The 144,179-nt window shown below is 42.1% G+C and overlaps 1 protein-coding gene across 3 annotated transcripts; it reads right to left on the bottom strand.

The window, feature by feature from the left end:
* Positions 1-37,860: 37,860 nt before the first annotated feature.
* On the bottom strand, positions 37,861-134,662 carry LOC148508608 (uromodulin-like). Of its 3 annotated transcripts, XM_088444307.1 has the most exons (22): positions 131,864-131,879; positions 131,530-131,583; positions 131,254-131,323; positions 127,850-127,894; positions 125,789-125,833; positions 124,060-124,104; positions 108,964-109,119; positions 88,633-88,871; positions 73,490-73,612; positions 72,935-73,112; positions 72,698-72,835; positions 68,607-68,621; positions 59,576-60,370; positions 58,147-58,245; positions 56,373-56,581; positions 54,649-54,806; positions 54,153-54,398; positions 51,903-52,065; positions 50,405-50,483; positions 46,260-46,292; positions 44,188-44,220; positions 37,861-39,485 (listed from the first exon to the last, which is right to left on the bottom strand). In XM_088444307.1, the coding sequence occupies exons 3-22, from the start codon at positions 131,273-131,275 to the stop codon at positions 39,418-39,420; spliced, it is 2,889 nt and encodes a 962-aa protein (XP_088300433.1). In that variant the 5' UTR covers positions 131,276-131,323; positions 131,530-131,583; positions 131,864-131,879; the 3' UTR covers positions 37,861-39,417. The 3 variants fall into 3 exon arrangements, with proteins under 3 accessions (XP_088300433.1, XP_088300432.1, XP_088300434.1); XM_088444306.1 differs by lacking the exon at positions 131,254-131,323 and having other exon boundaries at positions 131,864-134,662; XM_088444308.1 differs by lacking the exons at positions 131,254-131,323; positions 131,530-131,583; positions 131,864-131,879 and adding an exon at positions 128,362-128,396.
* Positions 134,663-144,179: the final 9,517 nt, after the last annotated feature.

Here is a 144,179-nt window from a genome sequence, read left to right as displayed (position 1 = left end):
CATACATGGCTAAATCTATACATCATCTAATTGTACACTCTAATTCATGATTGTAATAGAGCTCTTCCTTGATCTTGGTATCCATAATATCATTGCTCGTCACCATCATCTCGGTTTCTCGGTTTGCCCTTGTGCATTTTCCACACTTCAATACATTCGGAACACACCTGACACATAAGCCAATTACTAAGACAACAATCAGTATAAGGATCAGGAGCTTACCCACAATGGCAACAAGTTCCGTGACCCATTCTCCTAGACTGGAGAACCATTTCACAGGGTTCAACCAAGTGAACCACTCTTCTACCTTCTCCTCTACTTCAATCAGTGAAGCATTATGGTTCTTCCAAAATTCCCATTTTAAATGCAGAATTTCATCCATCTTCCGGTCTATCACCTCCCTGGGGTCACTAATGTTATTTGTGATATACGTGCAGCACTTGACACCAAATTGGGTGGCAAAAGTTACATAGTACCCTCCAGTGACAGCTGTTAAAATAATTTAACACTGTTGTTGCACAAGTTCTTTCTTATAAGCTTGTAATTCTCTACCGGTATACCTGAATGTGTCATCATAAATCTCGGTGATATTATCTATTAATTTAGCAAGACTTTGGATATATCTAAAATTTAAAGTACCCTGAGTGACCCTGGTGGGATCTAGTGCTACCAAGACTTGGAAACCAGTTGTTTCACTAATCAACTCTGTAGCTGTATGTATGTCACCAGGTATCATATTTATTTTGTCACGGTGCTCATAATGAGTATGAAGATATGGAGATGGTGTGTTTCTATGGATACCAAGCATTTCACCATGTGTAAGGGTCATAACCTCTGGAACTACTCTTCCTAGGTAGCATAAACCTTCTGAACTTGGAGAGAGTCACTTATACACTTTCCTTCCACATATAAATTACACATCATCAGGGAGAACATAAGGAATAGAATGCATCATAATCGTCAAACACATTTCCCTAGCAAGTGATCCTATCTCAGGTTCTCCCATTTGACTCATACAAGTTTCTGGTTGTATAACCCTGGTACAGTACCCTTCTGGTACCCTACCAATCATTTCCTTGGTGGAACTAAGTGTATATTTATACTGGAAGTGTCTTCCACCTAGTCTTATTGTGTGTAAAAGTTCAAAGTTTATTGATTCATTATCAGCTCTTAGTGAGAAGGTCATTGTCTGGTTATTCCCAGTCACCTCCCAAATTCCTGGTTTGTTGAAGTTGATGATGGTCAGACATAAAAGTGATCTATCTACTTGGTACTGGTGGAGTTTAAAATGAGGTGGTTTGGACATAAGAAATTTTCCATCCAGTGCATCCCCCCTTTGCAATTCTAAAACCTCAGACACATTCAATGGGAATGGCACTAACCCTACATTATGCTGTCCTTGAGGCATGTGAGAGCACACCTGACAATCAGTTTGGTTTAAAACTTTGCCCACCATGGTATGATAACCCTCTAAAGGATACCCACCCCAATACGGGTTATACTTAGGCTGACACCGTTTGATGCAACTCTCATCGACTAGGGACCCACAAAACTCACACATACAATAATCCTCAGATGATAGACCTTCACACTGTCTCCGAGTTTCAAAAGTATAACAGATCTCTTAGCAATTACTGTACTGGGTTTGGTCAGATACTCCCCCGATTGGTTTAGCACTCCTTTTTCTGACTCCACTCTATCAATATCACCATCGACTTCTCCCTCCATCATCTGCCCACCGTTACATAAACAGGACATCCCAAACCAAACAAAGGGGGTCATTCAGACCCACTCGTGAGCGGCAGTCCGCTCGCAAGTGGGTCAATGTTCCCCACTGCACATGCGCACAACGGAGGGAGCTCCGTCGTGCGCATGCACGAGACGCAGCGAGCGAAGGATTTTCCATCGCTCCGGGTATCGCACCAAATGGGGCGTGCTGTTGATGTTGATTGACAGCACGCCCCCTTTGGTGGGCGTTCTGGGGGCATGCCTGCCAGACGGAGGTGTTCCTATGGGAACACCTACCATCTCAAGCCGGCCCCACTGACATCACTAGTGATGTCAGTGGGAGTGATTTTGGCTCTGATAGAGCCAAAATCACTCCTGGCCTTGCGGTTGAGAAACCCGACCACAGGGTTTCTCTCGCAAGTCCGATGGTCGCGATGGTCAAGACCATCATGACCATCTTGTTGGATGCTCGTATATGCTGTGGGTGGTGACCCACAGCTATACGAGCGTCCAGGAGGACGCTCCATTTTAATGGAGGTGGGCCCTGATTCAGAGCGAGCGCCTGCCACTCCATTGTTGGAACAGTGGGCTTCAAATTTTCCTTGCTCAGGCTATCTCACTGCAACTTTTAACCTTCCCGGAACAGGCTTGCAATTGACAGATCTATGTTATCTGCCTTGTATCTCCATCAGTTGGTTGACCTTCCTGCAGTGAGTGAAATGGACCCAGGTATCTCTATCTGCCACAAGGATGTTGTAATCATCAGCAGCACTTGATACGGACCTTCCCACCGATCAGTTAGACAACCTGAACATAAGAAATTTCTGATCATAACAAATTCTCCAGGTTTGACATCATGACAGTTTGTTTCCGGCATATCAGGTGACAACAATTTTAGTTTATCATGCTGCTGTTTCAACTGTTTACTCATTGTTAGAAGATACTTTACAGTAACCTCATTATTACTCTTCAAACCTCCCTGCGGACTTACCATCAAATGAGGTTGTCTACCAAACAGTATCTCAAATGGGGACAGATTAAGAGGGGGTCTAGGAGTTGTCCAGATGCTATGAAGGACTAGCGGTAATGCTTCTGGCCATCCTAGTCCAGTTTCTGTCAAGATCTTACTTAATTTATTCTTAATAGTACCATTTACCCTCTCCACCTTGGCACTGGCCTGTGGTCGGTAGGGGGTGTGAAGTTTACTATTAATACCCATCAACTTACACATGCTCTGGAAGACATCTCCTGTGAAATGAGTACACCTATCACTTTCAATAATTCTAGGGATACCGTATCTGCATACAAACTCCTGAACAATCTTTTTAGCAGTAAACGCAGCAGTATTAGTGGCTGCTGGGTATGCCTCTACCCAATTAGAAAACACATCTGTACAAACTAATACATACTTGAGATTCCTGCAAGGTGGTAATTGGATTAAAACAATTTGTATTACCTGAAAGGGTCCGTCTGTCAGAGGAATGTGGGAAGGCTTGGTTGGTATTGTTTTTCCAACATTCTTCCTCAAGCATGTCAAGCAGGACATTGCCCTCTTTTTGGCTTGGGAAGAGAAACATGGTGCACACCAATATGCCCTGATCAACTTGCACATACCTTGCTTTCCCAGGTGAGTCAGACTGTGTGCTTCCTCAGCCAAGCTTGGGTAATATGTCTTGGGTACCACCGGCGTACCTTGTCCATCTCTCCAGAGTCCAGAGGACTCTTGCCCACATCCCTTGGATCTCCACACAGCCTTTTCCTGAATGGAACACAAATTTTGCATCTCAATTAATTTCTGTATATCAATCATTTGAAACATCATAATTTTATCAACTGGTAGATTAAATCTTAAACCTGCTGCCCTGTTATTGCCCAGTGACACTGGATCGTCCTCACATGTATGGGCTTTACACTTAATGATGGCCACTGCCTTAGGATTGCTGTCAATAGTCCTTTTATATGTTTTGAATGTGCGACTGGTGTGCCTGCTGCTGTCATAAAATTTCTTAGATGCCATAAAGCACCAAAATCATGTACTACTCTGAAGGTGTACCTAGAGTCAGTGTAGATATTAGCAGATTTGCCCTTTGCTAATTCACATGCTCTTCTTAGTGCCACCAGCTCTGCCACTTGGGCCGAGTGAGGTGGACCAAGGGGTTCAGCTTCTATGATGTCTTCGTCATTTACAACAGCATAACCTGTACATAACTCTCCAGTGTCAGTTTGTCTATGACAACTCCCATCCATGTAAAATGTCACATCTACATTTTCAAAAGGTTTATCACGTATATCATGTCTTGCAGTAAAGGTCAGATTCAAATATTCCATACAATCATGTGCATCACTATACCAGCAGAACTCAGCATCCACCAGAGACTCACCTCTCTCCACCCTTTGTGCATCCTGAGGCACATATGGTAAATACGTTGCTGGGTTTAATGTACTGCTCCATTTAATGGTAATATTTGCAGGTGGTATTAGAGCTAGTTCCCATTTCGTGAACCTAGCTGAGGAAACATGATTGGTTTGGGGAGAATTCAGCAAAGCAGATACAGCATGGGGTGTATAGACAATCATATCATTGCCTAATACTACATCCTCACTCTTACTGACCAATAGAGCAGTTGCTTATACACTTCCTAAACACGTTGGGAGTGATCTTGCCACAGTGTATAATTGTGCACTGTATGATGCTACGGGTCTATTGGCATCACCATGTTTTTGTGTGAGGACACCTGCTGCACAACTGTCAGCTTCCGTACAATACAAATCAAAGGGTTTGTCATAATCAGGTATTCCCAATGCAGATGCTCTTGTCAGACTATCCTTAAGGTTAAGGAAAGCCTGCTCTGTTTCCTCTGTGTGTACGACACGATTGGGCTTTGAGGAAGAGACTAAGGCCCTCATTCAGAGTCGGTAAAGAGCACTGAGCACTCGCAACCGACTTGATGTTTTGGCCCTGAACACGCACAGCAGCCGCACTGCACGTGCACAAGCCCCGGAGCGAGAGAGAAAATCTCTCGCTCCAGAGCTCTCTACAAAAGGGGTGGCTGTAGATGTTGATCGACAGCTTGCCCCATTTTGTAGGTGGGGTGGAGGGGTGGCTACACAAACGGAGTTGTTCCCAAGTGTTTTGCTGATGTCAGTGGGGAGCTTCTTCTTGATCAGAGCAGGAAGCTCCCTGGGGCTTGCGGTTGCCGAGACCAAACCTTAGGGTCTTGTCGCAAGCCTCGATGGTCTTGATGGTTTGACCATTGTGACCATCACCCTGGTTGGTCTCTTAGGCTGTGGGTAGTAACCCACAGCTTACCTAGCGACTAGGAGGTCGTTTCTTGTGACCGCCTCTGAATGAAGGCCAAAGTCCTGTAATGGTAATGCCAAAATAGAAAAACCTGGGATCCACATTCGGCTGTATCCACACATTCCCAAAAAGGTATGGATTTGCTGTTGGTTCTGCGGCAGTGTCATGGTCTGTATGGCCTGGATTCTGTCAGTTGTCAGATGTCATAATCCCTGGGTTAGACAGTGTCCCAAGAATTTAACCTTAGCCTGGCATGGCTGTAATTTGTCCTTAGCAACCTTGTGCTCTGTTTGCGAGAGATGAAACAATAAAAGTTTAGTATCATTTAAAAATGACATAAACAAATCAGAACACAACAATAAATCATCTAAATATTGGATTAGAACAAATCCATTGGCAGGTTGAAAGAATTGTAAACAGTCATGTGAGGCCTGGGAGAAGATACTGGGGCTGTCTATGAAGCCCTGGGGCAATCGTGTCCATGTGTATTGCACCACCCTGTATGTATATGCAAATAGGTACTGACAGTCAGGATGAAGAGGGACAGAGAAGAAGGCAGAACAGAGGTCAATGACAGTAAAATGGGTTGCAGTTGGTGGGATCTGCATGAGAATGACAGCTGGATTTGGCACTACGGGAAATTGGCTCTCAACTACCTTATTAACCCCTCTAAGGTCATGTACTAACCTATAGCTCGACCCCCAGCCTTCATCACTGGAAAAATGGGACAATTGCTGTACGGACTAAAATTACCTGCTGCAATAACCACTCATTTATGGGATAAACCCCTATCTCTACTTCTGGTTTTAATGGGTACTGGGGAATTTTTGGAGCTTGCCTACCACTTTTTAGGTTTACTATTACGGGAGCTACATTTGCCATCTTTCCAGTGTCCTGTCCATCTTTGGTCCAAAGTGAACCTGATATTTGAGATAACATCTCCTCTACCTGAGATGGATTTTTATCTGAAACAGTAGAGTGAAACATTAACCTTTGGGGAGTGTCCAGTATATCCCTCACCTCATGCACAACTCTCTCTGGGATATCTAAAAATATACCATCAGGGGTACAATAAATGACACATCCCACTTTACATAACAAATCCCTTCCCAGTAGGTTAGTAGAGGCCGCTGCTTCCAGGAGAAAGGAATGCCTGGTATGCAATGGACCGATAATAACCTCTGCAAATTTGGTTAACGGATAATGTTGTACTTTACCCGTTACACCCATTGCTGGTACTGTTTTGCTGGTCACCTGTAAATTGGATGAAGAATTTAACACTGATCTGGTCGCCCCTGTGTCTACGACAAAAGAATGTTTGGTGCCAGCTACATCAACTCTCATTACAGGTTCTTCTCTAATATCCCCTGTTAACCTGACTGGCTGTAGACTACAGGTATGACCGGACCCCTAGAGCTGACTACCTTCTTCCAGCAAAGCATTCACTGCTACGATGTGAGCAGGTGATGGCTGGAATTGTCCTGACTGTGGAGGGTGTCCCTTCTGTGGGTATCTAGCTGTTCCCTGGTTTGGGGTTTCCCATGGTCTAGCTTTACAAAACCTACTTATGTGCCCCTCCTTGTTACATCTATAACACATTTGTGGTTGACGTGTATTGAAAGGTTGCTGTTATGTTGGTTGGGGAATGTGATAATATTGTGGTTGTGTATGAGGATAAGGGTTTGGAGGTTGTATGGGATGAGTGTATTGTGGCTGAGTGTGATAAGAGTGCTGCAGTGTTATTTGTATTGCTTCAAGAGCTTGAATACTAACAGCCATTAGTTTCTCGCTCTGAATTTCTCTCTTCCTAAGGATGTTTTTATCATGTTCAATTGCAGATTCCCTGAGTGTGTCTACCGTAACTCCCCTCCAACCAGGAAGTGAGGTCGGAACCCTGGCCTTTAGCATTGCGTGCATGCTCCCTTGCATCGTGCGCGCGATAGTAGTTTGCATTGCGTGCACACCGCTAAGTCACATGTTCCCATCGTGCTGCCACAACTTTAAAAAATCATTAAACTTTGTCCTTTTCTTTAGAGATTTCACTAAACATATACTCTTTCTAACATTATTTAGAACCTCCAAATCAAAGCTACCAATCTTAGGAAAAGGTGTTTTACATTTCTTGGTCATTTTGATGCATATGTCACAGTACGCTGTAGCGTATGCACCATACTTTTTAAACATAACATACCTGGCCAACCCAAGCGGCCCTTCCACCAGCAGCACATCATCGACCATTACTAGAAATTGCCTCACACCCATCTGAGAAAATGCTTAGCAATTTCTAGAGAATTTCGATTGGTAAACAATTTTCAGAGAGCTACATTCATGCACTCCCTCCCGTTATGCACAGTCGGTCCACTGGGCATTACATCAGCTTGCACAATGAGGATCAGAATTAACCACCTGTTGTAAATTATTCTACCTGCGGCAAATTCAAACCAAGCTTCAGCCGCTCTCTTCTTCCCGGTATGCACTACTTTCCCGATAGGCAATATGGTCCATAAATGAGGAATAAAATAACCGCCTACTGAATTATTTTACTTGAGATGATTTTATCTCCAAGCTTCACCACTTGCTTCCTACTTTGAGTTTACTCCCAGCTGGTAGCATCTAGGAGTTCCAATAACTCCTAACCTTGCTAGCAGTTTCACTCCCACAACAACCCACTTCACAATCACAGTTTATATAACTATGTGGTTTGATTGCATTGCCCAAAGAACCTAAGTGATCAATGGACTTTGCGATTAATGGGTGTCGGACCAAGAAACCCATTAGTTTCTCAATAACTACAATGTACCTGCTTTGTACACTGGCCCAGTAGATTGTATGGCCCCGTCAGGCACCTAACGAGTTTCAATTAGGCTTAACAGACAGTAGCCTCCACTTTACACTTAGGCTTAACCAGACAGTAGCCTCCACTTTACAATCACATGTTTCAATTACATACACCTTTTCTGCGCAGAAAACAAATAAAACCTTTTCCCTTAAAATAGCAGTGCAATTCAGACGTTTAACAAGCAATCACGGTATGCATACAATGACTGTTTGAACATGTGGCAGCAATACAGAAAATATGCGTACGCTATTGTGCGACTTACCCCCTAACACAAAACTTTAACAATGAAAGAAAACAAACTTGGAACCCTAGATTCTAATCAGCACTCCTTGAATTCACACAATAACAGATAGTAGTCTCTCAGCATCAAGTGGTAGCAGGTTTTTGAAGGCAGTGTGTTTTTTCCTGCATATGGGGCCTCCACCCTTTGGTGAGAGACCGATAAACATATGTTACCATGTGAATTGTGGTAGTATGACCTCACTCTATGAGCCCCCAACTATGAATTCCTAATACTCTTTATACCCAAATGTCGCTATTTAGCGTTGTAAGTCTCACAAGAAATAATTACTTTCCAGACTTTGATTGTGGTTCCATAGCACAAAAATATATTATTCACATAAAAGCATATAGTTACACGCCTTGATCTACAATACAATTAGCGCAAAGGTTAAACAAAATACAAGGTACAGTCGTTACATACGCATGTGCTCTGGATCCAGATTTCCCGGCATCAACGATGAAAAAGCAAAAAGCAAAAAGATGATGACTAACTACCAGAAATAGAGAGCTTGCATAATTACCCTTACAGAGATAGGCAATACAATAGAACGAGTTGGCATAATCCCATTGGTTCTTCCTCCTGGTTCTTCTGTTACGATACAGTTCATAGGTCAGTTTGTATTGTAATAGTTCAGCCCTCCAATGGCTATGTGTGCATTTTCCCACTGAAGAACAAGTCTAAACTGGCTAATAAACTTAACATTACAGAGTACATTTCAATGCCTATCTCTCTATGATCCATAACTTGCAGACATATGTTGTGATCTCCTTGCCGATGGAACTGGAAATCTGCAAGTAAACAGTGGTTTAGGATAGCACCAAACATGGTCTGCTTATCATGTACTAAACCTTAGATACCAAATATATGTATTTCACAATAGACTTGATAACAAATAAAATCTTTAATATTAAACTTAATGCTAGGGAAACTTTTGTGTAAGTATGCAATTTGTCAGTATGGAGATATTAAGAAAAGACGCTAGTATGCGTTGTGCGTCCCTGTGTTTGTGGAGTACTCCGTGGTACGTGCTTTGTGGGGTTGTTCATATTATGTGTATTAATAAGTGTAAGTATTTGTATAATGAGGACTTTAACCTAGATCAGTGGCAGACACATGACGCTAATAATCATAATATAGCGCTGTACATGGGGTATCGTGTAGGCAACGCAAAATGGCGTCATGCAGACAATGCAAAATGGTGTCATGCAGATATTAATTTTAGGATCTGGTCTCAGCCAATCATCTGGCTTCGACAGCCCGGATACAGTGACCGGATTCACCCACAGTGTCAGTGAGATGGATTGCAGGATCCTACCCACTGCGCATCGGCTTGGTGAGTCTGAGCAGCTTTACTTGCAGCTAGGTAGGTGAGTGTGGCAGGCCAGCCATAAAGTGGCAGTTGTTCACAGTAATAATTTGTCTGTGTATATGCAAATTGTGCAAAATATAAAAACTGCTTAATTCCTATGTATGTGGTTAAATGCCCAGGGAATTAGTCTGGGGCGTATCTATAATGGGTGCAGGGTGTGTGGGGCACATGGGCCCTTGGGTCCAGGGGGGTCCCGCACTGCACACCCTTCACCCATAGTATTACTTACCTCTCTGAAATCCCACGTTTGTGCGGGGGTCCGGCGCTGTAAAATTGACTGGAAAATGTCCGCCGTGGCAATTTTCCATGCATTTGTATATGCGCAGTACAGGGAAAATGGCCACCACAGCCATTTTTCTGGTGACCTGCGCATGCGCAGTACAGGGAAAATGGCTGCCGCGGCCATTTTCCCGGTGACCTGCACAAAGTCTATAGACTCTGGGCACACTCTAGTGCCCAGAGTCTATAACTCCGGCGCTGGCCACGCACAACTCAGTGAGCTGCCGGCCACCATCTAGAGAAGAGGGAGCCTGTGTCAGAGATGCCCCTGGATTTGGTGCAGTTTTAAAGCCAGCTGTTATAGATTGCTGGGGATTTGGCTTGCAAAATAGAATTTATAAAGCCTCCTAAGTTTGTCCATAAAGGGATAAAGCAATGTAATATGGAGGAGCTTTTGAAATTTTTTGCTGAATTAGCTGCAGGGCAACAAGCTCTAGCAGCATGACAACAAGCACAGGTGCAAGGACAGCAAAATTTGATTCAGGGTCAACAAACTCAAATTCAGTTATTAAATGCAGAACTAACTGAAATGAGGAAAGATGGGCATGACCAGGAGGCGTTATAGAAGCTTACCCCTTTTGATGACATTGAAGCTATTCTGTGCACCTTTGAGCATACTGCTGCACATTTAAAATGGCCTGAGGAGGAGTGGGCTGCCAGACTTGCTCCCTGTCTCACAGGGGAACCTCAGAGAGCATATGTTGATTTAAACATGACTGAGGCAAACTCCTATCTGCACTTGAAAAAGGCCATATTAAGCAGAGTTAAAGTGACTGGACCTAGCTGAGCTTAGGAGTTTCATGAATGGTGGCTAAACTGGTTTGAAGCTCCAAGGGTCCAGCTGGCCAAATGAGCCAGGCTGAATAAGGTGTGGTTGCAGCCGGATAAAAACTCTGCTCATCGTATAGTAGAGATGGTGGCTTTGGACCATGCTGTGTGGGTACTTGATCGTGTGGAGCAACAGTGGGCCCTACAGGCTGATTCTCAAATGTTTGAGGAGTTAGCAGTGGTGATTGAACAGGCATATTAAACAAAGCCAAACAGGGATTCCAGCCAGCTCCCAAACCTAGAACCCAGGTCCCACTTGTTAAAGCCAACAACCCACCTCCAGTTGTGTGTTTTGACTGCGGTGAGCCTGGTCATTTGCGCCGGCACTGCCCAAAGCAGGGCAAGCTGATGGACAAAGGTGCTGGAAAAACAACTCAACCAGTGGTCAGTATGGCTGCTGGAAGCACTTCTCCAGTGCAAACCACCTTGTTTCGTTTGATGGTACTAGTGGAAGACTGGGAGGTCTGGGCCTTAGTGGATACTGGCAGCAAATTAGCCATCATCTCTGCCAACCTGGTTCCACCTGGGTGTGATCAGGTGCTACTCCTGGCAAAGGTTATATGTGTACATGGGGATGTAGAAGAATGGCCCCAAGTGCACTTCCCAATAGTCATGAAAGGGCGATCCCTGAAGGTGATGGCTACAGTAGCTGCCAGGCCACCCTACCCATTGGTCCTGGGTTGGGACTTTCTGTTGTAACAAGATTTTGTTACGTGGCATGATGACAGTAGAAGGTCCACATCAGAGGTGTCCCAGGAGCCAAGCTCTGCTGTTTCCCAAAGTTTGGTGGCTTTAATGCCCTCCTTGGCCAGTGAGCAACCGGAGGGGAGTGAGACTGAAACACAGTGGGTTCCCATTGGCGAGGAAGTGTCCTTGCAGGACTTTGGCCAGGATCAACAGATTGATGGGAACTTGATAAATGCATATGAAAATGTTGTAGAGATAAATGGTAGAGTTTTCACGGCTTTACCAGCAGAAGGTGAACCATACTTTGCATTGAAAAATTATTTGTTATATTGTGTAACCTATTTGCAGGCTAAGAAAGTAGACCAATTTTTTGTTCCCCGGAAACACGAGCAATTGGTGTTAAAGGCGGCTCATACACACCTGTGGGGTGGCCATTTGGGGGAGGAGAGAACTCTCCAGCATATTCAGTAAAGATTCTTCTGGCCCGGCATTCATGCAGCAGTAAAAAAGTATTGTCAGGAATGTCCAGTGTGTAAGAAGACAGCACCCCAGCCAGGGTTTCGGGCACCCTTGGTTCCCCTCCCTGTCATTTTTGTACCTTTTGAGAGAATTGGAATGGATCTGATAGGGCCAATGGAAAAATCTGCTCGTGGGCATCAATACATATTAGTGGTGGTAGATTATGACTCAAGGTACCCAGAGGCCATCCTACTATGTAACATGAAATCTAGAACTATTGCCTGGGAATTGTTGATGCTATATACCAGCTTGGGAATACCAAAGGAGGTCTTAATGGACTAAGGTACCCTTTTGTCTCTAAACTAATGAAATATATGTGCCAACTGTTAAAGGTGGATAGGATTACAACCTCATGACCTCATTCAGAGCGGGACGCTATTTGCGGACGCTCGTTCTGAAAAAGGGGCTGGATATTTATATTGAGCGTTCGCTCTTTGCGGTCTGTTGATGCCTCTATGTCTGAGTGAGCGTCCTAAACATGCGCTCGCTATTTTGTAAAGATGCCCCTTGGCCGCTCGCATCATATGTTATCTCCGCTATTTATTAGATTAATCGAGTACATCGAAAGGCGTCTTAACTGCTTGCAATTCTTGTGGTAGGATTTTCCTAATGCAATCACTGTGAGCAGTTCAGGCTAAAAGACAACCAAGTGACGTGGTTGATGATGCTCCTTTACTATTTATGCACACCCATTAAACGCCCTTTTTGACCGTTTGGCATGCCTGCATTTGGATCTCCACTCCCCATTTTCAAGCACCTTCCCCTGTTACCACCCACAAACGCCTCATTCTGTCACTCAAATTTGCAGGCCCTCGCTATTTTGCGAGCGCACGATTTCTGACCGCAATGACTGGTTGGTGCAGGCACATTACGACCCATACACATGTGCAAATGTGTGAACATCGCTCGGAGCGAACGAGCGGCACTTACGTGCGGCTCTGAATCAGGCCCTCAGTTTACAACCTGCAAAAAGATGGGCTTGAACACTTTAACCAGACCTTTAAACAAATGAGAAAAATGCTGGTGTCTGAGGAAAAGCGAGATAGGGACTTACTTCTACCCTATTTAATGTTTGCAGTGCGAGAGGTACCCCAATCCTCTACAGGCCTTATGGCCTGATTCAGAGTTGGGAATAGAGTGAGATATCTCTCTCAACTGTGAACCTGAACAAACCATATTGCAATGCAAGGGGTGTAAATATTTTTTTTTTTACATGTGGGGTAAATACTGTCTGATTTTGCATGTAGCCCACAAATACTGCACAGCTTTATTATTACTCTACAATTTAGATGTCAGTTTTGACACCTCCCTCCCAACTCTAAATCTCTCTGCACATTTTAAATCTGCCCCACCTGTAGTGCAACATGGTTTCACCAAGATGATCAGTTGAGAGAGATATTTCTCTCTGGCCCTGATTCAGAGCCAGACGCTCTGACAGAGCGCTCGCTCTGAATCAGGGCCGGCCCTCTTACTTTTTGGAGCAGCCTCCTGGCCACTCGCATAGCTGTGGGCGACCACCCACAGCTATAGCGAGCGGCCAAAATGATGGTCGCGATGGTCAAGACCATCGCGACCATCGGGCTTGCGATGAGACCCTTGTGGTAGGGTCTCGTCAGCCGCAAACCCTGGAGTGCTTTTGGCTCTATCAGAGCCAAAAGCACTCCCACTGACATTACTAGTGATGTCAGTGGGGCCGGCCCCATCCATCTGGCCAGCCATGCCCCCGGCATGCCCACCAAAGGGGGCGTGCTGTCACTCACCATCGACAGCACGCCCCCTTTGGTTCAAGACCCATAATGACGGCTTGGCCATCGTTATTCTGGTCTCGCGCATGTGCACGACGGAGCAACCTCTGTCGTGCGCATGCACACTAGGGCAACATCGACCCACTTGTGAGCACTCAGCGCTCACAAGTGGGTCTGAATCAGGCCCTAAGGGCCTCATTCAGAGGCGGTCGTAGGAAGCAATCGGTCGCTCAGAAACAGGACGGCCACTTGCATCCTGAACGGCCGCCTCCATGTCGGTCGTTAGGCTGTGGGTTAACACCCACAGCTCTACAACCGCTAAGGGAGATGGTCACAATGGTTAAGACCATCGCGACCATCGGGACTTATGACGAGACCCTAAGGTAGGGTCTCGTCAACCTTAAGCCCCAGGGAGCTTCCTGCTCTGTTTGAGCAGGAAGCTCTCCACTGACATCACTGATGATGTCAGTGGGGCTGCCCCCAAATAGCAAGCATTCCTACAGGAATGCCTCCGTTGGGCCGGGCATGCCCCCTGCCCACCCAGCAAACAGAGCGAGCTGTCAATCAACATCGACAGCTCGCTCCATCTGCTTCGAGTCCACTAACGACGGATCACCCCTCGTTAGCGGGGGCTTGCGCATGCGCACAACGGAGCCGTCTTCATCATGCACATGCCCTGTGGACCAACATCGAGTCGGTTGTGAGCTCTTAGCACTCACGACCGACTCTGAATAAGGTCCTTAGTCCCTTTGAACTCCTCTATAGGGGGCAACCTAGAGGGATTTTAGGTCTGTTGAAAGAAGGGGTTGAACAACAGTCATGCCAAGAGCCTAACATCGTTTAGTCTGGAACCCAATTGTATGTCAATTTAAGGCAATTTGCGCCACTCGTGAACGAGCACATGGATAGGGCATGGATAGGGCACAACAGTGGCAAAAACATCGATATAACATGACCGTGGTTAATCAGTCTTTTAAACTGGGAGACAAGGTACTGGTTCTGGTACCCACCACTGAAAGTAAAATGCATGCCCAGGGGCGATGCCCTTATGAAGTTTTAGAGGCAGTGGGACCTGTTAATTATAAGGATCGACAGGAGGGTAGAAGGAAAGAAGTGCAAATCTACCATGTAAACCTGTTAAAACTCTGGAAAGAGAGCACTGGTCAACCCTCGGCGGTGAGTTTAGTAGAACGGCACCAAGATGTGTTCTCTGCCATTCCAGGGAAAACCCAAATTATCCAGCATGATATAGTTACTCCTACTGGGGTGCTAATAAAACAGAGGCCATACCGTATACCTGAGGTAAAAGCGGGCAGCGGTTAAACAAGAAGTAGAGGAAATGTTGCACTCGGGTATCATAGAGGAATCAAATTTGCAAATGGAATAATCCCATAGTTTTAGTGCCTAAGCCTTCAGGTGCTTTAAGATTCTGCAATGATTTTCACAAATTAAATAAAGTGTCACAGTTTGATTCCTATCCGATGCCCTGGGTGGATGAGCTGGTGGAGAATTTAGCAAACAGCCAGTATCTCACCACCCTAGATTTGATAAAAGGGTATTGGCATATTCCTTTAACTGAGGCTGCTAAGGCCAAAACAGCCTTCTCTTCCCAATAAGGTTTGTTTCAGTATAAAATGCTACCGTTTGGTTTGCATGGGGCTCCGGCAACCTTCCAGAGGACTATGAACAGGTTGCTGTGACCTCCCAAGGAATATGCAGCTGCATATCTAGATGACATAGTCATCTTTAGCCCCAACTGGTAGTCACACCTTCCAAGAGTAGAAGCATTGTTGCAATCTTTACGGGCACATGGGTTTACTGTTAATCTTGATAAGTGTGCCATTGAAATGGTGGAGGCAAAATATTTGGGATATATTGTAGGCAGAGGGCAGGTAAAACCTCAGCCCAGTAAGATGGAGGCAGTCCTCACATGACCTAAACCCAAATATAAATCCCAGCTCAGAACATTCCTTGCCAGGTGGGTTACTACCGCAGATTAAATTGTGATTTTGCCTTGAGGTCAGCGCCATTAACTGAGTGTATTAAAAAACAGTCCCCAAACAAGACAGTATGGTCTAGAGCAGCAGAAGCTGCATGGCAAGATTTAAGGCGTGCCTTGTGTGCATAACCTGTTTTGCAGGCTCCTAACTTTAAAAAGCAGTTTATATTGCAGACAGATGCCTCAGGTACGGGATTGGGAACAGTCCTTTCCCAAGTGGTAGAAGGGGAAGAGAAACCCATCCTCTACCTTAGCCAGAAATTGCTGACCAGGGAGCGCAAGTATTCAACTGTGTAGCAAGAGTGCTTGGCAATCAAGTGGGCAGCAGACTCATTAAAATATTTTTTGTTGGGGCGGGAGTTTTTGTTGGTTACAGATCATGCCCCTTTACAGTGGTTGCACATGGACAAAAAAGTGAATGCTTGTGTAACCCGCTTGATTTTGTCTTTGCAGCCATTTAAGTTTGAGGTGCAGTATCGTCAGGGGAAACAGCACCTCAATGCTGATGCCCTTTCCAGAAGGTTTGTTGGGCCTGATCCTCCAAGCAACCCTGCAGTGATGCTAGAGATGGAGGAGGAAGAGGGCGAGGATGGTGATCTGTGGAAAATGGTAGAGAGCTATGTACCCATACGGATGGCACAAATAGATGTGGGTGACGTAGATAGCTCACCTAAAAGTGTTTTAGCTTGGTTGAAGCTAAGGGGGGAGGAGTGTGACAGGGTCAGCATAATTCCACATGAAGTAAATCTGGAATATCCTGATCTCCCAAGTTTGGCAGAGCAAAGGCATTAGGATTGTGTAATGTTCAGTTCAGGTGTTGCCTCAGTCAGAGTCTGGAAAGGAAACTTATTACAGAGACCTGTGTGAGGCTGGTTTAAAAACTGCAGAGACATTGGGGAAACGGAGCCTGATGGTGTGATAGTCGCCCAGCTTATAGGCCCGGGGGTGACTAGTGTTAGGGGTCCTGGACATGTGAAATATATTGCTGTTTGGAATACTTTGTCTAACATCTCGCCTATGAAACTGATGTATTCTGAATATCTGCCTGTGGTGAGAAATACAGATGCTGAATGATTTTACCCAATCTATGGGCCTCATTCAGAGGCGGTCATAGTATGCAAGCAGTTGTTCTGAAACAGGGCGGCCACTTGCATCCTCCATGTTGGTCGTTAGGTTGTGGGTTAACACCCACAGCTTGAACGACCGCTAAGGGTGATGGTCGCGATGGTCAAGACCATCGCGACCATCGGGGCTTACAACGAGACCCTAAGGTAGGGTCTTGTCAACCTTAAGCCCCAGGGAGCTTCCTGCTCTGTTTGAGCAGGAAGCTCCCCACTGACATCACTGATGATGTCAGTGGGGCCACCCCCAAATGGCATGCGTTCCGACAGGAAAGCCTCCATTTGGCTGGGCATGCCCCTGGCCCACCCAGCAAACGTCGATGTTGAGTGACAGCTCGCCCCGTCTGCAACGAGACCCCTAACGACAGATCACCCGTCATTAGCCGGGTCTCGCGCATGTGCACGATGGAGCCGGCTCCATTGTGCCCATGCGCTCTGGAGCAACATCGACCCGGTCGCGAGCTCACCAGTCTTCCAGTATATTAAAACAATTACTTTTATTTCAGCATAGTAAGGGAAAACAAACTGACTTGTCAAGGCATATAATTCCTCAAAAAAGAGGACACTCTCATTCAAAAAAATCGAAAAACTTTATTCATATGGAAAAGATTAATTAAAAATGTAAATACTCCAACAGTATAGGATTACTCTTCATCACCACCCAGTTAAGGTATAGCATTTAGACTTCAAGATCAATCCAATATGCTCACAACAGCCATCAGGCTGATCCATAATATCATCACCAAGTTCAAATAATGCATATCTCAATCATTGAAAGATACTTAGTGGTCTGTTGACTTCAGTCCTCTGCCGTCTGGATTGTTTTAAGACACACATGCTGAGAAGAAACACATGTTTCTTCTCAGCATGTTGATATGGTGTGATGCTGTTTCTCTTTAATGGTCCAGATGCCAGAGACCGAAGTCGGGATTCCGCTGCCGGTATTTTAACTATCAGGATGGTCACCACCGAGATATCATGCCAAACCCCGAGTAAGTTGTTATATGTAATTCAAAAGGGAAGCAATACAGCAAAATACGGTAAATTAGCATATATCTCATCAGTGGATTGTATTTGCAGGGACAGCATTTCTTTTCATTACAGTTATCCATCGAGTCACAAATCGAGGGGGTCCATTTTACTTTTTCTTTTCTTTTTTTTTACCATGATAGGAAACCATTGATGGCTGATCTATCAATTGTTAGTGTCCGTGCATGGTCAGAATGCGCATTGCAGAACCACACCTCCCCCATCGATGGCAAAACCATCAGCCATTAGCTATCAAAGGTTAGTGTCGGTGCATATACAGAATGCGAATGCACATGTGCACACCTTTATCAGACCTCTGCCACTTATATGCGACATCATACCTTCCCCATCAATGAAAAAGCCATCAGCTATGAAGGTTGATGGTCATTATTACTTTCTGGACAAGAATTCCCTTTTCAGATCAAATCTCTCAAAAGTGACTCTCTGACTCCAGTATTTAGTAACACATGTCCTCCTCATTATTACTCATTGTTGCTTTGTAGTGTTTGTAGCTTCTTTTAGGCTTTCCCAGGAAGCTTTTTTGTATGTTGGTTTATTATATTTTGTATCCAAGATTCTACTATGCTGAATGTGTGTGTGGACATTCTCTGACTTGTTCTGATTTCTCCTATACCTTTAAACTTAAATATCCCTCTTTAGTCCTTTACTATAACACTGTACATTACTGCCAGGCATCAACTGACAGCTTTTAGTCAAGAAGGTAAAAGTAATCTTATATTTCTATATAATCCTATAGTTCTACTTTCTGCAAACAGATAATGGACAGGTTATATGCGTCATTTATACTCATATTATTGACTAATATTCCCTTCTACGGACATTGTATTTAACTGAACACTTGCCAATTATTCTATTTAAAGCTATCAAATTTCTTGAACACAAGCTTTTGTTAGCAAATATGTGCATCAACAAAGAGTTTGAACAACAGCTTAGTTGGTACAATGAGATAAGAGGAACTAAACTATGTTGTTTACTTATTATTACAGCATTTATCCCTTTGTATTATTTCATCTTTGTATTTTATAGATCATTTTTGAAAGTGCAGTAAGAGTAGAGTCAATGGCACCCATTACCTGATTCATAGTTAGGAGCAAAATAAAGTAAATGGAGCAATTAAGGAGCAATTTGCTTCTTGAACAAACCATCTTCACTGCAAGTCGTGCAAATGTATATATTTTTTTTGCATACAGGAAAAATACTGGCCAATTTTTATTATGCAAAATATTAAATACTGGGTAGATTTGATAGGACATTGAAATTTAAGCTGGGTACACACTAGACGATAAGTTGTTCGGTACTGTGAATCAGAGCAACATATCGGGTACATCATCTAGTGTGTACCCATGATATGAACGCTCACACAGGTTTTTTATTTATTACCAGTTACTTATATAGTGCACACATAGAGCTGGATTCAGAGCCGGACGCTCTGACAAGAGCGCTCGCTCTGAATCAGGGCCCTCCTACCTAAAATTGGAGTGGTCCCCTGGCCACTCGCATAGATGTGGGTGACCACCCACAGCTTATGCAAGCGGTCAAAAAGATGGTCGCGATGGTCAAGACCATCGCGACCATCAGGCTTGTGACGAGACCCTGCGGTAGGGTCTCGCTGCCGCAAGCCCAGGAGTGCTTTTGGCTCTATCAGAGCCAAAAGCACTCACTGACATCACTAGTGATGTCAGTGGGGCCAGCCCCAGATGGAAGGCGTTCCCATGGGAACGCCTCCATCTGGGCAGCAACGCCTCCGGCATGCCCACCAAAGGGGGTGTGCTGTCACTCACCATCGACAGCACGCCCCCTTTGGTGCGAGACCCATGGTGCTTTGCCATCGCTATGCGGGTGTCGCGCATGCGCACGACAGAGCTCCCACCGTCGTGCGCATGCGCACTAGGGCACCATCGACCTGCTTGCGAGCGCTCAGCGCTCGCGAGCGGGTCAGAATCAGGCCCATATTCCACAGTGCTTCAAAGAGAATATCTTACCATTCACATCTGTCCCTGCCCCAGTGAAGCTTACAATCTATATTCCCTACCACATGCTCACACACATACACACTATGGTCAATTTTTTGGGGAGCCAATTAACCTACCAGTATATTTTTGGAGTGTGGAAGGAAACCAGAGTACCTAGAGGAAACCCCCGCAAGCACAGGGAGAATATACAAAGTCCGCACGGTTAGGGCCGTAGTGGGAATCAAACCCATGACCTCAGTGCTGTGAGGTCGTAACGATAACCACTACACCATCTGTGCTGCCCGCTTCATCGCCAGTGAGCCCTACTGCATGGCAGATGGGGGATTTCACTAATGATGCCATGCTGCAGAATGCAGCATGCAGCATGACATGTCCCTCCCGTCGGACCAGGCATCGGCAAGTGTATATGCACTTGCCGCATGCTGGGTCACGTTGCCAGTGATGTTGTGCTGGGTACACACTGCTAAGAGTGTACCAAGCATTGGAACTAATCTAGGACACACCTTTACCAACTTTAAATCTTTCTGCACATTTTAAATCTGTGCATGAAGGTTTTGCCAAGGTGCAAGTTACTTCTTTTTTGATTTGCTGCTAACTGTAAATTAGGTCCACAGTAAGCTGATTCAATATTCCTGTGAATGTAAAGCAGTGTTTCCCAAATCCCATCCTCTGGGACCCCTAACAGTGCATGTTTTACAGATCTCCTATTTAGTGCACAGATGTGTTCTTTACTGGCTGACACATTTTAAAATATTCACAGGTGGACCTAATTGTTTTACTTGTGACACTGAGAAGATCTGTAAAACATGAACAGCAAAAAAATCAGCAAATGCACACATGGCCCACTCTGTCAGTGTGATGTGCGCTTTTGGGTGATAATTGGTAACTATATACTGTATCTATTCTTTAATGACCCAGGTCCAATGAAGTAAAATGTGCACCAATGTAACAATGGCCCTTTATGGGTTGTGTATGAAATCCCGGCGGTCGGGATGATACTGGTAAGAATCCCAACACCCATAGGAACGCATGGTAAGTATTTTCCCATCCCCTACCCTAACCCATACCCAAACCCTAACCCTCTCCCTCCCCAGTGTCTAACCCAAACCCCCCCTCTCATTGTAAACACACACACACAATTGTGATATAAGTCAAATTAAATACTATGAATTGAAAAAAAATGCTGATATTAGAGGGAGTGATATTGCACAGAAATTAGCCAGAATTTAAATTCAAATGATATACAGTTTTAAGACTTTAATACCCAATGGCCTACATAAAGATTTTGAAGTCAAATGGTTTTCATAGACTTTTTACCCTCTTATAATACTTTTATCTATTGTCATGTTTTATGAGTTTTTTTGTGGGTTTTTAATTATGTATTAATCCGTTGTTTTATTCTTTGATTCTTTAAAAATGGGCACCACATTGGTATTGATGACAACGATTCCAAAGATGGCCACCACTATGCGGCAGACACTTATTGCATGAATGAATTGAAAGAACTGGCCCTCCTACCCTCCGATAACTGAAATTGCCAAACCGGAAATACATCACCGGAGGTGACACTATTGATACCGAAGAGAGGCATGGACTGCAACTTCCGGGTATAGCAGAAGTGAGTCGGAAGTCCGAGAAAGAAGTAACAAAACTGATTACCCGGCTGTAACCGTGGAAGGGTATGGAATAGTGGGAATAGGTCATCCCTGTTTTGGAACATAGGCTTTATTGTGCATAGCTGATCTATGCCTGGAATTAGGCATTACATGTGTTTGATGAGATTAATTAGGTTGGGTATTATATCGGATATTGTGTGCATCTCCTCATACCTTGAAAAAGATACAGCCCTGAATCGAAACGTGCTGGTGGAGGAGTGCACTGGGGATTCTTTGGAACTTTCCTGGCAGTTTGGCAACATCTTCCGGGAATTCCTGGCACCTTGAATACCTTGAACTATGCACTTAGGACCTCATTCAGAGTCGGTCATTGTGGCCGCACGGTCGTACACCACCGAATTTTGCTATACTGCGCATGCATAAAGTTCGCAATGCGCATGCGCAAACTAGCTTCTACGATCAGAAATTTCTCTCTCCTTGAACACAGCCAGGTCGGTAGTTTGAGTGACAGGTGGAGGCGTTTGTGGGTGGTAACAGGGGAAGGTGCTTGAAAACGGGGGAGTGGAGATCCGAACGCAGGCGTGCCTCATTATGCGAATGGCGTTTTATGGGAGTGCATACGGATTATGGGAGTGCATAATTAACAAAGTAGCGTCATGGCACATGTGACATGGGAGGTTTTTACACTGACATGATCGTAGAGCTTAAGAGAGGGTATGGTCAACCTTAAGCTCTACGACCAGTTCCAATGGTTCCCGATGGTCTCGATGAATCCTTATATGCCCGGAGATGACGTGCAATGCGTACGAGAAGGGGGCGTATTTTTTTGTCTTCCGACCGCTTCCTCCACTTGGTCGGCCAACTACCGATCCGAACTTAGGGACGCAAATTGCGAGGGAATCATTTGCATATCCAGCCCCTTTTTCCGTACGACCGTGCGGCCGCTTCGACTGACTCTGAATGAGGTCCTTATTGTCTACTTATCTTTGTAGACCATTTGATCTGGTAAGAGTCCAATTTTCCCCATGCACTATTTTAATGGAATTTGTTGTAAATTTTTTATATGCATGAATTAAACAAAGCTACACTATTTGGAGTTGTTTTCCATTTTATATGTGGACATGGAAACTGAACACTCTACCTAGAGGAGGAAGATTACTCAATCTGAAATAAGATTCTGCCAGCATCCTCTTAATGAACTGTATGCTGATTTGTCTACTTTATCTATAGTAGACAATCATTTTTGGTATGAGTCTCAAAAAACATAAGGCTTTGGGAATTGAAAACAATATTACACTATGGATTATTTTTTGTTTGTTTGAGTACCATTATTTGGACTCAGAATTAAAACCTTACCCTAAGTGGATGAATATAGATGTAGCACCTGAAGATCTAATGATAAACAGTTTTATGTGTGCAAGTTGTTGGTGAAGTGTGGGTGACACTTAATACCATAAGACCACAGGCTGCTGTTAAGGCACATGAACTGTTTAACACTTTTTTTTAGAGAATTGGAGAGAATGGAAGCCAGATTGAAAAGGATAAAGGACGGAGTGGGAGGAAAGAAAGGTGGTAAGGTGGTTGTAAACAACATGCTCAAGCAGCTTGGAGGAAAAAGAGAGGAGAGAGATGGGATGGTAGTTGGAGAGAGTGTTAGAGTCAAGGGAAAGTTTTCTAAGAATGGTTAGAGGAGAGAAAGTGAGGGAGCCAGGAAGCAAAGTTGTCAAGGAATTGGAAAGAGTTTACTGGTTGGAAGAGGTGTATGGCATAAACCTCAAATGTAGAGAAAGTAAGGGATGGTTCAGAGGGTAGGAGTTGGTAGGAGTAACCTGGGGATAGAAGAACCCCCACAAAACCACCATGGCAACCCTCAGGCCGAGGGATGTGAGAGTAGGTGAGGCCCCAAGTGGAGAGAACGGCAGGGTAAGTGGTGTCAGAGGATGAAATCCAGGTTTTAGTAATGGTTAGGAGAAGCAGGTTTGTTGAGATGAAAAGGTCATGAGTGGGAACAAGTTTATTACAGACTGATCTGGCATTCCAGAGGGCACATGACAGAGGGACAGTGTTTGTAGGAGAGATGTGAATGAAATTATCATGGTTGCTGTAATGAGAAGGCGAGATTAATTGGGTGACCAAGATGAATGTAGTGGAGAGATTGTGCTGGCACCACTGCTGGGAAGGGAACCTGTAGGTGGTGGGCAGGAAGGGAGTTTAATGAGATGTGGCTGGAGGTGGGGTGGGGTGACATGGAGAGGAGGTTTGGAGGAGGGATTAGCAGTGAGGTAGTAGGACCAAGGAGGGGTAGAAGAGAATGAAAGTGGAGTAATGGTAGAGGAGAGGGAGGAAGGGAGACAGAGGAGGGGAGATTTAGGAAGGATGAGGTGAAGGAGACAATGGGGAAATGATAAAGGTGGATGAAGGGGGCAGAACAGAGGATTAGGTAGACACTGAGTGGAGGGGGAAGTGGAAGAACACATGGATATGGTGTGGATGAGTTGAATAGGGGGATGAAAACTAGATGTAGGAATAAAGTATGAATGAGAGAGAAAGTACAGGAGATTTGAAGAGAAGCAAGTGGAGGAAAAGTTGTCTGCACAATTACCAAAGTTTATTATTGAGCGGAGAAAAAGTGGATATTTAATGGGGAAGAAATGGAATATTAAAGTAAACTGTATTAGAAGACAGATGACAGGCTAGGCAAAGAACTAAGGTAGGAAGACATTATTTCTAAGAGATAAACTGAAATTGGCACAGAATACAGTATGTTTTGAGGTGTTCGTGAAACCAGATTCCCTTCTATGGCCAACTAAAAAATTAGTTTACAAAGAAAAGAGATCTCAGACTGCACATTCTGGACATATATATATATATATAATTGGAGGTGCTACCTGTGGAGACCATTGATATATCCACAAAGAAAAAATACAGGTGCACAACTCCAAATTAACTGATTTGCACACCTGGGAAACCTGAGCCACTTCCCACTCAGACTAGCACTTCTACTACATTGGTTACAGCATGGAGTCTGGCAATGTAATATGCACACCAGTCAGGGCACAATATAGGTAAGTCCTGCTAATATTTAGACTGTGTAGTGCAGCTTTGGTTCATTTTTGGGGTGTGGGTCCCCCTAGATTGCTTTGCTGATCTGCTTCAGGGCACCGCAGTATAACACATTTTCCTTTAACACATTTTAATACTTCACTGTCTGTTTCCTTTATATATATGTATTTCACTTTTTTATTTTTATGCTTTATATGCGGACAGCAGCTGCTCTTAACACTTCACTTTTCTTATTAGAGCGGTGTTTTGGGGTGGATTGGCTGGGCTAGTTTGGGGGTGTCCTGCGCTCTGGATTTGAGCCTTAGTATGTTAGGGACCTGCCCGACAAGAGGTTACCCGGATATGGTGGGCAGGCCCATAAGCTTGGCCAAGATTATGCCAAAAACCTCTATTGTATTTACTGCAAAATGTATTTATTTATATATAATCAGTTAATTTGGAGTTGTGCACCTGTATTTTTTCTTTGTGGATATATCAACTAAAAAATTACCCTGGTGGAGTCCCCACAATAAAGAGATCACATTTAAGAAGAAATCACAACTATTATCGTGACCGCTCACTAAACTCCACATACATTGCAGGTGAAGTGGTGTTATATACAGGCTGTCTGCATATACAGGGTATGGGGTACTGGCCAGGGACCTGATCAAACTAGCTAATACATTGTCCCTATGCTGCCCACTTGCATGTGGAAAACAAATAACATGTTTTATTGCTGAAATCTCTGAATCAACTACATGGGCTGAATATATGCCCAGAGTTAATTAATATTCTGACAAGCATTTAAAAAGCATTTAAAAAGCAATATTGGTCTTGGTCTGTATATTTTAGGCTGAATGTACACCTGCAAATGTTACTACTTAAATAGATATAAAAATGTTTAATTTTGAGATCACTGTGGGTATTTAAAATGCAATGCATGCTAAAAACATACAAATCCAGACATGTGTCAAGTATTAAACATCTTGTGATTATACTGTTGAAATAGAGCTCAATGTATGCTCACACCATTTACAATATGTTTATTATTAGATCCAAATACTTGAATAAGTTTGAGGAAAGATAAGCACCCTGTTTAGTGATGGAATATTGATAGTTCACCAGGGGTTAAAGGAGATGAAGGGGGACATAGCCAGGATTGTGTCCATCAAAATTAGTAGCCTATGGCAGTGAAAAGGGGCAAGGCCCCTGCTCCACTGCATTGTGCTAGCTATTGCATATATATTATTGATTCCTAATTGTCGCTATTTAGCGCTGCAAGTTGCTTAAGAAAGAATTGCTTTCCAGTCCAATTCTGTGGTTGAAAAGCACAAAAAGTTATTTATGTAAACAGGGAAAGCTTTAACAATTAGAATTAAAAAAAATGAAAATAGTACAGCCGATACATTTGCTTTGCGCTACTGGTCCCAGTAAGCAGTATTGCAATCCTGAACCCTGCGGTCACCGTCACCCAAAGAAATTGAGAAATTACTGCATACTGCACCCAGCCCACAAGCCTATATTTGGTACAGATTACAGAGACAACAAAGGCATGTAATAACAGATTCTCATTGGTTCTTGCTTCAGGTCACTCTGGTCATTGATTAGTTCATATGGTGTCATTAGGGGTATGTCTCAGTTCTCCAACAGCTTCTTTATGTAGTTTTCGAGCCGAAGAACTAGTTAAACTGGCTACAGACGCTTCATACAAAATGGTAACATGCTAACCAATAACTCCATATGATCCATAACTAGCGGACTCATGATGCGATCTCCTTGCTGATAAAACCAGAGATCTACAAAAAAAGAGGGATTTAGAATAATACCAAACATGACCTGTCCATTGTATTCTAAACCTTAGATCTCATTTAAGTACATATTACATCTTAATCATTATCTCACAATTCCTTAAATAACTCTGATTATTAACCGTAGTGAATGGGAAACATATTATACCTATGCGTTCGCATACAGTCAGGTCCCAAAATATTGGGACATTGACAGAAATTTCAGATTTTGGCCTCTATTCACCACCACATTGGTTTTGAAATGAAACAAACAAGATGTGCTTTAACTGCAGACTTTCAGATTTAATTTGAGGGTAATTACATCCAAATTGGGTGAACGGTAGGAATTACAACAGTTTCAATATGTGCCTCCCACTTTTTAAGGGGCCAAAAGTAATGGGACTATCAACTCAAAAGCTATTTCATGGACAGGTGTGGGCTATTCCCTCATTATTTCATTATCAATTAAGCAGGTAAAAGGTCTGGAGTTGATTCTAGGTGTGACATTTGCATTTGGAATCAGTTGCTGTCAACTCTCAATATGAGCTCCAAAGAGCTGTCACTATCAGTGAAGCATGCCATCATTAGGCTGAAAAAATCAAAACAAACCCATCAGAGAGATAGCAAAAACATTAGGTGTGGCCAAATCAACTGTTTGGAACATTCTTAAAAAGAAAGAATGCAATGGAGAGCTCAGTAACACCAAAAGACCCGGAAGACCATGGAAAAAAACTGTGTTGGATGACAGAAGAATTATTTCCCTGGTGAAGAAAAACCGCTTCACAACAGTTGGCCAAATCAAGAACACTCTCCAGGAGGTAGGTGTATATGTGTCAAAGTCAACAATCAAGAGAAGACTTCACAAGAGTGAATATAGGAGATTCACCACAAGATGCAAACCATTGGTGAGCCACAAAAACAGGAAGACCAGATTAGAGTTTGCCAAACAACATCTAAAAAAAGCCATTACAGTTCTGGAACAACATCCTATGGACAGATGAGACAAAGATCATCTTGTACCAGAGTGATGGGAAGAGAAGAGAAGGAAAGGAACTGCTCATGATCCAAAACACACCACCTCATCAGTGAAGCATGGTGGTGATACTGTCATGGCGTGGGCATGTATGGCTGCCAATGGAACTGGTTCCCTTATATTTATAGATGATGTGCCTGCTGACAAAAGCAGCAGATTGAATTCTGAAGTGTTTCGGGCAATATTATATGCTCATATTCAGTCAAATGCTTCAGAACTCATTGGACGGCGCTTCACAGTGCAGATGGACAATGACCCGAAGCATACTGCAAAAGCAACCAAAGAGTTTTTTTAATGCTAAAAAGTGGAAGTTATGCAATGGCCAAGTCAATCCCCTGACCTGAATCCGATTGAGCATGCATTTCACTTGATGAAGACAAAACTGAAGGGAAAATGCCCCAAGGACAAGCAGGAACTGAAGATATTTGCAGTAGAGGCCTGGCAGAGCATCACCAGGGTGTAATTGCCTGCAAAGGATTTGCAACAAAGTATTAAAAAGTGAAAGTTAGATTTAGGATTGTTTAGTTTGTCCCATCACTTTTGGCGCCTTAAAAAGTGGGAGGCACATATAGAAACCGTTGTAATTCCTACACCGTTCAACTGATTTGGATGTAATTACCCTCAAATTAAATCTGAAAGTCTGCAGTTAAATCACATCTTGTTTGTTTCATTTCTAAGCCATTGTGGTGTTGAATAGAGGCCAAAATCTGAAAATTCTGTCAATGTCCCAATATTTATGGACCTGACTGTATATGCGTCCATGTAATATTCATATGTATGGATGTGAGTACGCATGCGAGCGTCTATGTGTACGCATGTAGATACACATACGAGCATCTATGTGTATGCATATACAGTATGTTTATGTGTGTGTGTTATGTGTAATGGATTAAAAAAAAAACTATATATATATATATATGCATTTGTGCACATCGGATTGTGCCGACGCAGAGTAGCGTCCGATTTACTCTTTACCAGCCCATAGATGACTAGATCATCAGATAATAATTGTACAGTGATCATAACCAATTATTTGACTTCGACAATATCCCACTTTCATCTCCAACCTAACCTCCCCCTGTCCTTCCACCCTGTAAATCCGGTGAAGCGGGTCCTGTCAGCCCACACCTCCCCCCATCCCCACCATGCCCTGCCCTGCTGTTTGGCCCCCCACTGCTCTATTCTATTGCCACTTATCACATCAGCTGCACCTTATACTGGCGCAGCACGAGCCATCCTTCAGGCCGCAAAGATGTGCCGTCTTCCCCTTTCGGTGCACGCTCTGGAAAGCCCATTGCAGGTGCTCCAGCCCTCCTTTGCCATGCCCTGCCCCGCTGTTTGGTCTCCCCACCAATCCATTCCATTGCCACTTACCGCACCAGCAGCATCTTCTACCGGGCGCAGCACCAGCAATCCAGCAGGCCGCGATGACGTGCTGTCCTCCCATTATGGTTTGCGCTCCAGAAAGCCCGGTGTGGGTGCTCCGGTCCTCCTTTGCCGCCTCCCCGGTCATGGGGACCCTGCAAACCACCCGGCACTGGGCATCCCCCTCCCGGCCCAGGCCCTATGTGCTCCACACTGCCGACTGGCCCCGCCCACAGCATTTCGGCAGCCATTTAAGCCCCCCAAAAATGGCTGCATAGTGCCATTTTACCCTGGATGTTCCAACAGCAAGGCTATTTAAATAACCTGCCCCTCTCCCTCAGTGTTAAACAGGGAATAAACAGGCATTCAGGCTGCCCCACATCAGCTAAAGTCCCCCATCATGATTTAGTCCCAGGGGGCAGATGCAGCTTTTTCTTCTAAGGGCATTTTTCCCCTAGGGTGCTTAGTGCACTGCCTGGTTCCAATACCCAGCCCTCCCCTCCCTCAACGCAGCATATCATCCCCCCACCCCCGAACGTACAATGGCCGCAGCATGGCCCCTTGCATGCGCATGAAGCAATCACCAGTCCTTACCAGGGATCATACTGGTGGTCACCTTATCCCTTAGCAGCAGTGCATAGCCAGCACCCCCCCTTTTTTTCATGCCCCCCCGGACACCATTTCATGCCACTGGTTTTTCCCTGACTGCCCTTATTTCACATTTAGCCCCTGGTTCCACCAGCAATTGTAGCCGCTCTGCATGCCAGCGCAGCTATATACACCCCCCCTCACTACTCCCTCCCCGCCACCACCATTTCACAATCCTGATCAGCTGAAGGAGTTTGCGTCTCATGCTTCCTCCTCATGTGTTCATTTCAAGTCCTCAGGTTGACGTCTCAGAGTCTTCCAAGGTTCCACTGGAAGTGTCTTCGGCTGTCCAGGATGTTCAGAAGGTGACTCAAGTCATGGTGGGTGCACCGCACAGTGAGGGACAAGCGTTAGCAGGCAGTCGGTCAGGGCTGGGCCTTCATCCACTCGATCATGTAAGAATGATGTTCTCTTTATATGCAGCATTTTACTTTACTTTGCTGTGCATAGCGATTCTTCCAGATATACCGTAGGCCTTGTAAATTCAGGGGGTGTTTGCGCAAACTATTAATGGTAAGCATAAAATCCCAAAGAGACCTAGTACTAAATTAGCTGCTGGGGCCTTGGTTGCAACGGGGGATGGGGTCCATTGTGCAAAAGCAGCTCTACACTGTGATTTGAAGTTAAAGTTTTGGCAGCCCCGACTTTGTGGAATTTGTTATGCTCCCATGTACTCTGGTTTCAAGGAGTGGCTTAGGTAAGGCAAATTGGTGGGCATGTTTGCCAGTATGGCGGATGCTAAAGGCATAAATGGGCAGCATGATTGGCATAGTGGTTAGCATTCCTGCCCCTCAGTACCGAGGGCTTAGCTTTGAATCCCATCAAGGTCCTATCTATGTGAAGTTTGTACGTTCTCTAGGTGTTTGTTTCAGGCAAAGGCCTTTTTGTCATTTTGGGGTCGATTACCGTTGTTCATGCATGATTTGGTTAGCTGGCTTGTTCGTATTCGTGGTGAGTTGTATCAGAAAACCTGGCTGGGGAATACATGGATGTGCTGAAGTACATGCATTTTTCAGGAGGTAGCAGGAAGGTTAGGCAGTGTTTCAGTTTGTGTTCCAAGGATGTGGAGTTTTTTGGTTGAAGGTTACTTGGCAGTCCTGCATAACTATGGATTCCGCGATAGCCCGGAGGCAACACAGTCCAGCTGGTCGAAGTGCCTCAAGTGCCGGGGGCACTGAAGGCTATGCGTTCAATAATGCCCAGTGCAACAGGGAGTCAGTGTAGGTGCATTAAATTATGCATGCTGTGTGGTGACGGCCATTGGCCAGTAATATAGCCATATTGGCGAGGCAGGAGCGGGTTGTGGGGTGAAAGAAACGAGCAGCGAGGGGGTATTACATAGTTTTAGATGGTTTTTAAGTTGGGTTTTTCGTTTGCTCTTAACGCGCAATATACGTCCGTGCGCAATCACCCGGAAGTTGTTAGAAGTAACTTGGTTGCAGAGGTTAGTTTGGGGCGTATGTGTGACCCCTTTTTTTGTCTTTCCCTTGGAAAGGATTTTGCACCTCGGTGTTGGGGTTTGTACCTAAGAGGTTAACGGACAAGTTTAGATTTATCCAGCATCTTTCCTACCCAGAACGGTGATCTATCAACAATGCGTTAGATTTGCAGTTTGCTGAGAGATGTACCAATGCTTCGAGCAGGCACTGGTGAGAGTGCAAAGTTCTGGCGAGCGAGCCCACCGGGCTAAGTTGGATATCGAATACACTTTCCATTTAATGCCGTTTTTCACTCCGTATCTTTTCTGTGTAAGGCAATTTGAGTCACTGGCACTTATTCTGTAGATAAGTTCTTTCCAACGGGTTGATCTGTTTAATTTTCCTTTGTCGACCATTACAGCTCAATTTTGCAATGGTGCATGCAAGCACGTACACGTCTCGGGGGGGCATCACAAATATTTTGGTTGCTTTATTGGTAGTGGGGCCAGTCGTTGGTTTTAGTTTGCAAGGATTTACTTTACTTTACAGGCATTTTTATCGATTCTAGGCATACCGGTTTCTCGTGGCAAAAGGTCTCTGAGGTCTCTGTTTACACGTTTGTCCTATCTGGGCAATAGATATGGACACTTTGCTAGGCCTTTACCAACTGCCTTTGGAGAAAGTTAGTGAATTGGGGAAATGTCGTCAAAGCAATTGCAATCGCTTCTAGGCCGTGAATTTTGATTATAGAGTAATACCCATGGACAGGAAATTGTCGTCGTTGGACCACGCCATAGCCGGGATTTAAAATCTCACAATTTTTCGCTTGTCTCGGGATTTGTGGGAGGATCTGCATTTTTGTTTGGTAATCTTTCGGGAGTTCAAAGGAGTAAGAATTGGCTACCTGCTCAGGCGGACAATCACGGTTTCAGTTGCTTGAGGACGCGTCTAGTTGCATAGTTTTCGGGGAGTTATCGAAGGGTGACTGTGCATGAGAATTTGGCTGGATTCATGGATGCGGCAAAGATCTACCTGCCAGTTTGCTGTTTTTGGAGATTTTTCGGCAGCTGGAGGTTTAAGTTATGCAGAGATATTTTAAGTGTAGTTCATGCTATTATTAGTTTGCGTTTGTGCTTTGCGTTTGTTTTATGTGTTTTTTCACCTCTTTGTGCATTTGCACAGGAGCATAGATGTTAGGACACGTCACGTTCTAGGAGGGGAGTGCGGATAGCAGATATCCTTGTCTCGTTTGTCCATGGATTGGGTTTTGGGGGCTGGCCTCCCCTTTTTTGCTGAGATACATGGTACCCTGGTCCTGTTAATATCAGATGGTGGTAGCACCGGAATTGAAGTAGTTTGTTTTGATGTCATTGGCTCTGCGTATGCTGAGTGTTTAGTTAGCGGCTTGAAAGGTTTTAACAAGGCTTCTTGGCTTATGAGGGCAAGGGAGGTTCACCATTCCTTACATACCTGTTAGAATTTTTGAAAGTGGCGCGAACAAAGTAGTTCTGGAGCGTCCGCGTCGTCAGTTTGGTCTAGTGTTTTTTCTTATTTCACAAAGTTTCCTGGTCTGTCGGTCGAGAACTTATGATTTTTTATTAGCTTAGGTAAGGAGAGGTCAAGGGTGGAGTGCCTCATTCTAAGTGATTTCGAGAAGACCTGTTTGAGCTATCAATTTTAAAAGGGCCGACCGTTAAAAGGTCGGGGATCCCATTGGTTAATTAAGAGGCACAATTCTTTAATTTGGCATTTTAGTTAGCTTATTTAGAGATCTTTATAATTGGCGGGTTGTTATCTAATAAGATGAGTCAGATATCAACGGGTTATTGTTTGAGAATTAAGTTTTCAGTATTAACATGTAACTGTGTCATATTCATTGATTAATAAACTGATCAGCTTGCTAAAGGGTGATGGACCTCTATCCCAGCTCAAGCACACCCTTTCACCAATACTAGTTGGTTTGCCGTATGTTTGATAATTACGGCACCCAGGCAGCGCACGCTGGCTCCTGCACGTCGCTCAGACATTATGGGGGTCATTCAGACCCGGCCGTTAGCGCTGATGCGCTCGGACCGGGTCGATGGCCCCCCACAGAGCATGCACACGATGGCGCCGTCGTGCGCATGCATGAGACCCGCTACGACTGACAGCGCCGGTCATAGCGGGTCTCGATCCAAAGGGGGCTAGCTGACAATGTTGATTGACAGCTCGCCCCGTTTGGAAGGTGGGCCGGGGGGGTTGCAGCCCAAACGGAGGCGTTCCCATGGGAACGCCTAACGTTTGGCGGAGGCCCCACTGACATCACTAGTGATGTCAGTGGAGAGCTTCTGGCTCAGACAGAGCCAGAAGCTCTCCAGGGCTTACGACAAGGGAGATCCTAGCCTAGGGTCTCGTCGTAAACCCCGATGGTCACGATGGTCTCTGACCATCGCGACCATCACCGGAGCGGTCATTAGAGCTGTGGGTGTTAACCCACAGCCTAACGACCGCAACAGAGGTGGGCAGTCAGGATGCAAGCGGCCGCCCAGTTTCTGAGTGACCGCTTGCATCCTCCGACCGCCTCTGAATGAGGCCCTATATGCGTTTTACTTTACAAAGGTCTTTCACAACTGTGTGATTGCTTTAGATTTGTCGCTAGATCAGCGTGGCACACATTTTTCAGGATTAGGGAGGCAACCTGTTAGGCAGCTGCAGGTGCTTCTGTTGACACCATAAAGCATTTAGGTCGATGGTAGTCATCAGCCTACTAGAATTAGTTGCGTGGCAATAAGATGCATAGTTAGCAGCGCTACTTGCGAATTTCTTGGGAAACCCAGGGGCCTTATGCCTACTGCCGCTAGGGATTTTGAAGGGGTTTTCAGCTTTTGCCCTCAAAGAGGTTTTATTATTTATTTATTATTATTTATTACCAGTTATTTATATAGCGCACACATATTCCGCAGCACTTTACAGCGAATAGTTGGCCATTCACATCAGTCCCTGCCCCAGTGGAGCTTACAATCTATGTTCCCTATCACTTGCTCACACTAGGGTTAATTTTATGTTTTGGAGCCAATTAACCTACCAGTATATTTTTGGAGTGTGGGAGGAAACCGGAGTAGCAGGAGGAAACCCACGCAAGCACAGGGAGAATATACAAACTCCACACAGTTAGAGCCGTGGTGGTAATCAAACCCACAACCTCAGTGCTGTGAGGCAGTAACACTAACCATTACACCATCTGTGCTGTTTTTCACCTTCAGATGGCTCACCCAACTACTGTTTTCCTTCCCTTTGCTAGGCTGTGTTTCTATAACTTGTATTAGCCTATCCGGGCATGAATAACTCCTTTTTGCAGGTTTATAGCAATGCTAACTGTCGGGTGTGGTTCGTGGGACATTCATGTATCTATTGGGCTACTGAGCATCCTTTAGCATTTCAGGCCCCGCATTTATTAGGTATTAATAAGAATCAGTGGTTTAGTTTTAGGAGCATGCACTAGGGTGGTCTTTATTAGATATTTATGGACAGCGGAAGCCAGATTTGGGACCCCGATTGGTGGTACATTTGGGGGGCAATGATCAGGGTACTTGCATTTGCATTGCACTTATACTTGCTATTAGGAAGGACCTGCAAATAGTCTACTAGAGATGGCCAGCAGTAGGGTAGTCTGGCGGTGATGTCTAGACCGGTCACTAATGGATGGATTAGTTATATTGACAACATCGATTGCCTTTCAAGGAGAGGAGTTTTTATAGGCCTGATGGGATACACCTCTCAGGCGCAGGTCTGGAATGTTATCTTCTAAACATTGCAGTCCTCCTTTGTGTGAGATTATTTCCTGATGGGTGGCGGGGCTCGGCTCTTTGAGCCGAGCTTTGGCAGGAAGCAGTGCTCCTAGACAGCCTATTATAGCGTAAGAGTGCCTGGGTAGCATTTGCCTTTTGATATCGGCGAATTGGTCATTCCCTTTGGGGGAGGACTGGGCCATCATCTTAGGGAGGGGTCGAGCCAATTAAGCCAATTAAGGGAGAATGGTTCTACTTCAGGCCAGTTTGTGCCAGGCGGGGATCCACCTCTTTATTCAGTTAGTCAAATATATTTACCGGGCTGTGGCCTTGGAGCACTGCTTTTTACTGCCACCATCTTTCTAATTACAAATTGATCAATACATTTCGGCTGTGTCCTCTTTTAATTCCACATATGTGTCTGTGTGATTATTTGTAGTTAGTAGTTAAGCGAGTGAATTAACATAATGTAAGAATCAAACAATGGGTGACTTAAAGATTCACTTGCTCCCTGTTTATTTATGACTAATTGAAAAACTGTAGCAACTATAACATAATTTGTGCTCTAATAAGTAACATGTCAGAGCTGCTACTTCTGGGATAATTGCATAACCGCAGACAATTTTAAAAAACTGCTTTTCTTGTGCTCACAGTTAAATGACTATCTTGAAGCTGCTTATTCTGGGCTAATTATATGTCTGCAGCTCTCATTTGGGATATAGAACTACTATGAAGCTGTTTACTTTGGATTAATTGATTTTCCTACAGCTAATACTTTCTGAGACGTATACACCGTTTACATCAGAGCTAAAACCTGGGTTATTGCAGGGTTAACCCGGGTAGTTTCTTGGTGTAAAAGGGGACAGGGTTGGCTTCCTGGGTCGAGTGACCCGACAAGCCAACCCAGGGATATTTCAAGGTTTAACACGGGAATGACCCGTGATACCCTGCAGTGTAAATGGCACAATCCGGGTCATGATAACCTGGAGTGCGCCACATGCCTTCCGATTGGCTGGCTTCAGTGGCACTTGGAGATGACGTCATCTCCAAGCGTTCACTTTAACGCTGGGAGAGCCTGATCATTGCAGACCAGGGTCCGGTGTGAACGACGCCGACTCGGGAATATCCTGTGTCAGCGTCGGGGAAATTCCAGGTCTGATTCGGACTGGAACCCTGTTCTATCCTCCAGGTCAGACACGGAACTTAGCTATAAAAACGGTATTAGAATCACCTTAAAGCTGCTTATTCTGGGCTAATTATATACCTGCAACTAATATTATTGGAGGTGTATAACTGCTTCTAAGATGCTCATTTAGGGATAATACACCTGCAGCCTATAGCATTAGAAACTCATTCTCTGTGCTATTTTAGAATTGAACACACACTAATTTCAGTGACTGTATGCTGATTGCAAATGCCACAGCTAATACCTTTTAAAACATATAGTCCCAATAAAACTGCTTATTCTGGGTTTATAATATCCCGCAGCTAAAACTATTTAGATATGTAAGTATTCTGAGCTGCTTATTTTGGGCTAAATACTTGTCTGTAGCTGATATCACTTGAATAATATTCTATATTATACTCTATTATTATATATGCTTATTTACAATATACTCACAGACAATTTTCCGTTAAGAGGCAAGTATACTTTTCTCAGAACTATTTTCTATAGGAGATATATACATCAGCAGTAAACAATAAATAATACAGGTTTCAACAAATGTAATCTATGTAATGTTATCTAAAAAGTGTAGTTTCCACCTTAATAGGAATCATAATTTAATACACACATATAACTATTGAATTAAGCTCAAAATATCTTAGAATTAAATTTTCATTCCTGTGCTACTTAATTAATATGCTTGCAGCAACTGGCAAATGATAACTGTATATATATATATATATATATATATATATATATATATATATACACATAAAGAATAATACATATATTGTGTTTCCTAAGGAACATATCATAACAACAATCTTTAAACGTGTTAAATAAACTTAGACAAAACTTGTGTATGACATAAAAAAAATGTGAGTAACAGCATAGGAAATAAAGTGCAGAAAATTATTGCAGTTAATGATAGTGTGGAGGCATATTAATTATTAAATAGAACAACTATTGTATATAATGCTTTCCGGATCAGCAGTAGTAGGATATTTGTTAGAACAATATTCATTGTATTAAATAAATATATATGTATAACTGTGTTACATCTTCCTGTTACAATTGCCAATAGTACAGTCAACCTTATGTGACCTGACCGATTCAATGGGACAAATAATCACTTTTTTCTTTCTGCTTATACACCTAGTGAATAATTGTGCATAACCTCCCTTTTTGTCTATTCAGTCCCTGTCACTTATTGTTAAAATGATTTTTGTTTTCTATCTTAATATTCCACTTATTTATGGGTTATATGTTTATGTTATAATTTTATATGGAATTTAATAAAGGTTATATTTTATATGTGTGACCAGTGCTCCGAACCACTATCCTTGTTTGTTCTCACATTTCCACTGACTTATACCCCTTTTACACTGGAGCTAAAACCCGGGTTGTTGAAGGGTTAACCTCGGCAGCTCCCTGGTGTAAAAGGGGAGAGGGTTGGATCGCCGGGTCGAGTGACCCGGCAATCCAACCTAGGTAACTAGCAGGGTCAAAACACGGGCATAGCCCGTGAAACCCTACAGTGAGAACAGCACACTCCGGGACACGATGACCTGGAGTGCGTTGCTAGCCGGCCGATAGGTCCAGCTTCAGTGGCGCTTGGAGATGACGTCATCTCTAAGCGACCACTTTCACTCCGCAAAAGCCGGGTCTATGAAGACCCGACTACGGTGTGAGTGGCGCTGACTCGGGTATATCCCAAGTCGGCGCCGGCAAAATTCCGGGTCTGATCCGGATAGGAACTTTGTTCCAATTACGGGTCAGACCCGGAATTTAGGTGAAAAAGGGGTATAACTAAACTTACCAGGTTTTATATCTTAGCTGGTCTTAATTGAGGTAAGGGTGTGGTTCCTTCCTGGCTACAGGAGGTTAACCATTTCCTCAGAATGTGAGAGAGACCCACTATGTCACTCAAAAATAGCCAGAAAACGGCATCTTGTTTTATTTATAACCAGTACAGCCTACAATTGTTATTCCCTATACATAGACACACCCCCTAGGGTTAAACTTTTAAGGCTAAATAACATACAGTATCAGTATGTTTTTTTAATTTTGGGAGGGATCTAGATCATTCAGAAGAAACCCACACAAACAAGGGAATAACATACAAACTCCACACAGATAGGGTCCTGGCGAGAATCAAACCAATGACACCAGAGCTGTTTGACACAAATTCTACCCACTGAGCAACCAAGGTGTATCCTCAGAATGTCCTACAAAAGGTATTTCTGAGATGTGATATGGAAATATATTTTGATCCAATTCTAAATGTCCACAAGTATATAGTTGAAATACAATAGTAAAATTGTTTATTTAAAAGATTTGCAGATACAATTAATGCATGGATGGCAATACAATAAGGACTGATACCCATTAAGATGGTCTCACAAGCTTTATAACATAAATGATGAATACATACAACATGACTATATTTTCAGCCTAAGAAAAAAATACATCTTAATGGTTCATTATAGTTTTATGCTAAGTGCTTTCCTAACATTTAAGCTGCATACACACAAAGATTTTCTGTCCAACCATCCAACTAGTTGATTGGTTGGAATGAAAATCTGGTAAGGTATGAAAGTAAATAACAATCAGCAATTTGCTCCCAAATGCCAGAAAATGGACAAAAACTGTTGTTTGAACAAATTGTTTAGATCAAACATTTACAAAACTTGTCTGACCGACCATTTTCATCTGTTTTCTGGCATTTAGGAGCAAATTGCTGATCATTTTACCTATTGTGAATCCATCTTGATAAGCTATTAATGCTAAATAACAATGCATACATGTTTGCTTAATCAATTCTCCCCTAAGCCATTTTAATTTTTCCATATCAGATGTCATAATAATAAAACAAAAACATGGGCTAATTTATTGGGCAAGTATAAGCTTTATGAAAGATTTAACTTAAAATAGTCTGATCCTTTGGCTATGGATAAACTGAGTACTCCAATTCCTAATTAATGATGTATATAATAGAGATGGTTGACAGATATCTGATGTGTAATGTAAATTGAGGATTATTAATCTCTAATGTAAAATAGAGTATTAGATCAACCTTTTAACTCTTTTTTGATTTCTTAGTTTACATGGAACATTGCTAATAAGGGGATTGGTATGAAATACTGCCGGACGCTGGAAGACCGGCGATTCTATTCCCGACAGGTAAGTATTTTCCTATTCACTAACCTAACCCCCCCTACCTAACCCTCGCTTAGGGGTGCCTAACCTTAACCTCCCCCCCTGTCAGGGCATAAACCTAACCCCCCCTTCCCCACAGCCTAAACCTAAGTCAACCGGGGGGCTGCATAACCCTAACCTCCCCCCGAGGGTGCCTAACCCTAACCTCCCCTTCCCCTAGCCTAACCCTAGCCCTCCCAGGGGGGGTGCCTAACCCTAAGACTGCCCTGGGAGCCCATAACCTAACCCTCCCCCCCGCGTGGACGTCCGTGCCCAGCTTACCTTCGATCGGGATGTCGGGCGTTGGGCTCCCGGCGTAGGTAAAGTGAGAGGCGTCAGGATTTCCATGCCTGTCATTAGATTCTTGCAAGGATTAGACAGTTGGGATGCCGACGGCTGGCATTTAGACCATCGGCATCCCGACTGCCTGCCCTAATAAGACATACTGTATTACAGTACTTCCCTTCCCCTAGTAATGTAGCCCATGAGAATGTATTGGTCTGAGTTTGGATGATTTTCACATTTATAGTAGATCTGTTATGCAAAATAATCACATAAATCCCTCTTCTTAACATTTGATTCTATTTTAAACAGCACAAATAAAGATTATATATAGTATGAATGCATATCATGTAAGCAATGTTTGTGCTGGAGATGTTAAACTAATGCAGCCTTTATCAGCAGGAAGAGAACAAGGCCAAGTAGAGCGCAAGAAGGACGTTTACCTGAAAAATAAGAAGACATTTTGTCATCACTAGAAATTGTGACAATAATGTTTACTAAATAAACCACTAAGGCTTAACAAAATGTTTTAATAAAGGTAAATTCATGGTTTAATGATTGGGGCAAGTTAAGAAATGTTTAATGCAAATTAACACTGCAAATCATAGCCCCCATCATTCTGGGCAATTTAGTTTTCTATAGGTTTGCCCAGATAGATAATTCTATCTTTAGATGGTGCTAGGCATCGTGTCCCTATCATGAGAGCATCATTGGCGAGGGATCAGAAGATCATTCCCTCACAGCCTTTCCCCTCCCTGTAATTTGTGAAATCATACTGTTCATGTGTGGCCTTGTAGCTATCACTTTACTGCCAAACCCATTGCCAGGATAGGCTCCTATCTGAGTCACTGTGCTGGAAAACATAAATATTAGTTTAAAAGGCTCTACTTCCACCAAATAAAAATAGACCCCTTAATCACTAATAACAAAGAGAACTACAGTTTGGCTCAAGCTCAACCCTCATGTTTTGCCAACAGGTCATGTTTTGAGGATTTCTGTCAGTGAAAGCAGATGGGATCATTACTGACCCAGCAAACTACTGTAAATGAACTCACCTGTGCATGATTAAAGAAATCCACAAAATATAACCTGTTGGTGGTACTTGAGGACTGGAGTTGAGAACCGCTGATCCAGACAAAGCTTACATGTATATAGGAGGGCAGGATTGTATAATACATTCTGTTATCAGCTGCATCTACTGTCTGACTGTACATGACTGTCAGTAACTTGCAGGGAAAACATATCTGTGTGACTCATGGGACTTATGGAGAACTGCAAGTACTGTAACTAACAGCAATGCCATTGAGGCCACATATGCTACACTGTAATAAATATAAAATCCTTATGCAGCCCATGTACTTAACAGCCTGGGACACAATCCACAGTTCCTGCCATTCATATCTACAAGTGATATGCATACCAAGTACGCTATATGGGGCACCAATACAATGTGGAGGTTCTCATAGCTGCCCCACAAAGAAACTAACCTCTTCCATGTCCATGCCAAAATTAATTATGGAGACCATTCAGACAAATATGGAGGAGTGGAAGATCTCCAATGATTTGGAATCAACACTTTACAGCTTTGTTTAATTTTGAAAACCAATCAGACACAGATGAAGGTGGATTTCCAATGTCTTGGAAGCAACATTTTACAGCAATAAGTTTCATAAAATGGATTTCTGGTGGACAGGCATAATATCAAACGGTGCCACTTGATTTTCAGAGGGTTAGCTAGTCCAACGGATATCTCCAACAGAGACTAGCTGTAACTTGTCATATCTTGGACATTTATACCACTTCAAAAGCTATTTTAAGTATGTGTGTGTATTACACGTGCTGGCGTTGGCTCAAAACTATTAATTAAGCTTAAGGAACAGGCAATTAGAATCCAAAGTATTTTTATATTACTTGCAGTTGCTCATAAAACTATTCCCATCAACTATGCTTGCTGGAAAAAATATTAGATGTGAAGATAATGTTTAATTGATGACCTACCCCTGTTGTCAGTTGTGTTTAATGTTCAGTTCCCCTGGGTGTGGATGTTTGGAGGTTTAAAAATTGTCTCATAGAGGGAGTGTTTTGGGTCAGCCAGCTGGTGGGCCTCATGGGAAAACAGGGCCTGATTCAGAGCTGGACGCTCTTACAGAGCACTCGCTCTTAATCAGGGACGCCATTTTTTTTTTTAGAACGGCCTCCTGGCCGCTCGCATAGCTGTGGGTGACCACCCACAGCTACAGCAAGCAGCCAGGAAGATGGTCGCAATGGTCAAGACCATTGCAACCATCAGGCTTGCGACGAGACCCTTGTGGTAGGGTCTCATTGTCGCAAGCCCCAGAGAGATTTCAGCTCTAACAGAGCCGGAATCTCTCCACTGACATCACTTGTGATGTCAGTGGGGCTGGCCCCAAATGGTAGGCGTTCACATGGGAATGCCTCCGTTTGGGCAGCCATCTCCCTGGCCCGCCCACCAAAGGGGGCATGCTGTCACTCAACATCGACAGCACGCCCCCTTTGGTACGAGACCCGGAGTGACGGTTTGCCCGTCGCTATCCGGGTCTTGCATATGTGCACGACGGAGCCATCTCCATCGTGTGCATGTGCTCTGGGCCACCATCGACCCAGTTGCGAGTGCTCAGCACTTGCGACCAGGTTTGAATTAGGCCCACAGTACTTCCCTTTAGTGCTAACCCTACAAGTTCACCATTTTCCTTAGTACAGTAAGTCTATGCTTGGAAAGTTCTGCAGAGAATTGATTCAGAGTTGGAAGAAAAGCATAAAAAAAAACCAGGTACTGTAACTTTGCACCTGGACAAACCATATTGTACTGCAAGGGGTGCAATGTTTTATTTTTCATGCAGGGTAAATGCTGGCAGCTTTTTCATGTAGCTCAAAAATACTGGGCATCCTTGGAGGGGCTGCCTATTTTGTCAGTACCAGACCCCACAATTTCTGATGGCAGCCCTATCTACGGCAAAGGGAAAATGGTGCCACCTTAAAGTGCATAGTGCAAAGTTTGTGCAAAGGTGCATGTCATCACTAGTCGATCTGGCAGTAACAGGGGCTTCAGACAGCCTGCTGCATGGGTTGAGATTTTATTAGACAAAATAATGAATAGGGATCTGTATAAAGCGCACAGATTAAAATATAACCGTTATTTAATTCTTTAAGACTCAATACTTCGATAATATAGAAAGCAAAGCAAAATGTAGTTATTAAAAATGTATAGTAAGAATTGTGAATAAAGTATCTTTTAAATCTGTGGTTGCACCCCCATTTATAATTCTGATTTGAAAATTATTAGTATTTGGGGTTACTCTTGAACAAAATTTTTAATTGTCCTGTGCAACAGATCCTTCTTTTGTATGCTCTATGGGTTGAGATTGAGACAGATGGCCCACCAAATTTAAGCTCCAGTCACTGGTGTGTACAGTACTTAAAGGGTGTGGGTGATCTGGGAAAAAAACCTAGTTTAATTAACACAGAGCTCAGCTCAAGAATGTCCCCATAAATGTTTTTATTAAAATATACTCACGTGTGATAACTAAAGTAATTTATTCTTTACAGTATAAGCAAATTTGTGTTATTTTGAGTTAATTAATGCCATATAGTAGCCCTTGAATCACCCTAAGGTACCTCTTGGGGCTTGGGTACTCCTTTATCAGACTCACACTGCTTTGAGTGAGAAAAAGATATTGAGAAAATATGATCTACAGCAGTTAAAATATTTTTGAGGTTATATAACTGGAATGCTGTTCAAGCCTTTTAAAACTTTCCTATAATGTTGCAATGGTAGACCATTGCAGACATAAATATAAGTGTACCTGCATGCAAAATGCTACATTAAAGTGTCACAGTCACTGACACTAATGTAGTAGTTCCCATGCAGATACACCCGCAGGTACACACAGAATATAGGCATGCCACATATAATTTTAATCAGCAGAAGCTGCTTGTGCGTCCTATTCACATGACTTTGCAAAGAAGATGTATTCGAAGGTAAAAAGTCGCACACAAATAGTCTCTGCATTACTGAGTCACATGGCGCTATTTTTTTAATGCGACTTGTAACATACGGAGGTAATATGTATGTGGACACATCTGTAGCTGGGATAACCAACATTGCCCGGATTGAAGACTGGACCCTGAAGTATACCTGCTGCCTTCATTTTTTTAAATTGTCTTAGCCTATAACCTAGATAAGTATGCAAATTAGGAGTAAATGACAGTGCAGGAAGGTATATTCTCATACCGTTTGGCATGGGGTATATCAGGAGTAGACTGACTTACAGAACAGCAATTCGCATAGCTTCCAAAATCACTTGAGTTTCAGAAATCACTGCAGAATCACTGCAGAACAGAGGGGGTTATTCAGATGTGGACGGATATGCTATCGCAGCTGCTAACATGTTAGCAGCTGTGATAGCTGGTAATGCCACAGTAATGCCTTTTGCAAGCATTACTGATCCAAGCTGAATCCATGGAGCATCAGATCATCTGCAATCCCTTTGGTTGGCTGAGTGAATATCTGGTCATGCAAGCCAGCTACCGCAGATGAGTAAAATAGGCCAGGAAATCTCCATCAGCAAATGGAGTTCCTGGCCTCTTGACTCCCCCAAATGATGACAACATGCCTCCATCTTGGCAAACCAAAAGTCACTTCCCCCTCCCCACCCATAAATGACAGCAGACTGTTAATCACTGATAACCTTCTGCCAGACTGTGTGCAGGATTGCAGATCTGTACTGCACATGTGCAGTACGTGTCAGGCACATGTTCAGATTCCCAATAATTAGGAATCTGTGTGATCCCTGTCACTACATCCACAGCTGAATCAATCCCCGAAATCACTCTGCAGACAACATTGAAGACCATATCTAGCAGGGCTGCCATCAGGCTGGGGATGCCGGGACTGGAGTCCCATTCTAAGAGAGAAGGGGGCTCACCCACATTGGCACTGTGTGGCTTCAATCAATCTCCCCTGCTGTTTGTAATCTCTGTATAATAAGTTTTGCCAGGATCAAAGATTGTGGATTGATTATGCTGTCTGCCACAGTCTGAATGTATTGAGTGCTGAGCTGCTTTTTATACAAAGAATGGCATAAGTACAATTATCATTTTTAAAATGTAAATTGATATTCTTACCAACAGAGCCTGAAGATGACAAAGAAGTTGAATCTGTAAAACAATCAATTTTAATTAAAACAAGTATATTTTGTAAGAGTCAGAAGAAATATGTAACAGTTTATAAAGTGCTACTAACTATTTAAGCAACCGCAGATAATCACAGGAATGAACATAAACTAAAGTCATTTTCCAGTTTCCTATAAAAACAATAAACTACAGTATGTACTGCCTTGTGAACTGTGTAATGTAGAACAGCTTTACTTTATACCTCCTGCCCCAATGGGCATGATTGTCATATTGTATCTTTTACTACTGACACATTATATGCTACACATTCTGTGGCTAATTTCGTTTTATTTAGTCACAAATCAGTATAATCCTGGCCATGACCCAGCAAATGTCAACATTTTAACTAAAATGTCACATGGAAAATACAATTGATCATGTTTATCACACCAGGAATCTCCATTAGTAACCATGCCAAATAACACTGCAGAAAGTGCAGCATTGAAATATTTAGCCCACAAAGTTTCAACCAGCTTCACTTATCTCAATTTAAAATTAGTGTTTTATATTTAACTGTAAATGTCCTATCAGTGTGTGCACAGGCTACATGAGTGTGGTCTCCTGCCTCCTCACTTGTTTCCCCCCTTTGTGTAATCTATCTCAAATGGTGTAAGTTCCAGGGCACCACCTTATCTGTCCCCATTATAAACCACAACTGCCAGACTTTCAGGGTATTTTGGTCCCTCCCTCTTGATGCTCCTTAAACTTTATGATATTACATTATATACAATGGAAATATACAGGTTTTGTATTAAACATAAAAAAATACCAAGTAGATAACATTACTAAAGGGGAGATGTATCAAGCCTTGGAGAGAGATTAAGTGGAGAAGATGACCAAAGCATCCAATCAGCTTCTAGCTGCCATTTGTATAACAGTCTATGAAATGACAAAGGTTTACTAAAGTAAGCATCTGATTTCATCATGCCCAGGAAAGGGTGCAGATAAAGTAGATGTGAGGACGGATTGATGGACAGATGGACAGCTGGGATAATCAGCACTGCCCGGGTTGAAGACTGGACCCTGAAGTATACCTGCTGCCTTCATTTTTTTTAAATTGTCCTAGCCTATAACCTAGATAAGTATGCAAATTAGGAGTAAATGACAGTGCTGGAAGGTATATTCGCATACCGTTTGGCATGGGGTATATCAGGAGTAGACTGACTTACAGAACAACAATTAGCATAGCTTCCAAAATCACTTGAGTTTCAGAAATCACTGCAGAATCACTGCAGAACAGAGGGGGTTATTCAGATGTGGACGGATATGCTATCGCAGCTGCTAACATGTTAGCAGCTGTGACAGCTGGTAATGCAGCAGTAATGCCTTTTGCAAGCATTACTGATCCAAGCTGAATCCATGGAGCATCAGATCATCTGCAATCCCTTTGGTTGGCTGAGTGAATATGGGGTCATGCAAGCCGGCTACCGCAGATGAGTAAAATAGGCCAGGAAATCTCCATCAGCAAATGGAGTTCCTGGCCTCTTGACTCCCCCAAATGATGACAACATGCCTCCATCTTGGCAAACCAAAAGTCACTTCCCCCTCCCCACCCATAAATGGCAGCAGACTGTTAATCACTGATAACCTTCTGCCAGACTGTGTGCAGGATTGCAGATCTGTACTGCACATGTGCAGTACGTGTCAGGCACATGTTCAGATTCCCAATAATTAGGAATCTGCATGATCCCTGTCACTACATCCACAGCTGAATCACTCCCCGAAATCACTCTGCAGACAACATTGAAGACCATATCTAGCAGTGCTGCCATCGGGCTGGGGATGCCGGGACTGGAGTCCCATTCTAAGAGAGAAGGGGGCTCGCCCACATTGGCACTGTGTGGCTTCAATCAATCTACCCTGCTGTTTGTAATCTCTGTATAATAAGCTTTGCCAGGATCAAAGATTGTGGATTGATTATGCTGTCTGCCACTGTCTGAATGTATTGAGTATTGAGCTGCTTTTTATACAAAGAATGGCATAAGTACAATTATAATTGTTAAAATGTAAATAGATATTCTTACCAACAGAGCCCGAAGATGTCATACAAGTTGAATCTGTAAAACAATCAATTTTAATTAAAAAAGCATATTTTGTAAGAGTCAGAAGAAATATGTAACAGTTTATAAAGTGCTACTAACTATTTAAGCAACCGCAGATAATCACAGGAATGAACATAAACTAAAGTCATTTTCCAGTTTCCTATAAAAACAATAAACTACAGTATGTACTGCCTTGTGAACTGTGTAATCTAGAACAGCTTTACTTCATACCTCCTGCCCCAATGGGCATGATTGTCATATTGTATCTTTTATTACTGACACATTATATGCTACACATTCTGTGGCTAATTTCGTTTTATTTAGTCACAAATCAGTATAATCCTGGCCATGACCCAGCAAATGTCAACATTTTAACTAAAATGTCACGTGGAAAATACAATTGATCATGTTTATCACACCAGGAATCTCCATTAGTAACCATGCCAAATAACACTGCAGAAAGTGCAGCATTGAAATATTTAGCCCACAAAGTTTCAACCAGCTTCACTTATCTCCATTTAACATTAGTGTTTTATATTTAACTGTAAATGTCCTATCAGTGTCTGCAAAAGCTACATGAGTGTGGCCTCCTGCCTCCTCACTTGTTTCCCCCCTCTGTGTAATCTATCTCAAATGGTGTAAGTCACAGGGCACCACCTTATCTGTCCCCATTATAAACCACAACTGCCAGACTTCCAGGTTGTTTTGGTCCCTCCATCTTGATGCTCCTTAAACTTTATGATATTACATTATATACAATGGAAATATACAGATTTTGTATTAAACATAAAAAAATACCAAGTAGATAACATTACTAAAGGGGAGATGTATCAAGCCTTGGAGAGATATTAAATGGAGAAGATGACAAAGCATCCAATCAGCTTCTAGCTGCCATTTGTATAACAATCTATGAAATGACAAAAGTTTACTAAAGTAAGCATCTTATTTCATCATGCCCAGGAAAGGGTGCAGATAAAGTAGATGTGAGGGTGGATGGATGGACAGATGGATGAATGGATGGATTGATATAAGTATGGGTGAATGGATGGATATATACTATATGGGTGGGGGCGGATCTAGGGTGGTCCTACAGTCCAGTCTAGCCAAGGGGGCATAGCATCTGTGTGGGAGTACAATAGGTACTGTATGATAGGGCATGGACACTCCCTCTGAAAATACCAAGGCCTGATACCATAAATTAATGGTGATCCGATAGATAGATAGATAGATAGATAGATAGATAGATAGATAGATAGATAGTTAATATGGACAATATATCTTGCTTGGTTCTGCTTTACTAGGCTGATGGTTAATTTGGCCCTGCTTGTGCTATCATATGAACCTCAAAGTTAACGTCAGAGTAATTTTGTTATTTTGCTCTATAAGTAAATCCCAACAATTATCAATTGCACAAAGTGTAAGCAGAGGTGCTTGAATATACAGCATATATACCATATTTATTTATTTGACTTAGAATCAGCATTGTGCAGAGTGTGACTTTAGATGCCATTGGGGAAATCCTGCAATAAGCAGACCTGCATACTTGAGGGATATTTGGACAACAGACATGTGCATTGGCTGCACCTAGTACAGAAATGGTGGGCATTACTATAGGGCATATTATTTGCTTCTAAATTAGAAGCATCCATTGACAAAGTCTCATGCTGTGAAACATACATCTGGCTGGAGGGGATGGAGACACAGCTGTGACCCTCTGCACTCTGTCACCAGGCACTCAGCAGCAGCTAAGGTACCTTTTTCACTTTCTACAGGCACATTTGTTTTCTTACTCCCCGGGTCTAGCCTGCACTTCACTAGCAACAGGCAGCTCTAGGAGAGAGACCCATATACAGTGTCCTGTTATACTTTTTTCTCCTTTCAGGGGTTAGGGACCTGAGCAGAGAAAACTCACCCATAAGGTGCGCATCCACTAGGTGATGGGGTAATGACAGTACGATTACAACATTGTAGTCATTCCTCTTCCCCTGCAGTGCCTGTATTGAATGATATGTTGTTCAGTGCAGGAACCCTCCTTCATCCCTGAACATAGCTAATCTTTTGTTATCGGCAGATTGACTGTCATGTACAGGCGCTGATTGATGTCGGAAATGACCAGCATCGTTGTTATTTCCGACAATGGAGTGCACGATTAATGAGCGATTGAATGATTACAATGTCATAATCGTTCAATCGCTCATTAAAATCGCCTAGTGGATGTGCACCTTTAGTTCTCTGTGTGGCACAGGCACACATGCTTCGAGCAGCAGCACCCCAGGCCAGTGTTTTTTTCCCTTCCCCCACGTTCCTACAGCTTGCATTTCCGATACTCTTATTCAGCCTGAAACTACAGTTTGTCTGCCTGCAATAGTTTGTAACAGGCAGATTCTGGATGGATCGCTCAATAGCAGATATAACTTACTCTCTTCTATACCCCTATGTACTCTCAGTAAGTCCGCTCTCATATTATTCACTGCATCTGTACATAATATGCAGTAGCCACTTGTCTATGTGAGGTGAATCTATCTCAATCTGATGATCATGGATCTGATCATACTGATCTCTGTCCAAATGCAGGCTTAATTGTATATATGAAAGCATGATTCACACTACCGGCTACCAAAGGATACACGCATATATATATAATCAGTGCTAATTGTACACAGATTATATGATTAAGGCAACAAGCTCCTGTTGGTCATTAGGAAATTTTCATTATTGCCTTAGTTCTGAGTCCCATTCTTTACTAAATCACACTGGTCTTCAATTTCTCTTACAGGAATATGGTTGCTCTTTATCATATAATGCCTTAAATATGTTGTATACTAATTGTTCCTAGATTTACACACATGATATATTGCACTATGGATATGATAATCCTTTCTGAAGACCATGTGAATTGATGAGCTACTTATGTTTGGTATTGACGTGGTGACTGCTGCTTACTTTCATTAAGGATTTGATTTCCTTTGGAGTTTAATATATCCAACATATTTTTGCCAGGGGATAGTATTGCACTATTTTTTAAGCATACACTTTAGATAGACTATATGATGTTTGCCAACTGTTCCCAATTGGATTTAGTATGATTTTAATCATACACACAAATATGTGGATATTTAAAGTATACATCTGATGAGTCTGAACCATATATGTATTTCAACAACTATGGGACCAAGAATTCATTTTTGACAATATATCACTGATTTGTGCCATTATTTGTTTGTGTGTTGTTGTTTCTTTGTAATATATGTGAGCTCTTTCATTTTATCTTTGATATATTTTATTGAAAGCTAAGTTTTAGCAAATATCGAAATTTACTGATTTCATATGTTGTATTAGTGCCCCACAAGGGTCCTGTCTATTTGCCCTTACTCTGTCACTTCTAATTTATTGTAGGTGAATTGTAGCAAGTGAGACCCTGAAAGAGACAGAGTGCCTGATTCAGAGATTTATATCAAGTAAATATTTACGTAAATCTCAGATTTTTCATGATTTGCGCATGTGTAGATCTGGTCCTGCAATGTCGGTTGTAGTGCCCCAAAAACGCAGCATAATTGACATGCTATTGGCATTTTGGGGCGGCGACTGGGAGTGTTGCAGAAAATGGGGGCATGTCTGCCCCATTTTCTGGGCGTGCTGAAGCCAGTGGCTGTGTCCATGGACACAGCGTCACTGGCCCTGGCAGCGATTTTGACGTACTGTTGAGTAACCATAGGGTTTCTCAATTGTCCAATGATCATGCAGGTGATCTGAAGTTGTGTCTTTGGACACAGCAGCAAATCAGAGAAGCCAGCAGTAGTCGTCTTTTTACTTAAGATGCTTCCAGTGGATATTTTAGCACAGCTGCTGCGTACAAAGACTCAGCGTCTGTGCCTGTACCGTAAATCTGTAAGTCAGGCCCAGAACTTGAAAGGAAATGATACAATTGCTACATTAATACATCAAATTAGCTTATAGAAAAATCCACCTTGACCTCAACTGATTTACTATTTATTACATTGTATATAACTGACTTTTCATTTCAGTTTTTTTCCCTCTAATGTCTAACCTTTTAATTAGATATCCATCTTTAGTTATTGACTTCTTAGAAAGTAGGACATTTATTTTCTAGCAGCTTGGAAACATACCTTTACAAACAATTGGACCAACTTTCATCTGATAGCTTTCATCTGTTGATGCACTTCGGGACCCAATTCCTGAGCATGACTGTAATAGATATGTATATCAAGATTCAAAACCTTAATAAACAAATGCTACTGTATACCCTAATGACAAAATTAATTATTTGTGTAAGTACATTTTTTAAAGTGAGAGTTTTTAGAAGTGAGTTTTAAAAGTGATGTTGCCCATAGCAACCAATCAGATTCTAGCTATTATCTTCTTGAAGGTGCTAGTTAAATGTTAAGTAGAATCTGATTGGTTGCTATTGGCAACATCACTTTTAAAACTCACTTCTAAAAACTCTCACTTTAGTAAATTTACCCCTTGGTCTTTTATTTGTTGGCAGATCAAAAATATATTTCCATTTTAATTTAGTTAAATTCTGTGTTCATGAAAAAAAAATGTAGTTACAATAGTTACATACAGTAGTACTGTTATTCAGCTAGATTAAGAACTGTAAGGGTCAGAAATGGGTTTGTTATATATTGTGCTTCTATGGTTCTAGGTACTAGTCAATTTAATATTACAAAATGTATTTGTATAGGCTCCAGTGTGGTTAAATATGCTGGCAGTGGGAATATATCATTGTACATTGCACAGTACAATATGAAACAATGATATTAATATAAACTTTTTACCCTAGAACTTAGCTAATACTGCTGGAAGAAAGACAGAAGGCATTTTATATACCTGTCAGAATTTAAACTACTAGGATAGGTCAGAATAAATTTAGGAGCAAGGGTTAAAAATGTAAGGGGTGTCCCCTTTTTATGGTCTGATTTATGTAGTCCTGTAACAGGTAAGGTGTGGAATTGTGGTGCTGTGATACTAGTTTATAATAATGATTTTCAGGTTGGTAGGTCTCTTGCCACTTTAAAACTCCCCCCCTCTCTTATTATGATTGTCAACTTTATTGCTTTGTAGGAAATATTGGTAACAATGGCTAACTTCTTGAAGTTCTTGAGGTGCTTGCCCTGCTACATGGCTTTAGGTTGATTCAACACTACTGGCAGCTGGCCCCCATCTAAGTCTTGAGTTTTTGGGGATAGGCAGGCAGTTGGCCCCTATCTAGGCAATGAGTTGTTGACAATGGGCTGGTAGTAGATCCACATCTAAGCCTTGATTTGTTGGTGATGAGCTGGCAGTTGGCACCCATCTAAACCTTGAGCTGTTGGCAGTGGGGAAGCAGTTGGCCCCATCTAAGCCCAGTTGTTGGGGAATGGCTGATAGTTGGCAACAATCAACACCTTTTTTTGGATTGTTTGGCAATATGTCAATATCATATGTAGGACCATACTTTCTTCATGATCATACCTTTTTCTTCCTTTCAGTAAATAATTAACTAACACTGACCTTTTTACCCACCAATATGTGTCTTAGTATCTCTGCTCACCTAGTGTAGAAATGTAGGCAGACATCACCTGATAGGAAGTTTAAAAGTAAAATGATGTACTTTGTACTTACAGGTACACACAATTCAGTGGTATCATCACACAGACTTATAGTGCAGTGCATGTAGACATAGTTATAACCTCCAACAAATGAAAACACTTCCACAGAAAATCGACCTTTCCTTGAGACACCATTTTCTAACACACTGATGGTTGAGTCTTGTCTGTTAGCACAGCTAAAATAGGGAAATACAATACAAGGCAATAATTAGATAAAATTATAAATACTTATACCAAAATGTAACATGTACATTATTAAGAGACAAGGGGGAATATTTACAAACCAATGGTTTTATTTGTGGTTTGCAAATTATCTTAAATCAGATGTGGTTTTCATAGACTTGGTACGAAGCCTGAAAACTCAAACCAGATTGGATATGCTGCATTTTGTAAACCACAAAACTATGCAGTTCAGTCCAAAGTGCATGTGATTTATGCCAAACTATGTGGTAAAACATACAATAAACATCCAGGTTTCTCTTGTTCCATCATCTATTAATGAAGGCCAGATTGTCAATGGTTTTTGGGGATGACGCTGAGACAAGGACCTTCACAGAGCTTTCCTATTCAGGTGTTAAGAGTCTCACTGTAATACAGTTGTCGAATTCTGTCCATGGCAGGAAATGGCATTAGCCCAGCACTGCTGCCATCCAATCCAGATAAGCTCTGCCCAGTGGTGGATTCACCCTGGTCCAGCTCGCCTCTGATCCAGAGAGGTTCACAGGGTTGCCCCCAAGCACAGTCAGTTTGGCCGTGTGGCAGTCAATTTTCCAACTTGCATCCATTGAAGAAGAGGCAGTAACATATTGAGGTTATAACACAATGCAGAGTATAGAAGTCTTCGGTCCAGACACCAGAAAATGGATCAGAGCATTACTACAAATACAGTAACTGACAACTATTGCTCCTCTAAGCACTACTGGTTAGTATGTAAGGTGCAGGAGATGGAGAGAGAAAGGAGATGTCTGCATTAGGGTTCAAATACATCATGATAAGCATGCGATGAAAGGACAGGAAAATGTATAATGAGGATTATACATAGCTGTGTTGTTTGCTATTTCATTAATAGACAATTGCCAATTTGATTTTTAATATCTATCTATGTATATATATATATATATATATATATATTTATATATATATACACACTCTATGTATATATATATATATATATATATATATATATATTTATAGGCTTTCTATATCATCCCTTTATTTTGGAATATGTGAATACTATTAGGGAGGTGTGGTTTATGAGTATGTGTCTGTGATCTGGGCGTAGGGTTTGGGCGAAGCAGGGGCGGCTTTGTGAACCTTTGCCTAGGGCATCCTAAAACCTTGCACCGGCCCTGAGGCCCATGTGACCCTTAATCTAGCCCTGTATAAGATCAGCACAATGTACAGTATCAGCAACCCTGTCCCTCAAGGAAGGGGCCAATAAATAAGATCCAGTGCTCACACCAATGATGAATAGAACAAGGAACCTATTGATACCATTGGCCTGATAAATCAGTGTTAATATGTAAAAATGTATTAAATAACCTTTTGTCTCTACAGCGTGCCACGATGCACTTATAGCCCATGATTGTTATTGCATGGTTTTGTAGAACAATAAGCACCAGCTTACACTACCCATAATAACAAATATAAATACTATCCCATGTTACTATTATTAAGAAGCAATGCACCTATGGAAAAATAATAAATTAATAGTGCCCCTTTATATATAAAAAAATATATATTGCCCCTTAAATAATAGTGATGCTTATAAAAAAAAAATATTAGATTAACAGTTCAACATGATTAGTTATTATTATTTATTTCATATCTTTTAATTAAACATAGTGGTCCTTATAAATACTTATAAATAAAATAAATATTTTCTTGGTTCAACATAATGGACCGGTCACAAAGAGAAATTAGTTAATGCCCACCTACTTACAATAATCTACTGTTCCTGTTTGGCTACCTTGCTAGTAAGTAGGCAGAATCTCCTGATATTAGCTCATTTTCATCTGGTGCTCTTTTTGAGTGGTCCAAAGTCCCCAGAAGAAACACATGAAAACAGGCGGAGAACATAATAACTCCACAGACACGGGCACTAACAGCATGAATGCAAAGCTAAGGATTCGTCACTAAACATCATTTATTGCACATTTGTAAATTTGATCTGCAATATATGTTTTGTTAAAGCTTATGGAAATATTTATTGTTGCACTTTTTTTGCATCTGTTTAATTTAAGCATTTACTTTCTGTCTGTACCTGTCTTTGATTGTGTAATATTTGATAGGATCATCAGGGTCTCCTGATGGTGTTGCATAGCAATTCTTCATCACCACGGCATGCCGTGACACATCTCCTCCTTGAACGAAAACACCGACATACAGAATAGACGCAGATGATAGCATAACTACCGAGCCTTCATATGGGGTCAAGTAGCTGCTGTCTTTATAAAGGGACATGAATGCCAGTAATTGTCCAGCTCCTCCAACACTGATATTTGTGGAACTATAAAAATATAATAAGAAATATTTCTGTTACAAAATATTAAATACATTTTTGCTTTACAATTTTAGAAATATTATCAGTGCCAAAATCACCAAAGAACTTCTGGCCAACATTACTTTATTTGTGGAAAGTGGGCTTTGAAATTGTCTGCTACAATCTTCTCAAGATAGTAAATAGTACTTGCCTGTACCAAGAAGAATGGACAAGGGAAATATTGATTTGAAGAAAGGAGATGTGACAATTGAGTTACCTAAATATTGGATTCACAGCTATATTCAGACTGATCAGCATGTCAAGCGGATACGCACAATACATATCCACGTTTATTTCATGATTTCTCTTGATTATTCCAGTAGACACAACTGTAATATGTAGAGATTTTTTATATATTGCATGCGTTCCATTTTCCTGCATGCATGCAAAACAACAAACAAAAGAAAACCCATTAGAATATTATATAACAGACTAATGAGGCTTATTAAGCAGTGGGAAGTACTGTCCATAATTATATCTAAAAAATCATTGCAACAAAACATATTATAGTTATTAAACACTTTCAGCAAAGGTTCAAACAACATAATAAAATACAAAAATATCTAATGACTTACAGAAATGACTTAACATAATGTGTATATTTTTTTAAACACTAACTATAATAAATATTTTTACTGCATATATAGAGAAGGAAAAGATGGGGCGGGACAGTCAGAGGGGCAGAGCTGCAGATAGACAGAGGAGCAGGGAGGAGCAATTGGTAAGATAGATACATAAATAGATATAGCCAAGAGGAGAGTCCTCTTGAACAATAAGGAAACTATTGAGGCTATTGAGTACACGATTCTGTCTACTATCAGAATCATAGTGAGTTATATGTTCTTTATTCAAGATCCCTCCAGTGTGTATTATTTCTATGTATCTATCATCTATCAATCTATTTATCTATTTTAGCCTCTGCTCCTCTCTCCATCTGCAGATCTACCCGCACCTGCCCCATCCCACCTGCCTTCTGCTCTGTGCCGCTCCACCTTCCCTCCCTGATCTGTTCCATTCCTGTTCCATCCCATCCCCCATTCCATCCTGCCCCCATGCTATCTGTATTTGTGATGGTCCTGGTCCTTGTTCAACTTCTCTTTGGCTTCCAGCATTGCTAAGTGTCACATCCTTCCTAGCAGTGGGAACTGTTGGACAGGTAGCATGCATCCCACCTCCCACTGGGCATACATATAGGAAATGGCATCAACTTTAGAGAATTATTATTTTATAGATATATACAGTATAACACCAGTGGCATCACTGGGGTTGGTGCCATCCAGTGCGCCTACTCACACTGACACCCCAGTCTATGTACTCCTATGTGTGCATGCTCGCGGAAGAGGCATGAAACCACATCCCCAGCTCTTATGACTTTTTAGGGCATAACTGCACATAACGCCCCCAATCTTGTCACACTGGGAGCATGCCTAGTGCTCCGAGAGCTACTGGGTAACCCCCAACCTCTCCGGGTACAGCGTGGATGATGTGTGTGTCATCTATCACTGCTGCTTGGTGACACCATCCGAGGGGCTCACCCCTCGGATGTGTCACCTGTTGCAGCTCGCATCCCCTTTGTTTCTTTTTTTTGTCTTGTACTTTTGTTATTAAGTGCAGGCATTGGGATCAACTTGACACTTGTAGAGGGAAATTATGATTGATGATACTTTAACAGGTCTACTCTGCATGGACCTGTTTTGCATATGTATATATATATATATATATATATATATATAAATATATATATTATTGCTATTTTTCAGCAGGAGCAAGCTGGAACTCTCAACAATATATTTTTTTTAAAGTAGTTACACCCCCAGTAGCTCCACTCCCAGTTCCTGAACCTATGTTTCCAGGAGAATAGCCGTGTGTGTGTGTGTAGCATTTCAAATGTTGGAGTTTGGAACTCAGCAGAAATATAATCATCATCATCATATCACATACAGTTATTTGAAGTCCACATGCCCCTGCTTGAAGTGGAGCCAATATGGAAAATGTGTCTGTGATGGGGTCATCCTGATATCCAAAGCAGCTGCTGTCCTCTAAAGTGAAACTACTGATATCAAGGTTCAGACTTTTCAGCTGACATTTTTGAAATGAGACTTTAATTTCATTGATTCCACAGTTCAGCTCAGGTCTCACATCTTCAGCAGCTGAAACACATAAAGCCGACGACTGGATGAGGATTTTTATCATATTTTACACTTATACTAATAGACACTCAGACTTCTCTGTGAGGAAATATGTTGCACAATTTATTTAAAGTAAATTGGAAAAGGGTCAGAAAAGTGAAAAGTGGCAACAAAAACATGTATCTGACAGCTGCACTAATAAAAGAATAGAGGACACATACCGCAGGCTGAGTTAGTGTCAGTACAGCTTGCTAGACCCTCCATGTTGGGTTGTGACACTAGCCTACCCCAGTCAGAACTCTACAAACACCTCAAGTATTTGCTGATGACGCTTAGTGACTGCCCCTTGATGGTGACTGCTGGCTCCCCTATGCGCATGTGCGAGCTGCCGTCTGCACATGCGCATAGTCTAACCATCGATGGTTTATTACTGATGGTGAAAAATCATCAGCTCATCACTACTAAGAGGAAATGCTGCTTCACACCTCCCATTAGGCATATAATTGGATAACATCCAGCTACTGTATGCTAGTACAACTATACAAACTTAACCCATGAATTTAAACTACCCCATTACAATCATCAAACATTAAAACTAGGCTAAACATACTGCAACTAATAATCCCAAACCGTGTAATTTATTATCCACAGGCCTCTCCAGCCTTGCATCTTTTAAATGTCTGAAAGTTATTTACTTTGTAATGCAAGACAACACCTTCTAAACTAGGCTACATAGATATTCCTTGGTTAATCATTATTAAACATGAATTAACTATTAAAATATATATTTTTGATGAGTTGATGAAGTGTACGAGAACATAAACACAACTAAAAGTGAGGGTATTTGAAAAGATACATTTTTAAATACTGTATCTTGAATAGTGTCAGAGTAAAATGTTTGTTTATTTACAAATGTCATCAAAGATATCATTTTGTTTTCATATAAAAGTTTCAGTTTAATCATAGCCACCAAAAGGTAGCTGTCTCCGGAAATTTTATTGCATGGTCTTGTCTTTGTTTTTCAAAATTGATTGACCTTCTAAAGTGGCTTCCAAACTTTATTGACTAAACATGAACATTTAAAATCTAGAATTAATTTATAATTTTGTTTAGATAGCCTTTCATGAATGAGTATAACAGGATCTGCCATAGATTATATGGCAATATGTCACTGGAACAGGGACTTATAGAAGTGAAGTTGTTGCCCACAGCAACCAATCAGATTCTACTTAAAATGTAACTAGCACCATCTAGAAGATAATAGCTAGAACCTGCTATGGGCAACAATTCCACTTCTAAAAGTGTAGCCCAAAGCAACCAATCAGATTATAGGTATCATTTATATAGTACATTGTATAAAATGATAGCTAGAATCTGGTTGGTTGATATGGGGCTACACCTCCACTTATCCTCTTTAGAAGTTATGAAAATGCTCCCCCTTAATTCTGCTCAGATGTCAGGAATTGATTCAAGATTTTTAAATAGGGGCTCCCCTGCATGTTTGCCCTGAAAAAACATTTTTCAGTTGATTAAATCAGTATTACACTATCAAAAAAATATTCAAAAGGTTTCTCAGTTAGACATACCGGAGACTTCATATTGGTCCTTGCAGTAACATCCATATTCTCCATCTTTCAGCTTCCACTCTTCATCCGCTTCACAATTCTTCATTACTGTGTCTGGATCTAACAGATTTAGGGTTGTGAGAAAAGAAAACAGTATACAGAGAGTGTAAAATTAAAACAAATGAGGAGACAAAGAAAAACAATGCTATAGAGTAAAAGTTTTTAATATTAAGATTATATTTTTTATAATTGCTTCATCAGCATTGAAAGCTACATATGTGTCATCATAAGAGAAAAATATATTTATAAAAACTTGTGCGCAGGTTATTGTTGAGAACAAGCGGTCTAACTAATAGCACAGTAGATGAAAGATAACATTGCTTTTTGGGAACAAGGAGTAAGATGAATGAATGGACGTATTTTTGTTTCAACGTTGACTAAAGACAGCAATAAACTGAATAAAATACAGTATTTTATTCCTGTGTGACAAATGGGTTGTGTTTTCTTTTCATGTACTTCTGCAGATTGCTTTGTGTTATAGTAATTTGTTGTAAACTGGAGCAATGAGATATGTAAAAGCCAATATACATACCTGTAGTACTGCTGCAGTGCCTGTGTTCAGCTGAGAACAGAGTGCTGCAAGGTCTCAGATGCTCTGTACACATTCCCTTTGTCTACATATTTAACAATTGCTAAGCTTATATACTCTGGCAAGGTTGTTTGTGCCTCTCCCTATGTATCATGTCAGGCATCTGTGATGTGTTATATTTCAGCATGGACATGCAACTGTCCGCTCTAATCAATGTGAATTAGGATGATGATTGCTTAGATTTTAAATAGAGGGATTGTTATAGACTAAAGGCCCCCATAAATAAGCAATCAATTGTGTTAATTCTGCATTTTGAAGATGATTGTGTAAAAACATCTGTAATACAGTATATGAGCTTTATAGATTGCAGATTCTGACCAAAAAGTGATCAGAATTGGTGAATCAGGTTGCCCAACATGTTGGATTTAACAGACCAATCAGGGTTGTAGATTGCTAGTGTATGGTAATGATTAGCCGATTTACAGACTGTTACAGTAAAATTCTGAGTCTTTCACATTGGCAGATCTGTCTTTCCTGAAAATTATCTGCAAAAATATTTGTAATGTATTGTTGCAGATTGGAGGATTGGGGGAAAAATTACAGAATAGGTCAATAATTTTTATTTGATTGCTGATGTATTGGCCCCTTTAGACCTGCTTGGTAATTTTAAAAGCTGCAGAGCAAAGAAAAAGAAAAATTAAATGGAGTGCAGGTAACCAGCTATGTTTGGGTGTAATTATGAAAGCTTGTCATCCTGCATGTGTTTGTGTATTTGGATGTCACTGAACAGAGCTTATCAAATATCTCCATTTAATTGATAGCAACAGACATTTATGTTCTACTGCAAAACACACTACTTACCTGTGCAATAGGATAAAGCACAATTTGGTGTTCCACTCAATTTATATACATGGTATCCACCAGGACAAGCTTTAACCTGGACAGTTGATGACCAAAGGCAACAGGATCCACTCCAGCTGGCACAAGCAGTGCGATTAACTATACCATCACTAAGGATTGGATGGGATCCACTCAGCCACATTGGGGCAGCTGTACCACACATTAATTCTGGCACACAGGTTTCTGGCATGCGAACTCCACCGCTGCCTATAAAGCGATACCATCCTCTCTTGTCACTGTCACAATTCCATCGATAATCGTAAGTATTGGATGTACTTCTCCAGGGTTCATTGATAACATTATGGTCTGAACATGGATCAGAACACTGGTAAGACCCAGGTGTTTTCAAGCAGTCCATCCCTAGTCCACATGGACCTTGTGTACATTCATCAACTTCACAATTGTACCCATTACCAATATAGCCATAGGGACAGACACAGGAATAGGAGCCATCATAGTTAATACAAGCTGCTAATGAATGACACTTGTTTAGGTCAGCACTTGAGCACTCATCAATATCAACACAGGCACCTCCTGAAGAGCTGATATAACCACTTGGACAGACACAAATATAAGACCCAAAAGTATTCTCGCAAATGCCAAGAGAGCAGTTATTGGTCCAAGAATAGGCGCATTCATCAATATCAGAACAGGTGAAGCCATCTCCAATGAACCCATCCTTGCAGGAGCATTGACTGAAGCCTAAAGATTCTTCACATGTAGCATTTGGGTGACAATCTGAACATTGAGCTGCAGCTGGGGAAGAAAAGGAAATGCTCAAAATAAATTGGAAAATAAGTAAATAATGAAACAATATACAGTATGTATGTAGTACACTGAATAGTTACAGTATAAAGTAACAGCTGAATGAATTCATCTAACTGAACACTCTTTCTTAAACAAACAACAGTACAATGCACTGCTCTAAGAATAACATAGTAATAATGCATAGCAATGATGATAACACAGTAAATATACATAGCACAGCAGATGACAGTATTAATGCACTACTCTGAAAAGAACAGTAACAATGCATAGCAATGAAGATAACACAGTAACAATGCATAGCACTGAGGATAAGTAACAATGCATAGGACTGAGGATAGCACAGTAACAATGTACTGCTCTGAGGATAACAGGATAACAATTCACTGCTCAGATGATAACACAGCAACAATGCACTGTTTTGAGAATAACATAGTAACAATGCACTGCTCTGAGAATAACATAGTAACAATGCACTGCTCTGAGTATAATACAGTAACAATGCACTGCTCTGAGGATAACACAGTAACAATGCACTGCTCTGAGAATAACATAGTAACAATGTACTGCTCTGAGGATAACACAGTAACAATGCACTTGTCTGAGAATAACATAGTAACAATGCACTGCTCTGATAATAACATAGTAACAATGCACTGCTCTGAGAATAACACAGTAACAATGCACTGCTCTGAGAATAACATAGTAACAATGCACTGCTCTGAGAATAACACAGTAACAATGCACTGCTCTGAGAATAACAGTAACAATGCACTGCTCTGAGAATAACATAGTAACAATACACTGCTCTGAAAATAACACAGTAACAATGCACTGCTCTGAGAATAACATAGTAACAATGTACTGCTCTGAGAATAACATAGTAACAATGCACTGCTCTGAGGATAACACAGTAACAATGTACAGGATATGTTCAGTATCCCGACAAAGGGGATGCCGGCGCTTAGAATACCCATGTCGGAATTTGACAACTGTCAAAATCCCGGCTCTGGCATCCCAAAGGTAAGTAGTAACCTTTGGGGAAGGGGATAGGGTTAGGCACTAGGGGGGGTTAGGGTGTGGGGAGGGGGAGTCTTGGTTTAGGCACTAGGGGCGAGATTAGGTTTAGGCATAATAGTAGAATACTGGCAGCAGAATCTTGACACCTGTCAGAATCACGATGCCGGCATGCCAAAGGTAAGTAGTGGGATTAGGGGGAGGGGTTATGGTTAGGCATTAGGGGGAGGGTTAGGGTGCAGGGAAGGGGAGGTTAGGTTTAGGCACTGGGGGGAGGTTAGGTTTAGGCACCGGGGAGGGAGGGTTAGGGTTAAGGATAGGGGGTGGGTTAGGATACCAACCAACAGGAACACCAGCATCAGGATTTTGACTGCCGGGATCCTGACCACTGGTTTTCTGTACCCATCCCCAATACAATGGTCTGAGGATAACACAGTAACAATGCACTGCTCTGAGGATAACACAGTAGCAATGCATAGCACTGAGGATTACAGGACACAGTAACAATGTATAGCCCTGAGGATAGAGCAGCAACAATGCATATCACTGAGAATAACACAATAACAAGGGACCAGAACAGGGACTGCAAAGAGCCTGTAGGAAGCATTCACAAGTAAAGTACAGAAAGGGCATGTTCTGTGCCTGCACTTGCAAATTGCTGCTAAAATGGGCAGTGAAAAATAGCATACATATCAACCTGGAAGGTTCTTAGTTGCGGGTGACTTTGAAAAAGCCTAATTTATTTGGGGGTGAGACATGTCAGTGGTTTGACTGTACACTGGAATTTATAATCTCATTAGCTGTTTATATCCCAACTGTTCCAGTGCCAGTTACCAGCCTGTCCACAGTGACACAGTGATCACCATTTGTGCATTTGGCATAGTAGAAGCCACAGTGGTAAGTGGCAGCTGAGCACTGCACAGTGGGTGGCCACATTTTCATGTGTCAGATTCAGGATCATTCATATACTGTAAACTGGAGTTACAGTGTTTGGAGCTACAGTACTGGTAATTCAAGTTATTGTCCTGTAATTGAACTATCCAAAACTATGATATTTACGTTTATACAGGTACCAAACGTGGGATTAATATCATCAACGGAGTCTCTGGTAACTAAGTGAGTTTTCCCTCATTCAAAGGTCTGAGACTGTGCTAATTGCATACACAAACTTGGGTGAAGACAGCGGTGCATTTGTGGCTCACAGCTCAGCCTTAAAATATTTTAATGAGGGAATAGGAAAGCTTGTTGGCAGATTGACAACGTGTTTTCAAAAGCAGGAAGATTATGTCGAAAAATAATGTATTTGTCTTTTCTAAAAACTTGATTAAGATAAATTCTACAGCCAGAGTGCAGATAATATTTGACTCACCCTTGTATATATTTTTATGAAAAAAAAAACTTTTTTAATGGCGATACAACTCTTCATGCTTTATCCTTATATGGAGGGACCCTTTTTTTGCATATATTTGGTCAAGAGATTTTACCCTCGAGATCAAAGAAACCTTTATGTGAACATTGACAACTGGTCCCAGGTGAGTATAAACTTTAAGGGGATCCGAGTGGGGCACATGTGAATAGAAGTCATATATCTACTTGTCAAATCTTCATAAAAAGAACTAATTTTATTGTTAAGAACGGAAGAAGAACTCCAAGCATTTGATTTGTCCCTATCAAAGTGGACATCATCTATATGCTTATCAAGAAGACTGCGCTTAATATTAGGTCAAAACAATGCAACTTTCTAAAAAGTCATCCTGATAAACCTTATTGTCCTGAATAAAATTTCCTATCTATTTGCATACATATGCTGTCAGATTGAAGAAGCTGGGAAGAGCTCACCAGACTAAAGTCAAAAAGGTGAAAAGAGGACTGAAGAAGAGGAGAAGCATGGATAAGTCAGGGAATGGGAAAAGGATAGAGAAGGGAGGAAGAGGAGCAGTGCATGATACTAGTAGAGCAAAAAAGCAAGGGAGTGGGAACATGATAGAGAATAAATAAAGGATGATCAGCCATGGTGGGAGCAGGTAAGATGGTTCTCAATTTGGATGTATTTCTGTATGTTCCTTTATCATGAGGCCTTACAACAGACAGTTACATGACTCAGAGTGGGTACTGTTATTAAGGAAAGTAGGGACTGCCAGTATCAGAGAAGCCGTGAAGTGGCCTGACAGCTTACCATGTACTTGCAAATGCATGCAACAAATATCTCTAAATTTCTATTACCATATAGTTTTCAAGTATTGTTGCAGGTACAATTTAGTGTGGTTGGGGATACTCCACTTTCTGTTTTTCTTTTTAGTATGACCCCTCCTCTTCATGCATCTGAAGAGTATTGCCAAATTGATTTGAGCAGCTTCCATTTTATGGACAAGTTACAATGTGGGAGCAGGATGGGTGATGGAGGAGGAGCACAATGTGGTGGGAGCAGTTAGAAGATGTAAGGGGATGGGAGCAGGATGGAGAATGGAGGAATGGAGGAAATGGAGCAGAGAATGGTAATAGCAGCATGGAGTAGTAATGGAGTGCTAGAAGGATGAAGAATGGCGTAACAAATGTAGTGCCTGGTGGAAACAGCACAGGGAAAAACAGGAATGGAAATAGGATAGAGAATGTAAAAAGATGATCAGTTATAGAGGGAGCAGCATGAACAAGTATGGATGTGGAATCAGGATGGGGAAAGAAGGACCAAAGCATGCTGGGAGCAGCATGGATATGTAAGGGAGTTGAGGGAGAATAAATCATGATGAGCAAGACATGTTGGGAGCTGAATATAGAATGAAGTAAGAGGAGCAGTACATTCAGGGAGCAGTTTGGCAAATTAGTGGAGTGCAAGCAGATTACAGAATGGAGGAAAAAGAACAGCAGACGCTGGGAGCAGCTTGGAGAAGTAAGGGTCTGGGAGAAGGATGGGTAAATGGAGGAAAAGGTGCAGTGTTTGTTGGGAGCAGCATGGAGAATTAAGGAGCTGGGAACAGGCTAGAGCACAGGTTCTCAAACTCAGTTCTCAGGACCCCAAACAGTGAACATTTTCCAGGTCCCCTCACAAAATCACAGTTGAAATAATTAGCTCCACATGTGGGTCTTTTAAAATGTGTAAGAGAGTAACGAATACACCTGTGCACCTGCTGGGTGACCTGCACAACATGACATGTGTGGAGTCCCAAGGACAGAGTTTGAAAACCTCTGGGCTAGAGAATGGAAATGTAGGAACAGGCATGATGATAACATGGACAATTAAGGATGATCAGCCATGATGGCAACATGGACAATTAAGGATGTGGAAGCAGGAGGGAGCATGATAGAAGAAGAGTAACACATGGTGGGAGCTGTTTAGAGAAGTAAGGGTATGTGAGAAGGAGAGATAATGGAAGAAAAGGAGCAGTGCATGGGGCAAGTTGCATGGAGATGTAATGTAGGAGTAGGATGGTAATGGAGGAAGAGGAGAAGTGGTTGGTGGGAACAGCATGGAAAAGTAAGGTTCAGTGGAAAGATAGGTTATGGAGGAAGAAGAGCAGCACAAAGGAATAGAATCTTTGAGGAGTAAGAAAGTTGGAGAGAGATAGACAGTGGAGTAAAAGGTGCAGTGCTTGGTGGGAACAGCATAGAAAAAAAGGGATGGGAAAAGGTTCGAGAATAAGAAAGGCGGATCAGTCATGGTGGGAGTAGCATGGAGAAGTAAGGGTGTGAAAGAAATATGTTTTATAGAGGAAAAGGTGCAGTGTTTGGTGGGAGCAGCATGGAGAAGTAAGGAGGTAGGAACAAGATAGAGAATAGAAATGGACCAGCCATGGTGGATGCAGCATGGGCAATTAAGGATGTGGGAGCAGGAGAGTGAATGGAGGAAAAGGAATTGTGCTTGTTGGGAGTTGAATGCATACGTAAAGGAGTGAGAGAAGGATTTCAATGGAGGAAGAGGTTTAGTGTACTATTAGAGCAGCATGGAGAAATAAGGAGGTTGTAAAATGGATAAAGAATAAAAAAGTAGGATCAGACTTGGTTGAAGAATCATGGACAATTAAGGATGTGGAGGAAGATAAGTGCATGATAATAGCAGAATGGAGAAGTAAGGGTGTGGGAATAGGGTAGAAACTATAGGAAAAGGTGCAGTGCTACGTGGGAGCAGCATGGAGAAGTACAGATGTGTCCTTATACATCTAACCTGAATATGTCATATGGCACGAGATGCCTGGCATGAGTGAATTGCTAGCGCTGGGCATCTTTTAACTAGAAAAATGCATCTTAGTCACTATTTGATGTACTAGGAGACTTATTCTGATTAATTTGATATATGGCACTTTTATAACTGTGTGCGACTGAGTCTGTAAATGAGGCACAGTGGAGCTTGGTGTGGGAAAAAAGCTGCAGCTTCTACATCATAGCACTCTGTATACAGATTCAGTGACTCAGTCACACACAGATGAGATGTAAAAGTGTCATGTATCAAATTAATCAGCAGTCTCATGGTGCATCCTAGATGCATTTTTTTGGTTAAAAACAGCTGGCGCTAGCAGAGTTGCAGGGGACCTGGTGCCCAAGAGGGGCTGTTTGCACGACTGCAGAAAGAATGTATGAGGACAAATCTGTAAGGGGAAGGAGAATAAAGAATGGAGGAAAAAGAGCAGAGCAAGGTCCAAGTTGCATAGAGAAGTAATGTAGTAGGAGAAGGTAAGGGAGTGGGAACAGTATAGAGCATGGAGGAAGAGGAGCAGTGAATGGTGGTAACTGCATAGAGAAGAGGAGCAGTGAATGATGGTAATTGCTTAGAGAAGAGGAGCAGTGTATTGTTGTAGCAGCATGGAGACGTAAGGGGGTGAAAACAGGATAGAGAATAAAAAAGTAAAATCAGCCATGTTGGGTTCCGGATAGGGAATGGTGGAATAGGAGCAATACATGTTGGAACCTGCATGGAGAAGTAAGGGTGCTGGGCAGGATAAAGAATGAAAGAAGAGCATGGTAGGAACAGCATGGAATGTAACAGTGTGGTCTCAGGATAGAGAATGGAGAAAAAAAAGAAATGCATTGTGGTAGTTGCATGGAGAAGTAAGGGAGTGGCAGAAGGATGGCGATGGAGGAAAGTAGCAGTGTACTGTTGTAGCTGCATGGAGAAGTAAGGGGATGGGTGAATAGAGAATAGAAATGGAGGATCCGCCACAGTGGGAGCAGCATGAACAGGTTATTTTATGGGAGCAGGATGGGGAATTGAGGAAGAGGAGCAGAGCATGGTGGGAACAGCTAGGAGAAGTAAGGGAGCGAGAACAGTATAGGTAATGGAGGAAAATGTTCAGTCTTTGTTAGGAACAGCATGAAGAAATAAGGGTTTGGGAGCTGAAATAAAGAGTAGCAGCATTGCATGGTGGGATCAGGATATACACTATAAGTTAGGCAGAAAAGTAGTGAAATGTTAGTAACAATTTTGGGAACCTATATATTTTTTGGTGCATCTCATTCACAGTTGTATTTAGTGTGTATCATTACACAGTTGTATTGTTGTGCCACATACACAGGGATATTTGTTTTGCCTTATACACAGGAGTATCTTTTTTGCCTCATACACAGGTGTATCTCATACACAGGCATATCTGATGTGTCTCATACACAGGTGTATCTGGTGTGTCTCATACACAGGCGTATCTGGTGTGTCTCATACACAGGCGCACAGTATCTGGTGTGTCTCATACACAGGTGTATCTGGTGTGTCTCATACACAGGCGCACAGTATCTGGTGTGTCTCCTACACAGGCGCAGAGTATCTGGTGTGTCTCCTACACAGGTGTATCTGGTGTCCAGGCGTGTCTGGTGTGTGCCATACACAGGTGTATCTGGTGTCCAGGCATATCTGGTGTGTCTCATACACAGGTGTTTCTGTTGTATATCATACACTAGTGTATCTGTTGTGTCTCATACACAAGTGTATCTGGTGTGTCTCATACACAGGCATATATGGTGTGTCTCATACACAGGCGTATAGGGTGTGTCTCATACACAGGCATATATGGTGTGTCTCATACACAGGTGTGTCTCATACACTGGTGTATATGGTGTGTCTCATACACTGGTGTAAATGGTGTGTCTCATACACAGGCATATCTTGTGTGTCTCATACACTGGCATATAATGTACATGCTTTTATAAACATAACTTTATGTACTCTTTAGCTGGACAATTCTCTCTGGTGACTGCCAATACTTCATTATTCATTGGCCCCTTAACATTGTATTATTAATGGTGGCCCCTTCATGCCTCAGTCGGACACTGATGAGATTAAGTCAAGTGGTGTACTGTACTTTCAGTTGGATCACTTTTAGAACACATTACTACCTATAAGTGTGGTTACTAGATTATTGCACGGGCATGCCAATAGCAATCATTCACTAATCATATTTACCAATGTGTACAATAATATAATTTTATTAATTTCAACTGGATTTTAATCTCACCAGGGAGATGTTTTGGGTCAATTCACACAGCGATTTCAGGCCAGCTGCTCAAATTCACCGCTGAAGAGTCAATCTAAATTGCATAATGCATTCTATAATAAAATACATCATGGTATATAGGTCTCCCAGCCAATTAAACATTTTGATAATGAGTTTTTTTGATACTGTCCTTTAACCAATATAGTTAGTGTACAGTACAAGGATAAAAAAAATATTCTATCAAATTAAAATACAATTTTAATGCAGGCCACTATCTAGAATGCTACTGATTATTATATTACATTGTGGCATATTTTATCAACACAATTCAGCTGTTTTCAGATGATTACCACAAAATGTATTCCCAGGATGTAAGAAGGAGTCACTTTACTGCAGCAACTATAGAAGTAATTTGGTCTGGTCCCTCCATTTTTGATCAAAAAGGTTTCTATGGGGGCTGCAAAATGGTGAAAGCACTGAGCTCGCAAAAGCTAATTATTCTGATGTCTGGCCCCTGATAGCTAATGCCATCTTTAGATGGAGTTAGCCATTGTAGCCTACAGTATAGACTACATTCTCACATATTTTGCATGGTCTGGTAAGAATGCTGTTTACAATCCTGGATGTAATGTGATCACTGTAGCATTATACGGCAATAAAAAATATATAATAATCGGTGCTACAGTAAATCACGAATATAGATAAATATGCCCCTATATTTTATTTGGAAACATATTTTGTCTTCAGAAAATGTGTAGTGTTATAAAAGAGAAATATAATAATTTGATACTTACATGAAATATTGACAGCTGAAAGAAAAAGAAAAACAAGAAATTAATTGTTTGATGATGCAGTAAATATTGTAATTGATTCAGGGCCAGATATAGAGGTGGACGCAAATCACATCACATCGGAGAAATGATGCTAACGCCTCAGCCGCTGAATTTTGCACATAAACGCCCACCGCCTGCATCTCAAATACACCGCTCTTACAAAGACGCACCATCAGAGGCACATCGGCTCAGAAAGTCCATTGGAGCTAGTTAATGCTGTGTGCAATGTAAAGCAGCCACTCTAATTCACACTCCGGCGGACTGGATGTTGAAGTCCGTATATATATATATATATATATATATATATATGTAAAGGAAGAGAGAGCACTCACCAATCTTCATACAGTGGGTAGGCAACTTTAATTATTCATAATATCACCTCAGACAATATGTACAGTCGATGTTTTGGGCCCCTCAGTGCCCTTTGTCAAGACCAGAATGTCACATCCCGCATCATCCAAGCAACAAGTGTTGCAACTGATCGACTGCTTGCCCCGTTTTGTAGGCGGGGTGGTGGGTGGCTACACAAATGGAGGCATTCCCAAGCGAACGCCTGCCATTTTGTGGACGGCCGCACTGACATCAGCAGTGATGTCAGTGGGGAGCTTCCTGCTCGATCAGAGCAGGAAGCTCCCTGGGGCTTGCGGTTGCCAAGACCCAACCTTAGGGTCTCATCGCAAGCCCCGATGGTCGTGATGGTCTTGACCATTGCGACCATCACCCTGGTCGGTCGCTAAGGCTGTGGGTGTTAACCCACAGCTTAGCTAGCGACCAGAAGGCCGCACTAAAAAAAAGAAGCGGCCGCCCTCATTCAGAACGAGCGGTCGCTTCTTGCGACCGCCTCTGAATGAGGGCCAATATTCCGTATCACATGTACACACTTTTGTCGGTAGCCAGTTAACTTACCAGCATATTTTTGGATTGTGGGAGGAAACCCTCGCAAGTATGGGGAGAATATACAAACTCCACACATTCCCTTGAAGGGAATCGAGCCAAATACTTCTGTGCTGTGATGCAGATATATACTGGTAGGTTAATAAAAATATAGAGAAACTTGCACTCCAAATCAATAATGCAGCACAATAACAATAGAGTGGTCACACACAACTATTAGTCTTGTAGAGGAAAAAGTACTTGCAATTGCGCGCACCCTCCGGGGTTATAGGATACTAAAATATATCTTCCTTAATCATCTCTCTTTATAGTCCTTAACATTTTCTCTTTCTTCTTATTTTCTCCACTTTTCCCTTTCTTGATGGTGTTTTTACTGAATCCTTGGAAGAATGTCAGTATTTCCTCTCCGTATATGAGTATAAATATAAAAAATGATAAGGGTATATATAGTGCAGTAGGTTTAATACGTGTAGTTAAAACATCCAAAAATTAGCAACAATCTTAGCCACAAACAATTAGGTAAAGCAGCATACCAGATAGAATGGGGTGTTCACATAACACACCCTACCAAGCATATACAAAAGTATTGCCAGCAACCTCCTGGGTATAGGCACAGGGAATCCTTCAGAGTCAATGACTTGCTTCACCTGGGTTACTGCCCTCCTTCACTCAACAACATGTTTTGGCACTGTGGGTCTTTGTGAAGGTGTAACTCTCTAGTGGACTCTTCTTCTTCTATTTATACCCTTATCTCCTCTCCTATTGGTTATTACCTCCTGTTGACCCAATTTGCATAAATCACCTGTTGTCACTATTTGCATAAATCACCGGGTGTAATAACTTACACTCACACTCCTCACGCTATAGGTGTCTCGGGGGTATTAAATGTATATTCTGGGCTGTTCAAATGTCCTCCATCATGTGTTCTTGCATGCGTTCCACTGTGTGGAATGGACGTTACTTCCTGTTTCTGGTCATGTCTTTGTGACTCACCCCCTTCCATATAACGTTCCGTGCATCCTTCAACAAAGGGTACATGTGTCGGTATTGCCTAGGTGATTTTCAATAACAAAAACCCCTCATCCTACGTGATTCCATATCCGGGGATGAGTCGAGCGGCTCCATTGCCATGGTAGCCTCCGGACTCCTGCTGATGGAAAAATAGCTAGTTGTTCCCCTATCTATCATGGGTGGTGTAAAAAGGTGCTCTATATCTAGGGGTGGTAGAGTCTCACAGTATCTAAATCACAGTGTTCTTAGTCAACATCTATAAACACAATATTAAATATATAAAAGACATAATAAGATATACATAAAAAATCTGTATGAATGAAAAAGGGGTAAAATTCATAAAAACCATTTTAACTCAAATTCTATATTTAATCCCCTAGGAACCAATATGCTCAATTCATATATCCATTGCATTTCTGTCTGTGCCAACATCTGTTTTAAGTTATCAACTCTCCAGTTATTCTGTATTAACTTGATGCCTATAACACTTTTCAATGACTGGCACCTCTTATTATGGCATTCTTTAAAATGTTTCAACAATGAATGATTCTCAAAGCCATATTTTATGTTCCGAAGGTGTTCTGCGAAGCGTCCTTTCAGCAACACACGATGGAGGACATTTGCATAGCCAGAATATACGTTTACTACCACCGAGACACCTATAGTGGGAGGGGTGTGAGGGTAAGTTATTATACCCGGTGATTTATGCAAATAGGAACAACAGGTGATTTATGCAAATTGGGACAACAGGAGGTAATTACCAATAGGAGAGGAGATAAGGCTATAAATAGGAGAAGAGGCCACTAGAGAGTTAAACCTTCACAAAGGCCCACAGTGCCAAAACATGTTGGTGAGTGAAGGAGGGCAGTAACCCAGGTAAAGCAAGCCATTGACTCTGAAGGATTCCCTGTGCCTATACCCAGGAGGTTGCTGGCAATACTTTTGTATATGCTTGGTAGGGTGTGATATGTGAACACCCCATTCTATCTGGTATGCTGCTTTACCTATTATTTGTTTGTGGCTAAGATTGTTGCTAATTATTGGATGTTTTAATTACACGTATTATTAAACCTACTGCTCTATATATACCCTTTTCACCATTTTTTATATTTATACTCATATACGGAGAGGAAACACTGACATTCTTCCAAAGATTCGGTAAAAACATCATCAAGAAAGGGAAAAGTGGAGAAAATAAGAAGAAAGAGAAAATGTTCATGACTATAAAGAGAGAGGATTAAGGAAGAGATATTTTGGTATCCTATTACCCCGGAGGGTGCGCGCAATTGCAAGTACTTTTTCCTCTACAAATACTGGTAGGTTAATTGGCTCCCAACAAAAAATAATCCTAGTGTATATGTGTGTACATGTGGTAGGGTATATAGATTGTATATAGATCGTTAGCTCCACTAGGGCACTACTCGGAAACCCCCCCTCTGTGCGTGCCTGCCTCATAACACCACTTGAATTGGAATAAACATCCTAATTGTGGGACAGTCCTAGAAAAAAAAAAAAAAGGCTGTACTTCCAAAAGCGGGAAGGTGTACGCTGACCCCTGGGTTTTGGTTTTGGATCTGGATGCAGCTTTGTGTTTTGGTTTTAATTTCGATTTTGCAAAAGCACCCTCAAGTGTTTTGATTTTGGATATGGATTTTTTTTTTAAGTGATAAAAACTGTTTCAAACTGCTAAAATCAGGTAATTTATGCAATCTAAAACCCTAAAATCAGATATAAAATCCAAATTCTGAATCACTGAAAGTTCAGAACTGCTACTCAGATTTATTTGGATCTCTTCAGATTAGAACTGCGACTCAGATCTGTCTGGATTCACGGAATTCAGGAGGATTCAGTTTTCTGGAGAACCGAACAGCATATCTCTAGTTGGTAAGTACAGTATGGTATTAGAGAAAGCTTTTATCTTTGTTATGTTAACATACCATATTTATGTACTGTAATAGTACATTCATACACTCAATTTCTATATAACCGACTATATAGAAAAGAAGAGTGTAATATTTTTCATGTCATTAGATAACCCCATGACTGATGATAACATTATTTACAAATGTTGTTTTTCATGTTTTTTGACAGAGACACAATATAAAAATATTAAAACTGTATCTAATCTTTAGATAATAGTACAATACCTGTAAACCCTTCCACGCGTACAGAATAATGACTGCCTGCATAGGTAATTATAGTGAATGTTCCTGCTTCTGGATTGTTCACTAGGTACGTAGAGCCCCAATCCTCTGAGACAATTGTTTTCATTTCAAGAGGAAAAGCTGCAAGGGATAAATACCCATTTTATAGCAAGTAATTTATAAGACAAACAGTATTTTATGAGGTCCTGGAAACAGAATAAAATTAATCCTGTTACTTACAGTCAGGCCCAAGAACTTGTATGGAATAGATGACACCATCCGTGGTTATTAATAGTGCAGTAAAATAATCTTCAACAGAGAAGTTCCCAGAATTACTGCCAGCATTATACTCCGCAGAGAACAGATGCTCTGAGCTGTTTACAGGTCTTGAAAGTGTGAAGTCCAAGTAATTAAATACCTGCAACAAATGAAGTTCATTATGGGATGAAACATTCCATTATTAGCTCTACAAAATAGGCAAAAAGGTGACATCCACACCAAATTAAGTTAAAGTATACAGTGGACAAATCATTCTGCAATAAAGAATGTCTCATATTTACCTCAATCTATGTGTAGTATGTACTATGATGTCATACTGTATATTACCCTGTGGTGTACTGTGTCATTATATGCAGTAGTGGTATGTATTATCAGATAGGACAAAATTAAAATGTTTAATTTCATTGTGAATCAGTTGGAACAGAGTAGCACTGCTGGGTGAAAGTAAAACAGTTTTTATGTTAATAAAATATTATTTGCTGTTTTGGTTAATCCAAACATTAGTAGATTAATTACTTTATTCAGTTGTGAAAGATCAACTTGAAAAACGTGTCCAAAACTGGCAGCTGCAATATTCCGATAAACAAGGAAATCTGCATCATTAATGCTCCCGCAAAGTCCGGTGATGAGGAAGAAAATCTGGTTAAAAAAAATCCAAACAATTTAAATGTTTATTGAATGAAGACAACAGTTTGCTCAGAAACCAAAATGATTGTTCCTAAAGGAGCTTAACTAGCAAGGTAGACCTAATATATAGAATTGAATATAAAGTATATGGGATTCTTTACTTAGTAGATTATAGGCTGCAGAGAAGCTGACTTATCCCAAAAATTCCAGTAACAATAAACCAGGAAATGACAAACCTGAGTAGATACTACTAGGAAAATCTAAAATGAATTATAATTTTTTAGAATATATAAAGATCTATACATATAAACTAGAATTGGGGGTTCGAATCGAGTCCAGGCTCAGATCACTTTTGGGGCTCTGAGTAGAACCTAGTTCTGGCTCGTGTCTGCTGTAGGTTCAGAACTTGGATTTAAAAACTGAATCTTGGGTTTTGGATTGCATATAAACAGGTCCAAATTACATGATTTTAGCTGTTTTTATCAATTTTTAAAGCAATCTGAAACCAAAACCAAATGCAAACCAAAACACTTGAGGGTGGTTTCTGAACATTTCCTTGCCACTGTGTGGTATATGACATTTTGGAAAGTTTCTGTTTTTTTTCAGGAAACATTCAATTTTTTATTAGAGGTGATGTTTTTTTCTTTTACATTGTGAAATATTGTTTTAATTTCAGGTGCCCTGTCTTAAACTCTCTAAGCCTTTGAGCACAGGCTTTAGTACATGTTGAAGTACTAGCATCATCATGACTGGCAATAGCCACAGCACTAGTACTTGGTTGTTGCTCCTGCTCTTCTATCGACTCACTGTAATCCATATCCAATCACAGTGATTATAATATTAACACGGTGGAAGAGCACCTACTGAACATTATTGTTTAACACAGTATAACTGCCTGGTCTGCTTGAATGCACACAAGTTTCATAAAAGTACAAATATTTTTTTCTTAAAAAAAAAAAGAGAGACCTCCCATTGCATCTCACAGTACTAATATTAAAGCGGTGGTACAGCACCTACTCAGCATTATTGTTTAACACAGTACAACTGCATGGCCTGCTTGAACACATACAAGTTTTATAAAAATACAAATAAGCTTTTTATTTTTTTTTTTTAAATAAGACACTTCACACTGTGTCTCACAGCATTGATATTAACAGCCACTTCACAGATATTAACAGCCACTTCACACTACAGCTCACAGTGCTGATAATAAGTTTAGTTTGTTTACGTCTTTTTTTAACAAATGACCACATGATCACAAAATACACTGCTCCTAAATGGCTTATTTTTAATGAAACACATAGTGCCCCTTTAAAATGAAGACACAATGGTAATGGCATTTTATATGAATGAATGACAGACACAGTGCCTTTACTAGCTTTAGCCATGGTTTATGTATAGTGCTCCAAATGTATATACAGTATATTATTATATGTATTCCACAATGGACAAAAAAGCGGTGGTGCAATACTTCATACATACATATAACTATCAACTATCCACTAAATATAAAAACAAATATCATACACACTATGGAGCTGTATCAATTAGGTTCCCAGTCATAGATAATTGCTATAGTATGGTCCAATTCAATAACCATAGGCCAGCACTTAATTAATGAAAACATATCAAAAGCAAACTTTTATTTCTCTTCAGTGCAATGATAAAATGGGTACTTAACAGCATATTCAACAGCAGCATCATCATGAATGATGGATGACAAGATGATAACAAAAGCAACTTTCTTATGAGCACACAATTTGACTATGGAGCGTAGCTAACACTAAAAGGCAGTCACCGGTGAGAGAGCATCCTATGATTCACCATACACTGGAACCAAAGCATAATAACCTCATGCACACACCATGGGGAAAATGTAATAGCCTGGGCGAAGCAAGAATCAGCATCAGTGAGTTTCTAGTGAGTCTGCCCAATGTTTTAAAGGGGCAAACATCTAAAAGGCAAAACCAGGTCAATTATGCATTTTAAATGATTTCTCCTTTAAAAAATTAGGCACACTCGCTATAAACTCGCCGATGCCTGCTACCTCTGAGGAAACTGCCAGACGGATAGGCAGAGAAACGTGTTAGGTTAGCCTACTTCCCTTGCTGTTACCATCACCTATTGTCTCACTAACCTCACCGCTGAATAAGTCACAACTACCGGTCAAACACTACGGTGAGTGGGAGACCAGGTGCAGGCTTTTGTACATTACGGTGAGCGGGATACCAAGGTCAGCAGACCTCACCCCCCAGTCTGTCTCCTCTAGACACATCGGAGACCTGAGCCACCTAATAGCCATTCACGGGCACACAGCCGGCTTTCATCTACCGTAGTGAGTGGGATATTTTTTGCCAGCAGATATCTTTCCCTCAGCTTGTCTTTTCAGGATACTACAGAGACCGCTAACAGCCGGCTTGTACTTACTGCACTAAACGGGACACCTGCCAGCAGGAACCCTTTCCCGCAGTCTGTCTTTCCAGGATACTTTGGCAGGGCCGAAACTAGGATATCTGTCACCTAGTGCAAGGCAGCAATTTTCCCTTCCTGTACCTGGATTTTGTCCTTGCTCCTCCATAAGGCAGTACACTAGCCAAACGTCCCTGGTATAGCGACTTACATTATTCCACACACCATAATGCCCATTACACATTATGCCACACACTGTAATGCCTATTACCAAAGAGCCACTTACATATTTGCCCGACACCATTTTGTGCCCCACAGTAAGGCTTCTAATTACTTTAAAATTACCTGCTTGTTGCCAGGGGGTTCCGCGCTCATTGCCAGGGGGTTTCACGCTCATTGCCAGGGGGTTTCACGCTCATTGCCAGGGGGTTTCACGCTCGTTGCCAGGGGGTTCCACGCTAGTTGCCAGCGGGTTTCACGGGAGAAGATGCAACTTTCAGCATCTTCTCCTGACACTTGCGCTGGCCTAACAGACACTAGAGGTCCAGTAGGATCTCTAGTGTCTGTCTCCTCCTCGGCGGTGCCCATTTTTGGATGGCCATTTTCAGCAGAGTCCATGCGGACGGCTAGTCCGCATGGACTCTGCTGAAAATGGCCATCCAAAAATGGCCACCGCCAAGGAGGAGACAGACACTAGAGGACCAGTAAGGACCTCTAGCATCTGTGTCCTCCTTGGCGGCGGCCATTTTTGGATTGCCGTTTTCTGAATCTGCAGCCCCCAAGCCAGTGAAGCCACCGTGAGTATGCTTTTTATTCACCCCCTGCATTCTGGCACCCGGTGCGCGTGCACCTCTAGCCCCCCCCTAGTTGCGGCCCTGACTTTGGAGATTGAGAGACTTGCCAGCAATTCACGGGCATTAGCCTGCCTTCACACTGCTCAAGAGTGGCAATCTGGACAATGCCATCTGCTCACACCGTCATGTGTTTGGGAAAATGAAATAATATATATACAACCAATAACCAGATAAGTGACCATTCTTATTAATTCTGGTGAATATTTGGATATTGAATACTTTGTTTGCACTATCAGCTACTGCTAATTTGCAACATATTAACAGGATACAACTTAAAGAATCAGTGGTTGACCATTTTTTTACAAACTCTATTTGTTGTTTTTTAATACCACTTGCAATTGCATCTTTATTTTATATTTTTTAATTCTTTTTCTTTTTATTTTTTAAAGTGATCGATCATTTATTGTCATAACATTTTTTCCTTTTTGTTATATGTTCATAAACATATGTCTTTTATCATTAATTAATATTTATAATTGTATGTACATACATCTGGACTTTGAGACGAATATCCATGTGAATTGTATTATCATTTAATAGTTGTTGGATATTGTCAATTACTCCACGCTTATTATTACTTTTTGATTTATTTATTCATAGTTATTTTCAATGTTATATTAAATATTATTTCATCTTCAATTCCTATCTGTGCTCCCTATTTTTTATTTATCTTTCCTTTTAGGGGTAGCCATCCCCTTGGTGAGCTGTATTTAGTTATTGATTAATCGCAGCGCCCTTCATCTTTGTGTATATAATCAATGTTTTAAAGGGGCAAACATCTAAAAAGGCAAAACCAGGTCGATTATACATTTTAAATGATTTCCTCTTTAAAAAATTAGGCACACTCGCTGTAAACTTGCCGATGACTGCTTCGCGCAGGTTATTACATTTACCCCCATACTGTATGTGGAACCAAAGATATACTTTTTTGTTCACAGAGGATCAGATCAAGGTTCCACTGTCCCGGAAGTACAGTACAGTACAGTAGAAATTAGTAGACCAATAGTGGACATTAACACTGTTCATTTGCCTTTGGTGACCACTTCCTCTCTGTAGGTAAACATCACCTAGGCAACCAAATCACCTTGGAAACCAATGACAACTTCACATGTATTAGGCTATATAGTAAGCCAATAATATCTGTATTAATAACACATGTTATCTAGATGACCATTATCTCTTTACAAACACTTATTAAACTAAGATTATTTTTTATCAAACAATATAATAAGAAAAGGGAAGCTGTTTGTGTAAATCTGAATTACCCTAGTGCTGTCTATTAGTATAACAAATAAAAATGGATAGACAGTGATACCCCTTTCACATTGCTAACCTGGGTCGCACGCAAGATTTTCCACATTGGTGCATTGTGGGTGCAAACCTGGAGAGACCCCTTTCAGACTGGTGGCCCAACCAGACAATCGCCGCCATCATGTGTCAGCCTGGGACATAGAGATGAGATCATCTCCAAGCAGCGACTCTTCCTATTATATGAACAGGTCCCTGGTCGCATCGCACCTGTGTTTAACCCTACTTGTTACCCGGACTGAAATGCTGTGTTATTTCAACTTTGCCCTTTCGCACTGCACAACAGCCTGGGCTATTGTGCGTTCACAATAAATAACCCAAGTTATTGCTGGCAGTGTAAAAGGGGTATGATAGAAAAGCATATACAGTAACAAATGTAAACAAATACAGACAATGCAAAAACACAAAATATATAAATATTCAAATAGTCGGTAAGCATCTATTCACACATGGATGAAACATACCGATATGTTCAAAGTGTGTTATAGAAAGCATGTGAAACTTAATTCTTCTAATCCTCCTGTAGCTAGTGTTTGTCGCTGGTTAATCCACAGTCACAGGATTCTATTTTAGTCTCTCTCTTTTTGATGAAACATGATAAAATAGCATGAACTTAAAGTCCATAATGAAGTTATATCTCAACAGGTGGAATGCTGTGGTCTAAACTTGTATTTGCCTTTTTAATAGAAGACCTGTGTATATCAATTGTTACTTTCAGCATTCTTACAGTTTTGCCAGTGTAAATCAGCTTGCATGGACATGTTATTGCATAACTTTCATATATGGTCTCACAATATTATATGAAATCTGAGATATACAAGAACACAGGAGATAAACTGAATACTTGAACACAGGATATGAACTAAATACTTAAACACAGGAGATGAACCGAATAATTGAACACAGGAGATGAACTGAATACTTAAGGTCCATCTGAGAGTTAACTAGTAATTAGCATGAATGCTGAAACCACAGTAACACAGGGAAGCTGCAAGAGAGCTAAGCAGCACACTAAAAAACAACACAAGAATAGAGACATGAAAAACTGGAGTACTGAGAGAGAGCTAAAGTAACACACTAGAGAATTAGCATGGCAGCTAATACAAGTAACACTGGAGAACAGTGAGTAGGTTGAAGCAACACACTGAGGAAATAACACAGAGAGACACAGGTGAATAACACAGACATTGGAACAGCAAAGCTGAACAGCAATTCCCTGTTCCTGGAGTCAGACTAAATACCCCTGGGTAGCTGGTCATTGGATGAGAGGATCAGCTAAGTGACCACAGGACTACCATTGGGAGAGACTAGTCACGTGATATGGACCAACATGGCTGCTCTCATGCCCGGCACCCTGGGAATCAGGATGTATGCACGGAAGCCCTAGCAGACCTCAGGGAGAATACTCAGTCACCACTCACCTCCACTCCCAGTGACTGAACACCTAAGCCCAAGTACGTCGGCGTGGAGGTGAGTAGTGGACTGATGTGAATGAGATATTCTCTGTAAAACACTGCAGAATATGTGTGCGCTATATAAATAACTGGTAATAAATAAATAGTGGCCAATCCTAGGCTGCATCCTAACACCTCCCCTGCATGTGCCATGTAGGTGTTAGCCTTAATTCATGGGTTAATATCTGGGTATGTGATTATGGGCCTGATTCAGAGGTGAATGCAATGCCAATGTTCACACAGTTGCACTGCACATGCATCAAGTTACATTATCATCAGCGGTCATTGTGACTATTTTGCCACAATGTGATTAACAGTCAGGTAGCAATTGGAGGTTGTAATGGGGGAGTGGTGGCAAAAAGGCAGGCATGTCGCTACCTTTTTCAGGGCATGTCAGAGACTAAGACTACAATCTCATAAGCAGAACACATGGCTCCAGCAGCTCAGTTCCCATAGCCATTCTGCTGGACAGTAGGATTACTTGGCATCCATCTTTGTATGCAAACACTTGTATTTGTGTAGCATCTGGTGTCTCAATACAAATCTAGGTGTCTGTAACATTTGCATATTCTTGCACATGTGCTGCATACACTGATGCATACACTGATGCAGCAGCGACAGCATTTTCATCCATTTCTGAATCAAGCCCTATATTTTTAATGCTTAAACTGTTTTTATAGCAGAACATTGGGGGTTATTGGCACACTTGTCCCAAATGGGAAGAGAGAGGAGATTGCTGCTACTGACCAGCAGCAACATCCTTCCCCAGAACAGCACACCCTGCTATGTGCTTGGCTGCAGGCAGTCTAATGAGACTTCTGACACTGAACAGCAGTGTTCTCTCTCTCCCTGCATGATGTGCTGCTGTGGCTGCACAGTACTATCCCTGCGTTGACTGGCTAAGGGCTGGTTGACACTATGGTGGTTGACACCCATGCCAAATGTCCCCCCTTTCGATAGTGCCAACAGCCCTGGTGAAGCTTAGTGCAGGTTAGTGGAAATTTGTTGAAACCTCATGCTCTTTGTGCCTCTGATTTTGTCCACTATCAGCCAATCTATTCTTAGAGGTACAGGGCCTTTTTTAAAAAATGTTTGTGTATTTTCGCATTAAACAATAAAAAAATCTGCACAGACCTTATGGATATTTATAGTAAGCCTGGAGATTCAATATTATAATTTTTTTTTCATAAAGTCTTTATATTCAAAAATAAGATTTTTACAGTATACAAATACAATCAACACAGAGGGACAAAACAGTATACCAAAATCATCAATCAACATGTAAATGGAAAGGAATCGAAAAGTGAGAGCAGAAAAATAATAAATGTTAGTAAGGGTTGGGTAAGGGTGAGGGGTAAATATGATGCAGGTAAGCAGCAAATGTGAAAAGGCTCATATACCTGGACAAATGCAAGAATTTACAATAACTGAGAAATACTCAATGGAACACTTAGGGCCAGAGTAAAGGGCCTTATATGTGGGGAAGGTCTTCAAGTTAAATCAGTCTGCCATGAACTCAGGGTAAATATCAGATGTGGGAGAGGAAAATATCATCCGTGGCCATATAAAAGTCAAGGTGTTGCCACCAATCCCAGGCCGACAGATGAGTTAAATAGCACCATCTCACCGGAAACTAATGTGACCACAAATGCTAAGAAGATTAATAAGAGGAATTCTTTAAGAGAGAGTAACTATTAAGAGATAAATATTTGAGCTATTAGGTTGCACTGTAAATTTAGCAACTCATTTAGCGACCTTTGACAAACATATCATCAACATACCAGTTATTCTCTGTACTCCACATTGAGAAATATATACGTAACCTATTATAAACAACTGTAGGCACTGTATACATTTTTAGCATATGACAGAAATACCTAACATAATAAGTTGCATCAACAGATAACTCAGTGCTGAATGCTAAGATACATTGTATCAACTGCATATACTATAGACAAACACTGAGAAACTATGTGATGTTCGCAACCCAATAATTGTAATAAAAACTTGAATATTGTATTAAAATTGCTAGTGAGAACCACACTGTTAATCCTATAGAATAACAGTTGTAGAAAAAAGGGGGTAAGGTGTGCCTATCAACCAATCAATATATATACTGTATCTTCCAAACTGGCAGCTCCAAACAAGTAGGATCTGCTACCTGCTAAATCAACAGAAATAGGAAAAAAGTGTTGGAGCGCTTGTCTGTGAAGAAAGCACAAATGATACTGTAAGATAATTTAATATACAGATCAATAAAAATAGTACACTAAAATAACAGTATCAGTGCTTTAAAATGAAACCTTCTAGCTCTAATGTCAATACAAGGTATTATCTTCCTGTGCATTGGAAATTGCAAAGATTTATTCCCCTGAAACTGTCAGTGTGGGTGGTCCACATAAGAGAAGGAAGTCTTTTTACTCCCAAGTAATAGTCAAACTAGAAGACAGCAGCCACACGGGAGCAGATGCAGAGACAGCAGTGAACTGCTGGGGAGTCGGAACGTCACGGGACAGCACCCGGACAGGTAAGCAGTGGGGTCTGATGTGGAGGTCTCCATGGTGGCTTGTGACAGTAACCCCTTCTTCATGAGTGGCCACCGGACACTTTCTTGGTTTGTGAGGAAATTTCATGTGAAATGCCTTGACTAAGCAAGGAGCATAGGAAGAGTTTATCCAAATTCATTCCTCCGGACCACAACCTTTCCAATCGATGAGGTATTGGAGACGGTTATAACGGTAACGGGAGTCCAGTATGATTTCAACCTCAAATTCCTCTCCTCATTGGGTTTGTATACTTGAGGCTTTGGGAAGAGCCTTCTGGCATCTGTTTAGAACTAGTGGCTTCAGGAGAGAGATAAGGAATTGGGCATACAAAGGAAAGGTGGTAATTTTATTTGGTAGGCAATGGGGTTAAGCACTCGGGTTATAGGAAAGGGGCCGATGAAGCGTGGAGCCAACTTCATGGAAGGAACTCGAAGTCTGAGATTATGAGTGGAGAGCCAGACCATATCTCCAGTTTGAAGATTTGGGCCCACTCGTCTCTTGCGATCTGCAAATGTTTTGTATTGAGTCGAGGCTTGGGTCATAGCAGAATAGACTTTCTTCCAGATGTCAGAGAATTTCTGGAGAGATAACTTGGCCGCCAGTACATCTAAGACTGGCAGCAGAGCGAATTCTGGAACTAGTGGGTGATGACCAAAGACCGGGAGGAAAGAAGCTGATTTACTGGTGGTATGGCAGTGATTGTTGTGGGCAAACTCAGCCCAAGGAAGAAGTTCAATTCAGGCATCTTGAGATGAGGAGATGAAGGTGCGAAGGAACTGCTCTAGATCCTGGTTAACCCTCTCGGTTTGAGTATGGTATGCAGTGGAAAACTTTAGCTTCACCCGTAGGGCCGAACAAAGTGACCTCCAGAATTTCGCCATGAACTGCACCCCCCTGTCCAAAATGATTTCTTGGGGTAGGCCATGTATTCTGAAGATCTCCTTAATGAAAGTTTGAGCAAGTAACGGTGCAGATGGCAATCTGGTTAGGGGCACGAAATGGGCCATTTTGGAAAATCTGTCCACAATAACCCAAATGGTATTATGACCTTGAGATAGAGGAAGATCAGAGATGAAGTACATTGACAAGTGGGTCCATGGTGTTAACGGAATAGCTAGTGGTTGATCTGTACAAGTGGAGCCTGTCAGGGTACCATGTGCAGGGCACACTTGACACATGATGATACATAAGACCTTACATCCCCTTTCATTGAGGGCCACCAATCGAACTGCTGGATGAATTCAAGAGTCTTGTTCATTCCCAAGTGACCAGAGAGCTGAGAAGCATGAGCCCACTGTAGTAGCTTCTTGCGGAGATGAGGAGCAACGAATGTTTTCCCAACAGGAGGAGTCGGGGTCACATTAGTAGTGGAAAAAGTAGTTGGGTCCAAGATCAGATGAGATTTTTCCATGGGAGACTCAAGACCACCCTCCATGGAACGGGAAACGAGAGTCAGCCATGCTATTTTGGGAATCAGGACGATAGGAGAGCTTAAAGTTAAATCTTGAAAAGAACATTGCCCGTCTAGCTTGTCGAGGATTAAGACAATTTGCAGATTTCAGATATAACAGATTTTTATGATCGGTGTAGATGGTGATTGGATATTGAGCCCCCTCTAAAAGGTAACACCACTCCTCAAGTGCCAATTTTATAGCAAGCAGTTCTTGGTCACCAATAGCATAGTTCCTCTCTGTGGGCAAGAATTTTCAGGAAGAAAAACCACAGGGATGAAGCTTTTCATCTTCAAATCATTGAGACAGGGCAGCACCAACACCTACAGAGGAGGTGTCCACCTCCAGAATGAATGGTCGAGTTAAATCTGGTTGTTTCAAGATTGGAGTGGAGATGAACGCTTGTTTGAGGAGTTGAAATGCGGAAGTAGCTTTGACAGGTTATTTGGTTGAGTCTGCAGTCTTGCAGGTGAGGGCTGAGATGGGTGCTACCAATGTTGAAAATCCCTTCACAAACTTGCAGTAATAGTTGGCAAAGCCTAAGAACCACTGTATGGCTTTCAGAGTTGTTGGGAGAGACCAATCAAGAACGGCTTGGAGTTTAGCAGGATCCATTTGAAGATCAGTTCCAGAGATGATGTATCCCAGAAATGGTATGCTTGATACTTCAAAAAGACACTTCTTCAGCTTGCAGAAGAGTTGATTGGAGTGTAACCTAGAAAGGACATCTTTAACTTGATTCCAATGGCTCTCTACATCCTGAGAGAAAATCAAGATATCGTCCAAGTAGACAACCACACTCTTGTACAGAAGATCTCGGAAAATTTAATTGATGAAGAATTGAAAAACAGCTGGGGTATTGCAGAGACCTAAGGGCATAACGAGATATTCGTAATGCCCATCCCTGGTGTTGAAGGCTGTTTTCCATTCGTCTCCAGGGCGAATACAAATTAAATTGTAGGCCCCTCTTAAGTCGAGTTTGGTGAAAACTGTGGCTCCTTTGACCCTGTCGAACAATTCAGTTATGAGGGGAAGAGTATAGCAATTTTAAAATGGTTATGTCATTGAGACCTTGGTAGTCAACGCATGGGCGCAACCCACCATCTTTCTTTTTGACGAAGAAAAATCCAACCCTGGCTGGAGACATGGAAGGTCAAATGAAACATTTACTAAAATTTTCCTCAATGTACTCTGACATGGCTTGAGTCTCTAAAAGAGATAGAGGATATGTTCAACCTCTGGGAGGGTTCTTCCCTGGGATCAGGTCTATAGAACAATCCCAGTTACGATGGGGAGGTAATACATCTGTGTTCTGTTTACTGAAGATGTCTAGAAATTTAAAGTAGAATTTTGGCAGACCTGCCAGAAGCTGTAGATCAGAGGATCAAACAGGTACAACCCGATGGAGGCAATTCTTGAAACAATCAGAACTCCAGGAGATGATCTGCATAGTTGACCAGTCAATCTGGGGAGAATGTCTCTGTAGCCAGGGTAGTCCAAGAACTAGAGAGTGAGAGGCTTTGGGAATCACTAGGAAGGACAACTCCTCAGAATGGAGAACCCCGATGGTAAGTTTAAGTGGTTTGGTGCAATGAGCGACGGTACTACTGGTAATGCGGCTACCATCGATGGCAGTTAGAGTGACGACTCAAGGTAAAGCTTCAACGGGAATCCGATGTTCTCGGACAAAGTCCATAGTCACGAAATTATCTGCAGCTCCAGAATCCAAAAGAGCTAGAGTAGCTCTAGAACCTTGTGGAAGCTTAAACTGAGCTTGGATGGTGGAATCTGACTTCCTAGATGATTCATCGGCAACTCCTAACTTAACCTCTCTGTCATAAGTTAGGAGGGGGCATTTCCCGGATGAATGGGACAGGATCTAACTAAATGTTGGGACAATCCACAATACATACAAAGATTCTCTTACCGCCTCTTCTGCTGTATCCCGTTCGACAAGAGAGAGCGGTTGACCTGCATGGGTTCTTTGCCCATGAGAGGAGAAGGTACACGAGGAACCGGACATGGTCTACTGCGATCAAATCGGCTTCTTTCCAGAGTACGCTCTCTATGACGAAAGTCCACTTTGTTGCAGAGAGAGACCAAATTGTCCAGCTTGGGTGGAAGATCACAGGAGGCCAGATCATCTTTGAGTCTTTCTGAGAGACCACTCCAGAAGGCAGCAATGAGAGCATCCTCATTCCCGTTGAGCTCTGATGCCAGGTTTCGGAATTGGATGACATATTGGCCAATGGTCTTACTACCGTGATAGAGATGTAAAATATGAGTTCAGGCAGAAGTGGTTCTTCCTGGCTCATTAAAAATTCAGCAAAATATGACAACGAATTCAGGATAGTTGGAGAGCAAAGGATCCGATTTCTCCCAGAGGGTTGAGGCCCAATCCAGTGCTTGACCAGAGAGCAGAGAGATAATGTAGGCAACTCGAGTTCTGGCTGTCAGGAAGTTGGCAGGTTGAAGTTCAAAATGAATTTGACATTGTTTCAGAAACCCTCTGCATAACTTGGGGTTGCCATTGAACTTGCTCGGAGGTGCGAGCTGAAGACGAGCAGAAGGAGGTGCTGGAGGAGCAGTTGGCACAGCGGGGGAAGAAGCAACGTGAGCACCATCTGGAGTGGGGTGTGCCAGCAAGGCCTGAATGCTGTCCAAATAAGACGACATATCCTGAATGAATTGAATCAATTGTAACGGAGAGGTCGTTTGTCTTTTCAGATGAGATCGCACATCTTGAGCGAAATCGACCCCAGATCCTTGACAACTTGCCGAGTCCATTGGGCCACTGCAAACTGTCACAGTCATGGGATCTTGAGGCTGTGTTCCCGGGCTGGGTCTTGGACCTGTGCTATTAAACTCAGATGCTCTCTGGAGCAGACTTGGTTTGATAAAGTTCCTACGCATGAAAAAGTATAGAACTGTAGATGCTAATGAATGCATGTAGAAGGATGGCTGAAATGCTGGAGACAGCAGGGAAACTGTTCGTCCTGTGGCTGGGAAGCTGTAAGGAGAATGGTGGTAGCACAGGAGCTACTAGGTGCGGCTAGGAAGCCGTAAGATGATTGGTGGTAGCATGGAAGCTACCTGGAGTGGCTGGGTAGCTCTATGATGAGTGGTGGTAGCACGTAAGCTACTTGGAGCAGCTGGGTAGCCGTAAGGTGAACGGTGGCAGTACAGACTGCTTGGAACAGCTTAGGAAGCCGTAAGGTGAACGGTGGGAGTATGGACTGCTTGGAGTGGCTTAGGAAGCTGTAAGGTGAATGGTGGCAGTACAGACTGCTTGGAGCAGCCGGGAAGCCATAAGGTGAGTGGTGGTAGCACGGGATACATGATGCAGCTGGGAAGCCGTAAGGTGAAGTATAAGCTGGATGGTAGCAAATACCTATGGAGCTCAGTGGGAAGGCTCACTTAGTTAGACTAGAAAACTAGTTGCACTGGCAATTTACTAGTGGGACAGGAGGTTCCTTTATACCAGCTGCTGGATGCTGACTGGCCAGATCCAGAGGGAGAGCTGCTCCATTGGTGGAGACAGCATCACAGGTTCAGGACCAAGATGGCTGTGCCCATCTATACTGGGAGTGTGGCAGGAGCGCTCTTGGATGACAGCAAAGCTGAGGGAGACAGAGTGCAGGTACCGGCGGGGAGTGGAGAAGACAGCAGTCACACGGGAGCAGATGCAGAGACAGCAGCGAACTGCCAGGGAGTTGTAATGCCGTGGGACAGCGCCCGGACAGGGTCTAATGTGGAGGTCTCCATGGCGGCTTGTGACACATTCAACATAATGACGAAATAAACAAGTTACCCCTGAGGCGAACTATCTGTGAGTAGATGAAACGAGACATGATTCTCTAATTTCAAACAATGTTAACCTGCTTTGGCCACAAGCATTTGCTCCCAAACAGTGTCCTTACTGGCAAGAAGCTAAACTTGCAGCTCTACTACTATGTGCCTACTTGCTTGCTTATTTTTAGACTCTACTTAAACACAAGCAGCTACCCAGGCATATCCAAAATGGAGGACTGACCAGTATCTGCGCAATTATGTAGATCTGAGCAATCTGCTTCATGCTGCACAGTGGTTCAAATAATTGCCTCATTAGACAATATATCAGCTACTTAACAAATTATTGTGCCAGCCACTAAGTGTGTACCTTAATTATGAGCACTATTTTGATATTATCATATAAATAACGTGTACAAATGTTATACACAGAAATGGTTAGCAGTGTTTAATACCAATATATTAGAGAGATAATAACAAGTTATTTTTTGAAAGAGGCTATTTAGAGATGGTTATATACTGTAGGGACTCATGTGGTTATTGCAAGAATATCATGCAGGAATCTGAGTCTGTAAACAGTGTATTTTTTACAGCCATCCTAATGTCTGGTGCTGTGGGTTTGCAATTAATAATAATTTCTTTACTGACAATCTGAATAACTGAATAATATACAGTACATGGAAATGAGGCTGAGAGCTTATGTGACCTTCTATTATACAAGGGATGTAGCTATGATGCCGATGGATGGGACACTGGCTGTTGAAATCCCGGCATCGGAATCCATAAATCTCAATGCCTATACAACAACTACAGTGGAATTTTCAGAATTTTACCATTTTTATAACTTTCAGTATGTGTTTGGTACAGTATTATTTACAGAATCAGGCTGTTTACTGAAGTTCACGGCTTAGGTCTATTGTTCATTTATGTATATTTTCTAATCTGCTGTTTTTATAAGTGTATATAATTGTATATAAAAAAATCAGCAAATGTATAGTGCATCCATGTTGTTATAGGAATAGCTAGTTTATAATTATTCTTAGATTTATTAAGTAGAAATGTCTTATCAGCTCATCTTACTTTTGTAGTGATTATGGTTGCAGCGTTATTTCGATTCTAATACATAAATATAGCATAGCTACACATGAGTGGAATTTTAATTATAAAGAGGAATCTGCTTTTAAAGACATGAATAAATGCGTATAAGCTACAATTACATACCTGTGACTGTGTTGTTTCTATCAGTGAGTAAATATTTGTTATCAAGTTTGTATCCCAGTAATCTAAAGCCGATGCATCTGTTAATACCAGGATGAAAGATTTGGGTGGAGAATTCTCCAAGGCGAGTTTCAGTCCTCCCATAGCAAGCTCCGGACAATCACCACCTCCATAGGCTATGAGATTGTTGAAGAAATCTTTAAACTCTGCCTTATATTGTGTAAACCTAACTGGCCCAATAGCTGTGAAAATAATGCAAAAAAAAAAAATGTTTAGCATACTGATGGCTTTTATTGCCTTGAAAGTCTTTCCTGCAAACTTAACTGAATATTTTTTTTTCCTCTACCTGTGCTTTCCAACAAATTCTTGAAACTGTATAAATCCTGATAAAGTAAGTTTATTTTTTTGCCTCTGGACATGATGAAAATCCACTCTTTGGTTACAAATGTGTCCAATGAACTAAGTAGAGTGGATCTCTTTCACATCCAATGCAATGAAAATAGACAATTATGTTCTGATGATATAAAACCTTTTCTGAAAAACACAGTAGGAAATCTGAAAATGTAGGCATTGTAGTAAATAAAATTAGCTGCATGAACAGCACCAAGGATACCCTATAACCAGTGATGTGCGGTGCCTCCCCAGCCAGGTAAATGGCTGGGGAGGCACTGGCTAGTATCAGAGCCAAATTATTTTAAACATACATATATGAACCCAAGGGTTCATGTGGGCATTATTCAAAGGTTCATGTGGGCATTATACAAAGGTGTATGGTGTGAGCTGCAGTAATCAAAAGAAATGGTCAAGCAATTAATGAAATTAAATAAAATTTGTTTATTATTAGTGGTAACAAAATACATCAAATTACTGTCATGGATAAACAAATTTGTGAAAATGTTTTCACTAGTGCAGACAAGAAATTATTTCAATTTAAATGATTAAAAATAACAATACAAATAAAATTGTTTAAAGTTATAAATATATCACAAGATAAAAATAGGCATAAGAAATTGATAAACTTAAAAATAAAAAATAAAGTATAAAATAAAAGCTATAAAGTCTCACTTTGTTACAATGTGTTCAACACACCTGGCCGCTTTTTCTACCTGCACTACCAGAGAAAGTGGGCAGGTGCAGTGAAATCTGATGCAACAAAGTGAGACTTTTTAGCTTTTATTTTATACTTAATTTTTAGAATGATCAATCTTTAATCATTGTAATATTATACTTTTAAATTTAAACAATTTTATTTATATTGTTATTTTTAATAACTTTAATTTATTTTTATGAATTAAAAAATGTATTTTCTATAATTTTTTGTCTGTACTAGTGAAAACATTTTTAACAATTTATTTATCCATGACAGTAATTTTATGTATTTTGTTGCCACTAATAAATAAACAAATTTTTCATTATATGTTTGGTCATTCATTTTGCTTAGTACAACTCACACTTCATTAGCGAGTGTAAGGTAGATAATATTTCTACCTTGTATAAACCAAAAGTCAGTTTCGGCTGGGTCTCCTTAGTTCCAGTATTATATAAATATGTTTATGTGTTGTGATATGTGCCAATATTAGTAGGGTCAACTGGAAATAACCTGATACATGTGAAGGGTCTGAAAAAGACAATAGACACCAAACTGTGATGATTTAACATATGGGTCTTTTACTATACATCAGCATTAACCCTACAAATGCTGATTTCTATGCAACAAATATAATTGATGTCAACTTCTGGGGGCATATCCAATTGGCCACAAGGTTTTTCCCGCACGCTCCTAATACCCAAGATATTCAATTTAAAAAAATGGATGTAGGGATTTCTGCTGGCAAAATCTAGCAGTGGGTGAAGAATGAAAACGTCACTTTATTCCAGCTGCTCCAGTCTCTACTGTTCCTGGCGGCTGCTTCTCCTCACTCCCTGAACTGACTGCGGCTAGTTGCTGCACGGACTTCTTAAAGTAAGTGACTGCACTGCACACAGAGGTGACACACACTTGACACGCAGTGGATGGAGTAATGGGATCATACACATGACTGGGGGGGGGTCACACACAATTGACAGGTGGACACACACACACACACACACACACACACACAGCATTTTCCTACCACAAACATGCGAGCAGTTCAGGCTAAAAGACAACCAAGTGACGTGGTCAATGACGCTGCTTTGTTAATTATGCACACCCTTAAAACGCCCGTTTTGACCGTTTGGGACACCTGCATTTGGATCTCCACTCCCCGTTTTCAAGCACCTTCCCCTGTTACCACCCACAAATGCCTCATCCTGTCACTCAAATTAGCAGGCATTCGCTATATTGCGAGCACACGATTTCTGACCGCACTGACTGGTTCGCGTATGCGTATTAAAACCCATACGCAGATGTGCGAACATCGCTCGGAACGAACGAGCGGCCGCTTACGAGCGGCTCTGAATCAGGCCCTGAATACGGTGTAAAAGTAAAACCTGCGATAATGACGTCATACCTCCGATATTAACGCAAAAACGATGTTATCGCTCCCATATTGAATACCCTTAATAGAAAAGTTACTTCTATTGCTGGTCATACAATATAGAGGTTTAGTCTCCCATATCCAAAATGCTTGGGACCAGGGCTATTTTGGATAACGGCATATTCCGTATTTTGGAATAATTGCATACCATATTGAAATATCTTGGGAATAGGACCCAAATATACCTACAGAATGCATTTATGTGTTATATACACCTTATACACACAGCCTGCAGGTCATTTTATACAATATATTCAATAATTTTGCGGTTCAACCAAAGTTTGTGTACAGAAATGAAATTCATTTATGTTTCATATACACCTTATATACACAGCCTGAAGGTAATTTTATACAATATTTTTAAAAATTTGTGCCTTAGACAAAGTTTGTGTACATTGAACCATCAAAAATCAAAGGTTTCATTATCTCAGTCATGCCAAAAAAATTCTGTATTTCGGAATATTCCGTATTTCGGAATATTTTTGGATATGGGAGACTCAACCTGTACAATTATCTGTCAGACATCTGTCCAATCTGGCTGGTTGGAATTAAAACATGGTAGTGTATGGGAGCAAATGACATAAGACTATATGGTCGCAAACACTGGAAAAATGACAAAACGATTGTTCAAATTGGTTACATTTGTTTTCCATTTTTTTCTGTATTGATTGTCTTTTGCTCCCATACATTACCAGGTTTTCATTCCAACCAGCCAGATTGGACAGCTGTCTGACAAATAATTTTATAGTGTATACCTAGTATAAGAGACCCAAGGAATGTCTTATGTTGATACTAACTTACTAATACCCCTTTTCACTACTACAATAACCCAGGTTATTGCTGTGTCTTCCCGGGTAGCCACTCACTGGAAAAGGGTCCCTTAAAAATAACCTGGGTCAAGTGACCTGGGAATCCAACCCTGGTAGCTACCATGGTTGGACCCGGGATGGACCTGGGTAATGGTGAAGTGTAAATGGCACGACCCGGGTCATGCCTAAAATGAGCTGATTGCAGCTGTGGAGCAGTCACCTCCCACTTTCTATTACCTCACAAGTTTAGCAGGGCAGGCCTGGGTTCAGTGTGAACGGAGCTGACCCAGGAATGACCCGGATCGAATGTGCAGTGTAAAAGGGGTCTGACTTGGGTTGGAACCATATCTGAAAACCCTGGTCAGACCCGGGTTTTTGTTTAAAAATGGGTATTACTATCTTGAGTGCAAGAATCTCCTACCTTCCAAGAAAGAAACATCAATAAAGCATTTACCTTATGAACCAGTTTTGAATGATATTACACTTATTTCCTATATATTGCCCTTGTCATTTTATGCTGTGGAATTTCCCAGTGCGGCTGAATAATAGGCTGCTTATTACTAACTGTGATGAATATCATACTGACTATTCCCCTAGTCCAGTGGTTCCAAACCTTTTTTGAACCACGGCACAATAGAGTATCAGCATTGTTTTCACGGCACCCTTAAGCCAAAAGTGTGTTATTGAGAAATTCAGAAACATTTTAGTAAAGTAGTAAAGTGAACTAAATTGTGCTGACTTGTCATCCTTAGGTTCAGTTATGTGGTGGTGGACAGCATTGCGCTTCTGTTTGTCCACATAATTACATTACATTGACCATAAAGTATTAGATTTGGTGCTGGACCACCAACCTGAGGCACCCCTGCAAGTGTCCCAAGGCACCCCAGGGTGCCACGGTGCACAGTTTGGGAACCACTGCCCTAGTCATTACTTCATGTCATTGATTTTTTAGTGTAGCTTAACAATAGGCTAATAATTTCTAATGTAACTGTTTTTAATAGCATACTGCCTATTGCTCCAGTCATTTTCTCAATGCCAGTGATTTCTCAGTGTGGCAGAACAATAGGCTGCTAATTACTAACCAATGAATATCACACTTGCTATGCACCCAGTGATTCATTCAGTGTCAGTTTTTTCTTAGTGTGACTGAACAATAGGCTGCTAATGATCAACTGTGACTAATACAGTAGTACACTACCATTCAAATTATTTATACCATGACCTAAGTAACTACATTATGAGTAACACTAAAGGTGGCTACACACCTGGGCGACACATCCACTGACCCAGGGATCTGCAGACAGAGCAACAGATTGCTAAACCAATATACACTTAATAATCTGCTGCTAAATGTGTCAGTGCTGACATCTCAACTAGGCAGGCATTTAAATTTGCCCGCCCAGTAGAGATGTCAATCGCCGGAGGTTCCAGCAGTAAGTATACGGGTGGTCAGTGGATTGCCCATACACACAACCAAACGTGCAGATATATCAGCAAGATAAATTGTCATCAACAGATGCGCTATGTCAATGAATTGCATAATTCGCAGACATATCATCTGCACACACCAGCCGATGCACTACAGATACACTATGGACCTCATTCAGAGCCGCTCGCAAAATGCAAGCGCTCACTCTGAATGAGGGCGGCCGCTTCCTCTTTAATATCCAGCCTTCTGGCCGCACCCTAAGCTGTGGGTGACCAGGATGAGACCCTTGGGGTCGGGTCTCTTCTCCCGCAAGCCCCAGGTAGCTTCTTACTGCTGAGGTCAGTAGGGCCACCTACAAACAGCAGGTGTTCCTTCAGGAGCGCCTCAGTTTGTCCGGCCACCCCCCCTCCCCGCCTACAAAACAGGGCGAGCTGTCGATCAACATCAACAGCTGCCCTTTTTGTAGTGAGCCCCGGAGCGAGTGAATTTGTCACTTGCTCTGGAGCTAGCGCACGCGCACTGCGGCCGCTGTGCGTGTGCAGGGCCTCACCATAATCCCGATTGCGAGCACAAAGGCGCTTGCGAGCGGGTCTGATTGAGGTCCAATATGTTAATTATTGAATTGAAGTGTATCTATCAGACCCATTGCCACAGGTGTATAAAATCAAGCACCTAGCCATGCAGTCTCCATTTGCAATCATTTGTGATACAAAATGGGTCAGTGACTTCAAGTGTGGTACTGCGATAGGTTGTCACCTTTGCAATAACACATTTCGTGAAATTTCATCTCTGCTGGATGTTTCACAGTCAATTGTATATTATATAATTAGAAAGTGGAAGCATTTATGAACAACAGCAACTCAGCCACAGGCAGAAGACACATGGGGCTTGATACAGAGATGGACGCATATGCAATTGCCATGCAGATCGAGTGATTGTTTGCCATTATGCATCACAGTGCACATGTGCGTAGGCAGCTCTGTGATCACGCAGGCCAAGGAGACCCATTGCAAAGTGATTGACTGATAGTTGAGCATTTGGGGGGGTGGGTGAAAGGGGGGTTGTTAGCGAAACGCAGGCATGCCTGGCTGTTTGAATGCCATTACATGGGCGTGCATAAATTAGCCACTGCTATTGCATACGCAGCTCTGCTTGTCAGCAGAGCACCCAAAGGTGCGGCAGGTCAGTTCTGCTGAAAGGGTGAGATGGCCGCCGATGTACTAATATGCCAATGTTACCAATATTTACACAGGTATGCATCATCGCACGCAGGTAGGAAGGCATCAATGGGCGTCTTTATGCTCGCGTGATCTTTGCTAATATGAGAATATATTAGCAGCTGTGTTCCATGCAAAATTGCAGCTGAAAATGCATTAGCGTCCGTGTCTGAATCAGGCCCATGGTGTGTAAAAGTTGTCAACGCTCTGCAGATTCCATAGATGAAGAGTTCCAAACTTCCACTGGCATTAATGTAAGCACAAAAACTGTGTGGTGGGAGCTTAATGGAATTTGTTTCCACGGCCAAGCAGCTGCAGGCAAGCCTCATATCACCAAGTCCAATGCCAAGCATTGGATGGAGTGGTGTAAAGCACACTGACACTGGACTGTGGAGCAGTGTAAATGTGTTCTGTGGAGTGATGAATCTTGCATCTCTGTTTGGCAGGCAGATGGGCAAGTCTGGGTTTGGCAGATGCTGGGAGAACATTACCTGCCTGACTGCTTTGTGCCAACTGTGAAGTTTGGTGGAGGAGGGATAATGGTATGGGGCTGTTTTTCAGGGTTTGGGCTAGGCCCCTTATCTCCAGTGAAGGGTATTCTTCAGCATACCAAGACATTCTAGACAATGCTATACTTTCAACATTTTGGAAACAGTTTGGGGTAGGCGCTTTTCTATTCCAACATGACTGTGCCCCTATGCACAAAGCAAGGACTATAAAGACATGGTTTGATTAGTTCAGTGTGGAAAAACTTGACTGGCCTGCACAGAGGGCCTCATTCAGACCCGGTCGCAAGCACTGAGCACTCACAAGCGGGTTGATGTTGAGGCCCTGCACACGCGCAGCGGCCGCACTGCTCGTGCACAAGCCCCAGAGCGAGAGAGAAATTCTCTCGCTCTGGGGCTCACTACAAAAGGGGCAGCTGTCGATGGTGATCAACAGCTCGCACAGTTTTGTAGGTGGGGTGGGGGGTGGCTGGCCAAACAGAGGCATTCCCGAATGCCTGCTGTTTGGGAGCAGCCCCACTGACATCACTCGTGATGTCAGTGGAGAGCTTCCAGCTCTATTAGAGCCGAAAGCTCACTGGGACTTGCGGCAGATGAGACCCTACCACAAGGGTTTTGTCGTAAGCTCCGATGGTGGCAATGGTTTTGATCATCGCTACCATCAACCTGGGTGGTCACCTACAGCTTAGCGAGCGGCCAGGAGGCTGGCTCTTTACAGAGAAGCAGATGCCCTCATTCAGAGCTAGCGCTCGCATTTTGCAAGCGGCTCTGAATGAGGTCCAGAGCCCTTACCTCAATCCCATCAAGCACCTTAGGGATAAACTGGAGTGAATATTGAGAGCCAGGCCTTCTTGTCCAACAACAGTGCTTGACCTCATAAATGCACTAAAGAATGAATGGGCACCAATTTCCACAGAAACACTCCAAAATCTTGTGGAAAGCCTTCCAAGAAGAGTGAAATCTTTTATAGCTGCAAAAGGGGGACCAACTCCATATTAAAGTATATACATTTGAATACAATGTCATACAGTCCCAGGCATCCAAATACTTTTGTCCATATAGTGTATGTTGTATGGCGTTTGACTGAACAACATATTTTGTAGGGGGGATGTAGTTATGAGACCGGCAGCCGCGATGCCGCCGGTCTTAATCCCGATACTGAAAGACCGGCATGGGACTTAAGATAGGCGTCTAAATACCAATGCCTACCTTAAACCCGACACCAGAACACAGAAGGATGCCAGGCCAAACAAGGTAAGTCTGGGGCATCCTTAGTGTTAGCCATGTGGGGGGGAGGATTAAGTTTAGATAGCATAGCGGTTATAGCATTAGGTTTTGGGGGGAGGTTAGTGTTAGGCACCCCTGGGGGGTTAGGGTTAGGCACTAATTGGGGAGGGTTAGGTTTAGGCACAAAGGTAGGAGACTTAGGTTTAGGCTTATGTTAATTTCACATATTTTCTATGTCATTTAGGTTAGCATTATCAATAAATGTTAAGTTTTTAGATATAGTATTCTTGCTTATCAGAGGTTTTGTTTTTGCCCTCAGTAACTTTAGTTCTAGTGATACTACATTAAACTACATTAAACCTTGGGAGCTCGACTATCACAGTGCCTATAAGCAAACTTTGTACGTTAGAAGGCCTTTATACTGTTTTATTTATCCATACTGAATATTTCTTAGCGTGGACTCATTTTCACTGAATGACTCACGTTATAAGCAACTTAGGCTAAGTGTTATTGTTAGTTAAGATCTATGCAACTGTATTGCTAGCTGCTGTCAGTAACAACTTTTTTGCTACAATTTAAAAAATAAATGATTCTAACATCAATCTAGTACACACATCCTTGTTTAGTCCTAATATTAACTATTAATTATCAGTAAAAGATAACCTTATTATTTCACCGAGGCTGTAAAAGCCCTCTTTTGGTTCATACAAGGGCATGTACAGTAGTCACCAGTTGGGATGCCTGTGGTCAGAACACTGGTGCTTGAATCCCAACAGCAGTTGGAATCCCGGTTCCAGAATCCTGATCGCTAACATCCCAAAGGAAAGTATTAGGGTTAGGTTTAGGGTTACTGGTTTGGGTTAGGATCTAGGAGGATGGTTAGGGGCAGGGTTAGGTTTAGGGTTACTGGTTTGGGTTAGGTACTAGGAGGAGGGTTAGGGTTTGACTGCGGGAGGGTGGAGGTTAGGGTTAGACTGCGAGAAGGGTGGGTTAGGATTAGGGGGAGGGTTAAAGGTTAGGGTTAGAACACTTACCTAATTGTGTTTGGATTCTGACTGTCGGGATGCCGCTGTCAGACTTCTGACCACCGGCATCCCGGCCCCCGGGATCATGTACCCAACCCCATACAAGGTAGCACTATTATCTACCACCTCTGCAAGAAGTAAATTTACTCTAAGACTGACTAATAGAGCCCTATGTATTAATAATTGCAGAACTGCCACAATTATTAAGTATTCATTTTGCAGAGGATATTTTAATTATTAATAAAAATGTCTCTGCTATGTACTAAGGGAAGCTCACAGGACAGCAGTTGTGATAATTGCTACCCTTGCAAGGTCTTTCCTAAAATGTCAGGAATGTACTGTAACTCAATTTTGTTGTCTTCGATCTGCAGTGCATGCGTGGCAGCTACAATTATGAGCTTTATGCAGTGCTTAAAGTGGTCCAAGAGAAGTGGGGGAACTCACCCTCCTTCTCTCCCAAAAAATGACAATGCGCACAGTAGGCGCGTGGTTAAAAAAGGGATGTGGCTCCCAAAAGACAGGGGTGTGGCCACAAAATAAATGGGAGTGGTCACACAATTGTATTCCCAATTCAAATTACACCACTCAGTAGCACAATCTTGATTCACCCGATTCACATTACATCACATAGTAGTGGCCCTTATTCATGTATGACACACAGCAGTGCCCTTTTTACACAATGCCCACATTTGTGCCCCTTATACACAATGCCCACAGTAGTAGTGCCTCTTATACAATGTCCACAGCAGTAGTGCCCCTTATGCAAATGCAATGCCCATTGTAGTAGTGCCCCTGATGTAGCCCCCCCAGTAGTGGTACCCATTATGCAGTGCCCACAGTAGTGGTGCCCCTTCTGCAGTGCCCCCAGTAATGGTAGTGCCCCTTTTGCAATGGTCCCAGTAGTGGTAGTGCCCCTTATGTAGTGCCCACAGTAGTGGTAGTGCCCCTTATGCAGTGCCCATAGTGATAGTGCCCCTTATTCAGTGCCCCTTATGCAGTGCCCTCAGTAGTGGTGCCCCTTTTGCAGTGCCACTAGTAGTGGTGCTCCTTATGCAGTGCCCCTTATTCAGTGCCTCCAGTAGTGGTGCCCTTTATGCAGAGCCCAAAGTAGTGGTAGTGCCCATTATTCAGTGCCCCCAGGATTGGTGCCCCTTATGCAGTGCCCCCAGGAGTGGTGCCCCTTGTAGTAATGCCCCATAGTAATACCTCCAATAGTAGTGCTCCCTGTAATTGTGTCCCCTGAGTAATGTGCCCCCAGTAGTAGTGCCCCCTAAGTAATGCCCCCTGTAGTTGTGCCCCCTAAGTAATGCCCCCAGTAGTAGTGCCCCCTAAGTAATGCACCCTGTAGTTGTGCCCCCTAAGTAATGCCCCCAGTAGTAGTGCCCCCTATGTAATGCCCCCAGTAGTAGGCCCCCTAAGTAATGCTCCCTGTAGTTGTGCCCCCTAAGTAATGCCCCCTGTAGTTGTGCTTCCTAAGTAATGCCCCCTGTAGTTGTGCCCCCTAAGTAATGCCCCCTGTAGTTGTGCCCCCTAAGTAATGCCCCCTGTAGTTGTGCCCCCTAAGTAATGCCCCCTGTAGTTGTGCCCCCTAAGTAATGCCCCCTGTAGCTGTGCCCCCTAAGTAATTTCCCCAGTAGTAGTGCCCCCTAAGTAATGCACCCTGTAGTTGTGACCCCTAAGTAATGCCCCCAGTAGTAGTGCCCCCTATGTAATGCCCCCAGTAGTAGGGCCCCTAAGTAATGCTCCCTGTAGTTGTGCCCCCTAAGTAATGCCACCAGTAGTAGTGCCCCCTAAGTATTGCCCCCCTGTAGTTGTGCCCCCTAAGTGATGCCCCCAGTAGTAGTGTCCCCTAAGTAATGCCCCCTGTAGTTGTGCCCCCTAAGTAATGCCCCCTGTAGTTGTGCCCCCTAAGTAATGCCCCATGTAGTTGTTCCCCCTAAGTAATGCTCCCAGTAGTAGTGTTCCCTAAGTAATACCCCCTGTAGCTGTGCCTCCTAAGTAATGCCCCCAGTAGTAGTGCCCCTAAGTAATGCCTCCCTATAGTAGAGCCCCTAAGTAATGCCCCCTCTAGTTGTGCCCCCTGAGGAATACCCCCTGTAGATGTGCCCCCTAAGTAATGCCCCTGAGTAATGCCTCCAGTAGTAGTGCCCCCTAAGTAAGGCCCCCAGTAGTAGTGCCCCTGAATAATGCCCCCTGTAGTTGTACCCCCTAAGTAATGCTCCCTGTAGTTGTGCCCCCTGAGTAATGTCCCCTGTAGTTGTGCCCCCTGAGTAATGCCCCACAGCCCCATATTGTGAAGCCGATAAAAATAAATAAATAAATAAAACCTAATACTTACTTTAAGTCCCGTTCCCACATCCACTGCTGTTGCCTGGTCCGCTGAGCAGCTCCTCTGAACTATGGGAGAGACATCATGATGTTTCTCCCATAGTGCACTGCACTCAACATGAGCCGGAAGCTGGAGCTCATGAGTGAGGTCCAGCCTCCGGCTACTGCTGGTGCTGCAGGGAGGGAGCTGGGTGCCCGCTGGTAAGAAAATCTCAGCGGGTGTCCGGCAAATTCAGTCTCCCTGGGGTTAGGTGGGTCGGAGGAGGCGGAACTGGTTCGTCTCATAAAATAAGTGGCGGAACGCAATTCCACCCCGTTCCGGCCCACTTTAACCCCTGGCTTTATGGCAGGTATATTCGTGCCAGCAGGTGGCCCGTGGCCAACGCAGAAAGGGAGACAAGGCTGTATCTATCTGTGAAAAAAGGGGCTGTCTGGATTCTCATGTGCCACTGAGTGTACACTTATTTCGCAGTGGTTTACAGAAAAAATGTAAAGTCCCAGTGAAAGTTACAATCTACCACATGTACACACATAAACACACTAGTAAAAGCCATCTAATCTACAGTATGTTTATGGATTGTGGTAGGAAACCGGAGTAAACCCACATAAGCACAGGGAGAAAAATATTTGAATGCCTGAATAAGCTTGAGAAGATATAAGCACACTGTTTTTTTATTTAGTACAGTACTAGTTAGAGCTGGTTTTTGTTGATAGTTTAGAATTGGTAGAGGTCATTTGACAATCATTTTCGTTTAGCCTATTAGCTGCCCCGTAGAGGTGGAGTTTAGCAGTAGTATGTTAGGGCTGGAGGAGAAGTCAACATCCTCTTTCCAGTTTGTGATCTGATCTCATCCTGGACTGTTAAGTACCCTGTGTCGTATACCTTTATAAACCTTTAATTTATTTTACCTTCCTTCATCTTCTCTGCCCTTTTTCTTGCAGCTTTTGCCCCTGTCCCCCTTTTCTTGCCTTCACCCTCTATTTATACTCTCTTTCCCTAACTTTTCCTGTCAGGTTTTTCCCCATTGGCTCCTTCACCCAATCTCCTTCAAGCCTGGCTGGAGAGGGGCTCGGCGGGCATTGTAGGCACCGCCCTCCCGCTCAATTCTCCAGCCATCAGCAGGGCAGTGCGCCGCGATTCCCTGGCAGCTAGCCCCAAGGAACAGGAAGTTTGGGGATTTCTCCTGCCCCTAGCGTCCTGGCTTCACCCTTGAGCCAGGATGCTGAGATGTTAAACATCTTACATCCACCTCCTGCTTTTAACTTACATAGGCTGCAATTGCTGCTGGATAGAGCAACCCCTTATGGGGGCTCTTGGCCCAGGTTGCAGGCACCAGTGTTAACCCCTCCACCAGCTGTGGCTAATATACATACAGGGCCATAGGTTTGGGCTTATTGGCCTGGCCCCGCCCCATATCCAGTGTTTTGTTTCATCCTTACTTTAAGCAGAGCTCATACAAGCAGCCATTTGCCAACCCGTTTCCAGGTTTTAGCCACCAATTTTACACCCCTTCATTCCCGCAGGCACCTGGGCATTTCACACAGCAATACGCTGCTACCAGGGCCATCTTCCCCCCTGTGCTTCATCAGGTCCACAGTATTTACGGGCAGCACCTAGGCCATTAGCCATTGAGTCAACCACCCCCTTCCCCAAGCCCCACCCCCACCCCTGCCACCAACTCCATTGAAGGCTTCACCAGCTCATCCTTCTTTAACTCCCCCACCACAAAATGCTACACCTGAACACCATCTGTGCACCAGCAGCTTCTTTGCCTAACGCAAGTGTATTAAGTCCACAGGTTTCTTCGGTTCAGCCATTGGCGTCCGCATCGACTTCCGGGGATGTCGTCACAGAGGAATGTTTGTCATTGTGTCAAGTGCAGTGGGCACGCCACACAACAAGGGACAAGCTTCTTCTTCCAAGGACGCTCCTGCAATCCCGTCAGCATCTGAATCAGGTGAGATGAGTTTGGCAGTACCTTTGATTCATCTAGTTCGGGGGAGAGGCCTGCACAAGCTTATGAAATACTCTGTGCAAAAGCTGAAGGGAATAGGTAATCATCCTAAATGAGCAGATAGTGTAGTGGCCAGTTCATTTCCGGATGCTTCAGGGGATGCGGTCCATTGCTCCAACATGTCGATATTGAGCAGTGTTAGGTCCAAGATTAGAGAGCAGATACAAAAAGGTCGATATGTCGACATGTTCACAATCACGCATGATGCTAAGAAGGCGTTAGATGCAAGAAGGGGGGAGTGGCAGCAGAGGAAGCTAGGAAGAGCTATCAGAATTGGCTTACTGGTTTGTATGTGTTTGCAGCATGCTACATTGAGACATACCCGTCTTAATGTATTAATGTGTTAAAGTATTTACATTCAGTGCAGGGCATGCAGGTTTCAGCTAGGCATAGCATTTGGATGCAGTACGATGAGCTTTCTAGGAGAAAGCAAGATGGACAGAAAGTTTTTAGCTTTGGTTTTAAGGATGTGGAGGTGTGGCTGGAGGTTAAGCAGCAGGCCCGAACAACTGTCGAACCTACTGTTGGGCATAAACATCCCATTCCAGCCTGCCCAGGATTCAATACAGGTGGGAAGGAAAAGTGTTACACGTTTAATAATGCCCAGTGTAACAGGGGGCAAGCTGCTGATACTGGCATGGCTGCATGCTGTGTGGGGGTAGTCACCCAGGGAATGACTACAGTCATTTTTGGGTGTCATGCAGCAGGAAAAGGGGATCAGCAAATAGGTTATAAGTAAAGCTGTGTCTCCAATTAAAGTGGAGGTGTTACAGTGTTGGTTGAGGCTTTATCCTCTTAAAATGGAAGCGGCCTTCCTATTACAGGGTTTTAAAGAGGTTCTAGGTTACCACTGGTTCATCCGGTTCTAGTTGTGGCTAAAAGAAATTTAAAGTCAGCTAGAGATTTTCCAGAGGTTGTTGCAGGAAAGTTGGATGTGGAGCTGAGATTGGGGCGTATGTGTGGCCCTTTTACCTCACCTCCAGTGGAAGATCTTTGCATTTCACCGCTGGGTGTGGTACCAAAGAAGGAACAAGGAAAATTCAGGTTGATACAACACCTGTTTTACCCGGCAGGAGGGTCAGTAAATGATGCTGTAGATCCAGTCGATTGTAGTGTCAACTACCAGTCAATTAAGGATGCACTTGGTATCGTGTGGGATTTCTGGAAAGGGGCTTTGTTAGCAAAAATTGACATCTAATCTGCTTTTAGGTTGCTCCTGTTACATTCCGGGTCATTTAGGTACACAGATTTTAAGGTAGGCGGTTCATTTTACGTAGATAAGTGTCTACCTATGGGCTGTTTTATTTCTTGTTCCTATTTTGAATGTTTTAGCTCTTTTTTATAGTGGTGTATTCAAGCGGGTACTTGCCAGTCAGGTGTCGCTCATTATCTTGACTACTTTCTTTTGATAGCGCAATTTGTAGCGAGCTGCTGTTTTCGGTCCAAGCACTTTTTGAGTCAATGGGAGTTCCCATTGTGCACAAAAAGACAGAGGGGCCGGTTACTAAATTGTCTTACCTAGGTATTGAAATTGACACTGATTTGGGTTTGTGTAGACTCCCCTGTGAAAAAGGGCAGAAGATTAGCGAGTTGTTAGTGAGTTTTGTTTCAGCCAGCAAAATATCTTTGAAACAACTGCAGTCACTGCTAGATTTGCTCAATTTTGCTTGTCGCTTCATTCCCATGGGTAAGGTTTTTTATCCTAGGCTGGAGTGAGCCTCCGCAGGCATAAAAAAGGCTCACCATATGATCCGCCTTCAGCTGACATGAAGGAGGATTTTAAGGTTTGGTTGAGATTCCTACAGGAATTTAATGGAGTTCGCATTTTGCTCACTTTGTCTGTGGCCAATCACGAACTTCAGTTGCTCACACACAACAGGAGCACTAGGTTTGGAGCGGTTTTTGAGAGTGAATGGTGCGCGGAGGCTTGGCCCAATTTGTGGCATTCAGAGGGTTTGACACGTAACTTACTTGGAACTATTTCCAATTGTGGTAGCAGTTGAACTTTGAATATAACGGTACTGAGCGCTATATGTAGCAAAATAAATAAAATAAAATGAATGTGACACCTGTAAAGAAGGGTTAATAAATAAACAATTATATGTTTATAGCTCCTGTTAGCAGAATTGCAGGGTCCTTTATCTTTTTGGACTGTCACTGTCGCCTACGATAAGATGTTACATTCCTTTCCCTACCTTGCCTTTTCCTTGGACCGTCCGCTTCCTCTCCATCAGTGTGACAGTGTCAGTTGTGGTGTGGTGGCAGTTAGAGAGCTGGAGCCTGGCCTTGGCTGTTGCTCTCTGTAGTCCTGTGGCATCTGGCCACGATCGGCGGCTAAGGATGAAGTCACTCGGGAAAGACGGCGTGTGTGACAGGCCGTGTAGCCGGGTTGTTTATTTATTAACACTTTCTTTTATTTTATTTTATTTATTTGACTACATATAGCACTCAGTACCATTATATTCAACTAATTTATACCATTGGGGCTGCTTAAGAACAAATAGAGCGCGGCATTACATATCCTTTTTATAGCAGTTGAAGTTTGGGCTTCAAGGCTTAGCAATCGGAAAATCATATTTTGGTGCAATAACTTGGGGGTGGTTCAATCAATTAACAATCAGAGGTCGGTCTGCCCCCAAGTGCTAAGGATACTTAGACATTTAGTTTTTGTATGTCTGCTGAAGAATATTGATTTTAAGGCTAAGCATGTCCCGAGTGTTCAGAATGAGATTGCAGATGTGTTGTCTCGTTTCTAATGGGATAGGTTTAGGTTATTTGCCCCGTCAGCCAGGATTCATGGATTGCTTTGTCCAGATTCTGGGCCTGATTCAGACCCAGTCGCAAGCGCTGAGCGCTCACAACCGGGTCGATGGTGACCCACTGGGCATGCGCACAACGGAGCCGGCTCCGTCGTGCACATGTGTGAGACCCAGATAGCGACAGGTGCTCCGTCGCTCGGGGTCTCGCACCAAATGGGCGAGCTGTCGATGGCGAGTGATAGCTCGCCCCCTTTGCTGCGCGGTCTGGGGGCGTGGCCGACCAAACGGAGGCATTCCTGATGGAATGCCTGCCATTTGGGGGCGGCCCCACTGACATCACCAGTGATGTCAGTGGGAGAGCTTCCAGCTCTATTAGAGCTGGAAGCTCTCTAGGGCTTGCATCCACGAGACCCTACCACAAGGGTCTCGTTGCAAGCCCGATGGTCGCGATGGTCTTGACCATTGCGACCATCATCCTGGCCGCTCACATAGCTGTGGGTGACCACCCACAGCTATGCGAGCGGCCAGGAGGCCGCACCATTAAAAAAAAAAGCACCCTGATTCAGAGCGAGCGCTCTTTCAGAGTGTCCGGCTCTGAATCAGGCCCTCTGTCTGGCAGATTATAAATCCGGCATTGAAGGACTCACTTTGAGAGCACTTGCTCGAGGTATGTTGAGGTCCTATTCCACAGCTTGGAATGAATGGCAGGTTTTTCTGGCAAAGACGGAGGCGGGTAAGGATCCGCATGTCAGTATGTCTGAGTTTGTATGGCAAGGGCATGAGAGTGGGCGTTCAAAGGCTTCCATGTCTTGCGCTTTAGCTGGCATTTCCCATTTCTCGTGTCTGAATGATTTGTCTGAACCTACAAAATTTTTTATTATTTCTAAAGCGCTGAGAGGTTGGGCAAGGGAGCAGGCGACTTCAACTGATTCGCATAGGCCAATAGACGTGGGTATGTTGAAGGAGTTGTCTTTGGCAGTCACAGGCATAGCTAAGGGTGAATTTGAAGTGGTTTTGTTCAGTCTGTCTTTTGCGATGGCATTTTTTGCCAATCAAGCACTTAGGTAGATGGAAGTCGTCAGCTTACAAGAGTTATATAAGGGGTGATAAATTGCAGAAGTAGTGGCACTCCTGTCAAGTTTGTTCTTTGGGAAACCGTGTGCCTTATGCTATCCACCACTAGGGGGGATTGGAGTTCTATTCACTTTTGCCCTCAAATAGACATAAGAGGTTTTGTGTCATTCACCTCCATCTGGGTCACCCAAACAACTCAGTTTCCCCCCTTTTTTTCATTCCTGGTTAGAGTTTTTATTATTACACTCTATTATTGCTTATGTTATATGATTTTTTTCCCATCGCGGGTATTTTTGAGGAAAGATTGCTGGGTGTGGATTGTTGTGCATTCTTTTGTGTACTGGGTTAGCAGGCATAACTTTGCTGGCTTAGTCCCTTTTAAGGTCTGTTGGATTGGCTTAAGAGGTTTTAGGTGGAACAGCCTTTTGGACATTCTTTGGCAGTCTGAGAGCAAGTGGGGTACCACTGACTGTCTAGTCATGCAGTAAGGGGGTAATGACCTTGGCACATGTAAGGGGGTTGAATTGATAATCGCCATGAAGCGGGATTTGAGGGTGATAGCAGAGTGCTGGCTGCAGGTTAAGCTTTGTTGGTCTGAAATAATTCCGAGGAGGTTCTGGCGCAGTACCCAGGGTGGGGCAGCCCTAGACAGAGTTAGGAGGAAGCTTAATGCTGCAATGTTTGTGATTGGTTTAGATGGGCATGTTATCAAGCACCCTCTTCTGCGCTATGAGGAGGCACATTTATATAGGCCAGATGTAGTGTACCTCATCGAAGAAGGGTTTAGAGTTTTTTGTCTTGAATATCCTGGCTTCGTTGGAATAGTTTGGAGGGGCTAGGTTTTCTTTGGTGGCATTACGTGGCCATTTTTGTCCACACCGTTGGCGGAAAGCAGTGCTCCTCGGCGGCTCAATTTAGCACTGCAGAGCTTGACTAGCTTTCCCCCTTTGAGAGAGGTGAGTCAGTTACTACTTTAGGGTAGAACCAGGTCTTCATCCTAGGGAGGAACCAGCACTGTGCTAGTTAAGGGGAAGTGGTACTACCCAGGATGGCTTGTGCACGGGGCAGAAAGCTCCACCCCATTTTTGGTTTAGCAAACAATTATTATGAGCTGTAGACTGAGGTAGCACTGCTTCTTTGCCACCAGGACTAATTAATTCAATTCTAATCTAATCTAAATAAATTTGGCTGAGACCTCTTTTTTCCAATTCTATACAGTTGTCTGTGTCTTATTTATTTGATAAGTTAAGCTTAAGAGTGGTGTTTAAAATAATAAAATTATGGGTGACCTACATGCACAATCCATACATCTAGCACTTAAATTGAGTTAAAATCATTACTGTATTTGTACAGTAACTTATGACATTGTTTCTCATAAAATATAACAACAAAATGTACTTGTATCATAGCAATGTTGACATTACACAGCATTATAATTAATAAAACACATATGCAATAACTATAGCTAAAAGGTGCCTACACACTAGGCGATATTTTAGACAATCCGCCTGATTCCGATGCATCGGAATGAGAAATCTAGTGAAATATGTCCTAATCATGAGTGTCCACTCATGATCATGAAGTCAATTGTGGGAACTGCAAAATAAACTTTAGTAACCCTGCGGCTCTCCATTGATTTCAATGGAGGGAGCCTTTCATTGGCTGAGAGAGGCAGAGGCTGACCTCTCTCTGCCAATGAACACTCATATATGGCTCTATGAAGACTATGGATACCTACAAGGAGAAGTGGACTAGTCCAGGTAATATAGGTGAGTGTGTATGTACTGTACGTATTTAAACTTTACTATAATGGTGTGTATGTATTGTGTTTATTTAAACATTTCTTTACAGGTGAACTACAGGTACCAGCGAAACCTTAATACCCCACATGCTGGTACTTGTGGTTCTCCAAGTACAAGCATGTGGGGGAGGCTTGCTGGTACCTGCAGTTCTACTGTAAAGACAATGGCCCTGATTCAGAGCCGGACGCAAGTGGCTGCTCGTTCGCTCCGAGCGATGTTTGCCCAACTGCGCATGCGTACGGATTGTTATACGCATGCGCGAACCACTCAGTGCGGCCGAAATTCATGTGCTCGCAAAATAGCGAATGCCTGATAATTTGAGTGACAGAAAGAGGCGTATGTGGGTGGTAACAGGGGAAGGTGCTTGAAAACGGGGAGTGGAGATCCGATCGCAGGCGTGCTTAAAGGACCAAAACGGGCGTTTTATGGGTGTGCATATTTAAAACAGCATTGACCACATCACTGGGTTATCTTATAGCCCGAACTGTTTGCAAAATTGTGGTAGCAAAAACCAACCACAAGAATAGCGAGCAGTTCATACCCTGGTCGATGTACTCGATTAATCTAATAAATAGCGGACATGACGTAGGATGCGAGCGGCCAGGGGGCGTATTTTTCCAAAAAACGAACGCAAGTTTTGTTCGCTCGTTCAGACCTAGAGGCGTGAACAGACCGCAAACAGCGAACGGTTCATTTGAATAGCCAGCCCTTGTTTTAGAACGAACGACCGCAAATAGCGAGTTTCTCTGAATGAGGGCCAATGTTTATACTCTTCTTTTTTTACACTACACTTACACTATCAACCAATCACCCACCATCCTGGGGTGGCAGGGATAGCCCCGGGCTATCAGCCTAGGCCAGGGGTGCCCTGGAGATGGAGACCTCTTTATTGGGGGGTCCCCAGCTCCCCAGTGATCCCCAGCCTGGGCAGACTAGCAGTCAGGTTTATTGCTTCATCTGGGGGCCCGGTGAAAAGGCTCCACAGGCTGTGGCATTAGCCCCCCCACTAGAAAAAGTCTGGATAATACAGGGGGAACCTATGCATGTTTTCCCCCTGTATTTTCAGAACCAGGACCGCATCAGAGCCCAGTGTGGTTGCTCCAAGTACGGGGGACCTCTACGTCATTTGTCTCCCATATTTTGGCAACCAGGGCTCATTCTGACTAGCCTGGTGCTGGTTGTGCTTAAAATACGGGGGATCCCTATGTTGTTTTTCCCCCATTTTTTTGCACAACCAGCACTGGGTCACTAAAGCCCAGGGCTAGTTGCTCTTTTGGGGGAGGGGTCAGACCATTTTTTTTACACAGGTTTTCATTTTTTAAACAGCAGCACGGATGGGTCTCACTGATCCTGTCTGTGTATCTATGTTTATTTTTTTACTGACAGATGCATGCAACACAGATATACCAGGTCCATGCAAGCATCTGTCTACTATCCTGCACGATCTGTGACACATCATGTCCTGGAGTGCCAGGGAGCTGTCAGGGAAAGTTCAAGGGAAATTGCTCACGATATCGCATTGAGAGCACATCACGAAGTGTGTAGGCACCTTTTGTGAAACAGATAACTAACATGTCCGGTTTATGGCAAACATATTTGCAACTCTGGTAGATTAAAATCATACTTGGATCATTATACTCCACCATGGTATACTGACGAACTCCACATGGAAACCTGGCAGTAATGCGGTCCAGTAGCCAAGAATTTACATGTTTTAACTCTATAAAATCATCATACATTGATCCTGTTGTGTCCACCAGATACGTCAGGGATGAAGAATCTAAAGAATAGAACAAAATTTTTTAAATTATTAAAAAAGTGGAGTGAAGAAGCAAGTAACTATAGACCAGACAGCTTTACATCCAGTGCCGCAACTACAGCCCCCTCTGCCCCTACGGTGGCTTGGGGGTGCCTGGGGCCATTGCTTCACCACTGCATGACTGAGCATGCTGGCCTCTGAAGTGATCAGAAGCTAAGGAAGCCTCTGATCACTTCAGAGGCCAGCTTCCCAGTCATGCAGTGCGTGGGTGATGACATGATGTCACCAGCGCGATGAGGATACTGCACGTCCATGCCTGCTTGATCATGTTAGATCCAATCAGCGCAGCAGTGTGAGGGACATCCTGGACAGTGGTGAATCAGGTAAGTACTGGTGGGTGGGGTCTCAATTACAGGGGGGCCTGCGTAAGGGGCACTGCTACAGGGGATCCTGCATAATGGGCACTGCTACAGGAGGGGGGGCTGCATAATTGGCACTGTTACAGACAGGGGCTGGCTGGCAACTTTCAGCCTGGGGGGACAACACAAGCAAGTGGCCCCCGATTTCAAAAGAAATAATGGGAGAGGATGTGTTACGGGAAGAGGGTGGATTTGTAGTGGGAAGGTGGGAGCATGTGTGGAGTGGAGGAAGGGGATTTGTAGGGGGGACGTGAAAAATGTGTAAGGGAGGAGGGCAGACATGTAGAGGGGGAATAGATGTGGCAGGGAAGAGATAGGATTGACGGGAAAGGAGGAGGTATGAAGGGGATAAAGAGGAGACAGGAAAAGGAGGGACATTGACAGAAGGATAGAGAGGAGAGTAAGAGGAGGAGGAAGTCGAGGGGGCAGGTGGGACAAGAGAGTGTCAAGGTGATTTGCAGGGGGAAGAGATGGAACGGTAGTGAGACAGGCAGAGGTGATGCAGGAAAGTGAAAGTGCTGCAGTGTTAGATTATGGGTAACAGAAAAATCATGGTCAAAAAATGGTGCAAAGGGGTCTAATTATTAAACTTAAAACAGACTTTAGTCAAGCGTTAGAGGTGGAGAAAGTCTTACACATTGTTTCACTATAATTTTCTATGAAGAAAAGTGCAGAGAAGCCTTTCTGTTTCCTTGTGGGTTTCAATGGACACACACACATATATATATATATATATAATATATATATATATATATATATATATATTATATATATATACATACACACTTAAAGGCAGTGTGGAAGAATAAATAGTAGGCAGTGAGCAGGGTGTGAGGCAGTCAGGTGGGAGGTGTAGGACACTGAGATGGGAGCAACAATCTTCCCTCCTGCCCTCCCAGGGAGACGCACAGTTGCCAGGTGATGTTACAAGTTCGGACAGGGGGATCTAGCAGCTACCACTCCGAAATATGCTCAATCCTACCGTTAGTGTTTGGCTGCTCAGCCGCCGCTGAAGCAGTCCCCGCCAGCTTCGTCTGGCACCCAGAAGTGCTCGCCATCCGGAGCAGACGCCAGTTTCCGGATTGTGTTCGCAAGTGGAACGCAAAATCATGTAAGCGGCCGGCTGATGTGAGACGGACAGGCCAGCAGTAAGTGGTGCCAGGGGGAAAGGGAGCCCCAGGAGATGGAGCAGGTGCCATCAGGGTAGGGCTGAGTGGCCACTAATCCAATGTCTGGCGGCCTGGAAGATATGCAGAGGATGCTCCCCGGCCGCTCAGTTTGTTACAAGGGCTTCAAGGACGGAAACACTGAATATCTTTGTCACACAAACTGAGCTGCCTGGGAGCATCCTCTGTATGTCTCCCGAGTGCCGAATGCAACTGGCGGCCCCATAATGCTAAAAGTGTACCAGCCCGGGGGGCAGATGGCACCCTGCCCCCCGGCCCAGCCCGCCTCTGGCTACAGAGGGGCCTGCATAAGGGGCATTGCTACAGGGGGGGCTGCATAAGGAGCACTGCTACAGGGGAGGCTGCATAAGGGGCACTGCTACATGGGAGCCTGCATAAAGGGCACTGCTACAGGGAGGCTTGCATTAGGGGAACTGCTACAGGGGGGCCTGCATAAGGGACACTGCTACAGGGGGGCCTGCTTAATGGCCCCTGCTACAGGGGGGTCTGCATAATGGCCACTGCTACAGGGGAACCTGCATAAGGGATACTGCTAAAGGGGGGCTGCATAAGGGGCACTGCTACAGAGGGCCTGCATAAGGGGCACTGCTACATGGGGGTCTGCATAAGGGGCACTGCTACAGTGGGGGCCTGAATAATGGGCATTGCTACAGGGGGGCTTGCATAAGGGGCACCGCTACAGGGGGGTCTACATAATGGCCACTGCTACAGGGGGGCCTGCATAATGGTGACTGCTACAGGGGGCCTGCATAATGGCCACTGCTCCAGGGGGCCTGCATAAGGGGCACTGCTCCAGGGGGCCTGCATAAGGGGCACTGCTCCAGGGGGCCTGCATAAGGGGCACTGCTCCAGGGGGCCTGCATAAGGGGCACTGCTCCAGGGGTGTCGGCATATTGGGTAGTGTTACAGCAGGCATTGCATAAGGGGCACTACTACAGGGGGCATTGCATAAGGGGCATCATTTCTTATAAGGGCATTACTCTGTGTCACTATGTGTTATACGTGGCATTATTTTGTGGCATAATGTGTAAGGGCATTACTGTGTGGCATCATGTGTTGTAAGGGGCATTACGGTGTGGCATAATGTGTTATAGGGCCATTAAGGTGTGGCATAATTTGTTACAAAGGCATTACGGTGTGGCATAATGTTAGATAAGGGGCATTACTTATTATGTCATAAGGGACATTACTGTATCATGAAACCACACACCTTAAACATCATCTTTGGGTGTGATTGTTTTATGGCTGGGGGGGTATCTGGAACTTTTTGGGAGTGGGGAGCAAAATTTATAGCTACACCACTGCTTACATCAGTAGTGGTAAATATAATGGAAACACTATTAAAAGAAAGTTGTGGAATATCTCAAATCCTACAGCTTACAGGATCCCTAACAGCATGGATTAACTCTGGGAGGTACTGCCAAACAAATCTTATTGACTTTTTTGACTGGGTGACAAAAGTAATAGATCATGGGGAGCCATAGATGTAGCTTATCTAGACTTTAGTAAGGCTTTTGAAATGGTCCCGTATCACAGAATGATAAACAAACCGTAAAGCTTGGGACTGGATTCTATGACTGTTGAATGGATAAACACTAAAGGCAAATATACAGTTATAATGTGCTGTCATGAAGCTGCTGGTATAAGGGATTGTCAGACCCAATAATAACCACAAAATATGAAAAGCATATATGCAGTAATACCAGCACTATATAATAGACTATATACATACAAATATAGATGATGGATGGTTTGAAGATAAACAAATAAAAAATTATTGAGATAGTAAAATCTATACTCTATTGTAAAAGTGACTCATAAAGTGTTCATAGTTTTAGACAAAAATATGTAGATGAAAAATATTTATAGCAATAAAACAGTCCACTCCTGATGTAGGCTTATGCTGGTATTAGGACTCTATCTCGTATCCCAGAAATAATTTTTAGCAGCAGAACTTTACCAATAGATGTTTTAGTTGTTCTCACGGAAGTCCTCTGGCATCCAGTACATAGAGATGGTGAGCTGAAGGACAACTAACAAGGTGACCTCCAAAGCCGCAAATAGTTCCAAAGCAAGAAACCATGTACAATATAAATCCAACAGGTTCCAGGAGTCCGGATAAGGGGTCCAATCTCAATGCATTTCACTGAGCAATGACCATTTAGCTTCATCAGGAGTATGTGTTGTGGGTCAAAAGGAGTCCTTGATATACCCATTGGGTAATTAGAAAATGCTGAGCACTTGTGTTTAATAAAGGAAATATCTAGATAAATTAATAAATACATAAACCGTCCATCAGTTTACATCTAATCCTAATGTACTAAGGAGTGGGGTTGCCTCCTTACAACATTAGGAATTTAGGATTAGATGTATACTGAATGCAGTTTTGGTTTATATTATGTTAGTACATATCCAGTTTGTATCTTTATAGGTATACTCTTTGAAAATAGTAACTATAGCGGTGTTGCCTCCTTACCACATTAGGATTAGATGTAAACTGATGGACGGTTGTATTTATAAATTTATCTAAATATTTATTTTATTAAACACAAGTGCTCAGCATTTTCTAATTATCCAATGGGTATATTAAGTACTCCTTTTGACCCACAACACATATTCCTGATGAAGCTGAATGGTCATTGCTAAGCAAAATGCATTGAGTTTGGACCCCTTATCCACAATCCTGGTAACTGTTGGATTTATATTGGACTCTGTATCTCACTTTGGAACTATTTGCGCTTTGGAGGACACCTTGTTGTACTGGATGCCAGAGGACTTTCCTGAGAACAACCAAAACATCTATTGGTAAAGTTCTGCTGCTAAAAATTATTTCTGGGATATGAGAGGGAGAGTCCTAATACCAACATAAGCCTACTTCAGGAGTGGATTTAAGAGGACTGTTTTATTGCTATAAATAACTATGAGCACTTTATGAGTCACTTTTACAATAGAGTGTAGATTTTACTATCTCAATACATTTTTATTTGTTTATCTTCAAACCATCCATCATCAATATTTGTATGTATATAGTCTATTATATAGTGCTATTATTATAGTGCTAGTATTGGAATCGGTATGAAATACCGCCGGACGCATGACCAGCAACTGACGCTCCCAACAGGTAAGTATTTTAACTATGACTGACCATACCCCCCCTAACCCTAACCTTCCCTTAGGGGTGCCTAACCCTAACCTCCCCCCCAACTGCCTAACCCTAAGCCCCCCTGTAAGTGCCTGAACCTAACCCCCCATCCCTGCAGCCTAAACCTAAGTCTCCCAGGGGTGGTGCCTAACCCTAACCTCCCCCGGGGGTGCCTAACCCTAACCCCTCTCTTCCCCTAGCCTAACCCTAACCCTCCCAGGGGGGTGCCTAACCCTAAGTCCCCCCTGGGAGCCCCCAATCTAACCCTCCCCACCTGCAGCTGTCCACGCCCACCACCCGGCTTACCTTTGTTTGTTACTCTGGGTGTTGGGCTCACGGCATAGGTAAAATGACAGGTTTCCGGATTTCGGTGCCTATCATTAGACCCCTGCCGGGATTAGATAGTTGGGAAGCCGGTGGTAGGCATATCGACCATTGGCTTCCTGACTGTATCCCCTGGTATTATATATGTTTTTAATTTTTAGATGAATTGATAAGATCTTGGTTGCAGGATAGGAAACAGAGAGTTGTAGTAAATGAAGTGTATTCACTGGAGGGAAAGGTTACCAGTTGGGTATCCCAGGGATCTGTTCTTGGGCCAGTGCTTTTAATATCTATGTTGGCGATATTGCAAATGGTATTGAAGAGAAAGTAGTTTTTTTGCAGATGACACAAAAGTATGCAACATGGTAGACACACCATGGGGAGTAAAACAAATGACTGAGGATCTGAGTGGACTAGAGGAATGGGCAAGAACATGGCAACTATAGTTTATGTAAAAAAATGCAAACTCAAGCACTTGGGTCTCAATAACCTAAAGGAAACTATAGTATCAAGGACACTATAATGGAAAATACAGAGGAGAAAATGAATTTAGGAGTCACCATTTCAGATGACTTGAAGGCATGCAAGCAATGCACCAAAGCATTGAGGAAGGCAAGTCAGATGCTTGGTTGCATAGGGAGAGGAATCAGTAGCAGGAAAAAAGAAGTGATAATGCCACTGTATAGGTCTTTGATACAGCCTCATCTAGAATATGGTGTTCAGTTCTGGAGGCCATATCTCCAGAAGGATATTGACACATTAGAGACAATACAAATAAGGGCAACTAAAATGGTGCATAGTCTATAGCACAGACTTTACCCGGAAAGACTAAAGATCTTAATATGTATAGTTTGGAACAGAGAAGGGAAAGGGGGAACATGATAGAAACTTTCAAATACATCAAGGGTTTTAACTGGGGGGAGGCAGGCTCAGAGGAAATTTGTGGAAAAATTACTTCACAGAAAGAGTAGTGGAACAGTGGAATAGCCTCCCATCAGAGGTGGTTGAAGCAAAGACGGTGGAACAATTTAAACACACTTTGGATAGGCATAACAATATCTTTAAAAGAGATCTAATGAGTAAATAGGGTTGAAGTTGCTAAGAGGATAAATTAAAAGTGGCAGACTAGATGGGCCAAGTGGTTCTAATCTAATGTCAAATTTTCTATGTTTCTATGTTTCAATGTAATATAATATATTGAGGTATTTATTAAAGCAAAATATATAATGAATTGCTATTTACGTTTATTCAGGGTAGCTATAAAATATTGGATTATAATAGAGTATTATACCACTGATTCATCCCTCAGGTACTTTTTATATTTTATTTTCTTATATCATAGGATCAAAATTTATTATTTGGGATTATTACCACTAATCAATACAAAACATATTTGATAAATAATAAAGGATTCTAAGGGATACATTTACTAACCATTGATTTTGGTTCTAAACGAAAACCAAGAATTACACAAATCGATGGAGTTTAGCTGTCTAAAAAAATTACTATTAATCATCCATTCTGTTTAAGCTTTAATTAAAACATGACGTTGATGTCAATAATTTTTTGCAGCTCTAAAGACCGTTGGTATTGAACTTTTTTGAAACCAACAGCAAATAGAAGTTAAAAAACGACAGCAAACCCACACAAACAGATGGACTGCACAGATCACTATGATCTATGCAGGCTTTGTTAGGAGTAACAGCCTAGAATTACCTAAATTGAAAAATAAATTATGGGGCCCACCCTGCCCCGAATCAATAACCAGCCACAGACCTCTCAGCCTGGGCTTGTATTACAAAATAATCTCAAAATTTATTTTTGGGGTCCCAACTTTCTGGTGAATTCCAGCCCTGGGGTTACCAGTTTGGGGTTGGTTAATATTATGACAGGTGGATCCCACATTGTGTGTCTCCCTGCTATAGCATTAGCCTACGTCTGGTTCAGCCCGATGCTGGTTATTGGAGAATAGGGGAAACTCTATGCCATTTTTTCCTCTGAAGTCCAGGGCTGGGGAACTGCACAGTGATCTGTGCAGTGCATCTCCCAGACTTGTTTGTCACTGGCAGGTCTATTGTTTGGGTGGGTTCCCCATAATTTGGTGGTTGGTTTTTTGGTCAGCTTTAAAACTGACCTTTAGTAAGTCTGAGGATCATATTCTTGTCTATGTAAAAAAAAATCGATTGTTGGTCTGGTGTTTTAAAGTTTCTAAAGTTAGCTTTTTGGTTGGTTATCTGTTGATTTTGCCTGTAATAAATAGTCATTTTGCAAAACCGATGAAAAATCTCCCAAAAAGTCAAAGGCAACCTTTAGTAAAATCACCCCAAAAGCTTTTTCTTAACTTATTACAAGTTAAGTAAAAAAAAATCTATTTTGCTTAGATAGATAGATAGATAGATAGATAGATAGATAGATAGATAGATAGATAGATAGATAGATAGATAGATAGATAGATAGATAGATTAGCAGATAGACATAGACTGGCAATTAGGATTTGTAAAATTGATGTGAGCTGCTGGTACACACTATCAAATTATCAGGCCGGATAGTGGGTATGCAAGGGTGTTAGCCAATCAACATCTTCAAACATTCCTGCAACAGGCAGATAAAGAGGTAGGAATCTGGTGTGTTGCACAAGCTATCTCGTTCTCAACTTTAGATTCCATTAAGGAGATCTGAAGAAAGTATATACTAAGCTAGAAATTGTTCAGTGTGTACCGGTACCCAACATTCCAATAATTGCTCTTTCAAATTGGAGCATTTATTGGATCAGCACACATTATCTGACAGTGTAAGCTTAAGTCTATATTGAAATAAGAAGTATGTACCAAGGATATCTATGAGAAGCCCCATAGCAGGGAAAGAAACCAGGTGCTGTGTGAGAACATGGGTAGTATACAGAGGCTGGCAGTGTAGATGTGACAGGGAGAGTGACAGTCCAGATATAGCCAGAATGGCAGCTCTTGAGTCACAGTCTACATGTGTACTGTATCAGAGAAATATACAAGAGAGGAAAAGGATGAAAATACATTGTAAATTTTATTTATGTATTCCTGAGATGGCTTGTAGACCATAATTATGTGTTAGTTGCTTAACGGGATCCTTGATCATTATAAATATTACATTACCTGAGTTGAAGAGAACTGAGCTACAGTAGACATAAAATGGGATGTGTATCAAAGCTTGGAGAGAGATAAAGTACTAACCAATCAGCTTCTGTAATTTCATCGTCACAGCATGGAAAATTAGAGTTAGGAGCTGGATGTTTGGTACTTTATCTCTCTCCACTTTATCTCTCTCCAAGCTTTGATAAAAAATACCCCAAAGTCTGGAGCAGAGGTAGATGCTAATGGGTATGCAACTAAACCCCAATGACAGTAGACAGGCTACATGCTATGAAACAAAATATCTTCATGTTTAGTTTATATTGCATATTTTTGGCAAAATCTTTGGTTTAGAGTTGTGGGATTTAGATTCTACTACTAACATTAGCATCACTACTTCAACTTCCACCATAACTACTACTACCACCATTACCACTATTATGACTACCAACACTAATATCATTATTACTACTACCACCACCACTACTATAATCACCACCTCTACTACCATCCTCACTACTACTATCACCATCACTACAACTACTGCCACTACTACTACTACAACTACCACCATTATTAAAACCACTATTACCACTACTACTTCCAACACCAACTCTACTGATACCACTATTACTACTACCACCACCACCACTGATACTACTACTGTACCACCATTACTGCTATTACCACTACTAATAGTACTACCATAACTACTACTATATTTATTGATATTATTATTTATACCACCACTACTACAACTGCCACCTCTTCTACTACTATTACTACTACCACTACCAAATCTACTACTTTTTTTACTACTACCATCAATACTACTACTGCTAGTCCCACTATTGCTAGAACCACCACCACCACTATTTTTACTACTACTACAATTAAAACAATAAAAACTACTACCACCTCAACTACTCTGCTACTACTACTTCTACCATTACTATTATTACTACCACCACTTCTACTAATAGTACTACTAATACAACTACTACTACAATTACTGATATTACTACTACTTATACCACCATTTTTTTAGTGCTACTACTACTACTACTAACACTACCAGCAATACTACCACTGCTACTACTATTACAACTACTACCACTACTACCACCACTACCTTTACTACTATTTATTCTACTACTACTACTACAACTACTACTTCCACTACTTCTGCTATTACCACTACTAATAGTAATACTACTAGTAACACCACCATCACCACAACTAATACCACTACTGCTACAATTACTGATATTACTACTACTTATTTCACTACTGCTACTACTACTACTAATATTACTACTCTACCACCACTAATGCTATATTTTACTACTAATACTACCACTATTACAACTACTAGTGGTACAACTACTACCAATACTACTACTACTACCACCAACACTAATACTGCTACTAATAGTACTACTACTTCCACCATTACCACTACTAATATGTCTAACACTACTACTGCCACCAACACCACTGCTTTTACTACTATTTATTCTACTATTACTACTATCTAATACCACCACTATTACTACTACTACTACTTTTTCTACTACTACTATTTTTAATAATATTTCTACTTCTACTATTACTACTACTACCACCATCTTTACTACTCTACTACTACAAACAGTACTCATCTACTACTGCTACTACTACTACCACCACCAATAATAATAATATTACTACTACTACTGCTGCTGCTACTACTACCACAACCAGTATTATTATTACTACTACTATAAATACTACTACTGCAATTACTGATATCACTACTACCTCTACCACCACCTCTACTACTAATTTCACTACTACCACCACTATTACTATTTTTTACTAATAATACTACCACTCATACTACTACTTCTGCTACTAGTACAATTACTACCACTACTGAAACTACTAATATTACCACTACTAATACTACCGCTGCTACTAATAGCACTACAACTACTGCTACTATCCTACTACTACTACTACAACTATGACTACTACTACTACCACCATCACTACTTTTACTATTATTTTTCCTACTGCTACTACTTCTTCTACCACCACTACTACTAATACTATTAATATTACTACTCTACCACCACTAATGCTATATTTTACAACTAAAACTACCACTATTAAAACTACTAGTAGTACAACTACTACCAATACTACTACTACTACCACCACCACTAATACTGCTACTAATAGTACTACTACTTCCACCATTACCACTACTAATATGTCTAACACTACTGCTGCCACCAACACCACTGCTTTTACTACTATTTATTCTACTAATATTACTTGCTGCTACTACTACTACTACTACTACCACTGCCACTATTTTTAATAATATTTCTGATTCTACTACTATTATTAATACTACTACTACCATCTGTACTACTCTACTACTACTACCACCAGTACTCATCTACTGCTGCTACTACTACCACCACTACTATTATTACTACTACTACTACAAATACTACTACTGCAATTACTGATATCACTACTACCTCTACCACCCACCACCTCTACTACTAATTTCACTACTACCACCACTATTACTATTTTTTACTACTAATACTGCCACTCATACTACTACTGCTACTACTAGTACAATTACTACCACTACTGCAACTACTATTACCACTACTACTACAGCTGCTACTAATAGCACTACAACTACCGCTTCTACTACTATGACTATGACAACCACTACTACCACCATCACTACTTTTACTACTATTTTTCTTACTGCTACTACTTCTACCACCACCACTACTAATATTACTACTCTACCACCACTAATTCTATATTTTACTACTAATACTACCACTTATACAACTACTAGTACTACTACTACTACTACCACTAATACTGCTACTAATAGTACTACTACTTCCACCATTACCACTACTAATATGACTAACACTACTACTGCCAACACACCAATACCACTATATTTACTTCTACTACCATTACTAATCTAATACCACCACTATTACTACTACTACTTTTGCTACTACTTTTGCTACTAATAGTACTACTACTACTACTACCGCCACTGCTTTTAATAATATTTATTCTTCTACTACTATTATTACTACTACTACTACTACTACTACCATCTTTACTACTTCTACCAGTACTCCTCTACTACTGCTACTACTACCACCACCACCACTACTACTGCTGCTGCTACTACTACTACCACTACTATTTATTCTACTACTACTACAAATAATACTACTGCAATTACTGATATTACTACTACTTCTACCACCACCTCTACTACTAATTTTACAACTATCACCACTATTACTATTTTTACTACTAATACTACCACTCATACTACTACTGCTGCTGGTATAATTACTACCACTACTGCAACTATTACCACCACTACTACTACTACTACCACTGCTACTAATAGCACTACTACTACCACTACTACTACCATCACTACTTTTACTACTGCTACTACTTCTACCACCACCACTACTACTCTAATAGTACTACTACTACTAATAGAACTACTACCACTACTATGATTATTACCACCATCACTACTTTTACTGCTATGTTTACTGATATTACTACTACTTCTACCACCACCTCTACTACTAATTTTACTACTACCACCACTATTACTATTTTTACTACTAATACTACCACTCATACTGCTACTGCTACTAGTATAATTACTACTACTACTATTACCACTACTACTACTACTACTACCACTGCTACTAATAGCACTACTACTACTACTTTGACTACCACTACTACTACCATCACTACATTTACTACTATTTTTACTACTGCTACTACTTCTACCACCACCACTACTACTACTCTACTTCTACTACTACTACTACTAGACTACCACTACTACTATGATTACTACCACCATCACTACTTTTACTACTATTTTTACTACCACCACCAACCCCACCACTACTTCTCTAATTCTACTAATACCACCACTACTACTGCTACTAATAGTGCTACCACCACCACTTCTATGACTACCACTACTACTACCCCATCAATTATTTTACTACTATCTTTACTACTACTATCACCACCAACCCCACCACTACTATTACTCTAATTCTACTAATACCACCACTACTACTAATAGTACTACAACTACAGCTACTACTACCGCTACTATGACTATAAGTACCACTACAACTACTACCACCATCACTACTTTTACTACTATTTTTCCTACTGCTACTACTTCTACCACCACTACTACTACCACCATCACTACTTTTACTACTATTTTTACTACTAATACCATCACCACCCCCACCACTACTACTACTACTCTAATTCTACTAATATCACCACTACTACTGCTACTAAAAGTATTACCACCATTACTATGACTACCACTACTACTACCCCACCACTACTTTTGCTATATTTTTACTACTACTATCAACACCAACCCCACCACTACTACTACTCTAATTCTACTAATACCACCACTACTACTGCTACTAATAGTACTACCACCACCACTACTATGACTACCACTACTACTACCCCATCACTACTTTTGCTACTATTTTTACTGCTGCTAAAACCACCACTACTACTACTCTAATACTACTACTACCACTAGTAGTAGTAGTACTACCACCACCAGTACTATGACTACCACTACAACTACTACTACCGCCATCACTACTTTTACTATTTCTACTACTACCACCACCACTAATATTCTCCTACTACTATTACTGCTACTACTGCTGCTACCACTACTACTACCACCATAACTGCTAATAGCATTACTACAACTACTACAATCGCTGATAATACAACTACTTCTATCACCACCACCACTATCACCAGAATTATTAATACTACTAACACCACCTCTACTACTACTATTACTACTACCACCACTATTATTATTTCTTGATACTAATACTACTACTACTACTAGTAGTACGACTGCTACAACTACTACTTCTACCACTACTACTACTAATAGTAGTACTACTCTACTACTATCACCACTACCACCACTACTACTACCACAACTACTACCACTGCCACTCTGCTAACATTACTGCCACTACTACTTCCATTACCACTACTATTAATGCTACTACAACTACCCTTATGCAATCCTTTCCATGGAATTCACAAATTTGGGCATCCCCACAATGTCTAACATTAGGAGATATGTTAATGGAATAAAGTTGAGGAGGTCAGATATGGAAAAAGTTGTAAGTAGCCTATTAGAATGTATCAGCAGCTCAGTGACAGGCAGCTGCACTAGGCACAAACATAGTTATATTGTATATGTCATAGTTTAGACCTCATGTTCAACAGATTGGGGCACATAGCTATTTACAGTACTGTAACCACTTCCCTGGTATGGTTGCATCAGATGTGACCATGCCAAGCTAGGCTTTCCCTGACACAGTCACAATTGATGTCTATAGAAGCATGTTATATAAAAACTGATGGTCATTGGGAAGCTCAATGCCTTAATGAATGCATTCCATATAGATATGGTTTTGCCATCACATCCTGCTGATGTAGCACTGTCATGAAGTGAGATTGCTGTTAGTCACAAAATGGTGGAGCTGCTAACTCACAGATGTGTGCACTCCCTGGAATACACATATGCAGTCTATGCAACTGAAGCACTGAGCAGCTAAGGTAGGTAGCACAAAACAACCCCAGATATATAGTCTCTTCCTACATTAAAAAAAACTATAAACAGTATCCACATCCATTTCACTCAGACTGCAAAGTAAATTGTTTTGAAAAAATGGTATTAAGACATCCTGAAATGACGACCTGTGCTCGGTGAGATGTCTATTTGGTCAATGATCATTGACCTTGCTGTAACATATTTGAAGATATATTCATGTTTACAAATGTTCTACTTTACTCCAAAAATGCTGTAGATACCACACTCAGGGCCAAAGATAACAGGCCCAGGCCCCATTACAATTGGGGGTGTGGTATAATATAGTGGGAGACATGGCCACATCCCCTTATAGGAAAAAAAATAAAACCCTATTTGCAGCACCACGTGCTGAGCAGGGGGTGCTGAGAACCCCTCTGCCCAGTGCAAATCCAAGGAAAGATGCAATAACTTTGATTACTACATTCAACAGGTAGAGGGGAGGAGACTGTTCTGCTTCTAAGCAGCAGCGAGCAGTCTCCCTGGTCTCCCACTGTGGCCCAGCACACAGCTGCATGTGCTGGGCTGCTGACAGGTATGAGGGGGGGTGGCAGTGGTGGACCCATGCCCCCACAGGTCCCCTCCAACAAGCCCAGGCCTGGGTAATTACTATGCTCCCTCTCTGTGCCCCTGACCATGCTTGTTATTTTATATGCAGGATCTGCAGAATTATCTCCATGGAGTCAACCAACTGGATTCATATCTCTATATTCTAGTGCTGGACTTTCAGTTTGCTTATTAGCTTGACAATAATGCTGGAAAATGGATTGAATATTGTTGTTAAAAAAAATCTGCACTTTATTGGATAGTAAACGTTGGAGTGCTGGACTTTATTTGGATGAAGTCTGCAAAGCATTAGACAATGGATGAATATGTACCTCAGTGGTTGAACAGCTTCTTCTTATAAATATAATGACAATATTACTGGCTTTAGAGGATCTGTGAGTGCTCATATTAATCCCTACATACATTAGTTTTAACAATCATGTTTTGCAGGTACTTCCAATCATTATCTATTCTGGATCCACATATTGTTTGCATTTCTTACCTTTTTTAACAGTACATGTTCTGTATTCATCTGTGTAAAGTGGGACTGTAAATATATTTATTGTACAGTAATCATTAAAGGTCATGACAGCAGTGTTCTCGATTATTGATACTAATCAATACAAAACATATTTTGATGACAAATAATAAAGGACTCAAAGAGGTAAATTTACTAACCATTGGTTTTGGATCTAAACTAAAACTAATGGCTACCAATGGATATCAACTGCGTTTAGTTGTCAAAAAATTACTATTTGTCATCTGTCAGGTTCCAGCTTCAATTAAATTCTGGCATTTTCAGTTGTTTTTGCCAGCTCTGCATTTGTTGGTTTTAAACTTTTACTTCAAAACCGACGGCAAATAGAAGTTAAAAAGCTACAGCAAACACACTAACTCAACAAATAACTATGATCTGTACAGACTTCCTTAAAAATATAAGCATACAAATAGTTTAAACATTTTAAAAAATATGTGGGTATCCCCCCAACCAATAACCAGCCCTGTAACTCTTAGGCTGAGCTGGTATTGAAATATAATAGGAAAAAATGGCATAGGGTTCACCTACTTTTCAAAAACCAGCACCAGACTGAATCAGCTGGGGGGATAATGCTATGGCAGGCAAATACACAGCCATAACACATTCCATAACATTGACCAGCCCCAAAATGGCCAGCCAAGGGTGTAATTCTTTGGAAAATCAGGACCCCAAAAATAAAATGGGGTCCCCCTGCAAAGGAACTACTAGCCCTGGGCTGAAAGTGTTGGTTAATGGAGAATGGAGGGGAACACAGACTGTATTTTCTCCTAATTTCTAATACCAGCCCAGGCTTATAGATCTGGGGTTGGTTATTGATTTGGAGTTCACCCAACACATTTTTTTAAAACTATTTCTAGGCTTTTACACCTAACAAAGCCAGCACAACATGAATTTTTTTTATTCATGACTTGGTAGAAGGAACTTTAGCTGCCATTACTGCTATGTATAAGTCTGATTCTACCTGTTCCTAAAAAAATACTTTGTGTGCGCATACAGTATTTAGTCAGCCCTGGTTCATTGATAATATAGCAATACAGACACTGTAAGACAATGATGAAAAATGTTTCTAAATGGTCAACAGTAGGAGATGCTGATCATTTAATTTTCTATGCAGCATTGCACACCCTCTATAGATGCAATGGAGGATGGAACAATGTTAAAACTAAATAAATAAAGTAGACAGATGAATGATAGATAGATGACAGCCAATTGGACTAAGTAATAAGACTGCCGTTGAGGCACATCAAATTGCTATGACCTGCTGGTTCAGCATGTAGAGGCACCCAGTAAAGTCAGTTATACATTACCCAGTTATAGGGCCAATCAGCTGGATGGATTTACCTATATTTTACTGCTGGATTATCAGTTTGCTTATTAGCTTTGACAATATACAGTAGCTAGAAAATGAATTAAATATTGTTAAAATGAATCTGCACTTTATTGGTTAGTAAACATTGAGTGCTGGATTTTTTCTGAATGAAGTCTACAAAGCATAAGATAATGGATGAATATGTACTGTACCTCAGTGGTTGAACAGCTTATTCTTATGAATATAACAGTATTATTGGTCTTAGGGGAACTGTGAGTGCTCATATTGACCCATACAAACTTCCAGTTTAATTATCATGTTTTGTAGGTACTTAAAATCATTATCTATTCTGGATCCACATATTGATTTGTTTTCATTTCTTACCTGTGCCTACAGCTTCTGTTATGTATTCGTCTGTGTACATTGGAACTGTAAATATATTTATAGAACAGTAATCATTAAAGGTTGTGACAAAAGTATTCTGGATTATTACCACTAATAATACTAAACATATTTTGATGACAAACAATAAAGGAATCTAAGAGGTAAATTTGCTGACCATCGATTATAGTTCTAAACCAAAACTGATGGCTACCGATGGACATCGACTGCATTTAGCTGTCTAAAAATTACTATTTGTCATCTTTTGGGATCCAGCTTCAATTAAATCCTGACATTGTTGTCAGTTGTTTTTTGCAGCTTTAAAGTCCATTGGTTTTAAACTTTTACTTCAAATGCGATGGCAAATAGAAGTTAAGAAGCTATGGCAAACCCAATCAAACTGACTACAAAAATAGCTATGATCTGTGCAGGCTTCATTAGGTATAAAAGCCTAGAAATAATTAAAACATTTATCAAAAATATGTGGGTATCCCCCCAATCAATACCCAGCCCCAGCCCTGTACCTCTTAGCCTGAGTTGCTATTAAAAAAATAATGGAAAAAAATGGTGTGGCTTTCCCCTATTTTCCAAGAACAAGCACCAGACTGAACCAGCAGGGGGGATACTGCTCTGGTAGGGAGATACACAGCCATAACATCAGTCATAACATTAACCAGCCCCAAAATGATCAGCCAAGGATGGAATTCTCTGGTAAATCAGGACCCCAAAAATAAAATGGGGTTCCCCTGCCAAGGAACTACCAGCACTGGACTGAAAGTGTTGGTTATTGGAGAATGGGGGAACACATACTGTTTTTCTTCTATTATCCAATACCAGCCCAGGCTGAAAGGTCTGGAGCTGGCTATAGACTTGGAGTGTACCCCACCAATTTGTTTTAAACTATTTCTAGGCTTTTACACCTAACAAAGCTTGCACATCATGATATGTGCAGTGCTTATTCAAGACTCGCCCGCCACAGGCAGCAGTATTGTTTGGGCCTGTATACCAACATTTTGTGGTAATTTTTTCTACGGTTTTAAAACCAACCATTAGCAAATCTGAGGATCCTATTCTTGTCTGTGTAAAAAAATCATTTTTTGGTCTGATTTTCTAAAATCAGCCTTTTGGATGGCTATTTATCAGTTTTGCCTTTAGTAAATGATCAATTTGCAAAGACGATGGAAAATCAGCCCAAACGCCAAGGACCACCCTTTGTAAAGTTATCCCTAAAATGTTTTATTAATTTATTACAAATTAAGTAAAAAATCATATTTTTTGCTTTAATACTAGGTAAAAGGAACTTTAGCTGCCATTACAGCTGTGTATAAAACTGATCCTACCTGTTCCTAAAAAAAAGACTTTGTTTGCGCATGTTTAATCAGCCTGGTTCATTGATCATATACTGTAGAAAGGCAGACACCGTAAGACAATGACAGAAAATGTGTCTATATGGTCAACAGTATTAGATGCTGATCATTTAATTTTCAATGCAGCATTGCACACCCTCTCCAGAAGCAATGGAGGATGGAACAATGTTAAAACTAAATAAATAAAGTAGACAGATGAATGATAGATAGATGACTGCCAATTGGACTAAGTAATAAGACTGCCGTTGAGGCACATCAAATTGCTGTGACCTGCTGGTTCAGCATGTAGAGGCACCCTGTAAAGTCAGTTACACATTACCCAGTTATTGGGCCAATCAGATGGATGGATTTACCTATATTTTACTGCTGGATTATCAATTTGCTTATTAGCTTTGACAATATACAGTAGATAGAAAATGAATTAAATATTGTTAAAATGAATCAGTACTTTATTGGTTAGTAAACATTGAGTGCTGGATTTTTTCTGGATAAAGTCTATAAAGCATAAAACAATGGATGAATATGTACCTCAGTGGTTGTACAGCTTCTTCTTATGAATATAACAGTATTATTGATCTTAGGGGATTTGAGTTCTCATATTGACCCCTACAAACTTCAGTTTTAATTATAATGTTGTGTAGGTACTTAAATCATTATCTGTTCTGGATCCACATATAGATTTGTTTTCATTTCTTACCTGTGCCATTAGTTTCTGGTAAGTAATCTTCCATATACAGTGGGACTGTAAATATATTTATAGTACAGTAATTATTAAAGGTTGTGACAGCAGTATTCTGGATTATTATCATTAATCAATACTAAACATATTTTGATGACAAATAATAAAGGACTCTAAGAGGTAAATTTACTGACCATCAGTTATGGTTCTAAACCATGCTGTGTATGTCCCTGCTATGGCAGGGAGATACATAGTGTGGGGTCCCCCTGCCAAAACATTAACCAAACTGATCAGCCAAGGGTTGAAATTCCTTGCAAAGTCAGTAACCAAAAAATAAAATTGGATACCCCTACCAAGGAACTACCAGTCCTGGGCTGAAAGCCTGGTGCAAATACCTGCAGCCCTTGGCAGTGGGTGAGCAGTTAATGGTAAAAAAATAGTTACTAATATTTCTTGATACGGGTTCACTACAAGTAATAGCAAGCCAGTCTCAGCATGCCGGCACTTGTGGAACAATAAATGCAACATACCTTGACATTAAGGCCTGCTGGCACCTGTAGTCTGACTGTAAAAAAAAATATTTAAATAAACACAGTACTTGCAGATGCACTGTTTTATTCATTGTATTATTTTTTTAGCAAAAAGAGAAAAAAGTATGTGTACAAGAACTGTGTTTGTTTAATATTTTCTCTACAGTGTGTACCCAACTTAAGTCTATATTAAAAGAAGAAGTATGTACCAAGGATATCTATGAGAAGCCCCATAGCAGAGAATGATAGAAGGTGTTGTGTAAGAGCATGGGTAGTATACAGAGGCTGGTAGTGTAGACGCGACAGGGAGAGTGAGACAGAATGTCAGCTCTTGAGTCACAGCCTGCTTGTGTAGTTTTTTAAAAAAACACAGGAAAGGAAAGTGATGAAAACATTTTATTCATTTAATCCTGAGAGATGACCTGGAGACCATGATTCTGTGTTAGGGCAGCACAGGGGCCCTTGTTTATTATAAACTTGTCTCAGTTTAGGAGAACTGAGATGCAGTAGACAGAGAGTCTGATGCAGAGGAAGATGCCAATGGGGATGCAACGTGGACAGGAGGCTACACACTATAAAACCAAATCCCTTCATATTTAGTATATATTGCATACATTTGGCAGAAGCTTTGGTCTAGAATTGGTAATCATTAAAGGTTGTGACAGCAGTATTCTGGATTATTACCACTAATCACTAAACATACTTTGATGACAAATAATAAAGGACTCTAAGCAGTAAATTTACACACCATAGGTTATGGTTCTAAACCAAAAGTGATGGTTACCGATGGACATCGACTACATTTAGCTGTCTAAAAATGACTGTCATCTTTCGGGTTCCAGCTTTAATTGAATCCTGACATTGTTGTCGGAAGTTTTTTGCAGCTCTAAAGTCTATTGGTTTTAAACTTTTACTTCAAAACTGATGGCAAATAGAAGTTAAAAAGCTATGGCAAACCTGTCCAAACTGACTAACTACAAAATATCTTTCTTATGTATAAAAGCCTAAAAATAGTTAAAACATTTTAAAACATATGTGGGTATCCTAACATTCAAGAGGAAGAGCCTGCAGTGTGTGCCCCAGGCAAGACCAGAACAGGGTGCAATTTGCATTTTTCCTAGGAGGAAAACTGTGCACTTGTGTACCCAATTGTGCCAGTACATGAGAGGCTGCTAGGGTATGATGCACACCGCACATACCTGCACTGCAAGAAGGCTTTATGGCAAGGGGTATGTGCAGTGATTGCAGTTAGTTCCTGCTAGTGGTGCGTGGAGATCTGTAAAAAGTTATTCTCAGGTATTAAGAGGGTTCTCAAAACCAAATTGGCCAAGGAGCTACATGAAGACCAGGAAACAGGAGATGGCACAGCAGTTCAGTCTATGAAGCTGCACCACCTCCTGATCTGAGAGGGATTCCAGGCCTATCCACAGTCTATAGTACAGGTTCTCAAACTCGGTCCTCAGGACCCCAAACAGTGCACGTTTTCCAGTTCTCCTCGCAGAATTACAAGTGAAATAAATAGCTCTACCTGTGGATCTTTTAAAATGTATCAGTGAGTAATGAACACACTTGTGCACCTGCTGGGTGACCTGCAAAAAATGAACTGTGTGGGGTCCTGAGGACCAAGTTTGAGAACCACTGGTCTAAAGGTTTGTCTAGCTTGTACCCTAATGGTTCACTGTATGTTTTGATGCTCCAGCACCGTCCTCCTGTGCTGCTCCTCATTAGTGAGAAATACAGACATATATATCACATAGGAGTTCCAAAAAATTGCCATTGCTACACCCACACAGGTAAAATGGAGGTAGGCGTGGTTTAAATAGGGGTTTCATTAGTCTAAATGGCGATCTTGCATGTTAATAGGCCTCAGATGCTGGTGTGCATTAAACTCGCACATTGAACTCGCTGTCCTGAAATTAATCAATTTATTTGCTAGTTTGTTTCTTCTACTTCTATGCGATTTTACGACTCGAAACTTATTACAGGTACATCCGCAGAATTGTATCTTTAACACAGAAAATATCTGGATGGCATGTTTGTCTAATGCAGTATGGGTTGATGTGAGTTTAGTGCGAGTTTGCATGTTTTCATAGTCAATTACATTTGACTAATGCAAACTCGCACATGTCTCACAAAAAAATAAAATGTTTTCAATACTCGGGCCTATTACATTTACCCCTGGAGCTGTTAAATTATCTCTGTGGAGGTACCAAGCTGAATGGATTTCTCTATATTTTAGTCCCAGGCTCTCAATTTTCTAATTAACTTTAACAATATGGCTAGAAAATAAGGGCCTGATTCAGACCCACTCGCAAGCGGCTGTCCGCTCGCAAGTGGGTCGATGGTGTGCACTGCGCATGTGCATGACGGCGGGAGCTCCGTCGTACGCATGCGCCAGACGTGACGAGCAAAAGACTTTCCTTCTCTCGTTGTGTCTGATCAAAGGGGGCGTGCTGTTGATGTTGATTGACAGCACGCCCCCTTTGGTGGGCATGCCGGGGGCGTGCCTCCCAGACGGGGGCGTTCCCAAGGGCATTTGATGGGCGGAGCAGGGGGAGTGGCTGGCCACCATTCCTGAAAATGGGAGGCATAGCACCTTTTTCCAGGAGGGACAAGGCCAGGATATGCATTGCTGGACACAAGTTTCCTAGCCTCGCAGCTGCCAGGACCCGGCCAGGCTGTGGTAAGCTTCAGCTATTGCAGGCCTGGCAAAAGGAGCAACCATCATGACCTTCAGTCACAATAGTTGCAATGCTAATCCAGGGCTGCTACCTCAGTCACATTGCTGTGATTGCAGATGCAGAAAGGAGGAGTATATTTCCTACAGACATTTCCTGCTGCATTTAAGATAGACAGAATTGGACAGCCACTTGTGTGTGGCTCTGCACTTACATCCATCTTTGAATAAGGCCATTTGATGGAAAGAAAACACTGGAGTGTTGGACTTTTTCCTTGATGAAGTCTACAAAGCATAAGACAATGGATGAATATGTACCTCAGTGGTTGAACAGCTTCTTGTTATAAATATAATCACTGATTATTGGTCTCAGGGAACTGTGAGTCCTCATTACGACCTCTACAAACATCTGTTTTAATTATCATGTTTTGTAGGTACTTAAAATCATTTTCTATTCTGGATCAAAATTTAGATTTGTTTGCATCTCTTACCTGTTGCTACCGTTTCTGTTTCATCTTCTGTTTCATCTTCTGCAGCCTGTAGGTCTGTAAACAAATTTATAATACAGTAATCATTAAAGGTCATGACAACAGTTAACATGAGTTACAGTATACTAGTATAAATTCAATGATCTACAGAGTAACATTAAAATGGATCCGTTTAAAGGCAAATTTTTGTAACATCATCATAAAATTGTCCAACTTTTTTTATTTTGAAAAAAAAAATCTATATTTTATGTGCAAATCTTCTTAAAAATAAATCAAATAAAATTTATATCCTGTTTATTAAAGAACCAAAATGATTATTTATAGATTGGGCACTTACCAACACCGGTACAAAAAGTGAAGAGTAATACCAGATACAGCAGATACATGGTCTTCCCTCTTTGCCTAGAATTCAGAGTTTACTTGTTAATGATGCAAGCTGTACTCGATGTAAGTCTTCTCTTGTCTAACCTTATGCAGCACTACAAGTTCTTTTGTCCTACTTTTATAAAATAGACAAGAGGAATTTCCAGTGCACCCTTTTACCTATCAACCATGAGTGCGGGGCGGCCAAGCCTACACCCATTTCCTTGTTCTGTGAAAAAAACATACATTTTTTTACACTATTATTAAAATACCATAAATTCTTCTTTCAAGAAATGTCAGCAAGTGAAGCTATTTTTAGGTTATAGATACTTAACCTCTGGGCAAATTTGTCCTAGATGTCAAATATGGATCATACTTTCAATCACAGATGGTTCTGGTGACTCTGAAGGGATAAACCTTCACTTGTCTTGTCACAGGTAATGGATTTGGTCTTCACTTGCCAGGGGTAAACATGGAAGAACATACCTGTTTCACCCAACACAAACTGTTAGCATAAAAATAAATATTTAAAACACAATGAAGGGTCCTCCCCCCAAAAAAAGATATAATTGTCCCATAATTACTTAAATAACTTATTATTGGTAGGCGTGGAGAGAGCCGTGCTGAGGGTTGGGCGAAAGGGTGCCTGGCCAAGCTGTGGGGGATTTCTGGCTACTTTGGGCCTGATTCAGAGGAGGATGCTAATGTGTACACAGCCATGCTTTCCTGCGCTTGCAGATGTGAAAATATGCTAATGGTAGCAAAGATCACTTGAGCATAAAGACGCCCACTGCTGCCTTCGTACTTGCATGAGTGATTGCATGCATGCATCAATATCAGTAACAGGACATTGGTGGCCATTTTATCATTGAGGAAGGTCTGATCTGCTGCAGCTGAGGGGAGGGAGGGAGAGAGGGAGGGTGAATAATTTTGCTGGGGAGAAAGAGAGAGGGAGGGAGATTTTTGTGGGGGAGAGAGAGAGGGGGAGGGAGAGAGAGAATCATTTTGCTGAGGAGAGACAGAGAGGTGGGGAGGGAGAGGAGAAAGAAGAGGGGGAGAGAGAGTAACTTTGATGAGTGGAGAAAGAGAGAGATAGATAGAATAATTTTGCTGAGCGGAGAGACAGAGAATAATTTTGCTGTAGGGAGAGAGAGAGTAATTTTGCTGTGGGGAGTGATATAGAGAATAATTTTACTGAGGGGAGAGATAATTTTGCGGAGGGGTAAGAGAGAATAATTTTGCTGAGGGGAGAGAAAGAAAGAGGGAATAATTTTGCTGAGGGGAGAGAGAGAATAATTTTGCTGAGGGGAGAGACAGAATAATTTTGCTGAAGGGAGAGAGACAGAGAATAATTTTGCTGAGGGGGAGAGAGAATAATTTTGCTGAGGGGAGAGAAAGAAAGAGGGAATAATTTTGCTGAGGGGAGAGACAGAGAATAATTTTGCTGAGGGGAGAGAGAGAATAATTTTGCTGAAGGGAGAGAGACAGAGAATAATTTTGCTGAGGGGAGAGACAGAGAATAATTTTGCTGAAGGGAGAGAGAGAGAATAATTTTGCTGAGGGGAAAGAGAGAAATAGGGAATCATTTTGCTAAGGGGAGGGACAGAGAATACAGGTAATTTTGCTGAGAGGAGAGAATAATTTTGTTGAGGGGAGAGAGAGAGAATAATTGTGCTGAGGAGAGGGAGAGAGAGTGCAAGAATAATTTTGCTGGAGAGAGAGAGGGGGAGGGAGAGGAGGACAGAGATCATATATTTGCTGAGGGGAGGGAGAGAGAGAATAATTTTGCTGGGGAGAGATATAGAGAGACAGAAGAGGGGGAGAGAGGGAGCTGTAAAAGGATAGAGAGGAGAAGGGAGAGGGAGAGGGAGAGAGAGAGATAGAGAGAGAGAGAATAATTTTGCTGAGGGGAGAGACAGAGAATAATTTTGCTGAGGGGAGAGAGAATAATTTTGCTGAGGGGAGAGAGAGAATAATTTTGCTGAGGGGAGAGAGAGAATGATTTTACTGAGGGGAGAGAGAGAGCAAATTATTTTTCTGAGGGTAGGGAGAGAGAGAATAATTTTGCTGGGGTAGAGAGAGAAAGAGGTGGGAGAGGCAGAGAGAGGGAGGGAGAGGGGGAGAGAGGGGGAGAGAGAGAATAATTTTTCTGAGGGGCGGGAGAGAGATCATTTTTGCTGGGAGATAAATGAGAGAGATGGGGAGGTAAAAGAGGAAGGAGAGGGAGGAAGAGAAGGAGAGAGAGGAAGGAAAAGGGGGATAGATAGAGAGTAATTTTGCTGATGGGAGAGACAGAGAATAATTTTGCTGAGGGGAGAGTGAAAGAGAGTGATGGAGGGAGAGGGGAGGAAAGAGGGAGGTGGACGGAGAATAATTTTGCTGGTGTGAAGAGAGAGAGGTGTGGAGGGTGAGGGGGAGAGAGAGAAGGAGGGAGAGGGAGATAGATAATTTTGCTGAGGGGAGGGAGAGAGAGCACAAGAATAATTTTGCTGAGGAGAGAGAGAGAGGGGGGAGGGGGAGGGAGGGAGAGGGAGAGGAAGAGAGAATAATTTAGCTGAAGGGAGGGAGAGAAAATGAGATAGAGAATTATTTTGCTGAGGGGAGAGAGGTAGGGAGAAAAGTAGGGAGAGGGGGAGAAAGAGAATAATTTTGCTGAGGCGGGAGAGAGAGAGAGAGAGAGAGAGAGAGAGAGAGAATAATTTTGCTGAGTGGAGAGTGGGAACATTTTTGCTGAGGGGTGAGAGAAAGAGAGAGAGGGGGGAGAGGGAGACATTTACTGGGGAGAGAGAGTGGGGGAGGGAAAGGGAGAATAATTTTGCTGAGAAGAGAGAGAGAGGGGGTGAGGGAGAGGGACAGATAGAGGGAGTGGAGCAAGGGAGTAAGGGAGGGTAAATCATTTTGCTGGGGAGAAAGAGAGAGGGAGAAAAATTTTGCTGGTGAAAGAGAGAGGGGGGAGAGGGCAAAGTAGAGATAGAATAATATTGAGAGAGAGAGAGAGAGAGAGAGATGTAGAAAGAAAAATAATTTTGCTGAGGGGAGGGAGAGAATAATTTTGCTGGGGAGAGAGAGAGAGAGATAGAGGTGGGGAGAAAAAAGAGGGGGAGAGAGGGAGGAAGAGAAGGAGAGAGGGTGAGGGAGAGGGGGAGAAATATACATTTTGCTAAGGCAAGAGAGAGAATAATTTTGCTGAGGGGAGAGAGAGAGGGGGGGGATATGGAGAAAAATTTTGTCTTGAGAAAGAGGGGGAGGGAGAATAATTTTGAGAGAGAGAGACACAGAGAGAGAGAGGGGATGATGGAGTGGGGGAGAGAGAGGGAGGGGAGGGGGGGAGAGAGGAAGGGTGAATCATTTTTCTGGGGAGAAAGAGAGAGAGTGATGGAGATGGGGAGGGAGAATAATGTTTCTGGGGAGAGAGAGGAGGAAAGAGGGGGAGGGAGAGAGAAAATAACTTTTCTGAGGGGATACAGAGAGAGAAGGGATAGAGAGGGAAGGAGAGGGTGTGAGAGAATAATTTTGCTGAGGGGACGGAGAGAGAGAATAATTTTGCTTGGGAGAGAGTGAGAGAGGTGGGGAGGGAGAGGAGAAAGATGAGGGGTGGAGAGAGAAGGATACAAGGAGAGAGGGTAAGGGAGGGGGGAGAGAGAGAGTAATTTTGATGAGGGGAGAGAGAGAGAGAGAGAGAGAGAGAGAGAGAGAATAATTTTGCTGAGGGGAGAGATGTGAGAGAATAATTTTGCTGAGGGGGAGAGTGAGAGAATATTTATGCTGAAGGGGGAGAGAGAGAATAATATTGCTGAGGGAAGAGAGAGAGAATAATATTGCTGAGGGGAGTGAAAGAATCATTTTGCTGAGGGGAGGGAGAGAATAATTTTGCTGATGGGAGAGAGAGAGAATCATTTTGCTGAGGGGAGGTAGAAGAAGGGAGAGAAAATAATGTTGATTGGAGAGAGAGGGGTTGAGTGAGAGGGGGGAAATGGAGGGAGAGGGGGAGAGAGAGGGGCTGGGTGAGAGAGAGAGGCGGAGAGAGAGAATAAGTTTGCTGAAAGGAGGGTGTCACAATTGGTGTCTGCGAGTTACCTGTCTCAGGTGGTGATCGGGTTTCAACAGAGGCCGGTATGACTGGAATCACAGATAATGTAAATAGCTCTATTTACAAGACTTGGGTATCAGTGAAAACTGCCTTTGATGATAAATGATAGGAACTGGAGGGACCGGACTGGGACCGGCAGGAAGACTTGTTGAATTGAACTGATGAACTAAGAACTTGACTCTGGACTGGAACAACGTGGACTGAACTGATGAGCTTGGAACTTGACTCAGGACTGGAATGTGACAATGGCTGAAGGGAAGTCAGGTAATGCTGAGATGAGGGCTAAACAGGGTAATCTGGAATTACTATGACAAAGGCTAGAACTCAGGTGCAGGCTGGACAGGATAATTGGAAATAACAGGTTTCAGGAAGGAATGGGTAGGTTTGGGAATTTGCAGGCTGGACAGGATAATTGGAAATAACAGGTTTCAGGAAGGAATGGGTAGGTTTGGGAGTTTTAGGTTCAGGGAGGGAATAGGTAGGTAACAGGGGCAGGAGTTGATCCACAGCAGGAAGCAAGGCAGGGTAACATGATGCAGGTTTACAGAGTGCCAGGGACCAACCAGGAGTAGGACTAGCAGCAGAGCACAGGCCAGGTATTCTGTAACAGGACGTCTGGATTCCAGGTATTACTGTAGCAGGTTTTCGGGATGCACCAGAGGTTGCTGTCAGCAGGCTTACTGGATTGCCAGGCTTGGCTGTAACAGGTTTTCTGGAAGCACCGGGGGTTGCTGCCAGCAGATTTACTGGATTGCCAGGTACAGCTGAAACAGGTTTTCTGGATAGCGCCAGGGATTGCTGTAGCAGGTTACAGGGACAGACTTGAATGCATGAACCATACACCACGGGAAGACGAGATGTTCAGGCCCAGAATGCTATCAGGAGAGGATATATATACCATGGGTCTGGCATCAATTGGTGGATACGGACAGGTGGTCTGGTAGTAGCATTCTGAGTGGTGGAAGGCACAACATGCAGAGGGAGTATACATCTCTGCAGCTCTGATTCCAATCAGGGCTAGCAGTGCTCACAGACAGAGGAGAGGCCAGGTGCAATAATCAGAGCAAATCCTCCAGGCAAATTACACACACAGATCCAAGGGGAAGCTGACAGGGGTAAGTCTCAAGGCAAAAAGGTGACAACTAGACAGGGTCGTGACAGAGGGAGAGAGAGAGAATAATTTTGCTAAGGGGAGAACAGAGAATAAATTTGCTGAAGAGAGAGAGAGAGAATAATTTTTCTGAGGGGACAGAGAGAGAGAGAGAGAGAGAGAATAATTTTGCTGAAGGGAGAGAGAGAAATATTTTGCTGATGGGACAGAGAGAATAATTTTGCTGAAGGGAGAGAGAATAATTTTGCTGAGGGGAGAGAGAGAGAATAATTTTGCTGATGGGAGAGAGAGAGAAACAATTTTGCTGAGGGGAGGTAGAAGAAGGGAGAGAAAATAATGTTGAAAGGAGAGAGAGGGGTTGAGTGAGAGGGGGGGAGAAATGGAGGGAGAGGGGGAGAGAGAGGGGTTGGTTGAGAGGGGGAGGCGGAGAGATAAAAAGTTTGCTGAAAGGAGGGAGAGAGAGAGAATAATTTAGCTGGGGAGAGAGAGAGAGGAAGGGGAAGGGAGAGAGGGCGAGGGAGAGAGGGGGAGGGAGAATAATTTTGGTGGGGAGATAGAGGAGGAGGAGTAGGTAGAGAGGAGGAGAGAACAATTTTGCTCAGGAGAGATAGATAGAGAGTGAGGGAGGGAGAGGGGAGGAAAGAGGGAGAGGAAGGGAGAGAGAATAATTTTGCTTGGGGGATAGAGAGAGGTGGTGAAGGTGAGGGGGGAGAGAGGGGGGGAGGGAGATAGCGGGAGGGAGGGAGGGGGAGGGAGATTAATTTTGCCTGGAAGAGAGGTGGAGAGAGGGGAAGAAAACAATTTTACTCAGGAGAGAGAGAGATAGAGAGAGAGAGTGTGAGGGAGGGAGGGAGAGGGAGGGAGAATAATTTTGCTGGTGGGGAGAGAGAGAGGTGGGGAGGGTGAGGGGGGAGAGAGAGATGGAGATCGAGAATAATTTTCCTGAGGGGAGGGAGAGAGAGCACAAGAATAATTTTGCTGAGGATAGAGAGAGGGGGGAGGGGGAGAGGGGGGAGAGAATAATTTGGTTGAAGGGAGGGAGAGAGAACGAGAGAGAGAGAATTTTGTTTAGGGAAGATAGAGAATAATTTTGCTGAGGGGGGAGAGAGAGAGAGAGAGTGAGAGAGACAGAATAATAATTTTGCTCAGGGGAGGGAGAGCTAGGAAGGGAATAATTTTGCTGAGGGGAGAGAGAGAGAGAATAATTTTGCTGAGGGCAGAGAATCATTTTGCTGAGGGGAGGGGGGGGAGAGAGAGATAGAGAGAGAGATAGAGAGAGGGGGGAGATATTTTTACTGAGGGGGGAGAGAGAGTGAGATAATCATTTTGTTGAAGAGAGAGAATAATTTTGCTGAGGGGAGAGAGAGAGGGAGAGAATCATTTTGCTGAGGGGAGAGAGAGTGTGAGAAAGAGATAGAGAGAGAATAATATTGCTGAGAGCAGAGAAAGAGAATAATATTGCTGAGAGCAGAGATAGAGAATAATTTTGGAGAGATAGAGAGAGAGAGAGAGAGAGAGAGAGAGATATGATCTGAAGACAGGCTGAGAGTCCGGACCAATTGTTAACTGTGCCTACCTCATGATTCAGGTAATCTGATTTGCTGAAAGAAATCCATTGTAACGTATAACTTCAATGTGTGATAAAGAGATACTTCTACTTCACTGCTGCAACATTGCTATTTGATCCACAATTGTGAATAAACTTTAGGGGCCCCAATGTGTGCACAAACCGCTAACCATAACCCGCGTTAGCAATAATAGGTCCACTGTAATAGGTTATTGGGACCTTCTGCTATTGTGTAAAGAAAGTTGCTAATTTAGTATAAGATTAGACAATTAGTATAGTAAATAAGAATAAGAAATAGTCAATTCTAGCAATTTAAAGTAAAATAGTCGATCATTGTATATTCTTGAAACAGCTGTAGTAGAATTGTATTGTATTTATAAAAAGCTTAATAGCATATATTGTTGCAATCTACTGTATGTTACAAAATGTTGTCTATTGAACCAAAGCTATTTTTCTATAGCCGTTGCCCATTCCAATAATTCTGAGTTAATAGAAATAAACCTAGATTGTTTTTGCATATATTTAGTCTACCATTGTCTGTGTCTGATTAGGGAACCTTTGTCTCTCTGCCTAGTGTGGATTTAGGGCCTGATTCAGATATGGACAGAATTGCACAGCCACACACAAGTGGCTATGCAATGCCATCCATTTAAAATGCAAATGCAGAAGGAGGTGTCACACACCTCCTTGCTACATCTGTGTGATCCCAGCGCTGCAACCAAGGTCGCAGCCTGGGGTCATAATCGGAACAATCGTGACCATCGGTTGCAATTGTTGTCCTTTTGACCAGGATGCGAGAGCTAAAGCTTACTGCAGCCTGACCGGGTCCTGGCAGCTTGAGAGGCAAGGTAGTCTGCATGCACCCACGCAGACACTGGCCTCATCCCTCCCGGAAAACACTCTGCCTCCCAAATGCCGCAGCCTGTCAATCAGGCTGCAGCTGGGAGACACTGTGAGTGAACTCACAGACGGAGGGCTGAACATGCGCATTACATCTCCTGCGCATGCGCAGTCCTCCCACCATCGGAAATGTGCGCTAACCATCAGGTTAGCATGTATCTCTGAATCAGGCCCTTAGTTAAGAGTAGCTGCCAAAGTAAGAAGTCAGAATGTACGAAGTCAGAAGTTTGAGCAACCATAAATGTAATTCCAGTTAAAACCTTGTATTCTTACCACCACTTGTATTCTTACCACTACAGGGTATTACAGAAGGTTTATCACATCTCCAGCATGATCTTTATTGAGGGCAAAATAAATGGTACATGGATTAATGGTACTCCCTGCCTGGTGGTAATGTGGTACTGTATGATGTGTATATTTTTGCTATCAAAATATTTCTCAAAGCCTCCAGGGCCAATGTGCTTGTACTGTAGAATTGCCAACACTGGCTTACCTGATGCTATTTACTCACTGTTCTCACCCTACACATGTTATGCTCTTAAGCCGGGAGCAAGATGACCAGGAACAAGTGGGAGAAAAAATTGTGTAAATAAACTCTTTGTAAACTTTCTTTGCATGCAGAATACTGTAAATACTGTATGACATACTCTTGCGTAGGGTACAAACAAATTGGCCAGTTTTATTACACTACATTCTACAATTGGGCTGGGCTGTAACAGCTTTCTAACAACCTAAACATGACTGTGCATTTTATTCCCAGAAGCACAAAGGGTAAAGCAGCCCTAACAGGTTATGTCTGTCTTACATCTTCAGAGCTTAGGACCTGATTCAGAGCCGAATGCTCTGAACGAGCGCCTGCTCTGAATCAGGGCGTTTTTTTTTCTAATAGTGCGGCCACTTGGACGCTAGCATAGCTGTAGGTTACCACCCACAGCTTATGCGAGCATCCATGATGATGGTCACGATGGTCAAGACCATCTCGACCATCGGGCTTGCGACGAGACCCTTGTGGTAGGGTCTCATGGCCACAAGCCCTGGAGTGCTTTTGGCTCTATCAGAGCCAAAAGCACTCCCACTGACATCACTAGTGATGTCAATGGAGCCGGCCCCAGATGGTAGGCGTTCCCATGGGAACGCCTTCGTCTGGGCAGCCACGCCTCCGGCACCCCCACCAAAGGGGGTGTGCTGTCACTCACCATTGACAGCACGCCCCCTTTGTAGCGAGACCCGGAGCGACGGATTGTCCGTCGCTATCCGGGTCTCGCCCATGCGCACGACGGAGCAGCCTCCATCGTGCGCTTGTGCACTTGCCCAACATCGACCTGCTTGCGAGCGCTCAGCGCTCGCGAGCGGGTCTGAATCAGGCCCTTAGTACATAATTTGAATTACTAGAACTATGGAAATGTTTTTATAAATGAAGAAATGCAATACTACAAATGTCTAATTGTTTAACTATTGTCAATTCCGATAAGGATCTTTGCTCTTTCGTGATACTTTTTAATGCCTTGCTGTCACCTTTCAATAATGGGCAATACACAACACGTGCATTGTGTGACATACATTCTGCTGTATTTGTACAGTGTTAAGCTGTCAAACTCTCAATGGTTCCAGTATATTCCTTAAGACACCTGCCAAACTCAGCATAATTAATGCAAGATTTGTGTTTACTTCCCATTTATTGAAGTTACAGTAGGTCAAGTTGAATTTTATATTAAAAGGAAAACAAATCTATATGCACATACCTACTACCTTACAGGAATAATGACCACCAGCAATTGTTTTGTTGAATAACAATGACATACAGCCAAAGAAAATATGTTTCACAGCCGTGTGGTGTTTACATTTTACTGTTACATCAAAATATGCCACTCATGGGGGTATTTTCTAACCTTGCACTAGATGTATGAAGTAATGAAAAGAGTAGAGAAGTGTGCCAGTGAAGTAGTTGTCCATGGCAACCAATCAGCTTTGAGGTTGCATTTATCAAGTACATTCTATAAAATAATAAGGAGCTGATTGGTTGGCATGGGTAACTACTCCACTGGTACACTTCTCATTTATTTTCACTACTTCATACATGTACCCCCATGTAACATGCAGCCCTCAGATAGAATCATATACAGTACAAACATACACACTAGAGTTTCAGATTGAAAATTATAATAACAATGTATTTTAGTATGTAACATGACCTAACACAATTCATGAAGCCATATATCACTGTATAGTATATCTGATAAACAGCAGCTCACAATAAACAATATTAATTTAATATTTTAGCCTACATTACAGATGGAAAATGTGAGGCATAATATGAGTTCACTTTTGAATTTAGTTTGGTTTTACAGAAAACTGAACACACTCGAACTTGGGCGTTCCAAATAACTGAGTCCCGCTTCTGATTTTCCCACCAAGTTCAGATCTCAAAACCCAGTAAAACATAATTTTCCCAGTAATATTGGATCTCATTTGTTCATTTGTTTAGTTTGCATATAAGAATCCTTCCCATGCACCATTTAACACAGGAGAGTGTATGGAGAGGGTTTGGGCTGTAGTTGTGCTTGTAGAGGTGCCATAAGAGAGAGTTGTAGAAAAGTGGAGTGGGTGGGAAGGGTGTAAAAAGACAGCAGGCATCTTTGTCACTGTGTATGTGTTTGTTAGCTACAGAAGCAACTGCAAATCCATTGTAAACTGCAAACAGCCTACTGTCACTGTGTGTTTATTTATAAGACATGCTAGAAGCATCTACAATCAACTGCAAACATGCTCTTGTGTATTGTTTGTTAGAAGTTAACTTGAAGTGATCTTCACGTACAATATCTTCATACAAAAATACCTACATATCTAGCTGCAGTATATATTGTTACTTGTGTATGAGGGCAGAGACAGTGTGATTTCAAGCTTAACTTTCCAAAAACACTGTGCTGTGTCTGAGAGAGAGCTACACCACAAAGAAGATATATATTTAAATTTAAACAATATTTCAAGATTGTGGGCCTGATTCAGAGATGGACAGAATTGTAGAGCCACACACAAGAAGCTTTGCAATTTTGTCCATCTCAAATGTAGAGCAGCAGGAGATATCCATAGGAAACAGAAATCTCTTTACTGAACCTGCGGTCACAGCCTGGGATCACCATTGCAACCATTGTGACCCTTTGGCCAGGCTGAAGCTTACTGCAGCCTGGCTGGGTCCTGGCAGCTGCTAGGTCAGGAAATCTGCATCCAGATCCACCCTTGCTCTACCTCAAATGTTGCAGCACATCAATAATGCTGTTGCTTGTGGGGTCTGCCAGCATAATTGTAGGACCTGTTCTGCATATGTGTAGAATAGGACTTGCGCATGTGCAGACAACTCACCATTGGAGATGTGCACTAAACATCCAGTAAGCAAACATCTCTGAATCAGGCCCTGTGTGATTTTGAGAGGCAGCATATATTATTGTACTTAGTGGGTGTGGTTTTGTCCCCATCAGCTGCACCCCCCAAAAAATGAAAAATGTGAATTTCAAAAAACATCTGAAGTCTTTTATAAATCAATTTAAATCATATTTCAAGAGTGTGGGTTTTGGAAGCTTATATTACTGTACTTACTGGACGTGGTCATGTCCCTCATCAGCTGCACCGCAAAATAATAAAAGTTAAAAAAATAAATGTTTTTGTTGTGTAAAAATAAATATCAAGTCTTTTAAATCAATTTAGAAGATTGTGTGATTTTGAGAGGCAGCGTATATTGCTCTAATTACTGGGTGTAGTGGACCCATCAGCTGCACCCCAAAATAATAAAAGTTGAAAAAAAATTTTTTTTACTTGATTTAAAAAAAAAAACAAATCTTTTAAAATTCCCTGTTATCAGGTTAGAAAAAATCCCTGTCTGCTACAGATGTAACTTAGCATTTCACATGCAGATACATCTGCAATCACACATTGAATATAGGCATGCCACATATTTTTAATCAACAGAAGTGGCTGGTGCATCCCATTCACATTGCTGTGCAAATAAGATGCATTTGAAGGGAAAAAGTTGCGCAAAAAGATGCTCTGTGCTACAGAGTCACATAGTGCTCACACTCATGTTACCTGTAAGGCAACTTGTAAAAATATATATTTTTTGTCTTTCGATGAAACTGCTTAGTAAAGGAAACAGTCCTTCATTTTCCTATCTCATTAATAGTGCTGTCAGTCATAGTACTTCTACAACATCTACTTTTAATGAGTAACAAGGTGTAAGAATGGGCACTTCAAATCTAAACAATATTTGACAATCTTTAAGAAAACACCACTTCTAATGGGATGGAGTCGGCATCCTGGCGTGTGTGATGCCGTTTGTCTGAATACCGGCACCAAAATCTTGACAGGACGGGAACCTGGCTTCAGTATCCTGACTGCCAGCACCCCGAAATAAAGTGTCCGGGTGTTAGGGGGAGGTTAGACACTAGTGGAAGGGTTAGGGTTAGTCACTGGGAGTGAGTGTTAGGTTTAGGGTGTGGGGAGGGGGCGGTTAGGTTTATACACTAGGGTGAGGTTAGGGTTAGGCACCGGGGAGGGAGGGTTAGGGTAGTGGTTAGGGTAGGGGTTAGAAAAACACTTACCTGTCTTCTCTATGGGTGTCGGGATTCTGG

Source organism: Taudactylus pleione, unplaced genomic scaffold (assembly GCF_031769625.1).
Source record: "Taudactylus pleione unplaced genomic scaffold, aTauple2 ptg000353l, whole genome shotgun sequence".
In the NCBI taxonomy this organism is placed as follows: Eukaryota; Metazoa; Chordata; class Amphibia; order Anura; family Myobatrachidae; genus Taudactylus; species Taudactylus pleione.
The sequence above is the reverse complement of the archived record's forward strand: the minus strand, read 5'-3'. Positions and strand labels throughout refer to the sequence as shown.

Bases quoted from the DNA above. Each gene is read 5' to 3' on its own strand.
- LOC148508608 (XM_088444306.1), bottom strand. From the start codon at position 131,912: ATGTATCTGCTGTATCTGGTATTACTCTTCACTTTTTGTACCGGTGTT. The intron at 72,836-72,934 runs GTAAGTAACAGG...TATCCCTTGCAG, and splicing joins ACAAGTTCTTGGGCCTGACT to CTTTTCCTCTTGAAATGAAA. The intron at 54,807-56,372 runs GTATGTGATATG...GCATGCATGCAG, and splicing joins CATGTGGACTTCAAATAACT to GAAAATGGAACGCATGCAAT.